Source organism: Bos mutus, chromosome 16, assembly GCF_027580195.1.
Source record: "Bos mutus isolate GX-2022 chromosome 16, NWIPB_WYAK_1.1, whole genome shotgun sequence".
In the NCBI taxonomy this organism is placed as follows: domain Eukaryota; kingdom Metazoa; phylum Chordata; class Mammalia; order Artiodactyla; family Bovidae; genus Bos; species Bos mutus.
The window spans coordinates 56,659,404-56,781,299 of NC_091632.1; the positions used below are offsets into that span (position 1 = coordinate 56,659,404).

The 121,896-nt window shown below is 46.3% G+C and overlaps 1 protein-coding gene and 1 pseudogene across 2 annotated transcripts; both read left to right on the forward strand.

The window, feature by feature from the left end:
• Nucleotides 1–51,162: 51,162 nt before the first annotated feature.
• Nucleotides 51,163–92,637, forward strand: PARP1 (poly(ADP-ribose) polymerase 1). Of its 2 annotated transcripts, none has more exons than XM_070385405.1 (23): nt 51,163–51,457; nt 56,864–57,029; nt 63,942–64,057; nt 65,569–65,783; nt 67,224–67,323; nt 69,169–69,285; nt 69,883–70,059; nt 72,754–72,898; nt 74,661–74,801; nt 75,444–75,686; nt 75,949–76,017; nt 76,135–76,267; nt 78,405–78,600; nt 81,616–81,744; nt 84,563–84,646; nt 86,304–86,426; nt 86,969–87,097; nt 88,549–88,647; nt 89,151–89,303; nt 90,190–90,317; nt 91,078–91,139; nt 91,702–91,816; nt 92,095–92,637. In XM_070385405.1, exons 1-23 carry the CDS (start codon nt 51,338–51,340, stop codon nt 92,174–92,176), a joined length of 3,042 nt encoding a protein of 1,013 aa, XP_070241506.1. In that variant the 5' UTR covers nt 51,163–51,337; the 3' UTR covers nt 92,177–92,637. The 2 variants fall into 2 exon arrangements, with proteins under 2 accessions (XP_070241506.1, XP_070241505.1); XM_070385404.1 differs by having other exon boundaries at nt 51,164–51,457; nt 63,933–64,057.
• A 26,115-nt stretch (nt 92,638–118,752) lies between these two features.
• LOC102273266 (isopentenyl-diphosphate Delta-isomerase 1 pseudogene) lies at nt 118,753–120,614 on the forward strand (annotated as a pseudogene).
• Nucleotides 120,615–121,896: the final 1,282 nt, after the last annotated feature.

Genomic DNA, 121,896 nt, shown 5'->3' on the forward strand with positions numbered 1-121,896 from the left:
AGTGATGCCATCCAGCCATCGCATCCTCTGTCGTCCCCTTCTCCTCCTGCCCCCAATCCCTCCCAGCATGAGAGTCTTTTCCAATGAGTCAAGTCTTTGCATGAGGTGGCCAAAGTACTGGAGTTTCAGCTTTAGCATCATTCCTTCCAAAGAAATCCCAGGGCTGATCTCCTTCAGAATGGACTGGTTGGATCTCCTTGCAGTCCAAGGGACTCTCAAGAGTCTTCTCCAACACCACAGTTCAAAAGCATCAATTCTTCGGTGCTCAGCCTTCTTCACAGTCCAACTCTCACATCCATACATGACCACAGGAAAAACCATAGCCTTGACTAGACGAACCTTTGTTGGCAAAGTAATGTGGAGAGTAAAAACAGGAAATAATTTTTAGGATGGGCCCACTCATCCTGTTGTCCCTCTTTTATGATCACCCAGAATCTAACACCAACAGTTACAATCACAATCATGAAAATACTACACATGTACACTTTTCTAACCGAGAATTCTAACCGTAAGATCTGGTTATTCAGTTCAGGAGGCCCAAGTGTCCTCAATTCAGCAGGAATGATCAGGGCTTGGCAAATTTGATTTAACTGGAGTTCCAAAGAAATGATTTGAGGAACCAGAATGACTATTTATTGGTTTAGAATGAGAAACATGACATTTAACATTTAATTGACAAGATCGGAGAATTTACGTTGTCTGCTCTGAACATTGTCTTCTTAGTAAGAAAATCTACTTGGAAAATTGAATTAAGGAGGCCATTGGGTAAACATGAAATGAGACTAATGGCCTTGGATAGTCATACTGTTTGTGTTCCTCAGGCTGGAATAACCAGATGACTCATGTTTGTCCAGTTGTCAGAGGGTCATTTCCGCAGGTCAGAGCACACTCTCTAATAGATGGAACCACAGACTTCCTAAGAAATCCTTCCATATTCATATAACAGTTCCCTCTTCACCTTCTTCTCTGGGCATTCAAGACGTTCTCATCATTCAAGGCCAATTTCAATAAAAGGCTCAGAAGAAGGTAAGCAGGAATGGAAAGAATCTAGAAGCTTCTCTGGTGGACTTTGCTGGTTGCCGACCCCGCCCTCCTAAGAGAACTCCAATTGAGTTCTGGAGCCATGCTCATTCCCTGTAGCCCATGTGCTTCAGTTCAATTCAGTTCAGTTGAGTCATTTGGTCATGTCCGACTCTTTGCGACCCCATGGACTGCAATACACCAGGCCTCCCTGTCCATCACCACCTTCAGGAGTTTATTCAAACTCATGTCCATTGAGTCGGTGATACCGTCCAACCATCTCATCCTCTGTCGTCCCCTTCTCCTCCTGCCTGCAATCTTTCCCAGCATCAGGGTCTTTTCCAAGGAGTCAGTTCTTCGCATCAGGTGGCCAAAGTATTGGAGTTTCAGCTTCAGCATCAGTCCTTCCAATGAACACCCAGGACTGATCTCCTTTAGGATGGACTGGCTGGATCTCCTTGCAGTCCGAGGGACTCTCAAGAGTCTTCTCCAACATCACAGTTCAAAAGCATCAATTCTTTGGTGCTCAGCTTTCTTTATAGTCCAACTCTCACATCCATACACGACCACTGGAAAAACCATAGCCTTGACTAGATGGACCTTTGTTGGCAAAGTAATGTCTCTGTTTTTTTAATATGCTGTCTAGGTTGGTCTTCACTTTTCTTCCAAGGAGCAAGCGTCTTTTAATTTCATGGCTGCAGTCACCATCTGCAGTGATTTTGGAGCCCCCAAAAATAAAGTCGGCCACTGTTTCCACTGTTTCCCCATCAATTTGCCATGAAGTGATGGGCCCAGATGCCATGATCTTAGTTTCCTGAATGTTGAGCTTTAAGCCAACTTTTTCACTCTCCTCTTGCACTTTCATCAAGAGGCTCTTTAGTTCTTCTTCACTTTCTGCCATAAGGGTGGTGTCATCTGCATATCTGAGGTTATTGATATTTCTCCTGGCAATCTTCTTTCCAGACTGTGCTTTATCCAGCCCAGCATTTTACATGATGTACTCTGAATATAAGTTAAAAAATCAGGGTGACAATGTACAGCCTTGACGTACTCCTTTCCCTATTTGGAACCAGTCTGCTGCTCTACGTTCAGTTCTAACTGTTGCTTCCTGACCTGCATACAGATTTCTCAAGAGGCAGGTCAGGTGGTCTGGTATTCCCACCTCTTTCAGAATTTTCCACAGTTTGTTGTAGTCCACACTGTCAAAGGCTTTGGCAAAGTCAGTAAAGCAGTAGATATTTTTCTGGAACTCTCTTGCTTTTTCGATGATCCAACAGATGTTGGCAATTTGATCTCTGGTTTCTCTGCCTTTTCTAAATCCAGCTTGAACATCTGGAAGTTCACGGTTCATGTACTGTTGAAGCTTGGCTTGGAGAATTTTGAACATTGCTTTACTAGGGTGTGAGATGAGTGCAATTGTGCGGTAGTTTGAGCATTCTTTGGCATTGCTATGTGCTTCAGGAGAAGTTAAACTATCACCAGCTCTAGGAGCAGCTCTAGGACTGGGAGCTGACTGTAGCTCAGAACATGAACTCCTTATTGCAAACTTCAGGCTTAAATTGAAGAAAGTAGGGACAACCACTAGACCATTCAGGCATGACCTAAATCAAATCCCTTACAATCCCTTATAGTGGAAGTGACAAACAGATTCAAGGGATTAGATCTGATAGAGTGCCTGAAGAACTATGGACGGAGGTTTGTGACATTGTACAGGAGGCAGTGATCAAGACCATCCCCAAGGAAAAGAAATGCAAGAAGGCAAAATGGTTGTCTGAGGAAGCCTTACAAATAGCTGAGAAAGGAAGAAAAGCTAAAGTCAAAGGAAAAAAGGAAAGATATACCCATTTGAATGCAGAGTTCCAAAGAATGGCAAGGAGAGATAAGAAAGCCTTCCTCAATGATCAATGCAAAGAAATAGAGGAAAACAATAGAATGGGAAAGACTAGAAATCTCTTCAAGAAAATTAGAGATACCAAGGGAACATTTCATGCAAGGATGGGCACTAAAATAAAGGACAGAAATGGTATGGACCTAACAGAAGCAGAAGATATGAAGAAGAGGTGGCAAGAATACACAGAAGAACTGTACAAAAAAGATCTTCATGACCCAGATAATCATGATGGTGTGATCACTGACCTAGAGCCAGACATCCTGGAATGTGAAGTCAAGTGGGCCTTAGAAAGCATCACTACAACAAAACTAGTGAAAGCAATGGAATTCCAGCTGAGCTATTTCAAATCCTGAAAGATGATGCTGTAAAAGTGCTGCACTCAATATGCCAGCAAATTTGGAAAACTCAGCAGTGGCCACAGGACTGGAAAAGGTCAGTTTTCATTCCAATCCCAAAAAAAGGCAATGCCAAAGAATGTTCAAACTACCACACAATTGCACTCATCTCACACCCTAGTAAAGCAATGTTCAAAATTCTCCAAGCCAAGCTTCAACAGTACATGAACCGTGAACTTCCAGATGTTCAAGCTGGATTTAGAAAAGGCAGAGAAACCAGAGATCAAATTGCCAACATCTGTTGGATCATCGAAAAAGCAAGAGAGTTCCAGAAAAATATCTACTGCTTTACTGACTTTGCCAAAGCCTTTGACAGTGTGGACTACAACAAACTGTGGAAAATTCTGAAAGAGGTGGGAATACCAGACCACCTGACCTGCCTCTTGAGAAATCTGTATGCAGGTCAGGAAGCAACAGTTAGAACTGAACGTAGAGCAGCAGACTGGTTCCAAATAGGGAAAGGAGTACGTCAAGGCTGTACATTGTCACCCTGATTTTTTAACTTATATTCAGAGTACATCATGTAAAATGCTGGGCTGGATAAAGCACAGTCTGGAAAGAAGATTGCCAGGAGAAATATCAATAACCTCAGATATGCAGATGACACCACCCTTATGGCAGAAAGTGAAGAAGAACTAAAGAGCCTCTTGATGAAAGTGCAAGAGGAGAGTGAAAAAGTTGGCTTAAAGCTCAACATTCAGGAAACTAAGATCATGGCATCTGGGCCCATCACTTCATGGCAAATTGATGGGGAAACAGTGGAAACAGTGGCCGACTTTATTTTTGGGGGCTCCAAAATCACTGCAGATGGTGACTGCAGCCATGAAATTAAAAGACGCTTGCTCCTTGGAAGAAAAGTGAAGACCAACCTAGACAGCATATTAAAAAACAGAGACATTACTTTGCCAACAAAGGTCCATCTAGTCAAGGCTATGGTTTTTCCAGTGGTCGTGTATGGATGTGAGAGTTGGACTATAAAGAAAGCTGAGCACCAAAGAATTGATGCTTTTGAACTGTGATGTTGGAGAAGACTCTTGAGAGTCCCTCGGACTGCAAGGAGATCCAGCCAGTCCATCCTAAAGGAGATCAGTCCTGGGTGTTCATTGGAAGGACTGATGCTGAAGCTGAAACTCCAATACTTTGGCCACCTGATGCGAAGAACTGACTCCTTGGAAAAGACCCTGATGCTGGGAAAGATTGCAGGCAGGAGGAGAAGGGGACGACAGAGGATGAGATGGTTGGACGGTATCACCGACTCAATGGACATGAGTTTGAATAAACTCCTGAAGGTGGTGATGGACAGGGAGGCCTGGTGTATTGCAGTCCATGGGGTCGCAAAGAGGTGGACACAAGTGAGTGACTGGACTGAACTGAACTTAGGAGGTCTAATTAGTCTCCAGGCACCCACATCTCCCGTGAAGTGATTGGTTCCAAAATGCATGTGACCTAATCTAAGCCAATCAGTGGCGGCTTCTGGGAAGTTAGCTTCACTTACCCCCTGTGAATATTTTCCTATTTGACCATGAGGCTGAATTTCAGGCTTCATCTTGGGCACCAGCCTGAAGATGAAACCAGCACCCACAGGAGGTCTGAGTAAGAGGCTCACAGAGAAACAGAGCCAGAGGCTGTGGATGGTGTCTCCCCTGACATTGACCCCACACTAGGACTTGAGTATGCCAGACAGTAGATGTCCTTATTGTTTAAATGAGTTCAGCTATGTTTTTTATTACTCGCAGCCACAGGCAACCTAACTGAACCATCTCCTCATTTGAGGATTATTTGGAGAGACAGGAGTGTTTGTTTGGTATCCTGGGGCAGAGTACAATAAACTCATCTCCTTTAACAATCATTTGATTAGACGCTGAACAAATGTAGGTGGAACAAGAATCCTCACAATCAGATCCCTAATTAGTTAACTCATACACTTTACTTCCTCCTGTTCATAAAGACTCTCCAAACCCAAGAGAAAGAGGAAGGAGGAAAAGGTGAAATAATATGACTGGTGCAGGGAAAGTTTGAGTTTTACATACAGCAGTTTATCAAAAGAAAGCTTCAGGGAGCCCGTAGGGTAGGTGGGTCTTCTCCAGGCCTAAGGTTCTGATGCTCGGCGGGGGGTGGGGGAAGGGCGGGGAGGGGGATGGGATGAGTACAGGGAAGGGAGGAACCAGGAGTTACATTATTCAAAACAAGCTGTCCAAAGATAGCCCTAAGGCATCCAGAACCTCCCCTTTTCATCTGACTCCTGCCTCATCCTTCTTACAAAAGACTGCAGCTCAGCTGGTAAAGAATCCACTGGTGCTAGAGACCTGGGTTCGATCCCTGGGTTGGGAAGAACCCCTGGAGAAGGGAACGGCTACCCACTCCGGTATTCTGGCCTAGAGAATCCCATGGACTGTATAGAACATGGGGTCGCAAAGAATCGGACATGACTGAGCGACTTTCACTTGTACACTTGTAAGTTATTAGGGAACCATTGACCAAAACTGCCTGTCTTGGCCAAGAACAATGATAACCACTCACATGTGTTGTCTCACAACAGAAGATCCCTGTGAGGAACATGCTGCTGCCTCTGAAAACTAACCAGAATTCAGGAGGGGCCAAAAGGACGGAGGAGACACCAGCCCATAATATTGTCCTATCGCTCTCCTAGAATCCTTTGCACTGGCATCTATGTTGGCTGAGAGAAGCATGTGTCACCAGGAACCTGAGTTCTGACCTGAATCAGACCGAATATGTGCCAAGCAAGATGTCTGGCCAGAGACAACCCAGAAACTAATCCCATCACCTTGAAACCTGAGACTGTGAGCCTCATGGCAGAGCAGTTCTCCTGGATTCCCTTACCCTGATGCTCTCTGCCTGGGTGCTTTTTCCCAATAAAGTCTTTCTCTTTGTCAGCACGTGTGTCTCCTCAGACAATTCATTTCTGAGTGTTACTTTTTGTTTGTTTTTTAATATTTGCTTTTTTAAAAACTTTGGCTGTGCTGGGTCTTAGTTGTGGCACATGGGTTCCTTAGTTGTGGTATTTGAACTCTTAGCTGTGGCATGTGGGATCTAGTTCCCTGACCGGGTATTGAACCAGGGCCCCCGGTATCGGGAGTGCAGAGTCAGCCACTGGACCACCAGGGAAGCCTGAGTGTTAGATAAGAGCCCACTCTAGGACCCTGGAAGGGGTCCCCCTTTCTGCAACAAAATTATAAAATATAAATATTCACCAAAATATCTTTTAATAAAATTTAATACATAAATATATTTATGTTAAAATATTGTAATGAAGAATGAACTAGGTAAAACAAAGCTGGCTATAGGATGTATGTAAGCCAATTATGGGAAGAAACTTCCATTTCATAAAAACATTAAGTGAGAGACTTTGCATGACAGTCAGAGGGCTTCCCCTGATTCTACCATGACACTTGGCCTGAAGAGGAGAAGACGTTGAGAGAAGACGCGTGAACAGAGGTCTTATAGAGCAAAGCTGACTTGCTATGTGGCCCCAGAGCTCAGGATGCTTCCCAAGCTTTCTTCTCCCTGCCTTCTACCATCTCCCCACCAGTCACCACTCAACACGCTGAACTGGCCAAAGCAGCTTCTTTGTGACTACTACTCAGCAGGCAAGGTTATTGCCTCACACAGTGTTGCACAGATATTGAAAATGGATCCCAGGGCAAAGTTTCATGTGAGCCCCTACCTGGGCCTTCCCACCCCATGAGTGGAACTGAGTTTGGCTGAACAAGGAGAAGTTTCTCAAAGAGTGAGAAAGCAAGTGTTTATTCTTCAGCGAGGAGAGGTTGTTTAGCCTAGGAGTTTGGGTGAAGTAGATTCTCTGCCATGCGAATAGCCTCAGGCAAGTGTAGACTCCAAAGCAGCTGAGTGGACGGAAGCCCCAACCCTCTCCCCACCCTTCCCTTCCAAGCTGAGCACTAACCAGGACTCCATAGCCCCAGGACAAAACCCACTGCAGAGAGGGGAGCAGAGTGGCCTCCAGCAGTATTTTTAGCCACCAGACCTCAGCCTGCTTCAGAGTCCAGCTTTGGTTTGGGCTTTTATTTTTTTTAATGTATTCATTTTTTTCTCCTTTTCTTTTCTTTTTACAGATTAGTGATTTCTACTTTTAATTAAAAAGTTTATATAGTCAACTTTTTTTCTTTCAAATTCAAGTAAAAAAGAAGTAGGCAAAATATCCTACCACCTGCCAGCAACTAGAAATGAATGTAACAAGAGTTGGGCAAGACCTTAAAACATACGGAAGGACACAAAGGAAGGCTGGAACCAAGGGAACATTATGCCATTTTTTAGATAGGAAGACTCATAATAAAAAATGTAAATTCTCCAAAATTAATTTATAAAATTGAGACAACCCATTACAAATCACAACAACAACAAAATACTAATTTTTTTTTAACCAGGCAAGCTGGTTAAAGTTTAAATGAAAAAAGGAACAAGAATATCTAGGAAAATGCTGAAGAAGAAAAGCAATGATGGGAGATGAGGCCTCCCAGATATTAAAATGTATCTATATAAAACTTTATTAATTAAAACAACTCAAACACACAGAATAATGGAACAGAGTGAAATTTTTTAATGGGTCCCCAAATACAGGAATTTTGCATATGATAAAAGAGGCCCTCAAATTGATGGAAGAGAAGACGAACTATTCAAAACATGGAGTCGGGAAAACCAGATAGTCATCTGGAAAAAATAATTAAATAGGAGCCATGCCTCACACCACACAACAGCATACAATCAAATGTTCAAATGAAAGAATAAAAGGAACCATAAAATTACACATCCCGAGTCCAGTTCATTCACCTCTCAGGCTTGGGCTACTGGCTGCATGGAGAACACTGGCCACTGATGCCGTAGCCTGCTTCCCCAGCCACTATCTCCATCTCTGGGATGTTACCCAAAAAATTGAGTTCACTTCTCAGTGGCTATTGAGAAAAAAAGACAAAACCAAGCCAAAGATTTGAAGAAAGAAGGATTCATTGCTTGGAACAAGTAAGAAAAGTACCAAAGGTCTTTCCCAAAGCAGTGTCTCCCCAACAACACAACTGGGGAAGCTTTAAGCCAAGGGAACAGGTGTATTCATGAAGGAGCTTAAGCAGAGGAGAATTCAACATAGAATTGGAGCGAAAAGGATCTGAAAAGGTCAACATCACCTTTCCATCCTCTACCTGGGTGGGGACCTTCCTTTCTACAGAACTCAAAGATATGTATCAGATTGAGGTGTTGATTTCACAGGTACATTCATTTGTCAAAACTCTTTAAAAGGGACTTCCCTGGTGGTCCAGTGATTGAGAGCTTGCCAGCCAACGCAGGGGACACAGGTTTGATCCCTGGTCTGAGAGGATTCCACATGCCACAGGACAACTAAATCTGGGTACCACAACTACTGACCCTGAACGCTAGAGGCCCCGAGCTACAACTGCTGAGCACACAGGTCCTCAGGCCGGTTCTTTGAAACAGGAGAGGCCACCACAGTAAGAAGCCCATGCACCGCTGCTGGAGAGGAGCCCCGGTTTGCTACAATTAGAGAAGGACTGCGAGCAGCAATGAAGACCCAGGGCAGTCATAAATAAAATAAACATTTTTTTAAAAAGAATGTTAACTATTCAGAAAAAAATTCTTTAAAGGGTACAATTGAGTCCATTTTATGTATGAAAATTTAGTCCAATAAAGAAGATTTTAAAACTATACTGAGATATGCTGCACCTATCAGATTGACAAAATTCCAAAAATTTGATAATACATTCTGTTGGCAAAACTGTGAGGAAAACCACTCTTATCAGTATTAATTAGTACATTTACAGATGGCAGTTTGCTGAATTAATCAAAATTACAGCTTCATATGGGCTTCCCTGGTAGATCAGACAGTAGAGAATCCACCTGCAATGCAGGAGGCCTAGGTTCCATCCCTTCTGGGTCGGGAAGACCCTTTGGAGAAGGGAATGGAAACCCACTCCAGTATTCTTGCCTGCAGAGTCCCCATGGACAGAGGAGCCTTGTGGGCTACAGTCCATGGGTTCGCAAAGAGTCGGACACGACTCAGTGACTAAGCACAGCACAGCTTCATATTCCTTGGCCTAGCAATTACACTTCCAAGGATTTATCCTATAGGAATACTTATGCATATGCAAATTAATATATATGCAAGGCTCTTTACTGCAACATCAATTGGAGTAGCAAAAGTTTGGACACAATCTAAAGGCTTATCAATAGGAGACTTTTTTAAAATCATGGTATTATCATGTTCTAAATCTGGCCTCCCAGATATTAAAATATATTATAAAACACAGGGCAACCATACAGACACTGAGGATGCTGTTTGTACTGATAAAGACCTCTGAGATATATTGTTAGGTGAAGGTAAGGTACAGAGCAGCATGTATGTATAAAAAAAGGAGAAATTTTTTAAAAAATGTTTCATTTACTTATATATGCATAAAGAAACTCTGGAAGTATATACATGTTGTTATACTATTAGGATAAACCAAAAGATATAATGAAAAAGAGGAGGAACCTGAAGGGAGACTGGCAGATGGACCTGTACTGAAGACTCATTACTGATTTTTATTTCTTTCTGGCTGCGCTGGGTCTTCGTTGCTGTGTGCTGGCTTTCTCTAGTTTCGACAAGTGGGGGCTACTCTCTAGCTACAGTGCACGAGCTTATCACTGCGGTGGCTCCTCTTGTTGCCGCTCCCAGGCTGTAGAGCTCAGGCTCAGTAGTCCTGGCTCACGGGCCTAGTTGCCCCAGGTCATGTGGGATCTTCCTGGACCAGGGATTAAACCCATGTCCTCTGCATTGACAGGAGGACTCTCAATCACTGGACCACCATGGAAGTCTTGATTATTTTCTTAGTTTGGGACCATGAGATATAATATCTAGTTGGAAAATTCTATGAAAAAAATTTTAAATTTAGCAGTATAGAAAAATATACCCCTACCCCGCCCCCCCCAAAAAAGAGGAGAGGGGAATGAGAAGAGAAAAATCCCCCAATGTCCTGGCACCACAGCCAGCGGTAACACTGGTGACCACGGGCACCTGGGAAGAGAAGGTTTGCTCAAGGTCTCTCCGGGCTGTGTGTCCCAGCTGTCGTAACTCCTTCCCCGTAGAGCTGGCAGAGAGCCTGCGTGATGGGGGTCCTTGCAGGCACTGTACACTTAACCAGTGTCTGCAGGCCATAGGATCACTTTGGTAAGAAGAACCAAGCTCAGCTAACTCACCCTCTCCCATCTGTTAGGCTCAGATACCAGCCAGCTTCAGAAACCCCAGTTATTTCTGTTGTTCCCCAAGGGTACCTCAGGTGTGCTAAGAAACAAGTCCTGGCTGTCACTTCCCTTCCTCTCCAGATGCAGGCTCCTCCAGCGATGGCTGCTGCTGGAGCCTTGGCTGACTACCAAGAATCGAGAAGGCGCGCTGCTGCCGGGACCACTGACCCCGAGGCCACCACTGGTACGGCTGATGTGTTGGAATCCCTCCTCAGGCTGCTCAGGCTGGACAGTGGCCTGTGGGAGAGCAGGAACAACAGCCTCTTTTCCGCAATGTTTTCCAAAAAGGTCCTAAAGCAGGGCTGCCTGTGCACTGATGATCTGGAAACAGTTGTTGATGCGCCAACACTCATTCCCCTCAAATGACTGGTCTAATCCAGTCCCAGTAATTGCATCTGCACATCACAGCTGGAGCTGCTGACCCGCAGGACAGCATAGTAAGAGACAGAAAGAGCCCTGAAATCAAGCCCGAGAGTCTGATGAGCTGTAAACTTTTCTATTACAAGAAATAACATTGTCTAGGTCATTTTGAGTTGAGGTTTCTGTTTTAAGCAGTTGGAAGAATCCAGATTGATTCCTGTGAATCAGAGAATTTTAGTGAGTATAGCTCTTCACTCTCTCTCCCTCCTTGGTCCCTGGAGAGCGGGACCAGTGAAAATCCAGTGACAAATCTCACACTGGGCTCACAGTCCCCCTCCCTGGAGACCATGCCAGGAGCAAGCCCAGCTTACACAGGTAAACGGCACTGGCTGGGTATTGGGCCATGACTTCACACCTGGGAGATGGTGGAAGCATTGCAGTTGTGACTTGCACTCAAATCTTATTTGCTATGTGCTAGTTCTCCACCTCCAGTGAACTGTTTGCCCTCCTTAGACCTCACTATCTTACCTATAAAATAGAGAAAATATAGTGTCTACCTTAATGAGTTTGTCCATCTCTTCATTCACTCCCCAGAACCTTTTTGAGTACTGCTCACATACCACTGGGAAACACCTGATGCGAAGAGCCGACCCATTAGAAAAGACCCTGATCCTGGGAAAGATTGAGAGCAGGAGGAGAAGGGGACAACAGAGGATGAGATGGTTGGATGGCATCACCAACTCGATGGACACAAGTTTGAGCAAGCTCCCAGAGATGGTGAAGGACAGGGAAGCCTGATGTGCTGCAATTCATGGGGTTGAAAAAAGTTGGACCTAACAGAAGCAGAAGATATGAAGAAGAGGAGGCAAGAATATACAGAAGAACTATGCAAAAAAGATCTTCATGTCCCAGATAACCAGGATGGTGTGATCACTCCCCTAGAGCCAGACATCCTGAAATGTGATCTCAAGAGGGCCTTAGGAAGCATCACGACGAACAAAGCTAGTGGAGGTGATGGAATTTCAGTTGAACTATTTAAAACACTAAAAGATGATGCTGTGAAAGTGCTTCAGTCAATATGCCAGCAAATTTGGAAAACTCAGCAGTGGTCACAGAACTGGAAAAGGTCAGTTTTCATTCCAATCCCCAAAAAAGACAATGCCAAAGAATGCTCAAACTACCACACAATTGCCCTCATCTCACACGCTAGCAAAGTAATGCTCAAAATTCTCCAAGCCAGGCTTCAACAGTACATGAACTGTGAACTTTCAGATGTTCAAGCTGTATTTAGAAAAGGCAGAGGAACCAGAAATCAAATTGCCAAAATCTGCTGGATCATCAAAAAAGCAAGAGTACCAGAAAAACATCTATCTCTGCTTTATTGACTCTGCCAAAGCCTTTGACTGTGTGGATTACAACAAACTGTGGAAATTTCTTAAAGAAATGGGAATACCAAACCACCTTACCTGCCTCCTGAGAAACCTGTATGCAAGTCAAGAAGCAACAGTTAGAACTGGACATGGAACAACAGACTGGTTCCAAATAGGAAAAGGAGTACATCAAGGCTGTATATTGTCACCCTGCTTATTTAACTTTTATGCAGAATACATCATGCAAAATACTGGACTGGATGAAGCACAAGCTGGAATCAAGATTGCTGGGAGAAAAATCAATAACCTCAGATATGCAGATGACACCACCGTTATGGCAGAAAGCAAAGAGAAACTGAAGAGCCTCTTGAAGAAAGGGAAAGAGGAGAGTGAAAAACCTGGCTTAAAACTCACATTCAAAAAACTAATGTTGTGGCATCCTGTCCCATCACTTCATGGCAAATAAATGGGGAAACAATGGAAACATTGACAGACTTTATTTTGGGGGGCTCCAAAATCACTGCAGATGGTGACTGCAGCCATGAAATTAAAAGATGCTTGCTCCTTGGAAGAAAAGCTATGACCAACACAGACAGCATATTAAAAAGCAGAGACATTACTTTACCAACAAAGGTCCATCTAGTCAAAGCTATGGTTTTTCCAGTGGTCGTGTATGGATGTGAGAGTTGGACTGTGAAGAAAGCTGAGCACCAAAGAATTGAAGCTTTTGAACTGTGGTGTTGGAGAAGACTTGAGAGTCCCTTGAACTACAAGGAGATCCAACCAGTCTATTCTAAAGGAGATCAGTCTTGAATATTCATTGGAAGGACTGATGTTGAAGCTGAAACGCCAATACTTTGGCCACCTGATGAGAAGAACTGACTTGTTTGAAAAGATGCTGATGCTGGAAAAGATTGAAGGCAGGAGGAGAAGGGGACAACAGAGGATGAGATGGTTGGATGGCATCACCAACATGACGGACATGAGTTTGAGCAAGCTCAAGGAGTTGGTGGCAGATAGGGAAACCTGGCATGCTGCAGTCCATGGGGTCGCAAAGAGTCGGACACAACTGAGTGACTCAACTGAACTGAACTGAACTGAACTGAGCAAGTGAACAACAACAACACATACCGGTGTCCTAGGCGCCAGGACGTAAGAAAATTAAATGAGATTTCTGATGAAAGATGTTCAATAACCTTTTTCATTGAAGTCAGGGAACTGTAACCTTTTACAGTTCAGGAGGTCAGGAAGCCAGGACTAGGAACTTTGAGTCAGGCGTCTCCTGTTCCCAGTGGCCCACTGCCCCAATCCACAACAGAAGGGTGATTCCCAGAATGCGTAGACCCCCACTCCCAGACCCTGCACCAGGAATTTGGGGGTGGGGGTTGGAGAGAAGCTGGGCCCTGCTCTCCAGCAGCCACCAGACACCAGGGGGCACTGCCAGACAGCGGGGTCGGGGTGGAGGACAAATTGCCGCAAGTCCAGGCCCAAAAGGGCCTGGGAGCCAGATCCTGATGGGTAACTCACAGAGGCAGAGGTTGTGAATCCAGACTTTAAGTCCTTGTCGTGATCTTTTCCCACCAGACCTCACTTGCTACCTGCTAAGTCGCTTCAGTCGTGTCCGACTCTGCAACCCCATAGACGGCAGCCCATCAGGCTCCTCTGTCCATAGGATTTTCCAGGCAAGAGTACTGGAGTGGGGTGCCATTGCCTTCTCCAAGACCTCACTTACAGAAGCTCAAATTCATAAAGTTACTAAGCATTTCAAGGGCACCCACTACAGAGCATTAAACCTAACGCCTGCAGGCCCTTTTATCAGTGGGGCCCTGTACAACCCACGTGCTCACCCCTGAGGCCAGGCCTGATTTAAGGTTATAATTATAGGTGCTCAGAAAATGCTTGTTAATTAATTTGAGACTCTTTGAGAATTTAAAGCAACTGGAAACCTTCACTGACATTTATTTGTCTTGCTGGACCGAGGCAATGCTTCCCCAAGTGTGGGCCCATGGGCTCTCGTGGTTAAAATGCAGATCCCTGGGGCCCACTCCAGACCTCCTTAGTCAGAATTGGGAGTGAGGCCTGGGAATCTTCACACTTATAGCTCATCCTCAAGACTCTTCAAGGATTGAGAGACTGAGAACCACTGAATTCAGGCTGTGAGGACAGAAAGCATGGGATCTGTTGATGGAAGCCTCCCTCTATGTCCCTATTCTGCTGTGGACTTCACTTGCCTGGGACGATGCTTTGTCTTCTGTCTTTAAATGGATATAATGTCTGACTGGCTCACCCAGCAGGGCTTCTGTAAAGGCCACTCCCTCCAGGTCTGTGGACAGGCCCAGCTCCTCTTAGGACATTCCGTGCTTGAGCCAAGGAACCAGGTTCACGGGATTCACATCTGTGAATGCAACCCAAGTCTTTGGCTCTTCAGCCTCAAGCCTTCGCTGAAGCAGTGTTTGTTTAATTCTGTTGCCCATTCTCCTCCATCCTCCCACATATCTTCATCTCCTCATCTATTGCTGGACACAGTAATGGGAGGGTTTATGACGGTCATGAAGGTAGTGACCTGGGTGCCACATGCCCACCTCCTCTGTTATGTTCCCTAGCTGCTTCCTCCCTAGGGCTGGTCCTAAGCCTTGGGCTGTCTGAGCTTTGGGTCACCAGGGCTCCCAGACTGGGCTCCATCCACACCTCAGACCCAACCCCTCTGAGCAGCCAAGCAGGAGGGGGGTAGAGAGAACAAGCATGGAGGTTCCCCAGAGAAGCACTTCATTGCCCATTGAATTAATGTTTTCAGCAGACGTCTCCTTGAGTTTTATGAAAGCCTGCTTGCATCTGATAGACTAGGGCAAATCAGGAAGGGAAGGTGCCACTCCCCAAAGGCTCTGCCTCTGCAGAAGAGAGTTTCAGTTGCTTCCCACAGACTGCCCAGCAACCACTCTAAAGCATGTTACCCCCAGTCGGTGTTCCCTCCTTTCCTGTTACTGCAAACAGGCTGGGTTCTATCTAAGAGCTGGAGCCTAAGGCTGATCAGAATAACCATCATGGAGTCTAAGCCGCCTCCATCGCTCTGAGGGGCCAGCCATTCCTGGTCCCCTTGCCTCATCTATACATGGATAGTCAATCCAGCCGTCCACCCAGAGCCCTCGCAGGACTTGGGGCTCCAGTGTTCCTGCATACTACAAGACCAAGATGGCAGGAAACCCCACAGCTCTGGCTTAAGCCCCTGCTTTACCAACTGATTGCTCAGTTGGTAAAGAATCCACCTGCAATGCAGGAGACCCCGGTTCAATTCTTGAGTCAAGGAAGATCCACCGGAGAAAGGATAGGCTACCACTCCAGTTTTCTTGGGCTTTCCTTGTGGCTCAGCTAGTAAAGAATCTGCCTGCAATGCGGGAGAATGAGTTCGATCCCTGGGTTGGGAAGATCTCCTGGAGAAGGGAAAGGCTACCCACTCCAGTGCTCTGGCCTAGAGAATTCCATGGACTGTATATAGTCCATGGGTCAGAAAGAGTCCCACACGACTGAGCGACTTTCACTTTCTTTTCTTCTCTGGAAGGGAGTGCAGAGCCCTGAGGCTCAGCTTCAAGGGTAAAAATCTCCCATCTCCAGCAGCCCAGCCCAGGGGAACACCCAGCTCTGCCAGAGGTGAGCTGACAGCGTCAAACCAAAGCCTGGATGTCCCTCTCTGCTGTTGCTGCTGCTGCTGCTAAGTTGCTTCAGTTGTGTCCGACTCTGTGCGACCCCATAGACTGCAGCCCACCAGGCTCCCCCGTCCCTGGGATTCTCCAGGCAAGAACACTGGAGTGGGTTGCCATTTCCTTCTCCAATACATGAAAGTAAAAAGTGAAAGTGAAGTCACTCAGTCGTGTCTGACCCTCAGCAACCCCGTGGACTGCAGCCTTCCAGGCTCCTCCATCCATGGGATTTTCCAGGCAAGAGTACTGGAGTGGGGTGCCATTGCCTTCTCCATGTCCCTCTCTAGGGATAACCTAATTTGACTTCCATCCTATTCATCACTGTCTCCAGCAAGCCCCATTCGTTCATTAACATGGTGGAGTCTGGAGCCTGCAGCTGCCCGGGTTAATTGGTATTCCACGCCTCCAGCTAATTGGAAATTGATGACCGCCTCTGGGTGAGGAATAAATCGTCTTTCTTGGCAGCCCAAGGTCCTCACCCCACGCTGTACTCGCCTGGGTCTGTGCCCTCCCCTGGGAAACGCACCATGTTCATCGTTCCAGCCTCCCTTCTGATGGGCACAGCATCGGTAGTGCTTCCTCGGGGTGCTAGGTACCTGAACGGGGAGCAGCCCAGCCACACCCTCCAGGCCCTCACCGCCCTCTGCGCTATTCCAGGATGTGCAGGCAGAGTGAAATTCTTAACCACAGGATGCAGATAACCCACTTCCTCATTTATAGGGGGATATATGTTTTTTCACTTATGTGGAAAAAAACCTCTTAAATATGTCCAATCAGAGTGGTGACTCAATTTAACAATGTCAATCCAAACCTCAGCATGTGTGCTGTGAAATTTTAAGAGTGCCAAGCCGGGGCTGTCGAAGCCAGCAATTGTGCTGTTACAGGTGCCATGGAAATCCCCCACCAAGATGCAACTCCAGTTTGTGATGGGATGACTACTGCCTTCTCAGAGCTGTCCGGAATCAGAACTGGAGAGCCCAAAACGGGGGGTCAGTGGGGTGTGCGGATGATGTTGCTGGCTTGAAGCGCCATATTTGGGCATCTGACTCTCTGGTAAGTGTGAAAGTTCTCCTGCCCAAGGGCACCAAGATGAACTTCTACCTGGAGAACCATCTGTGATCAAGGAACAGACCAAGCACAGCTGGGCACCAGTCTCCAGGCCTGGCTCCTCACCACCATGCCTAACCAGCTCTCTCTCCACTTGCCTGCGGCATCCCACAGACAGGATGGCCACGTGGGTGGAAGCTGTGATCCTTCGCTGATGTCCCCACTGGCAGTTCCTGGACAAAGGCCCAGATACTTGCCTCTCAACACACTGCCTTGTCTCCCTCCGCTGCTGTGGCTTCTCAGAGAGACAGCCCTGGCCAGCTCTCCCCCACCCTATGCTCCTTGGGTCCCCTGTCTTTCTCTCCAAGGACTGGGGGCTGAGAATCTCTCTTAGTCTTGGCTCTCGGCCGGATGATTGAACACTTTAATTTATTTGCCAAGAGATATCTTTACAGCTCTGGCCTCAGTCATTCTCCCTGCAGCCATCTGCTGGGATGGGTATAATTCAGTGCCAAGAGGGTTCTGGGATGTACAGCTTGAGATAAAACTGCTAGGAAGGGGGCTTGGAGCAGATCAAAGCAGAGGGAGGGAGAGGCTCCTGGCTGGGGGTGGGTCCTGCCCCAGCTGGGGGCTGGCTCAGTGCGACCTCCATGCTGGCTGTGCCTTAGAATCACCAGAGGAGCTTTAAAAGTGATGATCCCCGAGCCCAACCACAGACCAATTAAATAAGGCATCAGTATTTTCAAAAAGCTTCCCTGGTGATTCTAAAGATCACCCAGAGATGAGATCAACAGGCTCAGCTACGGCTGCTGGGGAGGGAGAGAGAGGGGGCCACTCCCAGTTGGAGGGGTGTCAATCCCACACACATCTCCCCCTTTAAGGCCAGAGAACAAGGGGATGGGGGTGTAAACCCTGGGTGTGTGCTCCTGTCTCTAAGAGAGGAGGTTGGCCTTGCAGAGCTTGCTGGGGTGGAGGGGGTGGGGGCAGTTCCCTGCTGCTCAGATGCCCCAGAGAGTAACCAGCGAAGGGGGCCCCAAAGTGGCCAGGCCTATTTCTGTGCTTCCTTTCTTCCTGATCCCACCTCCCGCTCCCTGCACCCCTACCCACAACTTTATCCTCTAAATCCTCCCCATCCACTAAGGCCCGACTCAGACAGCACCTCCTATTCATTCAACAAGCAAATACACAGCACCTACTGTGCAGTAGGCACTAGTTTCTGGGGACAGGAAGTGGGGACATGGTTCCAGCCTGAAGTTGCTCACTGCAGAGGGACCCTGGGAATCACAGCTCTCCATAGCACGCAGTAACTGCCATGGGGGTGATCTCAGAGAGACAGCTGTGAGAGATCCTGAAGAGAGATCCTCACTTTCACACATCGGAGAAGGAAATGGCAACCCACTCCAGTGTTCTTGCCTGGAGAATCCCAGGGACAGAGAAGCCTGGTGGGCTGCCGTCTATGGGGTCGCACAGAGTTGGACACGACTGAAGCGACTTAGCAGCAGCAGCAGCAGCAGCTTGGATGAAAGGGATCCCCAGGTGGTACTGGTGGTAAAACAAACAAACAAACAAACAAACAGAAAACCTGCCTGCCAATGCAGGAGACAGTAAAAGACTCCAGTCTGATACCTGGGTCAGGAAGATCCCCCGAAGGAGAGTATGGCAACCCACTCCAGTATTCTTGCCTGGAGAATCCCATGGACAGAGAAGCCTGGCAGGCTACAGTCCATAGGGTCACAAAGAATCTGACACGACCGAAGCAACTTAGTATGCACACACAATGCTTGGATGAAAACTAGGAATCCTAGCTGCTAGACCAGGGGCTAGAGGCTAGAAGCAAAGTGGGCCTGGCTCTTGCCCTGTTTGAAAGCAAAAATGTTTCAAGGAGGCAAAAAATGCAAAAATAGGTACTAAATGTATTATTAGAGACACAGCACAATTTATGGGACAGCGCACAGAGAAACAGTTTATTTAAGACAGAAGCGAGGCAGAAATACGCACTGGAAAGAAAGGGTATGGTGTCCTCTCTGATGAAGAGGCGTAAAGGAGCAGTAAAGACGTAGTGTAAATCACTTGCATAGGACTGTCCTTCTGGGTCTTTGTTTACCTTTGGTCAATTATCTTGTTCCTATTTTCACACCAGTCAGGTGTGACCCTCCCTTATGTGCATGCACAATTTTTTGCTAAGATGGATCCCACCAAAGAAGACTGTGGGTGCATGTCCAGACTTATTATGCGGTGGGGCCCCCTCCCTTTTTGACCCCCGAGGAGCCTTCCAACACATATGCAGACAGGGAAGTTTTCCTTGACCTCAAGAGTGGGCACCTTATCTCTTTACTCCAGCAGAGCTCAGCTTCTGCCACTAGCTTTGTCCTTTGAGTGTTTGGAGGAAAACAAAGCTTCAGTTTTACTCCACTTGACAAGCACCAGTTGTTCACCCCAAGGATCCATCTATTGTCTACCTCAGAGTTGCTGGGAGCACCTGGGGGCCTTCTTAATGGGACTTGAGGTCTTCTAGGGGGTTGTGACACTTAAGCAAAGTTTTAAGGGGCAGTAGTGTTCCTTGGAGGCTTTCTCAGGTTCTCACAGCCTCAGTTAACATCCCCCTTTTCCCTGTGACCAATGCATGGGCACCTTCTCTACATCAGGTGTCCTGTAACAGGTGTTTTGTGGCTGTACCTGAGAGCAGAAATGAGGTGCTTAGGTGGAAGGAAGGAGACTTGGTAACCCCAAAGCCTAGCTTGGCAACTGGTGTGCAGTAAATACCCAATGAATGGTTGTTGAACTAAATCCAGCTCTGGCTCTCACTTTTGTTGGGTGTGGGGCAGCAAAGCGAGGGCTTTCCTACAGTCGTATCCTCAGGCCTCTGTGGGACCAGGCCCTCCGCTCCTCTCTGTGTGCTCTGGGGTGCAAGCAGGAAGAAGAGTTGGGGAGGGCTGTGGTGCACGGCTGTGGGCCTTGAGGTAGAGTCCAGACGCTGCCCGGCAAGAGGACAGGAGCCAGGCTGTGAGGGCAGCGGCCTCTCTGGAGAGTATGGGTGGCCAGGCCTTCTCGCCTGAGGGGACGGGGGCCACCACCACCGATCTGCTCCAGGACTGTGCACAATTTGCAGGAGGGTTGAGGGACGGAGAGAGACTGAGAGGGCCTGGAGGTGTTCTGCGAAGAAGAAAGGGGAAAACAAGGAAAGAGAGCATGTGCCGTATATGGCAGTTTGAAGTGAGAAGGTCAGAGTGGAAGAGACGTGGCCCAAGGCAACTGGGAGGACTTGACCAGGAGCCTTGCCAGGTAAGAGGCCCAAGTCAGCCTCACAGACGGCCTCAGCTGCTTCATCCACCAGGGCCAGAGGTGGATAAGGGTCACCTGTGGTGAGATTTTTCAAAATACACTGGCTCAGGTCCAGCAGTCCTAAAGATTCTGATCTAGGCAGGGGCCCAGGATGTGTGTTTGAGGGGGAATAAAGGAAAGGAATACATGTAACGTACTTAGAAGGGCTCACACAAGCACTCAATACATCTTAGCTGTTTTATTCATTATTATCCAAAAAAGTCTACATATTTTGAGTATCGATGTAGCACTGACAATCTAACATTGATAATCTAACACCTCTGCCATCTTATAGAAAGAGAGATGGAAACAAGTAAATTCAAGGAGTGCCAGATCCCATCTTTCGTCTAGGCCTGCCTGTCTTTCCAGCCTCCAGATCCATCTCTCTACTCCTATCGCGCACAGTCATGGTCCAGGGCACCATCACCTCCCACCAAGGTGGCTCCGACAGCCCCTGTTTTCCTCTGCCTCCTGTCTTGCAACAGAGCAACAAGAGAGACTCTCTAAAGGCACATCTTCCTCCTCTCCTGCCAGTTCCCAAATCTCTTTTAAAGCGTGCTGCCAGTGAACAAAACGAGACTGCCAAACTGGGGCGGATTAGATCTTTCCCCAGCATCACGCTTACTTGTGCAGCTCCAGTGATGTGTGCATAGGGGGTGTGTACGTGTATGGGACACCATCTAGTGGACAGCAGGGCAACTTATTTCCAGACTATGAAATGGAAATAGGGCTTCCCCAAGCCCTAGTCAAGCTTCCTAATATCAGAGATTTAGTACATAGCCAGTTATTTAAAATAAAGATTTCTTTCACTCCACAGTAAGATCAATGTGGCAAAGGCAATTTATAGCCTGCTTGGAAGACCCTGACTCTAGGCCCAGGGAAGGGAAGAGTGGGTTGTTTCACACAGCGGGTGACCTGGCCTCCAGGGCAGCTCTGCTGATAAATGCCTGACTGTGAGCAGTGCTCCTAGTGCCCAGGGCCTCCACTGCCTCATCTGTAAACAAACAGCTTGTACTAGATGAATCCCAAACCCCTTCCAGCTCTAACAGTCTAGGTCCTATCAGATCACACTCCTCCTGCTGACCACAGCTTTCCTGAAAATGGGAAAGTGTTAGTCTCTCAGTCATGTCTGACTGTTTTGCGACCCCATGGACTATAGCTCCCAGGCTTCTCTGTCCATGAGATTCTCCAGGCAAGAATACTGGAGTGGATTGCTATTCCCCTCTACAGAGGATCTTCCTGACCCAGGGATCGAACCCAGAACTGCAGGCAGATTCATTACCATCTGAGCCACTAGGAAAGCAGGGTGACGATATAATTTATCATCCAAGACAGGACACTTTTTTCCAAGAGAAAATCTAGAGCAGATGGACACCAAGACTACAGGTGTGAATTGGACAGTCCTTCTCAAACCAGGACAAATGACTGGCCACCTATAAAAAGGCAGCTCTTTGGAACTGTCCTAAAACATTGATGTTCACTCTTGCCATCTCCCATTTGACCACTTCCAATTTACCTTGATTCCTGGACCTAACATTCCAGGTTCCTAAGCAATATTGTTCTTTACAGCATCACACTATACTTCCATCACCAGTCACATCCATAACTGGATGTTGTTTTTGCTTTGGCTCAGCCTCTTCATTCTTTCTGGAGCTATTTCTCTGCTCTTCTCCAGGAGCATATTGGGCACCTACCAACCTGGGGAGTTAATCTTTTAGTGTCATATCTTTTTGCCTTTTCATACTCTTCATGGCATTCTCAAGGCAAGAATACTGAAGTGGTTTGCTATTCAACTCTCCAGTGAATCACGTTTTATCAGGAAATTTGGAAAACCCAGCAGTGGCCACAGGACTGGAAAAGGTCAATTTTCATTTTAACCCAAAGAAAGGCATCTGTTGGATCACAGAAAAAGCAAGAGGATTCCAGAAAAACATCTACTTCTGCTTCATTGACTACACTAAAGCCTTTGACCATGTGGATCACAGCAAACTGTGGAAAATTCTCAAAGGGATGGGAATGCCAGACCACCGTAGCTGTCTCCTGAGAAATCTGTGTCCAGGTCAAAAGGCAATAGTTAGAACTGGACATGGAACAATGGACTGGTTCCAAATTGGGAAAGGAATACGTCAAGGATGTGTATTGTCACCCTGCTTATTTAAATTATATACAGAATATGTCATGCAAAATGCTGGGCTGGATGAAGTACATGCTGGAATCAAGATTGCCGGGAGAGATATCAATAACCTCAGATATGCAGATGACACCACCCTTATGGCAGAAAGTGAAGAGGAACTAAAGAGCCTGTTGAAGAAAGTGAAAGAGGAGAGTGAAAAAGCTGGCTTAAAACTCAACATTCAAAAAACTAAGATCGTGGCATCCGGTCCCATAATTTCATGGCAAATATATGGGGAACAGTGGAAACAGTGACAGACTTTATTTTCTTGGGCTCCAAAATCACTGCAGATGGTGATTGCAGCCATGAAATTAAAAGACGCTTGCTCCTTGGAAGAAAAGCTACAACCAACCTAGACAGCATATTAAAATGCAGAGACATTACTTTGCCCAAAAAGGTCCATACAGCTAAAGCTGTGGTTTTTCCAGTAGTCATGTATGGATGTGAGAGTTGGACCAAAAAGAAAGCTGAATGCCAAAGAATTGATGCTTTTAAACTGTGATGTTGGAGAAGACTCTTGAGAGTCCCCTGGACTGCAAGCAGATCCAACCAGTCCATCCTAAAGGAAATCAGTACTGGCTATTCATTGGAAGGACTGATGTTGAAGCTGAAACTCCAATACTTTGGCCACCTGATGTGAAGAGCCAACTCATTAGAGAAGACCCTGATGCTGGGAAAGATTGAAGGCAGGAGAAAGGGACAGCAGAGGATGAGATGGTTGGATAGTATCACCAACTTGATGGACATGAGTTTGAGCAAGCTCCAGGAGTTGGTGATGGAGAGGGAAGCCTGGTGTGCTGCAGTCCATGGGGTTGCCAAGAGTTGGACATGACTGAGCAACTGAACTGAACTGAACTGAACTGAACTTGGAACTGTCAGTCATAAGATGAGGGTGTACTCTCAAAATCCAGTGCTTTCCATGCCCATCCCAAGGACAGAGTGAAAAGGAAGAGTGTCACTCAGCCCAGAGTGCCTTAGTTTGGGTTCCCCCAGAAGCAGACCCGACTCAAGGACTTGGGTGGTGGTTTATTTTGGAGTGGGAGGGAGGTGGGGAAGAAATGAGACATAAGAGGAACTGTCACCAAAACAGGCTACTTTATCAAATGATTCCCTCTGAGGGCAGTTGAAGCTTAATCCAGAAGGGAAATTCTAGAAGCTTCAGAATGATCCCAGCCCCAGGACAAGGGAGCTGAAGCATTTCTACATCATCAACCAGAGCAGATCTCAGCTGCTGGAATGGAGGTCGGACATCCTGAGTAGAGGAGACAAGGGGAAGTGGAGAGGGGGTGGGCACCCACAGAGGCTACTACACTGGACTTGGAGATGTTTTCTTTATTTTTTTCTTTTCTGCTTTTTTCTTTTTAAAGTATAATTGCTTTACAATTTTGTGTTAGTTTCTGCTGTACAGCAATGTGAATCAGCTGTATGTTTATTTATCTGCCCTCCCTCTTGGACCTTCCTCCCATTCCCCACTCCCATCCCACCCCTCTAGGTTATCACCGAGCACTAAACTGAGCTCCCTGTGCTATAGAGCAGCGTCCCACTCAGTTCAGTTCAGTTCAGTCGCTCAGTCGTGTCTGACTCTTTGCGACCCCATGAACCACAGCACGCCAGGCCTCCCTGTCCATCACCAACTCCCGGAGTTCACCCAGACTCATGTCCATTGAGTCAGTGATGCTATCCAGCCATCTCATCCTCTGTCGTCCCCTTCTCCTCCTGCCCCCAATCCCTCCCAGCATCAGAGACTTTTCCAATGAGTCAACTCTTCGCATGAGGTGGCCAAAGTGTTGGAGTTTCAGCTTTAGCATCATTCCTTCCAAAGAAATCCCAGGGCCGATCTCCCTCAGAATGGACTGGGTTACACATGGTAGTGTACAAAGTCAAGGCTACTGTCCTGTTTGCCCCACCCTCCACTTCCTGCTCGTGTCCACATGTTCATTCTCTGTGTCTACATCTCTATTCCTGCCCTATCAATAGGTTCATCAGTACTGTTTTTCTTGAGGGAAACATTTTCATGGTATCATATAGGCAATGTTTCAAACAAAAAGAAGGAAGGGATAAGAGATGCCTCATACTTATTTAATAAAAAACTGGGGATTGCAAGTATACAGGAACCCATGAGCACCCCCAAACCCACCACCATTGATGTTAAGAGGGAAGGACTTCCTCACTCCTGGTGGGAAAGATTTTCCAAGCACAGTCCTGACTTCTCCCTCCTCCTTTACTCCCCTGCCCGTAGGAAACAGATGCATCCTTGTCCCCACACCCACCAGGTCCAGGCAGGCTCCCAAAATCTGCCTCTTTCGGGAGTTCAGTATTAGCAAGATCCCTGACCCAGAGTCTTATCCTCCAAGCTGGCCCCTATCGGTAAAAAGGGGGATGTTTTTCTTTCCTGTTCTGATTTATTTCTCAGTGCCTCTAAAGTCCAGGGTAGAGAAGAGGGTGCTGTTTGTTGGGGAGTCACTGGGACACCAGACAACAAGCAAGGCCAAGCCAGCAGTTGGCCCCTACCTCACCCATCCCTTCAGATGGCACATTGTCCCCATTTTTGTGTTCCTTCGCAACTGTCTTCAGTGTCTGTTTGGAGATTGTTTTCTCTTGATTAAAAAAAAAAAAAAATTGTTTTGGGACTTGGAGAGGTGAGGTGAGCACAGCAGAGGATTTGGTGACAGCGCCTGGGACCATCCTGGCCACGGGGAGCTGCATGAAGGCCGGGCCTGGCCCGAGTCTCTAATCGCGGCCTCAGCCAGGGCCGGGTGGTGGGGCACTCTGGGAGCGAGGCTGTGTGTTCAGTCCCTCCCAGGCCCTTCTCACTTCCCCTCCGCCTGCGATCATCTGTCTGAGGAGAGTCAGGAGGAAGTGACTGGCTGCTGCCTTCCTTTCACAGGTGAGGAGCTGGGACCCAGAGTGGAGACCTGAACACAGCACGAGAGTCGGTCGGCACTTCCTGCGCTGTTCAGACGAGAAGGCACGGTGCCCAGGGGACCCAGGCGCTGGTCCACTCTGTGGATCCAGTCCAGAGCGCAGGGATAGTCCTAACCTCTTTCCTAAAAGGACGATAGCCCTGACCAGTTCATTCCAAATGCGGGTCTCCACTGGGCGCTGGTGTTTTCAGTAGTAAATTAACACATGGGTCCTGACTTTTACATCACTCTCGCAGTTGGTTTCCAACTGCTTTCTTCTGGGTGTATGGATAACACTGAGTTATGAGACTCAGCTGAGGATGAGAGACTAGAACCTGGTGAGCCCGTCAAGACTGGGCCAGCTGGACCTGTCCTAAGTACCAGCGACCTGGCCTTTCTCTGGAACTGCCATCTTGTCACATCTTCAGTCACAGTCCATGAATGTGACGATCAGAGCCTGGGCTCTTCGCAGGCTGGTGAGTGCTGGTCAGAGGTCATTCATTCAGTGAATGTTTACTGAGCTCCTTCTATGGGCCAGGCTAGGAGCTTCTCAGGCATTATCTTATTGAATCTTCACAGCAGCCTCATAGGTCCCACTGGTATTATGTCCCTTTCACAGATGAATAAATGGAAGATTAGAAAGGTTGGGACCTTGTTCAGGGACAAGAGCTAGGGCCAAGATTCAAACCCAGGTCCTCCTGAGACTTCAAAACCTGGGCTATAAACTACTGTGCCCCGTGTGATGGGAAGATGACATAGACCACCAACAAGGCACCCCGTCAGAAGCTCTCCTCCTCCCTTGTTTTTTGAGAAAACTATATGCTGTACTTGTCAAAGGGCCAGTTCTGTGATCTCCCAGAGGAAAAAAGCTTGCTTCTCACAAGGACGTATGAATGCTGAGCCCCAAAGAGGGGTGTCTGCTAATGGACACTCAGTACCTGCTAGCCACAGACCCTTGGTAAACTGTGATGGGTTGGCAGGAGGCTGTTAATTTATTCTTCTTCCCTCAAGGATGCTGGAAGTGGTCCTTTGGGGAGACACCCAGTTCCCCCTGGGACAAGGACAGCTGCCCTCCCCTGTCCTTGTCTATTCTACACACAGACCCCTGCAATCAGAGGACCAGCACCAGCACCCATTAGATGTAGAGCCAGACTGTTTGAGGGCCTTGGGCTCCCCAGCAGGTTCCTCCCCACCTCTGTGGGCAGAAAAGATGAAAGTACTATGGAGAGCTTCCATATAGGTTTGTTTGTTGGTGACGTATTGTTTGAAACTTTTTATTATGAACTATGTGGGACTTTATAGGCAGTGTGGTAGTAAAGAATCTGCCTGCCAATGCAGGGGACACAAGAGACTTGACTTTGATCCCTGGGTCAGAAAGATCACCTGGAGTAGGAAATGGTAACCCATTCCAGTGTTCTTGCCTGGGAAATCCCATGGACAGAGGAGCCTGGCGGGCTACAGTCCATGAGGTCACAAAGAGTCAGACACGACTGCAGCAACTTAGCACTCACACATGCATTCCACTGAAATGTGGGTTGTTTCCATTTGGAGTTGTTATGAACAGTTCTGCTACCAACATTTTGCAATGTTCTCTTCTTGATGCTCATGGGCAAGCATCTTTCTAGCAATAAAACTATGGGTCAGAGGGATGAACAAGTTCAACTTTATTAGGCAATGGGTGGTCGTGATTTTATTCTGCCCTGGGGTTGGCTCTAAATGGGGAAGTTGCCATTGTTTATTTATTTTGCAAATATTTGATGAGCTGTTTTTGTACCAGTCACTGTGCTGGGTAGAATTTCAAAAATGAACCAGATATTGCCTTTTTCCTGAAGGATTCACAAGTTAGATGGGAAAACCAGCTATGTGAGCAGATTATTTTAAAACAGGATTCAGCGTATGGTTAAGGAGAGTCCATGAGTTTACTCTAGGCTCTGGGAAGCTCTGAAAGAATGCCTCTTTGGTTGTGTCTCCAGGGCACAGTCGCTGGGTCTGGAGAGGGGTCCTTGCCCTCCATGTCCTACCTGTGGTACAATCGAGGTGACTGAGCCTGTCTTGGGTTGTCCTGGCCTTCTGAGTCTGCATCATTGCTGGTTTGCTCACTGCCACTTCTTTACACCTCTGCCCACACCTTCGTCTCACAATAAGAGAATGCTTCTATCCAGAACACTAGCCCTCAACCCATATAGATTGATCATATTCCTGTTGGACAGAGTGGAGAAAGTCTGGGCTGGAATGGCTGTGTTCTCTCCCACTCTGCCCTTACTAGCTGGGTGACCTTTGGGAAATCACAGTAGCTCTGGTCTTGTTACCAAGAGTGTGTGGGATCCGGCTGCTCGCCGCTCAAAAGCCAATAAACAAGCCAAGTTGATGGAAAGGAAAGTTTGCTTTATTTCAGATGCCAGCATCTGGGGTTTGGGGGGCCACATGCAGAAACAACACAGTACATTTCTAACAGTCATCTTCAAATTGGCCATCAGTGGTCTGACCAGCATCATCTTGGTTGTTTTAGGTAGCTAATCTTCAGTTCCAGGGTCCATTTGTTCCCATTTCTTTGCGGCTAATTCTCAGAATTGTGGCAGCTGTTGTCCTGGTCACAGTCTGGTCATCATGTAGTTAACTTTTCACCTGGTGTTTTGGTGTATATAAGACAACTCATGGGATATGCTTCAGAATATTATCTACAGCCCTGTGTGTATGTGTTAGTCGCTCAGTTAAGTTCATTTCAGTTGCTCAGTTGTGTCTGACTCTTTGCGACCCCATGAATCACAGCACACCAGGCCTCCCTGTCCATCACCAACTCCCGGAGTTCACTCAAACTCATGTCCATTGAGTCGGTGATGCCATCTAGCCATCTCATCCTCTGTCGTCCCCTTCTCCTCCTGCCCCTAATCCCTCCCAGCATCAGGATCTTCTCCAATGAGTCAACTCTTCGCATGAGGTGGCTAAAGTATTGGAGTTTCAGCTTTACCATCAGTCCTTCCAAAGAACACTCAGGACTGATCTCCTTTAGGATGGACTGGTAGGATCTCCTTGGAGTCCAGGGGACTCTCAAGAGTCTTCTCCAACACCACAGTTCCAAAGCATCAATTCTTCGACACTTAGCTTTCTTCACAGTCCAACTCTCACATCTATACATGACCACTGGAAAAACCATAGCCTTGACTAGACGGACCTTTGTTGGCAAAGTAAGGTCTCTGCTTTTTAATATACTATCTAGGTTGGTCATAACTTTCCTTCCAAGGAGTAAGTGTCTTTTAATTTCATGGCTCAATCATGTCCAACTCTTTGCAACCCCATGGACTATAACCCACCAGGATCCTCTGCCCATGGAATTCTCCAGGCAAGAATAACTGAAGTGGGTTGCCATTCTCTTCTCCAGGGGATCTTCGAAAGCCAGGGATGGAACTTGAGTCTCCTGCATTGCAGGCAGATTCTTTACTATCTGAGCAACCAGGGAAGCCCCAGAGAGGGAACTAAAGATCCTTGACTATGCTTAATAACTACATTATTATTGCTTAGTCTCCTTTGACTGTTTTCCTTTGTTTCAGCATATCTCACTTCTCTGATTAAACTTATTCTTTGATTAATGTTTTCAACAGACAAAAGGCAGGCAGAGGACAAAAGGCAGAGGCAGTGTTGGGGCAAGGACCATAGGGTCCTGCTCCGTTTCAGTTTGAGCTGTAAACCCAGGAGACCAGACACAGCTCCAAGATCCCTCCCTGTTTTCAAAGTCTGGGGATGGGGACTTTTGGCCCAGCAGTTAACACTCCTTGCTTCCGATGGGAGGTGGGAGGTTCAAGAGGGAGGGGACATACATATACTTATGGCTGATTCATGTTGATGTATGGCAGAAACCAACAGTGTTGTAAAGCAATTATCCTCCAATTAAAAATAACTAAATTTAAATTTTAAAAACTTAAAAAAAAAAAAGAACTCCATGCTTTCACTGCAAGGGACATGGGTATGAGTTGATTCCCTGGCGGAGGAGCTAAGATCCTGCAGCACAGAAAGAAAAAAAAATTTTTTTTTTAATTCTGGGGGTGGAGAGCGGGGGTAGAGGGTTGCTATTATTGTATTCCAGGAAATTAAATTCAACTCAAGTTATTTCTCAATAAGTCAAATCACAAATCTCACTACAATAGGGTTCTACTGTCATTCAAACAATCAAACCTTTAAACATTAAATTATGTGTGTATTTAGTTCTAACTAAATTTTCTGCCCTCTGAATTTGTACAGAAAGAAGAATCACTGATTTTGATGCTATTTTTTTTTTAAAGGAATAGTTATTGAACAATAAATCACAACAGTTGAAAAAATGACTCTGTGTAAATGCAGTTAGGAAGTCTGCATTCTGATTAGAATTATGTAATGATTTCCAAGGCAGTTCTGTCTCAAATACAAAGTTTCCCAACTGTGTGGTAATATAACTGTGGCTTGGGGAAGCTATTACCCACTTGAATTGGTGAGCTACCTGTAGCTTTATTTTCTTCTCTTTTCTCCTTTGTATGTTTTTTTTTTAAAGAACAAAGAAATAAAATAAGATTGTCTCAATCACTAAGAGAACAGGGACAGAGATCTTCAAACTAGAAATGTGGGAATGAGAATGTATACTGTCTGTGGCTTTGCTTTCACTCGAGAAATGAGCTTGCTGCCAGCATTTAAGTTCCTGCATCAGCCTCAGACCTACGGATGAGGCTTTGATCTCTCGGCAGTTCTTTCTAGAACATTTCAGTCCATCATAACAAAGCCCCAATTCATGACAGAAAATCAACGTCCAGGACGATTGTGCAGGCTTAGCAGGGAACATAATCTTCTGAGGCAATCGTGAGTTTCTTTATATTAGTCTCGTGTTTCAAAAAAAACTAGGCTTATTTGCTGTGTGAAAAAGGCGCTCAGGAGAAAACTGGCCTCCATGCTCAGAGAGGTGGGGCAGCACAGCTAGGCTCAGACCAGGCTCAACCTGGTCTGGGCTCACTGAACTGAGCCCACTGCTGAGGGGCCCTGCATCTTCACCAGGCCCTGTTGGGTTTGCTCCCCCACCTTTTTTTTTTTTTTTTTAGATTTATTTTATTTGTTGGCTCTGGTGGGTCTTCGTTGCTGCACACGGGCTTTCTCTAGTTTCGGTGAGCAGGGGCTCCTCTCTTGTTGTGGAGTACAGGCTCTAGGCAAGAGGGCTACAGTCGTTGCGGCTGGAGGGCTGAGTTGCATGTGGTGTCTTCCTGGGATTCAATAAGGCAGATTCTTAATCACTGGATCACCAGGGAGATCCATACTCCCACTTTTTTCAAGGCAAGTCAAAGAAAAAAATTTTTTATGTATTTATAAATGCCAACCAAGGTCCATCTAGTCAAAACTATGGTTTTCCCAATAGTCATATATAGATGTGAGAGTTGGGCCATAAAGAAAGCAGAGCACCAAAGAACTGATGCTTTTGAACTGTGGTGTTGGAGAAGACTATTGAGAGAGTCCCTTGGACTGCAAGGAGATCCAACCAGTCCATCCTAAAAGAGATCAGTCCTGGGTGTTCATTGGAAGGACTGATGCTAAAGCTGAAGCTCCAAAACTTTGGCCACCTGATGCGAAGAACTGACTCATCTGAAAAGACCCTGATGCTGGGAAGGATTGAAGGCAGGAGGAGAAGGGGATGAGAGGATGAGATGGCTGGATGGCATCACTGACTCAATGGACATAAGTTTGAGTAAGCTCTGGGAGTTGGTGACGGAGATGGAAGCCTGGTGTGCTACAGTCCATGGGGTTGCAAAGAGTCGAACACAACTGAGCGACTCAACTGAACTGAACTGAAATGTATTCCCAGGTGGCGCTAGTGGTAAAGAATCCACCTCCAGTGTAGGAGACCCAAGAGACACGGGTTCAATCCCTGGGTCGGGAAGATCTCCTGGAGGAGAGCATGGCAACCCACTCCAGTATTCTTGCCTGGAGAATCCCATGGACAGAAGAGTCTGGTGGGCTACAATCCATGGAGTCACAAAGAGTTGGACACAACTACGCGACTGAGCACAAATGTATTCAGTCATTCATTCATTCAACAAATGTTTACTAAATTGTTTATCATACGCAGATGCAAGGCTAAGAGTGAAGAATACAAAAGAATTCATTTTATAACTTACCTATATTGCCAAGTAGTAGAGCTGCGTTATTCACTCATTCATTGATTCACAGGGCACTGCAAGTATAATATGGCTAAGACTCTCAAGGAGCAAGTGCCAGTCCTTAAAGAATTTACAGTTTAGTAGGAAGTGCAACTGGCATGATGAAGGTCATTGTAGGGGCTGCCTTCCACTCATTCATTCATTCATTGATTCATTTCTACAGAAGCTGTTTTTTCTAAATTGCCTGACCCAAGTGTCCCTTTGGAATAATCTATGTTAAATATTGCCAATCACTCAAAAAGTCCAGAGCAATCCCGTCACCCCTTTTTGAGATGTGGCCTCCAAGCATGCCCTGGTCAGGACTCCTTGGCATGTAGATCGGCACTAGGGGGTAGAAGAGAACAAAACTTAAGAGGCCCAAGAAAATTCTTGAGAGAAATGGCAGAACCCAACCTCTCCGTCTCTCACTAAAACTCCTCTGTCTGACTGAAATGGTTCCATCTGAGGTCTGCAGCAACAATGTCCACGAGGGCTCCAAAGATACCAGCGCTCAGACTGATGGGGAAGGGGTACTGGTTACAGCACAATTGTAGCCTGTGTTTGGAACTAAACAGTTGACGCTCATGGACATTCCTCATCCCCCACCAAAGGGCTCCATGAGGGCTCTGGTCCTAAGGTGCTCCTTCAGCTCAAATGACACATCTTTCTCATACACAAGGCTCAGGAGGCAGTCATCAAAATGAGGAGGAGCCCTGAAGTCTTCCATGCCACCATATTTATGCCAGGAACTGCTCCAGGCCCCAGGGACCCAGCAGTGAACAAGAACCAAACGCACAGAGAGCCTGCGTGTGGACACCACCTTCTGGAGCAGCCACCAAAATGTGAATAGAGCCAGAGTCTTACCGCCTTCCTCACCTGAAAGTAACGTGGCTTTGCTTTGTTTCTAAGGCTGCATGTTTTACTTATAAAATCAGGGAAGCAACAAGGCTGTAATATTGTGGCTTTTTAAAAAGGAAGACAAGCAAAGGAGGGTGAGGCCATGCGTGGTAGAGGCGGCCATGGAAACAGGCCTTCTCCGCCTCTCACTCTGCACAGACCCCTGGCTCCAAACGCCCACCACAGTCTCCCAGCATCATTTCTGTCTTCCCTCATCATGCAAGAGCATTTGTTCTTCTCATCTCACTCTGTTAATAAACCAGGCAACATAATGTAGGGTAGAGAGAATTTGGAAGTAGGAACAAACAGGGAAATAAAGTAAGGCATGTTTATATGTCATTTAAAAAGAACTATGAGTCTTAGAGTAAACAATGTGGAAAATATTTTTTTAATGGGCAAAAGGTAGAACAAGAAATTTCTCTCACTCTTTTTTTTTTTTTTTTAATTCTTTTGGCCACATCTCTCGGCACGTGGGAATTTAGTTCCCCAACCAGGGATCAAACCCATACCCCCTGCAGTGGAAGCACAGTCTTAACCACTGCACCACCAGGGAAGTCCCAGAACAAGAAATTCAAGAAGAAGACATTGAAATAGCCAATGAATATACAAAAAGATATTCAATTTTGTTGACAGTCAAAAACTATTTAAATAAAAAATATTAAAACCCAACAATACTAAATGTTGGTAAAGATATGTAACTAATGGAACTCGGACACAGTGCTCTCAGGGGTGTAAATTGGGAGGAACATTTTGGAAAACTGGCAGAATCTAATCAAATGTATGCAAGCACTATGATTTACAATCCCACTCCTAGGTAAAACTAACCTAAATTGGAAAGGAGCTCCAAAAGTTATGTATTGTGTTGACCAAGAAGTTTGTGTGGATTTTTCTGCAAACGGGACAGAAAACCCAGGCAAACTTTGTGACCAACCCAATACATTCTAGTGGATAGTAATGAAACCTGGATCAACCAAAAACACGGAAACAGCCTAGATATCCATCAACAGAAGTACGTTGAAGTGTGGTCACCTGGTGGAATAACATGCAGCAATTAGTGACCGAAGTGCAAACACACGCAACCCTGGGGTGAATCTCACAGACACAATGGTGAGCAAAAGTTAAGCATTAAAGAGCACAGAGTATAGGAATCCATTTGCATGAAGCTCAAAAGCAAACAAAACTATAGAGACAGAAGCCAAGCAGTGGTTGGTGGGAAGTAATAACAGGGAGCGCACACGGGGGCTGCTTTTGAGGAGCTGGGGATGCTCTGTATCCTGAACTGGGCGGTGGTCATGCAGAGGAATTCTCTCAGTAAAAATCCATCAAGCTGTTTGCTCAAGACATGTGCACTTTACTGTATGTATGTTATTCTTCAACAACAACATTACAAATAAAATCAGAAAATCATTAGAGTCTCAAAATTCAGGGGACTGTACATTTATCCACACATTCACAACTTCCACCAGATGTTAGTCTCAAATGCTGCTGGAGGGAGTATAAATCAGTATAGCCTCCTCAAGGAGCAATTTGCCAGATTCTCTAAAAATTTTAAATTCATCATCCCATCTCTAGGACTCTGTCTCAGAAATCATAGCAGAGGTGTACAAAAACAAATGTGTAAGGGTGGAAATGGCAGCACTTTTTTTTCCAGTTCAGTTCAGTTCAGTCGCTCAGTCGTGTCCGACTCTTTGCGACCCCATGAATTGCACCATGCCAGGCCTCCCTGTCCATCACCAACTCCCGGAGTTCACTCAAACTCATGTCCATCCAGTCGGTGATGCCATCCAGCTATCTCATCCTCTGTCATCCCCTTTTCCTCGTGCCCCCAATCCCTCCCAGCATCAGAGTCTTTTCCAATGAGTCAACTCTTCGCATGAGGGTTTTTTTTTTTTTAAGAACAACAAAAAAAAGTAAGTAACAATCTAGATTTTTATAAAAGCCAAGTAAATTAAGGGGAGAGAGACTGACTGAGCAGCAGATATCATGTAACATCCAACCCACCCCAAATCCCATGAAGCCAGAGAATAAAAAATATTTTTAAATTTATTTGTGTATTTATTTATTTGGCCGTGCTTGGTCTTAGTTGCGGCACTTGGGACCTTCCATCTTCATCGCAGCATGTGAGGTCTTTCTAGTTGCGGCATGTGGAATCTAGTTCCCTGACCAGGGATCAAACCTGGGCTCCCTGCACTAGGAGTCTGCACTAGGTCCAGTGGAGTCTTAGCTACTGGACCACCAGGGAAGTCCCCAGGGAAGAAATATGTTAAAGTAATTAATAAGCCCATAACAGCACAGGAAGACAAGAAAGCGTGCAGTCGGTGTGTTCTGATCACTCCCTCCTCACCCCGTTAGTGAGGGAGTGATCCCTGCCCTAAATAGTAGGACATGACAGCTGACACTGAGCAGATGAGGGTGACGGGAGCTTCTTAGTTACCTGTATCACAGCGTCGGGGGGAGGGCACACACACCAGGAAGGGCCACACCAGGGCTGCACTTGGGAGCAGAGTGAAAAAGCACTGACTGTTGGAGGCAGGCTTTGAGGTGACAAGGAGATGGGCTGACCCTTGGTTTCCATGGTGTGGGGATGTCATTGACTTGTTTGAACAAATGTTCAGGCTGGCAGGAAGGTAAAACCCCTTTGATTGAGGCTGTGGACCAAGAATGTCACCTGCTGTTTCAGTGAACAAGGATGCTGTGGCCTTCAAGTCCTCAGCCACTGCAGTCACCGCTGATGGTGTGTCCTGAGGGAATTCAGAGTGGAGAAAAACAAGATACTGGCCCTAGATAATTAATACACATATCAAAGCATAATTCCATCAAGCCCAGACTTTTGCATCTTCCCGTATATAGAAAAGCTCTACATTCACTGATTTGATATGCTTTTTTAATTACCAGTAATTTTTGATGTTTAACTACCTGTTTTTTGTTTGCTTTTTGTTTGGTTGATTTTTTTTTTTTGCAAAACCTCCTGGCTCCTTCCTTGTCTCTTTCAAACAGGCCCTCAGAGTTATATGAGAGGCTGCCTCCTGGGCTTAAGTGCTCAGTAATGCAGCAAATAAAACATAAGTCTCAACTTTTCGACAGTGTATTTTTTCCAGTCAATGAGATTCAGGTGGGTAGGGTGCTGTAGCCCAGTTGATACAGGAACTAACCAGTGGGGAGCCTTTCCTAATAGGAGAGGGGCACGCTGGTGAGAGCCAGGGAACACAGGGTTGGGTCCCGTGAGGCCCAAAGATGGCAAGGCAGGACATGGCATCCCAGGTCTTACAACGTATGGTGGACCAAGACCTCAGAAAACCCCAAACGACAGAGTAGACAGGGTGGGGCGTGTGGGGAAACTCCCAGATAACACCACAGCAGACGGTGCCGCAGGAGCAAGGCTGGGTGTTGGAGGACGGAGGGAATGAAATTTGCCCACTGAACTCAGAAGGCATCTTAAGACTGAAAAAATGAGGCGGCCACTCCTTACAATCAATGGATCGGTTTATTATAGAGTCACTTACTCACTTGGTGGGAGCATAATCAGGTTGATCCGGAAGAATGTGCAGCTGCTCTCCACACCTGGGACAATTTTATAGTTAATCTAGGAAATGAGGGCAGAGGCTTAGAAACAGCACATGCATTCCTAAGTCAAGACTTACAAATGACTAACTAGTCTCATGGGCACCAGAAATATATCAGCGAAGGTTTCCATCATTGTCTGGGGAATAACAGAGCATAGAAGCTACATGGTCCTAATAATTATTAAACAATATCTACTAATTACAATGCCCTTGACAACAGAGAAATGATTTGCTGCACAGTACAGTCCTGGGTAGGGTCAACAGAAGGATAGGAGAAACTGTAAGTGCCCGAGATGGAGTCAGTTATGCTAATAGCTGACTCCATCAGCTATTAGTGGGTAAGAAAAGCTGCACACCCAGACAACAGCTAAAAGGGGAAGAGGAATTTAGGGGTATTAGTCAAGGCTATGAGGGCACATCCAGGTTAGGTGTGGGAACTGGAGAGCCTCTTGTGGCTCCTGACTTCTGCTGTCTCCAGGAGGGGTAAGAACTCCTGCAGGCAGAATAACCTACCAGCACCCCATTGCAGGAGCATGCACCCACTCTCACCTCCCCACCCTGCTCCCCACAGACTAAATCACCAGCCATGACAAACAAAACCAGAGATGAACACATATATAATCTCTAATACACACATCAGCAGGTGACCAAGAACGACTAAAGGTTTAAATCCTGCCAACACTACAAAAGTCACACACAGTAAAACCCAGAGACAACTCTGGTTCAGAGTTCAGGTGATCGGTTACAGTGTGCTTCCTCCCCACGCTTGGTTCTCAAATAGGGGCAAGATAAATTTTATCTTTGGAGGAGACGGAGGGCAGGGCATATATAAAACTCTTTGGAGAAAACATAGAGGAACAGCTTCATGATGCTGGATTTTAACAGCGCTTTTTTTTCTTTTTGGATTTGACCAAAAGCATGGGCAACAAAAGTAAAAACAGGTAAGTTAGACTAAAAATTAATTAAATGTTAGTCAAAATTTAAAACTTCTGTGGATTAGAAGACATATACAACACAGTGGGAAATCTATAGAATGGGAGAAAATATTTGCAAATCATATATTTGATAAGGAGGATTATGTTAAATATATATATAGAAGTTCTACAACTCAAGAGTAAGAAAACAAACAACTCTACTACAAAATGGCCAAAGGACCTGAGTAGACATTTCTCCAGACGTACAAACACCGACAAGCATGTTAAGAGATGCTCAACCTTACTAATCATTTCAATTCAGTTCAGTTCAGTCGCTCAGTCGTGACCGACTCTACTAATCATTTAGAGAAATGCAAATCTAAACCACGTTGAGACACCATCTCACGCCCATTAGAATGGCTACTATAAAAAGAAAAGAAGACCACAGAAAATTACAAATATTGGGGAGGATGTGGAAAAACTGAAATACTTAAGCAGTGTAGATGAGCATGTAAAATAGTACAGCTGCTGTGCAATGGTGCCCCACTCTAGCACTCTTGCCTGGAAAATCCCATGGACCGAGGAGCCTGGTAGGCTGCAATCCATGGGGTCGCTAAGAGTCAGACACGACTGAGCGACTTCACTTCCGCCTTTCACTTTTATGCATTGGAGAAGGAAATGGCAACCCACTCCGGTGTTCTTGCCTGGAGAATCCCAGGGATGGCTGAGCCTGGCGGGCTGCCGTCTGTGGGGTCCCACAGAGTCGGACACGACTGAGGCGATTTGGCAGCAGCAGCAGCTGTGAAAAGCAGTATGGTGGTTTCTCAAAATTTTTCAAATAGAATTACCATATAATCCAGTAATTCCACTTCTGGATATGTACTCAACATAATTGACCATAGGACCTCAAGTAGAGCTGCATTATTCACAATAGCCAAAAGAAGGAAGCAACCCAAGTGTTCATGGACAGGTGAGTGGATAAAATGTGATATACACATACCATGGAATATTATTCAGTATTAAAAACAAAGGAAATTCTGATACATACTACATTATAACATGGTTGACACTTGAGGACATTATGCTGAGTAAAATAAGCCAGACGCAAAAGGACAAATACTATATGATTCCACACTTACATGAATACCTAGAACAAACCTCCAATTCATAGACAGAAAGTAGCAGGGTAGGTGCCAGGAGTTAGAGGAAGGAAGAAATGGGGAGTTGTTTCATAAGTATACACTTTGAGTTTTACTGAAAAGAGTTCTGGAAAGCGGTTGCACAACAGCAGTAATGTATTTAACACTACTGTTGAATACATTCTCTTAGAAATGGTTCACACACTTAAAAATGGTTAAGATTATAAATATTATGTGTGTTTTATCATAATTAAAATAAAATTTAAAAAACTTTCGATTAGTTGATATTTTCTATTTTACCTTCATTCTTATTTCACTGATCACTGATTTCTGCTCTTATTTATTTTATTCTGTCTTTATACTTAGAGTTTATTGTTTTTGTCACTTCCTCTTTTTTACCTATTTTTTTTTAAGTTGGAGTATAGGTGATTTATAATATTGTGTTAGTTTTAGGTGTATGGCAAAGTGATTCATGTATATATATATATTTTCTTTTTTCAATTAATTTCCATTACAGATTATTAAAGATATTGAACCTAGTACCCTGTGCTATACAGTAAACTCTTGTTGCTTATTATCACTTCTTGTTTTAAAAAATTTTTATTGGAGTATAGTTGATTTGCAATTTGTGTTAGTTTCTGCTGTACAGCAAAGTGAATGAATTATATGTATACAAAATGATATATCCACGTCTTTCTAGATTCTTTTCTCATATGGGTCATTGCAGAGTATTGAGTAGAGTTCCCTGTGCTATATATTAGGTCCTTATTAGTTATCTGTTTTATGTATAGCAGTGTGCATATGTCAATCCCAGTATCCCAGATTATCCCTCCACCACCCACTTTCCCCAGTGGTAACCATAAGTGTTTTTTCTATATCCATGACTCTATTTCTGTTTTGTAAATATGTTCATTTGCATCATTTTTTCTTTTCACATATTAGTGATATCATATGATATTTGTCTCTGTCTGACTTATTTCACTTAGTATGGTAATCTCTAGGTCCATCCATGTTGCTGCAAATGGCATTATTTCATTCATTGTTTATGGTTAAGTAATATTCCATTGTGTATATTTTATATATATATATATACACACACACATCTTCTTTATCCATTCATTTGAACATTTATTATCACTTCTTAAATACGGACATTAACTCATTTTGAAAAATGGGCTTTCTTCTTTTTTTAATATAAGTAGTTAAGACTATAAATTGCCCTTAGAGGGCCAATCTTGCTGGATTCCATAACTTTGAAGCAAAATGTTTTCGTTATCATTCAGTCCTGGGCATTTTAATTTTTTTATTTTGTCTTTTTTTAAAAAAGAATTACTTTTTTAAAAAAAAATCAAGGTATAATTTACACGCAATAAAATACACAGATCTTAAGTATTCAGTTTGGTGAGTTTCAGCAATTGTAAACCCCTAAGTTATTAAAACACAAAATAACAGACAAAACATTTCTATTATCCCACACCTCTTCCAGTCCATAGTCACCCACCCACGCCTGCTGCAATTACCGTTCTGATTTCCATCACCAGCATTAACATTCTGTGGTTGGCTTCTTTTGCGCAATATGATGTTTTAATATTTATCTTTGTTATCAGTAGTTTATTCCTTTGTATTGCTGAGGCATAGTTCTTTGAAAGAATGTAATATAATTGGTTATCTATTATCCTATTGATGGGTGTTTGGATTATTTCTAGTGCTTGGCTATGTAAATAAAGTTGCTATGATTCTTTTCTTTTTACAGAATATGTTTTCATTATTCTTGAGTATCTAGGAATGAAATTCTTGGATCATGGCGTAGATATATACATAATTTTATGAGAAACTGTCAAAGAATTCTCCAAAGTAGTTGTTCCATTTACAATCCCGCCAGCAATGTGAAGGAACTCCACTTCTGCCACATTTTCACCAACACTTGGAATTGTCAGCCTTTTCAACTGTAGCTGTTCTGTTGGGTATGAACTAGTACCTCATTATGGTTTTAATTTGTACTCCTGCTGACTCATGCTCTTGAGTTCCTCATTTTCTTCCCTGAGATGTCTCTATTCTTTTACATGTCTTTACTAGGTTGCTTTTTTGCTTAATATTAACATATATTGATTTCAAATTCTTTTTCAGGTACACCTGTGCAAACGTAGTCTCAAATTCTATAGCTTACTTATTTAGCATCTTCATAGTGTGTCTTGAGAAGCTCAAGTTTTTCATTTTGATGAAGTACAATTTATCACTGTTTTCTTTCACAGAAGCTCTCTTTATTGTAGAGACTTATACTCAGCTTTTTAAAAGATAATGCACATTCTTTCTCGCGTGCTTACGCCTCTGTGTTCAGACTGTCCACAAACGCTACCTCAGATGTTTCTCCAGATTGAAGCAGTCTAAATTATGGGTGACTCCTTCAAATTGGTGTTTGCTTTACTAGCATGTGGGGTTTTTAATTATAATAGTATTAGCACAAGAGGAGTTCCTTTGCCAGGCCCATCAAGATGTGCAGTTTTCACTTCCACTGATACCTCAACTTTCTCCCACTCTGTTCTTGCCTCCTTTATTGTGAGACCAAAATGTGGAAGGCATTCTGAGACCTTGCCTGTTTTCTCTCTTAAGGCCTATTTTGTGTCTCTCTTAAGACCTAGGGGGCTTCCTGGCAGCTCAGTTGGTAAAGAATCTGCCTGCAATGCAGGACACTGTCTGCAATGCAGGAAACCCAGGTTCGATCCCTAGGTTGGGAAGAGCCCCTGGAGAAGGAAATGGCAACCCACTCCAGTATTCTTTGTGTTAATTTTCTAGCTAACCTTGATGTCTTTAGCTTTTCCCATAAAAGATATATTTTCCTCTGGAATCTCTCTGACCAATACTACATGGTTTTGCTGTTGGAAAATCTGGTGGCAAATTGATTCTCGTTCTTTTGCGTGTTCTGCTCTTTCTTTATATAGGTTTTGCCATTTTCTCTTTATTTTTGGTATCCTTACACTTCTGTATGAGTCTATATGTGGGTTTTTCTTTTTCTATCTGAAATTCTATGGATCTTGCAATCAAAGGTTTTTCATGTTTCTTTGTTTGTTTTAATTTTGAGGAAATACCATCAGTATTTCTTGAAATAATTCCTTCTCTCCATTTCTATTCTTCTCTTTCTGAGATAGAGAAGAATAGGGATTTCTATTATTTAGATATTAGGATTTCTATTTCTTGTCTTCAGTTTGGTAAGTGGCAATGCCAGTACTCAAAACAATGCATCTTGGAGAAGGATCAGGGTTGTGGAGAAACCAGAAGAGTTTACTGTCTTTATTTTATTTGCAATTAAGGTATTTATTTATTTATTTTAAATATTTATTTGGCTACGTCGGCTCTTAGTTGCGGCTCTTGGGATCTTTAGTTGCAACATGTGAACTCTCAGTTGTGGCATGTGGGATCTAGTTCCCTGACCAGGGATCGAACCAGGGCCCCCTGCACTGGGAGCATGGAGTCTTTGCCACTGGTTAGTCAGGGAACTTCCCCTAAGGTATTTATTTTATTTTATTCTATTTTCTTGGCCACATGTGTGGCATGTGGCATCTTAGTTCCCCAATAAGGAACTGCAACCCTGTCCCCTGCATTGGAGACACAGAATCTTAACCACTGGATCACTGGGGAAGTCTCTGCAATTAAAGTATTTATGAAAAGTAATAGTATAAACTTTTTCAAAGACAAACAAACAAAAGCACGATATACATACACAATCTGAAGAATATGGAAAAAACATAATTCAGGATAAAGTACAAAGTCTTAAAATACATATTGGAAAGCAATAAAAATCAGTAACAACTTAGGGAGGCAAGAGGTTAGATTATGAAATTGAATTTTCATCTTTTGCTCTGTACACATTTATTTTCTCCAAATCAGCTCTGCCCAAAATAAATATAATGCAAAACGCTTATGTAATTTCAAATTTTAGCCATTAAAAAAAAAGCATAAAATTGATTTTAACAATATATTTTATTTAACCCAATATTCCAAAACATTATCATTTCAACATATAATCAATATAAACAAATTACCAGTGAGATATTTTACTTTAGTTTTTTCATACTAAGTCTCCAAAATCCAATGTGCATTTACACGTACGGCACATCTGAATTCAAACTCACCACATTTCAGGTGCTCTGTAGTCACACATGGGAAGTGGCTGCTGTGTTGAACACAGCCCTGTGGCTCAGTTGGTAAAGAATCTGCCTGCAGAGCAGGAGACCTGGGTTTGATCCCTGGGTCGGGACGATCCCCTGGAAGAGGAAATGGCAACCCACTCTAGTATTCTTGCCTGAAGAATTCCATGGACAGAGGAGCCTGGCAGGCTATAGTCCATATGTTGAGTCAGATACAACTTAGCAACTAAACCACTAAACCTAAATATTTTACAAAATGGATGTGTCTGTGTGTCATGTGTGAAATACGAAAACTCAGTACAGATAAACATAAGTAACATTATCATCCCTCCAAACAAACCAACGAAAGTATGGTTCATCTATTTTATAAATGTGCAAGCAGCTGTTGAAAGGAATGGTATCTCTGGGATACTAAAAAATGTAGGGTACAGTATGTATTCAACTCATGCTGTGTGTGTAAAGAATCTTGCAGGTTATAGGCTGAACCATAAACAATGATGAGTGATGACCTCTGAGCTGTGGGAACAGGTGTAGGGACAGCTTGAGAGTAGAAAGGCTTCCATTCTGTATTCTATTCATACCTGTGTTGTTTAATTTATTGTTTGTTTTTGTTGTTTAGTTTTATCAAAGAAAAACCACCATACGTCCCTTAAATTCAGTCTCTCTCACACACATACACCTCTCCCCAAAACAATAATACCTGGGCTCTGAGCTCCTCAGGCATCTCTGGAGGTCCTGAGAGACGGTGAGCAGGTGGGGATGTATTTCCTTGCCCCTGGTCAGTTGCCCATCCCCACATACAACAGGAATTGAGGTTCCTGTGGAGCTAGCTATACAATAAAAAGAAAATTGAGGGTACTTGAAAAATATGGATTTGATTAAATAAACACTTTCTGAAGGCCAGCTAAATGCCAGGCATCTAGCTGTCATACAGAAATAATGTTGAGCAAAAGAAAGTTTCTGCCAAGGAAGAGCTGAAACCTAGTGAGAGGCCAGGTCTGGCCACAGCCGGCTGCAGTACAAGGAAGAGTCTAGAAGACACCGGCGCTTTCATCAGAGAGAGAAGGATGGAGGAGACAGTGGCGTAAACTGTAAATTGAGAGGGAAAGGCAGAGGCTCAGTTCTCTTCCTGGCTTTAATACCAGGTGACCTTGAGCTGTCCATTCTTCTCTGCTTATCTTCATTTTCTTATCTGAAATGAAAACAGCTCCTGGAAAGAATGTAACTTAAAAAGTGAACACATAGCATAGAGACTGAGTCTTCCCTGAGAAGAGAGGGCAGCTGCCATGCTGTGAGGGAGCCCAAATCACAGCGAGGCCATGTGAAGGGGCTTCCACCTACAGCCCAGCCAAGAGCCAGCTGCAGCCACCAAAGGAAGCCTTCCAGCTGACTGCAACCACCTGAGACCCTGGGTGAGACCCATCTGGTAGAAACCAGCCAACCTCCAGGAACATGGCTGGTAATGACTATTTGAAAAGACCCTGATGCTGGGAAAGATTGAAGGCAAGAGGAGAAGGGGACGACAGAGGATGAGATGGTTGGATGGCATCACTGACTCAATGGACATGTGTTTGAGTAAACTCCAGGAGTTGGTGATGGACAGGGAGGCCTGGCGTGCTGCAGTCCATGGTGTCGCAAAGAGTCGGACATGACTGAGCTACTGAATGGAATGACCATAAGTGACTTTATTGCTTTTCACCTCATAGTTTTGAGTGGTTGATTATGCAGCAATAGATAACAGGGGAGTAGCAAGAGGTGAGAGGACAACGACAATTGAGTACCCCATTTTAAATGGGCAACACCCATTCAGCTCCAGCCAATTTTTGCCACATGAGAATTCGAGATCCAGGGTTCCCACATTTCAAGTTAAAACAGAAATCCAGGCTTTTATGAGAAACATTCAGGTTTTGAAATGTTAACAAACAGTTCAAAACCATCTTAAGCCAATTTAAGACAATGCTGTGGGCCAAATGTGGCCTTCAGGCCACCAGCTGCCTGGGTCTGGTTGGGCAAAGCGGAGTAACTATTGTCTGCCTAGCCCCTTCTTTCTCTGGGAACCCACCCCACCCCACCCCATCTAAGTAGCTGCTATAGAGAAGCTCCATGTTCTTACGTGACCAGACCTCTGAGTACCTGTTGATTGGCTCGGGGATAGGCATCTGACCCACACTGTTTTCATCAGAATTCCCACCTGAAATGTCTTATGCAAAACAGAGGGGAAAAGACCCTCCCCCTAATGATACAAGCTATAAAAAAAAGAGAGGTCAAGAGACATCTGGGGCCTTAATCTCTGCTGTATGTAGCAGAAGCCAGTCTTCTATAAGAAACATGTTCTGGAGAAGTGGCAACAAGAAGCGGAGATAGTCCCAGAGGCATCTCAGTCCCTGGATCCCACCGTCTCTATTGCCATCCACATTCCATCCTTCCCAGGTTTGGGTGATTCTTCCTTCTCTTCTTGGGGCTTCCCTGGTGGCTCAGATGGTAATCTGCCTGCAAGGCAGGAGACCCAGGTTCAATCCCTGGGTCAGGAAGATCCCTTGCAGGAGGAAATGACAACCCATTCCAGTATTCTTGCCTAGAGAATTCCATGGACAGAGGAGCCTAGCAGACTACCGTCCATGTGGTCACAAGAGTTGGACAGGACTGAGCAACTAACTTTGACTTTCCTTCTCTTACACAACTACTTCAGTATTCTCTCCCTAAATTGCCCTTCTGACCCATCTTCTTTCTAGCCAGATTTCTGTCACGTATAAGCAAAAAGTATTTTTTTTTTAAATTTCACTATTTATTTTTGGCTGCACTGGGTCTTCATTGCTGCACGCAGGCTTTCTTTAGTTGCAGTGCGCCAGCTTCTCATTGCAGTGGCTTCTCTTGTGGATCACAGGCTTATCTCCCCTGAGGTCTGTGGGATCTTCCAGGACCAGGGATGAAAACCATGTGCCCCTCTTTGGCAGGAAGATTCTTAACCACTGGACCACCAGGGGAGTCCTAGAGTCGAAAAAATAATTTTTTTTTCCTTTTTTTTAAATGTATTTTTAGTTGGAAGGTAATTGCTTTACAATATTGCGTTGGTTGTCAACGTTTTGATACGGAAATTCAAGAGAGGGTTTTGAGCAGAGTAGACATCATGATCAACTTCATTTTTTTAAAAAGTTAACTTTGGAGGTTTGACAGAAAACAGCAAAATTCTGTAAAGCAATTATCCTTCAATAAAAAGTAAATTTAAAAAAAAGAATCCAAAAAAAGAGGTGGGGGAGATATGCATAGCTATGGCTGATTCATGTTGACGTTTGGCAGAAACCAACACAATTCTGTAAAGCCATTATCCTTCAATTAATAATAAATCAATTTTTAAAAAATAAAAAAGACAAATTTGGCAACGGATGTATTGGAAGAGGGTGAGCAGAATAACACTGAGGGGCAAGGTGGTAAAGATGATGGCAGAGGGAGGCAGAGGAAGGGCCAGGGAGGCAGCAGACAAGGCTTAAATGACCAAGGAATGAGCTGTCACTAGGCCTTTCAGGCTCATGCGCTTATGTGAAAACTGGGACTCAGAAACCCCCAGAAACACTGCTGAGGCAAGTCAGAGCGAGGGGCGCTGAGCGACTCTGCCTCCCTGAGGCAGGGCAGAGGAGGCCCTGAGAAGCCTGAGGTCAAATGTCGTCATAGGCTCTTTGCATAAACTTGCCAGAAGGAGCCCAGGAAAATCCATCCAGATGCTTCAGTCATTCTCAAGTTATTCTTTAAATGCTCAGAAAGGGGACTCCCTGGCAGTCAAGTTAAGACTTCACCTTCCAATGCAGGGGGTACAGGTTGGATCCCTGGTTGGGGAGCTAAGATCCCACATGGCTTATTGCCCAAGAAACCAAAACATAAAACAGAAGCAATATTGTAACAAATTCAATAAAGACTTTAAAAATGGTCCACACCAAGGGGAAAAAAAAAAAAAAATCTTATAAAATGCTCAGAAATGTGGAAAGCCTTGTCTGACGAAGAGAAAGGAAAAAGTCAAGAGTGGACAAGGCCCCTTATCAAACAGATATGAAAACTTTTATTCCTCCCAAAATGGAAACAAAAAGTTCAGGGTTTCCAACCACCCAAAAAGCCTCCTTTGGCCGGTTTCTTGTGTTTGGTGTACCACCCCAAAACCAAAGAGGATCCTGGTCCGTCTAGTGGCAATGATGCAAAGAAACCGGGAGAGATGTGAGAGACAGTGCTGCAGATGGCAGGCAGCCTGAAAAGGAGTCTGCACTGTGGCAGGAAAAGTACCGAAAGGATCTTGCTACATCCTGAGCCAAAGGAAGGCTGATATGGCAAAAAAAAAAAAAAAAAAAAAAGATGTTGTCAAGGCTGATCCAAACAAGAAAAAAAAGAGAGAGAAAGACAATGAAGGAGAGATAAATGAAGAGGAGGAAGATAAAGACAACAAAGTCGAAGATAATGATTAGTGATGAATGAAATAGTTCTAGGGCAGCTTTTATTTTTTCTTCTTCTTTCTGTCAAGCAGTTAACCTCCCTGGACACAATTCATTCCTTTTAAATTGAAAAAAAACTGAAATGTAAAACTGTAAGATTTTCTTTTAAACTGCCCCTTTTGGGGGTGGGGGATTATTGTTAACAAGAATTCCCCAATAAGTTTTTAGACAGCCCTGTACTGGTGCTATTTTTCATGGCCACCAACCTCACCTGGTATCACTTTTGGTTGTAAATCAGCATGGGAATTCAAACCAGCTTCATGTTGGCGCCCAGGACAAATTAATTATATAGGTGCATGGTTGTTTTTTCAGTTGTCTCTCATGCAGCTTATAGGAAATAGTTGTTCTGTTACTGAATTGTCCCCTGTAATTGGAGGTAGGGGGAGTTATAACAGTTTCATGACAGTCTAAATGCTTCTAAGTAAATATAATAGTGTATTAATTAAAACAAAAAAAAAAACTTTTATGGCATTATCAGTTCAGTTCATTTGCTCAGTTGTGTCCGACTCTTTGCGACCCCATGGACTGCAGCACACCAGGCTTCCCTGTCCCTTGCCAATTCCTGGAGTTTACTCAAACTCATGTCATTAAACTCATTAAACAGGTGGGCTCTGCAAAGGAAGTACCAAACGTGCATTCATTCATTCACTCAACCAATATTTTGAGTGCTTGTGCACTCAGGATATTACAACAGGCAAAATCGCTGCCCTAGTGGAGCTTACATTTTGGTAAAGGAGACAGACAATAAACATATACATGTATATGAAATATGCTTAGAAATAATAAGTGCAAAGAAGAACATAAGCAGAGCAAGAAGATGAAGATAGCGTACAAATGAAGTATCTTAGCTGGGGTGGTCACAGAGACATGTGAGCAGAGGCTGAATGAAGACAGGGAGTGAGGCTTGTGCTCACTGGTAAAAACTTTTGGGTGGGTGGGGGTGGGCTTGAGGAACATGCAGGAAGCCAGAGTGGCTGGGACAGTGGGAGCCCTCAGGAGATGATGGCAACAAAGTCAGGGAAGCAGCCAGAGCTCAGATTCAGCCATAGGAAGAACTCCGGATTTTATTCCAAGTGTGATGAAAAGCCTTTAGGTTTTGGACGTGGAAGTAACACAGGATGAGATCTAAAGTGACCTCACATGCTTTCATGGGCAGAAAAAGAATGTAAAAGGGCCAGCATGGAAGGAGACTCTCCCAGAACCGCCAAATATGCAGGCGGTCCTGAAACCAGTGCTATGTTGATGGGAAGATACTGAGAGACTGTGGAGGTCAGGAAGTCAACATTCAGCGATGGATCGGATATGGAATAGAAAAAGAATCAAGTCTGACTACGAAGCATTTAGCCTAAGCAATGCAGAGGACCATGGACCATTTGCCGAGGTAGAAAGCACTGGGGGAGGTTTTGGACATTACTGGATGTCCATGTAAGATATCCAAACAGAAATATCGAGTAGAGGGGTAGAATATACCTGGCTTTCCTTAGTGTTCTTGGGCAGGAGTTCCTCTCACCTTTTTGTAAATTGAATCAACCCCATGGAGTGCAGCCCACCAGGCTCCCGTGTCCACGGGATTCTCCAGGCGAGAGTACTGGAGTGGGTTGCCATTGCCTTCTCCAATAGTTGATTTACAAAATTGTGCTTATTTCTTCTGTACAGCAAAGTGATTCAGTTATACAAATTTTTTTCATATTCTTTTCCATTAGGGTTTATTACAGGATATTGAATATTGTTCCCTGAGCTATCAGATAAAATCTTGCTATTTATTCAATCTATATATAACAGTTTGCATTTGCAAACTTCCAATCCAACCTCCCACTTGGCAAGCATAATCCCTTCTCTATGTCTGTGAGTCTGTTTCATATGTAAGTTCATTTGCATCATATGTTAAGACTCCACATGTAAGTGATATATGGTATTTGTCTCTCACTTCACTTCATATAATTATCTCTCCAGTATTCTTGCCTGGAGAATCCCATGGACAGAGGAGTCTGGCAGGCTACAGTTCATGGGGTCGCCAAGAGTCGGACACGACTTAGCAACTAAACTACTAAACTACTGCTAGGCCCACTCACGTAGCTGCAAATGGCATTATTTCATCCTTTTTTATGGCTTATACTCCATTCCATTCATCTGTCAATGGATATCTGGGTTGTTTCGACGTCTTGACTATCGTATACAGTTCTGCTACGAACATAGGAGCTCGTGTATCTTTTCAAATTATAGTTTCGTTCAGATATATGTAAGGCAGGGATTCTTAACCTTTGTGTGTGCACCCAAGGCCCATTTGTCAATCCAGTGAAGTCTATGAGCCTCTAATGCAATAGTAGCTTCCAGATACACTATCAGGCAAGTTATCTGAGAAGTCACAGAACAGAAAGCTCCACAGACTAAGATGCTTGAATTGCAGGGCTTAGTAAATCAATTTGAAACACCTAATTGACATCTTCTGCAGCAAGGAGAACAACATGGGGTGGATAACATACCCAGGACAGGCTGGAGGAGAGATGGAGCACGTCATCTAAACCTGGGATCTTGCAATGTTCATTTGTTCTGTCTCTCTCTGAGACTGACAGTGGGGTTATGAAGACTGGAATTGAAGATATTCAAAGTTATTCAACAGAGAGTAAGTACCTGGAGCCAACCCACAGTCACCTATCAGAAAGACACAGGGGCAAGCACACCTGGCCGCAGACGTAGCTCGCCAATAACCTGCTGAACAGACGTGGGTTTTATCTGTGGTTCTTGAGCAGAGCACATGGAAGCCAGAATGGGATCACAACATTATTACCAGTGAGTGGCTATTAGGGATGACACACTTGTCAACCCAGAGGTCAGATGATGATGCCTGTTGATTTGGTTACCCTCCAAGTAAAATTCTTTTATTTGTTGCATCGTATATTCCACTTACTCTATTCACATGTAACATATCAAACAGGTCACTACTTAAGCTTCTTGCCTAGGTCTGTCTCACAACCTACTAGCCTACTCAACATCTGCATCTCAAAAACTTCTGGCTTTTTCCTTCTGTATGTTTAACAAGTTTTGTTTCATTCATCTTGTTTATTTTTCTTTTCCTCTATAGAATGGAATATTCTCAAATAGAGCATATTCCATTATAATCATGTTTTAGATGAATAAAATAAAATGCATAGAATTGAAAAAGAAACCAGGTATATACAGTTCTACATTAAATAACAAGACCCAAGGCAATGGCAACCCACTCCAGTACTCTTGCCTGGAAAATCCCATGGACGGAGGTCCATGGGGTTGCTGAGGGTCGGACACGACTGAGCAACTTCACTTTCATTTTTCACTTTCCTGCACTGGAGAAGGAAATGGCAACCCACTCCAGTACTCTTGCCTGGAGAATCCCAGGGATGGGGGAGCCTGGTGGGCTGCCTTCTGTGGGGTCACACAGAGTCAGACACGACTGAAGTGACTTAGCAGGGAGGCAGATCTTTCAGTGACTGAAATTTAAGTAGTGATGAGTTTAATACTGAGTTCTCCCTGTTGACTAAAAAAAGATGTACAACTTGAGAGTTGTGAGTTAAGTTCTATTTGGGGCAAAATGAGGACTGCAGCCTGGGAGGCAGGATCTCAGATAGCTCTGAGACTGCTCCAAAGCAGCAGTGGGGGAAAGGTTTTGGTGAAGGGGGAGTTCACTGCCATGAAACACTCATTTTACAAAGGGTTTTTGTTAGTCATGAGGATCTGATGTCACCATGAAGGGATTTAGTGCTTCTCTAGACATGAGGAGAGGCAAGGACTGAGATCATAAAATCTGTTCCTCAACACATCCAACTATCTAAAGACCTGTCCCATCAGATTCCCTGGAGCACAGAGTGCCTCACTCCACCCTGAACTCCCTCAGGGCTGTTGAAGGTCAATAGCTTTAGCAGCATGGGGTTCAATCTCTGTTGTTGTCATTGGCAATGCTCTTGGTAAGTGCCAATTTGTAGTTTACATCCCCAACAACTGTAAAGTGACATGACAGTGCTGTGATAACTATTGCTGAGACTCCCGAAATTTGTATCCATGCATTAAAATCCATATGAAGGCGATGCTAGACTTCAGTTAGTATTCGGTCCCAATGGTCCGCAGACTGCAGTCAAGCCCAGGCGAAGGCCTGCCCAGGTCCTCTGGCTGCCAAAGGACTTTCCCCAGCTAGTCCAGCCCCTTCCAGATCTGGCTGGAATCAGCTGTGAAAACACTTAAGCCTTCCTGGGGACAAACAGTTAAAGGGGACACATGGTGAAAGGACTGGCAGCCCGTCCTTCCCAGGGCTGCAGGCAAGGGTCTGCCGGGCCTCTGCCTCCAGCATCCCGGAGGGAGGTCGCGCAGCCGCAGGCGCCGGGGAACTATCGCCCCCACCCCCGGCCGGCAGGGGGCGCGCGCGCCGGCGGCCCCGCCCCTGCGCACGGGCGCCGGGGCGTGCCCGCCGCCAGGCATCAGCAATCTATCGGGAGCGGCGGGTGGCCTACGCGGCGTGTTCGGAGGCGGCGGCGGTTCTAGGCGCCTGGCCGCCGGGTAGCGGATCGGTGGTTGAGACGGTAGTAGCAGCAGCGGGTCTCCAGGTCGCGGCGTCGGGCTTCCGGAGCTGTGAGCGGTAGAAGGATGGCGGAGTCTTCAGACAAGCTCTACCGGGTCGAGTACGCCAAGAGCGGGCGCGCGTCTTGCAAGAAATGCAAAGAGAGCATCCCCAAGGACTCGATCCGGATGGCCTTCATGGTGCAGGTGCGGGCGGATGGGGCGCTTTGTGCGCGGCCGGGCCTTCGCGCGTCCGAGGAGGGTGGGGGGAGGGCCGGCCCGGAGCCGTGGGCCTGGCCGACCGCTCCCAGCCAGCGCGGGGCCTGCGGGCACAGCTGCTATCGCAGGACAAGCCCGCCGGGTGGACCCTTCTTCCGTCAGGTTTTGCTGATCTTGCAGGAAAAGCCCGGGAAATACGGTCTGGAGCCGGTGGGGCCTTTTACTTTGTGAAAATTGGGAGCCGCTTCTGTCCTTAATTCTGGGTTTATTTTATTGCCATACGTTTCGGGAAGGAAACTGACTCGTGGTTTTTTGAGGCTAGTCTGTCTGGTTTTGACCTACCTTGTTTTGGAAGATATTTGTCCTACATTGACGGTGGCGACTGGCAAGTGACGATTTGGATTTTTTTTAATCTATTTTTGGCTATCATTTCAACACCCGCTCACTCTTTTTTTTTAATTAATTATGCAAAACTATGCAAGTCGATGTCGATGTCATTTCAGTACAGTGCGTTCACTTTTGGCTTACGTTATGGTTTAACATTTCCCCCCAAACTTTCCAAGTTCACAGAACGTCGTCTTTGTAGCTATCCGGTTTGAGTAAGAGTGGTTCGTAGTGATTCTCATCTGGGCTTGTTAATAGAGTCAAGATTCCCTCCGGTGGTCCCTAAGGCTTCGGAGCAGGCCAGGAGAGTTGTTGAAGTGAGGTGGTGTGTCTGAAGACCCCTCCCAGGGCAGAGAGATTCCTGCCACTTTCAGCTTCCAAAAAGCTCCCGTCTGTCTGTGTAATTCTAGTTCCCACCTGCCCTGTCCTCCCCACCCCAAGGTAAAGCTTTTGTCCAAGCTTAGTGCTCATGGTCAAGATAGCTTGATTTCCCTCCACCGGTGAGGCAGTAGGTATTTTAGGAATGACTAGGTGGTATTGCTGCATTTGCGGTAGTTAGGTGGTGTAGGGGGATGGGTACCAGTGTGTACTAAGGCTATCTCATTTCATAATATTGTTACCAAGTCCCAGCTCAATTTGCTTACTGCCCGACAGGCTAATTGAAGCAAGGAATACTAACTTCATTATTTGGAAAGTCAACTGACCGAGAAAATGGCAGACTGTTGTCTTAAAGTCAGTTGTCTTGTTGGGATCTGGATGCCAGCTTCTTTTATAGGACACAGAGGGGAAGGAGTTGAGAAAGTAAAGATCATTTTCTTGCAAATCTCTCCTGAAATGGCCAACCTTAGGGAGGGGAAAGAAACTGAAGTTGCTTAGTCGTGTTCAACTCTGCAACCCCATGGACTGTAGCCTGCTGGGCTCCTCCGTCCATGTGATTTTCCAGGCAAGAATACTGGAGTGGGTTGCCATTTCCTTCTCCAGGGGGTCTTCCCGACCCAGGGATCCAACCGGGGTCCCCGGCACTGCAGGCAGATTCTTTACCATCTGAGCCACCAGGGGAGCCCTTAGAGAGGGGATGTATGTGTTAATCCCTTTAGGCAGAGGGGCAGGGTGCCCGGAAGCAGATTATTATATATGATTATAGTAACGAACAATGAAAAATGAAGGTTAAAGTCCAATAAACAGATCCTGATCCATCTGGGAGTTAGAATTAGCAACAGTATGTCACTTCTCAGGTGGCACTAGTGGTAAAGAACCTGTCTGCCAATGCAGGAGACCTGAGAGATGCAGGTTTAATCCCTGGGTCTGGAAGATCCCCTGAAGAAGGAAATGGGAACCCACTGCAGTATTCTTGCCCGGGAAATTACATGGACAGAGGAGCCTGACAGGCTCCAACAATATGACAGGGGTTGGCATTGTCATCTTAGTATCATTCTCAGGGCCACCTAGCTCACTACTGAACATTTATCACTTAGTAAACACTCACTGAGCACCAGTTAGATTCTAGGCATGGTGTTAAGTACCACGGGCACAAGGACAGACTCCATTTCCGGGAGCTCCCAATTTGGTTAAAGGGGTGATGACTGGTAAACATTGCTGTGCTGGGGTGAGTGCCACCTGATGGGTGCCCTTGGCATGGTGGGTGCCAAATTGGAGCTCACCACAGAAGTGGCAGAAAGTTGAGGATGGAGGAGTAGACAAGGCCTCCTGTTTGAGGAGCCTTATCTCCCCCAGAGCGTCTTTTCATTTCATCCTAACGTTTGGGTGGCTTGCTGATCTCGTGAAGTCCCCATTAATACAGGGGCTCTTAACCTGGAGTCTGTGGGATGGCACGTAGAACTCAAGAGGTCCATGAGTTTCAATGAGAAAAGATTGCTGTCTTCCCTGGACTTCGGTTACAATTCATTACTTTCTACAGTTATGAATGTAAGCCCCAAAGCAAAGGCACAGTGACAGTAACTGCAGTTTCTGTCATCAGCAGTAGTTATTTTCATATCATTTACAGATGTTGGGGATTTTTAAAAATAATCATTTATACTCGTCTCAGCAAGATTGTGGGCTTCCCTGGTGGCTCAGACGGTAAAGAATCCACCTGCAGTGCAGGAAACCTGGGTTCGATCCGTGGGTTGGGATCCCCTGGAGGAGGGCATGGCATGGCAACCCATTCCAGTATTCTTGCCTGGAGAATCCTCATGGACAGAGGAGCCTGGCAGCCTACAGTCTGTTGGGTCACAGAGTCGGACATGACTGAACAACTAAGTGTGGCATAACATGGCAACAAGATTACAGTAGTTGTTAGCAATAAGATTATAGTAGTAATTAAAGCGGTACTGTATCTTGTTATTTAATGCTTTAAAGTTTGTGGTGAAGGACAGGGAAGCCTGGTATGCTACAGTCCATGGGGTTGCAAAGAGTTGGACTGAGCGACTTGTAGATTACTGTATCCCAGTAAACTTTTTAAATGTTTTCATAATTATTTTAATACCATTGATTTCCTTTGTGAACTTACGTATTTTATTGTGCATTTTAAAATGTTAGTCTGAGAAAGGGACATCCATAGGCTTCACTGGACAGTCAGAGAGGACCCTGTTCTACTGGGACATGGGTGAGGAGTGAAGAGGCTGGTTGGCTCTAGTCCAGAGGGTTCCACTGAGTAAACACTTCTAAACTAAACAAAGTGTAACATTCTGGGCTCTCCTGTTTACTTTTAGTGAAGGAATTAAAATTAAGTGTGATTTTTTTTCTCTAATGGTAATTGAGGGTGGAGTTTTAACACAAATGTTTTGTAGGTCCTGTAGGCTGAGCTGGTGAAGGCCAGAAAAAAGAAGCCTTTCTTCCCCCACCCCCACCCCCTTTGGATTTAAATACCTTCTTTTACATTTGTGTGGGAGGATTGTTTGCGGAGGAGTATCCAATACCTGATACTTTAGCTGGCAGGCCCTGGGGCAGCCTGGAGGGGAATGAACCGGACCTTGCTGTTCTTGGGAGGGCCTGCAGGAAACCCTGCTGACTTTCTTCCTGGTAACAGTGGTTCTGCACTCTCTGGGGTAGCCTGGCCCTGGTGTGGCCTCTTTTTTATAGCCCATTTCTCAGGAAGCAGCCTGAGGTGGCTGGGTAAGGACCCTGGTGCGTGGTGGGCCCTCATGTTTGCTGAGTCTACAGCCAAGGATTCTGCTCCTTACAGCAGCCGGGCGGCTGCCTGGTGAGGCAGTAGTCTTGTGACCTTGGTCTGGTTACTTTCTTGCCATCTCATCCTCAGTCCTGAGTTCTTAAGTATAAAGCTTTGTGTTGATCAAGGGTTCTTTCCTCTGGAGGGAGACCAGCGGCCTCAGCAGTCCCAGAGTTTGTGCCATGAGTATATCCTGGTGGAGACTTTTTATGTTTGGCACTGTGCCGGTGGCTGGGGACACAGCACTCAGGCCAAAGTTAAAGGAGCAAGTGTGGGGGCCTCAGAGAGCCAGGAAGAAATTGTGGCCGTAGGTTCCGGGGTGGGGGGGCGGTGGGCAGAGCCATGAGTTAGGGCCCTCCCTCTGCACTTAGAGGAGGCTTAAAGAGGGGTTCCAGGGCATGCAGAGCCAAGTCAAGGCCACTGCAGATGCTGTAACAAGACGTCCGGTTGCTTAAGGATATGCTGGCTGCCTTGGTGAACGTTTGAGAGCCAGGACACGAGTCTGTTCTCTGAAATGCCATTTGTTGACTGGGTGTGGATGGGGAGGGCTGTCTTGGAGTGAGCATCTTTCCCACAGCAGGAGTTCCTCCATCCTTCCTTTCTTCCTCTTCCCTCCAGACCTGGGGCACCCCGCAAACGTTCTGAGTGCCTGCCGTGACTGTGCTGGCAAGACAGGCGTTGCATGGCGCCTCTCTGGCAGCTCCTGACCCGATGCAGGGCACAGACCTTGATCAAATAATAGCCCAAATGGATCTTAACTCTGGGGAGCTATGGGAAGGGGCATCTGTCATGGGACCTGAGGAAGTGCTGTTGGCTCTGGTTAGAGCTGGGAAGCCCAGAGGACAGCCATTGCTGCTGTAAACCCAAGCTGCGCGACCCTGAGTCCTGTGCCCCAGCCATTATCCCTGTATTTTATTCAGTGCTGTCTATAAAACCCAGAGAGAGGCTGCTCACCTAGTAGGAGAGGGCCAGTTGGGAGAGCTCATCCCTGCTTTTCCCGAGCACTTTCTGTGTCCGCATAACTCCATCCTAAACGTTTTGCTTGGTGTTTATTTTTAATGCTGTTTTATGCCATCTGCTTGACATTTAGATTTATGTCCTATCAAAGCAGATGTTTGGGGTAGTCAGTCAGAAGAACCGTTTGTGTATTTTTAAGTACCTCTTCCTGCCAAGAGACGTAGAGCAGCATAGTGGAAAGAACGGGGGCTGAATCACCTGCTGCATGTCTGACCGCACCCCCATGAGACTGTGAAATGAGGGTGCTGGTTCCTCAGACAGCTGTGGGGTGTCCCATGGTGGGTGGTGGGCAGCAGGGTCACTCCAGCTCCTGGGGGTGGGGCGCCCCTCAGCCGGTCCCTTTGAGTCTCCCTCATGAAAGTCCTTCATTCCGTGCACATCTGCGTGGCTGCTGCCAGCATGACACTTCTCTGACACATCTGCTCAGCCTGGCGCTTATCAGGGACTCATTCCCCATTGTCCTAGGTGCACAGAGCCCTGGGGGTCGTGCAGGCCCTGGCGGTGGCGGGGCCTCTTCCGCTTGGGGGGGCCCAGGATGCAGGACTGGCATCTCCTGTGCCTTCACCGAGTTCTGAGCTGAGTTTGCGACTGAAACGCAGTGGCAAGTTTGGTATCTGCGCTCAGGGCTGAACTCTAAGCTGAAGTGCCGGTCAGCCCCACGGGATGGCCTGGTGCCTGTCCCATGGCAGGCAAGGCAGCTTCCTCAGCTGAGGGGTGGGTGCCGTCCTCTGTTGACAGATAAGCAAGGGGGTTTGGGATGTCTGGTGCTGAGGGCCGCACCTGAGGCTCACGGCTCTTTTCCGCTTCTGATTCCGCCCTTCTAGTCGCCCATGTTCGATGGGAAAATCCCGCACTGGTACCACCTCTCCTGTTTCTGGAAGGTCGGCTTCTCCATCTGGCACCCTGATGTCGAGGTGGAGGGGTTCTCTGAGCTCCGCTGGGATGACCAGCAGACGATCAAGAAGATGGCCGAGACTGGCGGAGCGACAGGTGTGTGCGCAGTGGGGAGGCGCGGGGGTCGCCCCAACCCTGGAGCTTCCTGGGTAGGGGCCCACTCTGTGAGAGCAAAGAGTAGGTCCTTCAGCTCACTCTCCCGTTACTCCAGCAGCATTCAGTGACCCAGACTTGTCCTTTTGGGTGCGGGATATGTTCCTTCTAGATGCTTGAAATGTAGCCTTTAAATTTGCTGTGGTTGTTATCTTACTAGACCCTCTTTTAGAGTAGTTTCAGGTTCACAGCACAATTAAGCAAAAAGTATGGGAAGTGGAGAGTTTCCACAGAGGTGTGACCTCTTCCACCATCAACTTGCCCCAGCAGCTGAAGTTACATTGACACATCCGTTCAGCCAAAGTCCAGAGTTTATATTAGCCATCAGTCGTGGTGGTGTACATCTTTCCTGTAAGGGTTTGAGCAAATGTATAATGACAAATATCCATCATCATAATGTCATACAGAGTATTTCCATTACTCTGTAAAATTCCTCTGCATTCTACCTGTTCGTCGCTCTGTCTCCCAACCCCTGGCAACCACTGATGTTTTTCCTATCTCCATAGTTTCATCTGTTCTAGAATATTGTGTCATTAGACTCACACAGTATGTAACCTTTTCACATTGGCTTATCTCACTGGGTAATATACACATAAGGCTCCTGCGTATCTTGTCACAGGTGGATAACGTTTCTTGGGGGCACCGAATATTCCACTGTCTGGAAGCACCAGTTTATCCATTCGCCTAGTGAAGGACACCTCAAGTGCAGCCCGTTCTAGCAATTATGAATAAAACTATGTCCCCGTGCAGGGTTGTGTGTGGACATAAGTTTTTTAGTCATTTGGATAAATACTAAATACCAAGGCACACAGTTGCTGGATTGTATGGTAAGAGTATCTTTAGATAGCAAGCTGTCTTGCTTGACCATTACATTCCTACCAGTAATGAATCAGAGTTCCTATTACTCCACGTCCTTACCAATGTTTGTTACCAGTGTTTTGGATTCTGGCAAACTAATAGATTTGTAGTGGTATCTTATTTTAATTTGCAATTCCCTAGTACCATATGGGCAAAGCTAACACAATTCTGCTAAGAGAACGCACTGGTCATAGCAGACACTCTTTTTCAACAGTATAAGAGACACTTTACACCTGGATAACACCAAATGGTCAACACTGAAATCAGATTGATTACATTTTTGTGGCCAAAGTTGGAGAAGCTGTATACGTCAGCAAAAACGAGACCTGGAGCTGACTGTGGCTCAGATCATCAGCTCCTTACAGCACAATTCATGTTTAAATTAAAGAAAGTGAGAAAAACCACTAGGCCAGTCCATTGCGATCTAAATCAGATCCCCTGTGATTATATAGTGAAAGTGATGAATAGATTCAAGGGATTAGATCTAGTATACAGAGTGCCTGAAGAACTGTGGACAGAGGTTCGTAATATTGTACAGGAGGCAGCGAACGAAACCATCCCAAAGAAAAAGAAATGCAAGAAGGCACAGTGGTTGTCTGAGGAGGCTTTACAAATAGCTGAGGCAGGAAAAGAAGCAAAAAGCAAGGGAGAAGGGGAAAGGTTACCCAACTGAATGTAGAGTTCAGGAGAATAGCAGGGAGAGATAAGAAGACCTTCTTCAGTGAACAATGCAAAGAAATAGAAGAAAACAACAGAAGGGGAAAGACTAGAGAGCCCCTCAAGAAAATTGGAAATAGCAATGGAACATTTCATCCAAAGATGGACACAATAATGGACAGAAACGTTAAGATCTGATAGAAGCACAAGAGATCAAGAAGAGATGGCAAGAATATACAGAACTGGACAAAAAAGATCTTAATGACCTGGATAGCCACAATAGTGTGGTCACTTACCCAGAGCCGGACATTCTGGAGTGTAAAGTCAAGTGGGCCTTAGGAATCACTGCTGCCAGTAAAGCTAGTGGAGGTGATGGAATTCCAGCAGAGTTATTTAAAATCCTAAATGATGCTATTAAAGTGCTGCAGCCAACATGTCAGCAAATTTGGAAAAGCCAGCAGTGACCGCAGGACTGAAAGAGGTCAGGCTTCACCCCAGTTCCCAAGGAAGGCAGTACTGAAGAGTGTTGACACTACGGGGCAGTTGCGCTCATCTCCTGTGCTAGTAAGGTTGTGCTCAAAATCCTGCAGCCTTCCACAGTACGTGAACCGAGAACTTCCAGATGTTCAATTAGGGTTTAGAAAAAGGCAGAGGAAGCAGAGGTTAAATTGCCAACACTCATGGATCATAGAGAAAGCAAGGGAATTCCAGAAAATCATCCACCTCTGTTTGACTAGCTATGCCAAAGCCTTTGACTTTGTGGTTCATAACTGTGGAAAACTCTTAAAGAGATAGAAATACCAGACCATCTTACCTGTCTCCTGAGAAACCTCTATGCAGATCAAGAAGCAACAGTTAGAACCTTATATGGAACAACTGACTGGTTCAAAATTGAGAAAGCAGTATGGCAACGCTGGTTATTGTCACCCTGTTTGTTTAACTTATATGCAGAACACATCATGCAAAATGCCAAGGTGGATGAGTTATAAGCGGGAATCAAGATTGCTAAGAGAAATATCAACAACCTCAAATATGTAAATGATATCACTTCAATGGCAGAAAGCAAAGAGAAATTTAGCCTTTTGAGGGTGAAAGAGCAGAGTGAAAAAGCTGGCTTAAAACTCAACATTTAAAAAACCAAGATCATGGCATCCGGTCCCAGCACTTCATGGCAAATAGAAGGGGATGAGGTGGAAGCAGTGACAGATTTCCTCTTCTTGGGCTCCAGAATCACCGTGCACGGTGACTGCAGCCATGAAATTAGAAGATAGTTGCTTCTTGAAGACAGGAAGGTTACGACAAACCTAGACAGTGTATTAAAAAGCAAGGACATCACTTTGCCAACAGAAATTTGTATAGTTAAGGCTGTAGTCTTTTTCTAGTAGCCACGTATGGATGTGAGAGTTGGGCCATAAAGAAAGCAGTGCCGAAGAACTGATGCTTTCAAGCTGGTGCTAGAGAATACTCTTGAGAGTCCCTTGGACAACAGGAAGATCAAACCATTCAATCCTACAGGAAATCAACCATGAATACTCATTGGAAGGACTGATGCTGAAGCTGAAGCTCCAGTACTTTGGCTACCTGATCCGAAGAGCCGACTCATTGGAAAAATCCCTGATGCTGGGAAAAATGGAAGGCAGCAGGAGACAAGGGCAACAGCAGATAAGATGGTTGGATGGCATCACCAATTCAATGGACATGAACTTGGAAAAACTCCAGGAGATGGTGAGGGACAGGGAGGCCTGCCATGCTGCAGCCCATGGGATCACAGAGAATCAGAAACAACTTGACAACTGAATAGCAAGAAGTACCATATGATTTTGAGCATCTTTTCACGTCATTTTATTGAGTTCATCGTATAGTTTGGACAGCAGTCCTTTATCAGATATGCCTTTTGCAAGTATTTTCTCTCAGTCTGTGGCTTATATCTTTTATTCTCTTGGTGCTATCTTTCACAGAGTAGACATTTTTTATTTTAATAAAGTCTGACTTATAAATTATTTCTTTTATGTACTGGGTCTGGTACCATCTATAAAAAGTTATCACCAGGGGCTTCCCTGGCAGTACAGTGGTTGAGACTGCGCCTCCAATGCAGGGGGCACAGGTTCAATCCCTGGTCGAGGAAATAAGATCCCACATGCTGTAAGGCACAGCCAAAAAACTTTAAGAATAATAATAATTGATAAGTAAATAAAAAGTTACCACCATACCCAGATGGTGCTAGTGGTAAAGAACTCACTTGCCAATGCAGGAGACTTAACACAGGTTCAGTCCCTGGGTTGGGAAGATCCCCTGGAGGAGGAAATGGCAACCCACTCCAGTATTCTTGCCTGGAGAATCCCATGGACAGAGGAGCCTGGCAGTCTCCTGGCAGTCCATAAGGTCACACAGAGTCAGCCATGACTGAAGCAACTTAGCACCATACCCAAGGTCATCTAGATTTTCTCCTATGTTATTTTCTAGAAGTTTTATAGTTTTATGTTTAATCAATACATTTAAGTCTGTGATTCATTTTGAGTTACTATTTGCCACAGGTGTAATCTGTCTAGATTAAATTTTTTTGCACATTTATGTCTTATTGTCCCAGCACCACTTGTTGAAAAAGCTGTCTGTTCGCCACTGAGTTGACTTTGCTCCTTTATCAAACATCAAGTGACTGTGTCTGTGTGGGTATACTTACTGGACTGTGTTCTGGCTTATTTATCAGTTTTGCCAGCATCACACTGATTTGATTATATAGCTTTACAGTGAGTCTTGTTGTCAGGCAGTGTCAGTTCCCTGACTTTGTTCCTCTTCAATATTGCGTTGGCTGTTCTGGGTCTCCTGCCTCTCCGTATAAGCTGTGGTCAGTTGGTCAGTATCCACAAACTCAACTTGCTAAGATGCCTTTAAATTTCAAATGGTCGATTTTATTTTTTAGTCATCCTTTGAAGGCTATCTCCTGAGACTCTATTCTCATTTCTCTGCCTTCTTGTGAACTGACCCAGTTTAACCTATGATTGTGACTCCAGGCTGTTTTGGAGAACAAGAAGTTTTAAATTGTCCCAGATCCTGTAATTCAGAAAGAACTATCATTAATATTGCAGGGTGTCTTATTAGAAAATGTTTTTCTATTCAGACATTGATGCTTGTGTGTTTGTGGGTTTTTACTCCTGCAGAAAAAGGTTTCTACCTTAAGTATAATACTTTTTTTTTTAATGTTCAGTCACCTTTTCTTTGTGATAAAATATACATAACACAGTGCTTACCACTCTGAGTGTACATTTCAGTGGTGTTAAGTGCAATTCACACTGCTATGCAGCCACACCATCATCCTTCAAAACTTTTTCATCTTCCTAAAGTATTACTTCATACCCATGAAACATGAACTCCTCTTTTCTCCTCCCCCTACTCTCTGACAACCACTGTTTCTGTCTCTGTGAGCTTGATTACTTCTAGGTACCTCATACACGTGGAATGACACAGTATTTATCCTTTTGGGTTTGGCCTATACTGTGTTTGTCCATCTGTGTCTGACTTATTTTACTTCGCATGTCTTCAGGGTTCATTCATGTGGCGTCTGTCAGAATTTCCTTCCTTTTAAAGGCTGGGTAAGAATTCTGTGATATGGCTATCCCACATTTCATTTATCTGTTCATTCTTTGGTGGACATTTGAGTTGTTTCTGCCTTTTGGTCATTGGTGAATATTGGTGTGCATTTATCTGATGCAGACCCTGTTTTCTGTTCTCTTATGTATATACTCATAAGTGGAGTTATGAGTGGAATTATCATAAGTGGAATTTTCATATCAATACTCTACGTTCAATTTTTTTGTGTAAACTGTAGTACTGTTTGCCACAGCAGCTGTGGGTTTCTGATTTCTCCACATCCTTATCAACACTTTTGTTTTCTGGATTTTTTGGTTTTACAGGAGTTTTTAAAATATCCTTAATGTTTTGAAGTGATATTTCATAATCTTGATTTATATTTCCCTGTGGTCTACACATTGCATTTTATAGCTTAATATTTACTTTTCTCACATTAAAAGTTACAGATTTCCATCATTATTGTTCAAGATAACATTGTACTCATTTATTCAGATCTTGCTAAATTTTGTGCATCATTTAAGTATTTGGCATATATTACAGTAATTTGACTGAGTCCTTGTCATATTGCTTTATCAGTTTTTCCAGTTGAGCTGAGACACCTGAAGGTTAGTTGAGTGGCCCAAGGTTAGCATGGTGGTGAATGTCCGTGGCGAGATTCAAGTCCAGACTCTCTTACTTTTGAAACTAGGCTGTAAACCATTTAGTTCTGTTACAAACAGCACTGTGTCAAATTTCTCATATATCCTGGGCATCTATCCAGTTATTTCTTTAATTCTAAGAGGAGGAAATACTGCTAAAAGAGATGAACTGTTTCACAGTGTGTGTGCCAGCCTGCCTTTTAGAAGGATTGTATCAGTTCTGCCTGTACCAGCAATGTGTGATGTACCCATTTCTCCACTTCCACACCATCCATCCCTAAGTACTTTTCATTTCGCTGGACATGTGTTTCATCATAATGAAGCTTCATCTTTGAGTCAGTGTTCTTGTTGTAATATCTGTTTTCTCACAATACCTGTTCTTAGTATTTTGAAATTTTTCATCCAGAATTTTTAAAATAATACACAGTTATATGCACAGACTTTACACGTACAGTTCAGTGAATTTTGGCAAGTGCATGCATGCATCTAACATTCACCCATCAATAAGTAGCCCCAGAAGGGTCCGTTGGGTCCTTTCTGAGTCATCTTTCCTCTCAGCAAGGTAACCATTGTTCTGATTTCTGTCCCTTTGGATTAATTTTGTGTGATTTAGCATTTGGGAGAGAAAGGAATAGTATCTTTTTCTCTTGTAAACTGCTTTTGCTCAGCATGTCTGTGAGACTCATCCAGGTTGTCTTATGTGTCATCAATTCTTTTTTTAATTACTGAAGAGTAGTCTTTTGACTATATCTCAGTTTGTTTGTTCATTCTCCTGTTGATCTACTATCATACGTCGTAGTAAGCACTTACTAAGTTCTTTCCAAAGTGAGGAAGGGGGCTACAGAGGAGGAGCCAGCATGGGAGTGGTAAGACCACCACCAGCTAACATTGTGCTATTTCCAGGAGCCTGAGAAAAATTTTAATTTCATTGCCAGAGAAGAAACTGTTAACCAACCACAGTAGTTAGAAACGAACGTAGAAGAGATGGACCAGCTGCAGTTGCCCAAAACACAAGGTGTCCTGGTAGAGGAATCTCAAGAGGTAGAGGAGGACAGGGCTCTTTGGAACTACACTGAGGCTGTTGAACTGAGCATGGCTGTGTTAGATGTTTCAGGCAAAGGCCAAGATGGAGTTGGCAGCAAGACCGAGAAGACACTGATTGACTTCGGGGCAGGGTACGCCAAGTCCAACAGAAGCACGTGCAAGAGCTGCATGGAGAAGATAGACAAGGTGAGAGCCTGGGGCTTGGTCTGTCTGCCTTTCTGGATTTCTTGCACTGGATGTCATTGGATAGCTCAAAAGAAAAAGAAAATAGGGCTTTAGGTGCTGGGTAAAACTAAAGTGAATCATCTTAGTAGAGACAGGAGATAACCGTGACTTTTCTTGTGGACACATCTAGCCCTGATTATTCACAGTGCTGTCCTTGTGTGTCACTGAACCTGCTCTTAGGAAACGTGGGAGAGTTTGGAAAACATGTATACAGTGGGTCTCTTCTGGACCCCCAAAGGGCTGCAGGAAGCTGTTGGTTGTGTTTTATGGTAGACTCAGTTTAAGGAGTGCGTTTGTTCCCTAGTGTCAGCCTCCAGGCTTTCTTCCGCTTAGTCAGGAACTCCGTCCACCCTCCTTCCTTTCCAGCTCTCACCCCTATAGAATGACAGCTGGTTGGGTAGAGTGACGGCCGTCTGAGTAGCTCAGACGCAGATCGAGGGGTTGGCCTGTGCCCTTTAGCCTCGTTACCAGAGATCCTCTCATCTTAGGCAAACATTCTGGTTGATTAATTTAAGGCATTGATGAGAAGTTTCTACCTCCTCAGTATTGTACAGGAAATTGAGGAGAGTCAGTGAGTGTTCAGAAAGGAAAAACATGGAGTTGCTAGATCTTCTCCAGCTGCCTTCTACCACAGGAATTTGAGGCACAAGTTGAAAGTTTCAAAGGGAGTGCCCAAGGCCGTGTGTCATGGAGCATGGCCGGGCCTGAGGTGGAGTTGTGTCAGTGCCACTTGGTCCGAGTTTCCCCGTCTGGGGCTTACAGGCCTGGAACTCACTAGGAATGTCAGACCTGGGCAGGATGGCAGGACTGGATGCTAGCTTTACGGGTTTGCTACCGCATTTTAGGGAGCCTTCATCTGTGTAAAGAGACTGAGGAGGCTGGGTAGGAAGTTGCAGAAGATCCCTGCTAGGATTGAGGCCTGCTCTGTGTCCCTTGGGGGCTTCCCTGGTGGCTCAGATGGTACAGAATCTGCCTGAAATACAGGAGACCCAGGTTCAATCCCTGGGTCAGGAAGATGCCCTGGAGGAGAAAACAGACAACCCGCTCCAGTATTCTTTCCTGGAGAATTCCTTGGGCAGAGGATCCTAACGGGCTACAGTCAATGGGATTGCAGAGTCAAATACGACTGAGCGACTAATACTTCTCCTTCTGGCTCCCATGAGCCTGCAGTCTAGCGTCCCAGCCATTGTTCTTACCTCTGCACCGGGGTCTGCAGAGCGTCCTCAGGGTGATGTTACCACTTTGTCACTTGCCCAGGCAGCTGGGTGGGCAGGTAGCTAGTTGGACTTAACCTTACTTAAAATTAGGGAGCAGAGGCTTCAGGGTAACACAATCCTTAATGGCATAAAAGAACCAAAACCTTCCAGCAGCCCTCCCATCACCTTCACTGTGGACCTGGTCGCCCCTGGGCCTCCCTGATGTTTGACCACCCTTCCTTGTCTCTCTTTTAACACGTGTGGATTCTCCTACAGGGCCAGGTGCGCCTGTCTAAAAAGGTGGTGTACCCCGATAAGCCCCAGCTGGGCATGGTTGACTGCTGGTACCACCCAAAGTGTTTTGTTCAGAAACGGGAGGAGCTGGGCTTCCGTCCCGAGTTCAGCGCAAGCCAGCTCATGGGCTTCAGCGTCCTCACCGCAGAGGACCAAGAAACCCTCAAGAAGCAGCTCCCGGCCATCAAGGGTGAAAGGTGGGTAGAGGGCTGGGGGTGGGGGGTGCCCATGGGGCTTCAGGGAAGGGCTTCCCGCAGGCCCAGAGTCTGTATCAGACTGCTGCACCCTCCTGACTGCCCCCTCTGAGCGTTCCCCTGACTAGAGTCTGCCACCGCCTCTCACCGCTCCATGGCCCGCTCTCACGTCCCCGTGGCATCCTCAAGTGCAGAGGCATCCTTCAAGCACTATCCCAGTTCTAAATGCACGCGTGTAGGACTTGCCTGGTGGTCCAGTGGTTGAGAGTCTGCCTTGCAGGGCTGGGGACACGGGTTCAACCCCTGGTCTGGGAAGATTTCGACATGCTGCCGGGCAGCTAAGCCTGTGTGCCCTAGAGCCCATGCTGTGCAACAAGAGAATCCACCACAGTAAAGAAGTCCTCGCACCACATCTAGAGAAAGCCCTCACATGGCAACAAAGACCCAGAACAGCCATGAGCAGATAGTAAATTTTAAAAATGAAATAAGTGCACAAGTTTATGGTATAGCACATGTGGTTCTGGAATGTTAAAGAAAACTAGCAAGTCAGAGGCATGGATTTTAAAGTCCTCAGGGCGCTTTGACACTCAGTATAGGTGTAAGAAGAATGCATAAGCTTCCATTTATGCCGTAACCACCAGAATGGGTTGAGCGTTCTGGTGTGCTGGGCGCTATGCTAAGCCTTTTACAGGATAATTCATTTAACCATCACCATGATCCTACAAGGCAGAGGGTATTCTTTTCCCCACTTTAATGAATGAGGGAAAATCCAGGGGTTCGATCTCAGGCCAGCGTGACAGCTGAAAGCATTAACCACCATGGCTGGCCTCCCCACCATGGCTGGCCTCCCCTGTTTCTAGGGGCTACTGATGACCCTCAGTGCCCTCTCTCAAGTCAGGGGTGATGCTCCTTGGTCAGCACTGTTTGCTGACCTGGCTGAGGCAGACCGGCTGGCGGCGCCTAGACTACTGCTTCTTGTTGGGCTTGAAATGATAGCTCGGCCTCCCGCATTTGAGAACAGCCTCTTGGCCTCAGGAGCAGCCCTGTGTCTTAGCTTGAAAGACTCAGTGCCTGACACTGGTGCTTTGTCTTCTGCGGTCCCTGCCCTCAGCCGTGGCCTTAACCTGTAGCATAGTCCCTGCCAGAACCTTCCAGGCCTGGTCTATGCCAGGAGATGGGTGGCATTTTGATGTCAAATGGGGCCTAAGCCCTAGGTGCTGCGCCAGGTTGTTCCAAGGCTCTGGAGCGACCGCTGGCCCGTCCTCACAGTGGAGTGTGTCATGAAGTGGCAGCTGCAGACCTGAGCAGACGGCGAGCTCCTGAGTGGGCAGCGCCTGGCCGTGCCGAATTAGAGTGGCGTGAGGATGCTGTGTCACCCGAGGCATTGGCTTTCAGGGTTTCAGTGGTTCTGGTTCTTTCTCTCACATTCTTTGTCTCTTTCAGAAAGAGAAAAGGTGATGAGGTGGATGGAATAGATGAAGTGACCAAGAAGAAATCTAAAAAAGAAAAAGACAAGGAGATTAAACTTGAAAAGGCCCTTAAGGTGAGTCCTGAGCTGTGTGTCTCCTCTCGCCATTCAGTCTAATTCTCTTCCTCATTCTGGGGAGAAAGTTAAAGGAGGTGCGGGTATCCTGCTTTATAAGAGCTTTTAAAATTCCCAAATCGATAGTTGTTGTTCAGTAGCCTGGCTTTCCCCCCAGGCTTTCTTTCCTCCTCCCAAAGCAACGCGAAGGCATCCACAGTGGGCTCTCAGCGTCAGACCAGTGGCCAGGCTGGTGGGAGCCGAGCTGTCGCTTCCCACTCAGCAGCCTCGTGCTGGGATGGGCATGTCACGCCTCAGCCATACAGTGCATCACCGCATCCCAGACCTGGAGCACATTGGAAACTGGGTATTGAATTCAAGGATGCCGAAGGTTCTTGGCACAGAGAATGGCTGAAAGAGATAAAATTCAATTTTCTTTTTATGAAAATCTCTTCTTGGGGAAGAAAAAAATAGAAGGCATATAGTAAAAGGAGAAAACTGCCCGTTAGATCGGTGGTCATTGAACAGAGACATTCGTCACCGTGTTGGTAAACGTTGTCGAAGCAAAGTAAGAATTATTAACCAGAAAATGGCGAGTGTTTGTTTGGGAAACTAGGAGGGGGCCGTCGGTCTCTTCTTGGAGGTGTGATTTCCATGCTTAACACGAATCACAGATTCGGTGTGGGTTGTCCTGCAGTTTAAAACGTGTCTGCTTTGTGCCAGCCCTGGCTGCAGGGCCACTACAGTGGGTTTGGTGTTCTTCCTTCCGTGCTCCACACGCTCCCAAGCCCGGCACATCCGTTTGTGCTGGCCTCCCGTCCTTGGTCACGTAGGTGACCTCATCCTGCTGCTCCCATCTCACCTTGCGCCCTTAGACTTCTTCCTTGTCCTCCCTCGTTCCTTATGCTCTCTCATTCCAAGGCTCACCACGTGGTCCTGCAGGGGTGGATTTTTAAAATTGCATATTTTATTTTTAAAAAATGATGCATACTAAATTCATTTTCACTTTGTTTTTGGACCACACCGTGCAGCATGTGGGATCTCAGCTCCCCAACCAGGCCTCAAACCCATGCCCCTTGCAGTGGAGGCACAGATTGTTAGCCACTGTACCACCAGGGAAGTTGCAGGGGTCACTATTACTGAGAGGCCCTTACGGAGGTGGGGCAGGGGAAGCAGTGTGTGTGATGCAGCTTTGTCACGTTAAAGCCCTTCTCACCCAGTGCTGAGAGAGCTGGCATTTTCATCTGTCTTGCAGAGGTGGGGGTCTCAGGGCATGACCCGCGCAGTCCCCTAAAGCAGGAGGAAGTGTTCCCCTGCCCTGACTCTGCTGTGGGGAGGCCACTGCCTTTCTAAGCAAAGCACATGTGAGAATGAGTGCAGTGACGGGAAAAGTGCCCACGAAGAGTAAGCACTGCATAAATGTTACCACAGAGATTTACAGTTCTGTTTTCAGAAGACCTGAAGTCTGTTCACAATAGTGAGCATAATGCACAGTTGAGGCAGTCGGAGTGTTTGGGGCTTGTCCCTGCTCGCTCGCAGGTAGTTGGGGAGCCGACCCTCCTCCCTTCGGTGCTGGGTGTTGGGACAGATAAACCCGGTGCCTTCTTGCGTGCGTGTCCTGGGATTTGTCTCTGAGGGGCTGGTTCCAGGGACTCAGGTGCCCAAGTGCCCAAACCCCAGGCCGACTCAAGACACGGCGCCCCGTGCTAGGAGCAGGGTCCTGGGGATGCGGCAGCTCCGCTCAGTGCAGGGCTGTGAAGCAGGGCTATGATGGGAGCCAAAGCAGGGCCAGGGTGGAACCTTCCTCTGGTTCGGCTTCTTTCTCTGAAAAGAGCCGATCTCTCAGCTGCTGGCTGTTGTACGCAGGCCCAGAACGACCTGATCTGGAATGTCAAGGACGAGCTAAAGAAAGCGTGCTCTACGAACGACCTGAAAGAGCTGCTCATCTTCAACAAGCAGGAAGTGCCCTCCGGGGAGTCGGCGGTGAGCTGCCCTTGTGTTACGGGAGCCGCGAGCCAGGCGGCCAGGCCGTGTGCGGTGACTGTCCCGGTGGAGTGTGGGAGGCCCTCCGGTTGAACACCTGCCGGTATTAATTGGGAGCGACATTCCACAGTCGTGTTGCATGGTCATCGCCATCAAGGTCGCCATTTGCGGGGCAGGAAGGGGCAGGCGCTCAAGCACTGAGGTGGGCCGCACGTCTGCCTGGTGTGTTCATGCCACACCCTTGGGCCCAAGGAGCTCTCTCTGCTGCCTTCCTCCCGGACTCCCCGGGGGCCACAAGGGCTGTTTCCCCAGCAGGCCCTGCCGTCACTCCGGTGCACTCAGAAGCAGTGGATTCTCTGGGCTCTCGCACTATTTCTCAGTCACCGAGGGAAGGGGTAGCTGCAGGAACACTTCATGCGTGGACATAAGATCCAAGCTCCAACCATGATCCACCTCCCCTGGGGAATGTTAGGGAGCCTCAGGGCACTCCCTTTTTTAGCAAGTGAAGTCTGTGCAGATTCTTCATCCCACATTGGCAAATGTCCTCTGAAGGCCCTCCGCCTTTCCTCCCTGATGTGTTTTCTTCACTGGCTTCAGATCTTGGACCGCGTGGCCGACGGTATGGTGTTCGGCGCCCTCCTTCCCTGCGAGGAATGCTCGGGCCAGCTGGTCTTCAAGGGCGACGCCTATTACTGTACCGGGGATGTGACTGCCTGGACCAAGTGTATGGTCAAGACACAGACGCCCAACCGGAAGGAGTGGGTGACCCCAAAGGTAAGTGAGGTGGGAGGTAGGAGCAATCCTGGGATCCGTTTACAGAAAAACCTGGTCCCACCTCCCATGCTTGTCCACACTCAGGGTCACCATGACTGCAGAGTAGAGTGTCTCAGACCTCTTTACATTGGGGCCTTCCTCATAATCAGAATATGAAATTATGTCACTGGTTCTGTACATTTGCAAACTACACAGATGGAGAACCAATGCACTTCCAGCCGGAGCACAGGTTTGTCCACCTGGTGTAAAATGTGGAGACTGAGTCATTTTTAATTTCTGTTTCTCAAGTGCCTCCCCTCTGCCAGGCACTGTTCTGGGCACAAGGGACACAGCGGTGAACCAGTGGCGATTCCTGCCTTTACGACAGGAGGGTGCTTCTCAAGGACATTTCTTTGCCTAGGTGCTGGAGGAGGAGTAGGACCCAGGGTTCACGTGTCCCCTGTCACCTTCTCTCTGCTGAGTTCTCAGAATGCAAAAAGCCTCAGTTGGGGCACCTTGTTAGGAGCTGTGCTACTGGGGAGCCAGCAGTGTCAGGGGGCGGGCTGCTGGAAGGACCCAGCACCACCGGGGACGGTCGTGGCCCTGCCGCTCACTGGGCTTTGGGGTTGGTGTCTGTCAGGTTCCCTCACTGCCTGTGTCTTCTCCTGGGGGGAGCATTTGGACCAGCAGCGTATGTAACTGTCACCTGCATCGGGGCTGATCGCCACTTTCCCACGTTTTCCCCTTTTGCACTCATTCTTTTCCTGCCTTCTCTGTCCCCTATCGTAATTACTGAATACCTCTTGTGCAGCTGCTCTGAAACAAATCTGAATTTGTCGCTGCCCCCACCTTAAAACCTCAAAGTGATTCCCCGTTTATTGTAGAAATATTTTCCCAGTTCTTTTGAGAATGCCAATGTTATGAGCCCATTTGTGGTATTCATATCCCTTTCAGTATCTTGAGTGAGTGATGTTGCTCAATCGTGTCCGACTCTTTGCGACCCCATGGACTGTAGCCTACCATGCTCCTCTGTCCGTGGGATTTTCCAGGCAAGAGTACTGGAGTGGGTTTGCCATTTCCTTCTCCAGAGGATCTTCCCAACCTAGGGATTGAACCTGGGTCTTCTGCATTGTAGGCAGATGCTTTACTGTCTGAGCTACCATAGGTTGGGGAAAAAATAAGATTGTTACGTGAACTATTTTGTGCTTGATACGCCAGTTGCACTGCATCTATGTGTAGTTTTTTAAAGGTTGTTGTAAAAGGATACCTGGATGTGCAAGACATTTTGTCAGGTCAGCAGTGCTTGCTGCCCAGGCAAACTCATGGACTTACAGGCCCTGTGTAGGGACTGCGGCCACCAGGGGCTTGGATCCCAGAATCAAGGGCATCTCCTTGGCTTGACCCCCTTTCCCAAAGCCCTCCGTGGTCTGACTCCAGCTGCCGTCTGCAGCCCCTCTCTTGGCTCTTTTATTCCTCCTCACATCCTGCTCTCACCGCTTAACGCACATTCTCTCCGCCTCCGTCTCACCCCTTCCCCAGTCCGTCCTCATCTGTGTCTCTTTGATCACGCACTCCACAGTGGGGAACCAGCTGCAGTTGTGTGTTCCCAGTACATCACAATACCCGTCCGGTGCATTTGCCTAACTGCCTGCTTTCCAGCTTCCAGCCAGCTGAGCAGGTCCCTGCCTCTGGGGAGCCCTCCCAGCGTTCCCAGTGTTGGTATCACTTTAGCACGCCTCTGGTTTAGAAGCCAGCTCCTATCTGGAAGTTGCCTCCTTACATCTGACTCTCAGTCAAGGCTGAACTTGTTTCTCAAAGGCCAAAACTCTCTTAAACCCACTGTGACGTGTGGCACATGTTAGATGCCCAGCATATGTCTTCTCAACTGGGTGGTCATTAACCATGGATCCAGCAGGAAAGGACTGTTTCTTTTTTTAACTTTTTATTTTGTATTGGAGCATAGCCGGTTAACAACGTTAATAAACAGTGAAGGGACTCAGCCATACATATGTACATATCCGTTCTACCCCAGACCCCCTCCCATCCAGGCTGCCACGTAACACTGAGCAGAGGTCCGTGTGCTCTAGTGGGGAAGGACTCTTTGTTGGTGGGATGAATACTTAGGAGAGTAGGGAGCTGGTAGCCCTGAGCCTCGTGCATGTGATGCTTACTGTGTGACCACTTAGAGCAGAGCCCATGGTGACACCTGGGGTGCAGGTGGACTGTGCTGGACACTGACCGGTGTCGGGCCGCCTGCATCCACGGCCGCTTTTTCTAGGAAGGGAAGAGAATTGCCTTGATTTCCTTCTAGATAATAACCTCTCTCCAGGGATGTGGAGAGTCTGAGGGGCTTTTGGTCATGGAAAGGACATATGACCCCAGGACAACGCCTCTTGACCCTTAGGATTGCAACTCAAGAGTGAGGGTTGTAATCAGGTTCCAGCAGAGGTCCCCTGACCAGATAATCAACAGGTTTTTTCCTTTTTTCTTTTTAAAGAAAATATTTTTCTTGTTAAAGCGTCACAGTACCAGCTCTATTATAAATGTAGAAGCACTAGTCATAAGTACTGTATCAACAGTATTTCATACCAAAAGCCTCCAGTCTTCCTATTTTGTTATTCTTTATTGTAAGAAGAGAAAGATTCTCAAATTCTTTGCTCTGTCAGTTGGTTATTTCGTGGGAAAACTGATTTAACTATAACTTACGTTCTTTAGGAATTCCGAGAAATCTCTTACTTCAAGAAACTGAAGATCAAAAAGCAGGACCGTATATTCCCCCCAGAGAGCAGCACCCCAGTGGGGGCAGCAGCCCCACCCTCCGCAGCTTCAGCGCCTGCCGCTGTGCACTCTGGCCCCCCAGGTACAGCTCCGGGCCCAGCCTGGGTAGGGAGGGCTGGGGCCCTGAGCTTAGCGGGGAGAGGGGAATCCGGCTGGGTTCTTCTCCTGTTGGTTGATCCCATGGGGAAACCCTGCCCTTGTTCTCCCCACCCCACTGCCAACAGGAGGAGGAAGGCTGGGGAGGGGCTTCTGAGAAGGATCAGGGAGACGGTTGCCTGTGGGGACGTTGTCCTGCCTGCCTGAGTCTGCACTGCTGAGCAGAGGCAGTCCAGGTCTCCCCTTTCCGCCTCTGGGCAGCGCCCCCCCCCCACCCCACCATTCATCCCGAGCCTAATGTGACACGGGCTCTGTCCCCTCAGAGACCCGCTGTATGTACTGTGATCGACGTGAAAGGTATTCCACACCAGCAAAGACAGTGAGATCAGTCTGTTTTCCTGGCAGAAAGGGGCTGCTGTCTTTGTTTACTCAGATATGTGGCTTAGTTGTGGCCACCGTGTGGCAGGTGGAGGATGAGGATTCATCTGTGAATGTCAGCCCACCAGTGCCCTCCCTCCATCCCCTGGGGAGAGGTTGTGTGGTCATCCCGAGTCACCCTGCTGTTTGCAGGTGGGCTGGCTGGGGTTGGCATCCGGGCCCTGCGCTGAGGGTCCCCTCTGCTTTCCCCTCACTTGCAGTTCACAGCTCAGTGGTTCTGTTTGCTCTGGAGACCTCAGCCAGCTTTCAGTTAAACCCTGTGGGTGTCCCTGGTTGTTCCCCCCCTCACAGTTCAGTTTAGTCGCTCAGCTGTGTCCAACTACTTGTGACCCCATGGACTGCAGCACGCCAGGTTTCCCTGTCCTCACCAACTGCCAGAGCTTGCTTAAACTCATGTGCATTGAGTCATTGATGCCATCCAACCGTCTCATCCTCTGTTGTCCCCTTATGTTCCTGCCTTCAATCTTTCCCAGCATCAGGGTATTTTCCAGGGAGTCAGTTCTTTACATCCGGTAGCCAAAGGATTAGAGCTTCAGCTTCAGCTTCCAATAAATATTCAGGACTGATTTCTTTTAGGACTGACTAGGTTGATCTTGCGATCCAAGGGACTCTCACAGGGATGGCTTAAAGGATTCCACTGCATCACTTGTGGAAATGTGTCACTAGCTCTATACGTCTCCATTTGCAACAAATAGAAGGCACACACCTAATCCAGGTCTTCCTGGCCTGGGGTTAGTGCTGAACACCTGAAATGCCAAGGTTCTTGGTGCCTGAATCCATCTCAACTCAGTGTGGTCCTGCTGACCGAGCTTCCAGCGGTGGATGAGACTGATTTTTTAAATGGGGTTGATTAATAAGTATCCTGTGAGAATTGTAGTTTGTTTTTAGTTGTGGAATGGGGGGAAAAAATAACAGAAGGAATTGCAAGTTAATATGACGACTCCGGCTGCCCACCCCTGCCCAGACCCCTGGTCCTTCCTTGTCTGTGGTGCAGACCCAGACGCCCCCAGACATCCCTGCTCATGGCCTAATTGTAGAACGGTGTCAGTGCATGGCTCATGCCCAGCTGGCCCTTTTTGTGCCGAGGATGGTGTGGTTTGCTGTCCTCTGCTTTCCTGGTACTCTAGCTCTTTGCTGTTTACGTGGCCTTTTCCCTAAGGAGACCCATTTCTCCCTGGTCAGAGAGGGTGCTGAGGCCGTTCAGGGGCCTTGCAACCTGGCTGACTTTTCCCTGGGAACTACTGCCTCGTTTTCTGCTCTTCCCCACCACAGGCAGCAGCCCTGTCTCATGATCCTGTTTTCCATTCCAGACAAGCCATTATCCAACATGAAGATCCTGACTCTCGGGAAACTCTCCCAGAACAAGGATGAAGTGAAGGCCACGATTGAGAAACTCGGGGGGAAATTGACAGGGACGGCCAACAAGGCCTCCCTGTGTATCAGCACCAAAAGTAAGTCTCACTGGCCTGAGAACCAGGGGGACCCTATCTATCTCTCCTGATTGTGTTGGGCCCAGTGTCCGACACACACAGGGACCCTAGAAGTATGTCTCTTACTGCGGGCGTGGTTCAGGTTCTCTGGGAAGGGGCATGGGCTCTCATAACTTGGCCTTGCTCCCTGCTGTGGTCTGTGCTCGCTTATCTGAAGACCAGCCCACTGTTGTCACTTAGCACTGTTCACAAGATGTTGGTAGATTTTCCACTAGAACAAACGTTCACAGCTTAAGCAGGCTTGAAATGCAGAGTTCAGAGGGTACACAGATTTTTTTGCAGACTTATTACACCAATGACCATCTTAAGTCTCCAAGAGCAGAAAGTACTACACCACTTTTCCCATACAAACCTGACTCGCCTTCTGTGTGAAATGCTTGTTGACATCTGGTTCTGTAGAATGGTTTGGAGAAAGCAGCTCTCATTCATCACACCTTAGAAAAGGAGGCTTGTTGCTAGTGGCAGACAGTTGTCGAAGTGAGCGAGGTTCCTGAGTGCTAGATTTTGAAGGAAAAGAAAACTGAGTGGGGAGGAAAGTACTGAGCGAGTAACGACTCTGGAGTAATCTGAGATTTTGCTTTTTGTTCCTTCCAATTGAAACAGAGGAGGTGGACAAGATGAATAAAAAGATGGAGGAAGTAAAAGAAGCCAACATCCGTGTCGTGTCTGAGGACTTCCTCCAAGACATCTCCGCCTCCACCAAGAGCCTTCAGGAGTTGCTCTCCACCCACCTCTTGTCCCCCTGGGGAGCCGAGGTGAAGGTGGAGCCTGTTGAAGCAGTGGCCCCAAAGGGGAAGTCGGGGGCCGCGCCCTCCAAGAAGAGCAAGGGTCCCGTCAAGGAGGAAGGTGAGGCCCTGAGTGGCCCCATCGAGTCCACCCGTGCAGAGCCTCTCCCTTTGTGCCCCAGTGGTCTGATGAGTGCTGCCCACACCGGCTTTGTCAGTTCGTTTTCCCTTGACACAGAATGGCAGCAACTTCAGGTGGTGAGAGGCAACACACACATCCCCTGTTGACTCTGATACAGGCAAAGATGACTCACCTGCCCTGCCTGCCACCTTCCCCTTCCTGGTTTATTTTTAATGTTTACATTTCTCTGTTTCCTTCCAAGGTACCAACAAATCTGAAAAGAGGATGAAATTAACTCTTAAAGGAGGAGCAGCTGTCGACCCTGATTCAGGTGAGGAAATGGGAGTGAATAGAGTGGGCTGCCAGGTTCCCTGGTCCTGGGGAACCAGAAGGGTCCCCTCCCTCCCCCTACCATGGGGGCAGACTCTCAGGAGCTCTGTCCTGACAGGTCTGGAACACAATGCACATGTCCTCGAGAAAGGCGGGAAGGTCTTCAGCGCCACCCTCGGGCTTGTGGACATCGTCAAAGGGACCAACTCCTATTACAAGCTGCAGCTCCTGGAGGATGACAAAGAGAGCAGGTGCGCCAGGGGGCGGGGAAGTGTCCAGAGGAGTGCGCTCCCGAGAGCAGGGCCCCTCGGAGCTGGGCTGTCCGTGCACCTGGGGACCAGCCGCCTCTTGAGGATCATAGGTGTGCGGTGATGTCTTCAGTGAAGGAGGGAAGAGGCCGTGGCCCCTGGACAGCCTTGCTGTCCTCGGTCATCTGTGTCACATCAGGCTCCTGGGTTACCAAAGGTGTTTGGGATGGCTTCTTTTTTTTTTTTTTTTTCAATGTAATGGAGCCAGGTAAGAGCTGGTCCTGGCGTGCTGAGAGACGGGGCTGGCTTTACTGCCCATACTTATCTAATCGGAGTGGTCTTCCGACGAGCGGATGGGCTCTTGTTACAGCCGCTGTGGAATGGGAGCTACATGTAAGCGGGAGAGGTGTGTGAAAGAAACTCTTGCTAAACCCTAATGGCGGCAGAAAAGCACTTTGTATTTTGAACTTGATCTTTTCTTTTTAGTAAGTGGAAACAGTTTACCCGTTAAAGTCCAAGAGATTCAAAGAGCTTTACTCGTTGAAAGGCAGACCCCTGAGAGAATGTCAGCACCTGGCAAATCTCTGCAGCTGCCAGTTGTAGGCACTGGCAGGCTTAGGCCCTTCCCATTTCTTCAGCTTCTCACAAACCTGTCATTTAAAATGTGAACCTCAGGGACTTCCCTGGTGGTCCAGTCATTAAGACTCCATGCTTCCAGTGCAGGGGGTGTAGGTTCAATCCCTGATCTGAGGAACTAAGATCCCACATGCCGCACAGCACACCAAAAATTAAAAGACTGCCAAGTCTATCCATATGAATGAAACAAGGTTTTAAAATGCGAACCTCAAAGGTGACCTTACAAGGGCACTTAACATCTGTGTGGCTATTCAAAGTTTGTAAAGAAATAAAATCCTACGTCGTTTAGTTTACTGCTGACTCTTGTTGGAGATTTGAAGATAGGGTTTCTTGCTTGTAAAACATAACCTTCCAGAAGCTAGCTGTGTATCGGAGTGCAGGAGGAGGAGTAGGGTTTTTGTAAAAACACAAGAGTACTATAGTTCATAAACCGCAGGCGATGAGAACAGAACTGTCTACTACCAACACACAAGAAGTTATACTGGTGATTTCAAATGGGTGGCTTATCCTGGTGGCCTTGATTTATTGGTTTTTATAGGGAAATGGCATTATGGGCTGTTAGAAGATTTTTTTCAAGTTAGGTCCATGTGGTATCTTCTAAATATTTCTAGAGGGGGGAAAAAAAACAACAGAGAAGGAACTTATATGCCTCTGGGCAGTAGCCCAGAAAACCAGCAGGAAGCACCAGCTTTTCTGATTTTACTGCTATATCTGTACTTACTGTGGTGTGAGATTTAACTTCTGCATGATTTTCACTAAGAAAAATGCACTCCCCCAAAGATAGGCAGCCCTGCCCCTAGAGTACCTGGGACTTAGCTCTAGCTTGAGATGGAGAAGCTGAGGATATTAGCCTAGGTCTGTAGGTGGCTGACCCTGGGACCACTCTCCTGCCCCCTCCCATTTCATTGTATCTCAGCCTCTGATCTGAGCCAAAGGTTCTTCATTCTTTTTAGTACCTGTTGTTAATGAATCCATAACTTCCAGGTAATACTTGCTGTGTTTATTTGGGAAAAGGAATTGGATGTTTTTATGTAAAGGCCTCTGGAGAAGGAAATGGCAACCCACTCCAGTATTCTTGCCTGGAGAATCCCATGGGCAGAGGAGCCTGGCTAGCTACAGTCTATCGGGTTGCAAGAGTCGGACATGACTTAGTGACTAAACCACCACCACCACCATGTAAAGGCCTCAGGATTTACTCCTCAAGTTCAGCTGCCAGATCCAAGGTTAAACTGTTCTTTGGTACTTTTTTAGCTCACTTGCCAGTATGATATGGAAGGGCATTTTTTAATTACTTTAAACTTAACAACTCTCAGTTTTAATAGAAATTAAAATAAAAGTTGTTTAATACTGGTTCCTTTTGTTCCTCTTTGTCAGTTATCATCATTTTGGGGTGTTTACAACTCTTTTCTCCCTCAAGGGAAATAGCAGTGAGAGGAAGCTCATCCTGAAATACGACCGGCTGACCCGCAAAATTGTATCTGATGCTCTTCTTCTCTTCCCACAGGTACTGGATATTCAGGTCTTGGGGCCGTGTGGGCACGGTGATTGGTAGTAACAAACTGGAGCAGATGCCATCCAAGGAGGATGCCATTGAGCATTTTATGAAATTATATGAAGAGAAAACCGGAAACGCCTGGCACTCTAAAAACTTTACGAAGCATCCCAAAAAGTTCTACCCTCTGGAGATTGACTATGGCCAGGTAATCATGCTCTGACACTTGCTAGTGCTAGTAAAAGATTTTCTTTTAAAAACCTGCCATGAGTCAGATGACATCATTGATGAATTCCACCAGATATTTAAAGAATCGATACTGGTCCTTCGTAAACTCTTCCAAAAAACAGAAGAGGAAGGAACACTTTTCAACTCATTATACAAGGCCAGTATTATCCTGATAAGCACAGATGGATAAAGACATTACAGGAAAACTACAGACCAACATAGTTATGAATATAAATGCAGAACCTTCGACAAAATACTAACAAACCGAATCTAGCAGCACATGGGGATTTAGACACTATGACTGAGTAGGATTTATCCCAGGAATGCAAGGTTGGTTCAACATGCAAAAATCAAATCAGTGTAATGTAACATGAGTAGAATAAAGGATAGAAGCCACACAGTCATCCTAATGAACACAGAAAAAGCATTTAATAAAATCCATGCCCTTTCATGAATAAAATCTACTCCATGAAGTGTGAGGTGAAGCTTATAAGAACAGTGTGAGCATTTTCAAGACTCACAAAGGAGCAGTCTTTGGAATTGCTCCCTAAACACAAGGAGGGAGGAGTTCATAGAGGTTGCTTATCTGAAGGTCATGCGACTTGCTTTATCATCAAGATAGAATTATAGTGACTACACTGGGTCACAGTTTTTAGTCCTAAATTATTTCCTGATAATTTCTCATTATTTTTATTTGTAGCTTGATCGTCTCCCTTTATATTACCAGGCAACCTTCCAGTGTCTCTTGACTGATACTATTGAGGCCATTTGTTTTTGACAAAATTCTTACATTGTTTCTATATGAAAACCTGTTGCTTTTATAATGAGGGGTGGTACACATTTATTATGCAGAGGGAAAGAGATTTACTGCAGTGGTACAGGTTTTAACTCGAATCTTTGAGGTCTAATGTGTCAAAGGGGGATTTGACGAATTTGTAAACTGTAAGTTCTCTAGTTTATAGAGTGTCATGAACTTTACCATTAAAAACAGAAATTAACTTATATAATGTTGGGGTAGAGAACTTGGACTTGAGTGTTGGACATACTTGGTCTAACTCAGCAGTGCTCCCTACTGAGTTTATTTTTTGCATTTCAAAAAGATGTACAGTTGAACAACACAAGTTTGAATTACATGGGTCCACTTACATGTGGAATTTTTTCATTGTAAATACTGCAGTTCCATACAATCCATGGTGGTTGAATCCACGGATGTGCTGAGGATAGAGAGAAACTATGTAAATTATATGCACATTTTCAACTGCAAGGAAGGGTGGCTAGCACCTGAGGTGTACAAAGGTACAGAAAAGTTAAGCTCAAGGTATACGTCTATATATTCTTCTTTTCAGTTGACAGGTACTTTTAGCCACCGTAGCCCTGGAGTCTTTCCTTACTCACTGTGTTGCCACCACCCACGTTTTGCCTTAATGTTCTAGGAGTATTTCCCCGTGTCCTCTAGAGTGGTGCTGTCTAACAGAGAGATGCAGCCACTTATGCAGTTTTAAATATTTTAGTGGCTACATTTTATGAAGTAAGAACAGTGACATTAATACTAGTTAACCCAGTGTGTCCAAAATATTATCATTTTGATATGTTGATATTGAAATAGCTTTCCTTTTTTTTTTTTTTATCTCAGTCTTTGATAGCTGATGTTTTTCTAGCTCTTAAAACATATCTCAATTCAGAATGACCACATGTCAGAACCAGGGGCTACTCTGTTAAATGGTACTGAACTAGAGCATCATTTCTAAAGTCTGTATAGAATTCCATCCTCTGGTAGTAATAATAGTGTTAGTTGCTCAGTCATGTCCAACTCCTTGCAACCCCATGGACTTTAGCCCACCAGGCTCCTCTGTCCATGGGATTCTCCAGGCAAGAATACTGGAGTGGGTTGCCATGCTGTCCTCCAGGGGATCTTCCCGACACAGGGATCAAAACCCAGGTCTCGTGGGTGGCTGTAGTTTGTAATTTACCAAACAACATTCTCCCATCCCCCAGTTAGATGTTTAGATTATTTTTAGATATTCGCTATAATGATGCTGATGTACATATTTGTATGCCTTTTTGCTTACTATCCTTAAGAGTTCCTGGTTACAGTATATGCATATAAATAAGGCTTTTTAACGTATTAATAGTTTGCCTTCAAGTAAAGTTACAGCTGGAAGATAAGAATGCATGCAAAGACGTGTGTTTCAGCATTGAGAGTAGATCCACTGTGACACTGACAGCAGCACCCTGAGCACTAGCACACGGGTTCTTCTCTGCAGCTTCATTAAGCCAAGCAGATTCCAGGAGCAAAGCCCAACACCAGTTACCCTCATTCAGTCAGGGTCTTGGCTCAGCCTGGGATCCCCAGCTGGCTGGAGTTAAAGTCCTGTGTTGTTCGTATATTAGGAAGAGCAATCCCGGGGAGCAGGGGTGAGGGGTAGGGATGATGCTCGTATGTGCTCTAACGCTGTCAAGCTGCCTGACAGGAAGTGGGACTGGTTGCTTGATCCTTTGGCACTATAGAGAAGGCTGTGTGAATTCAGCCTTGGGTGAGGCAGTGTAAGAGAAGAAAGGAGGCAGAATTTGTCCATCAGTCCAGTGTGCCTTGGGTTTAAGGTTTGCCCTCATAGGTGCCAGCGCTTCCACGTTGGGCATGAATGGGCACTGGGCAGGTTCCCAGGCACAGGGCACCAGCAACAACAGCGTGGGAGGCAGTGCGGGTGCCTGCAGGTCTGCCTGTGTAGAACTGGATGCTTCGGTGGTGTCTGGAATAAGAATCGGGAGCAGCTGAGAGGATCTGGGGCGCATAGGCAGTCTCATCCTGTCCATACTCAACATCTTCCTCCTGGCAACTAATGCCAAACCTTTTTGATGAACACGCAGCCTTTTTTTTTTTTTTTTTTTTTAACCTTTTGGTGGCACTCCATCCTGTATCCTTTCTCTGCCAGATGACACTACCACAACTTTGCTTGGGTTGTTTAATTGGGTCTCTTCCTGATTTTCCCTACAGGATGAAGAGGCAGTGAAGAAGTTGACAGTAAACCCTGGCACCAAGTCCAAGCTCCCCAAGCCAGTGCAGAACCTCATTAAGATGATCTTTGATGTAGAGAGTATGAAGAAAGCCATGGTGGAGTATGAGGTTATTGCACTTTTGTTATATTTATGAGCATTTGCTGGGGTGGATGATTGGAGTGCTGAGTTGGCAACGAGTTCAATGGCTGGTCTTCAGCCTGAGACATACAGGAGTTCTGTGGCCTGGGGTACCTACACTTTCACAGAGAATCATTGGCCTGTTGTGAAATAGATGGTATGTTGTCCCCATTGCACTTTTTCCCTTGAAGTTGCCATAAAGGAGTGTGGGGCATGGTTCTTCTGTGGCTCAACCAAATAGGCCACTTGGAGTTGTCATGGAAGTCCAAGATGGAGCCCATTTACAGTGAAAGAACTGCTGTGACCAGCAGAGAGCTTCTGACACTTGCTTCATCAGATAAAATTCATACCAGCCAATCATAGGGTGGAGGGGAGGGGGAAGTGATGACTGGAAAAGTGGCAGGGACCACCAGCCAGGGCCAGGTGCTCTCTGTTTGTCCCCTGGGAGATGAATGTTCTCGCTGCCTCTAAGCTTGGAGCCGCTTTGAAAAAGAAGCAGGGACTAGCAGAGTACAGGCGTTGCAGATTAGCCTTGACCATTCTGCCCCTTCACCAGCTTGCTTCCTCTCTGCTTCTTCCAGCCAGCCTTAAAGAAAGCAAGACAAATCTGGGTTGTAGAGACCACTAGCAGCTTCTCTTCCTCAGCCCTGCATCTCCCTGTCTTAAGCCCAGCCTGGCAGGACTGCTGGGGCTCTGCTGTTGTTATAGTGTTGGGTCATGACTTAGACACCCCTAACAGGTGTGAAGATAGCTAGGGCTTCTGCAGATATCTTGTTCAAGTAGATATACAACCAGGCTTCTTGCTAGGAGGTCTGACAGGTTTGAACAGCTTATGGGCAGGCTCAGCAAGAATGCCTAGAGAAGAGTGGGCAGGGGCATCTTCATTTCATGAATCTTTCAAAAGAAAGGTTCCACATACCCTTTCTGGCTTTCTGTACTCTGGCTTCTCTGTGATTCATAGAATTTCTCAGCTGTCATCAGACCCAGTCTCTCTATGTGAAATGACTTTTTTTTTTTTAATATTGTTTTATACTCTAAAAAGGGCTTTACCTGGTGGCTCAGACGATAAAGAATCCACCTGCAATGTGGGAGACCTGGGTTGGGAAGATCCCCTGGAGGAAGGCATAGCAACCCCACTCCAGTATTCTTGCCTGGAGAACCCCATCACAGTGGAACCTGATGGGCTATAGTCCATGGGGTTGCAAAGGGTCAGACATGACTGAGCAACTTAGCACACATACACTCTAAAACAGCCTAGAGACACGGAACTAAGTGGGTTGGGCATGTGGAGAGTGGGGCACCCACTCCCAGCCCAATGGACTGCACGTGAAATGGGGTGACCAGGTAGATAAGGAAACATAGTAACCAGGGGCACTGTGTGCTCCCCGGGAGCAGGTGAGTCCTAAGACCAGAGCAGAGTCCGAGCCAGGCCGGGGAGGGTGTGCGCTGAGTCCAGAGCCCACGCTCCAGCTTTGAAGCCTCCTTCCCCACTGCAGCCCACAGTCGCGAGTGGAGGTGGCTTGTGCTGGTTGAGCCCTTTCCTTGTTCTTGTGGGCTGTGTCTGTGCATCTGAGGGTGTGGGTTAGAGAAACCAGGTCTTTTTAAAACAAGCACCAGAATTACCCAGCTCAGGGAAGGGCTTCCCTCAGAGTCTCTGCTGTCACTCTGGTCACACTGTTCTTGGAGTATATCTTCTGGAGTTCCCTCTTTAGAATTGCTTTAGAGCCAACTCACAGTCCATGCTTGGGTCACTCTGCTCTTTTACTATACTGTGTCCTTGGCTCAGAATACATTACCCATCCTCTTCCCTGGACTGCACTCCAACTGTGTAAACTCTTCCCAGAAAGCAGCTCTCCTGGGGATGGGCGGATGGGCAGTACTGAGAACGCAGACGCTGTCACCACTGGCCCCTAACTGGGGCCTGTTGGGTGTGAGCACTTTCACATCCTCTTAATATTTCATCTAATCAGATAGCAGTTCCACTTCTTGAGCGCTTGTCCAGCTCCATCTTTGTTCCAGGCCCCGCAGACACTAGCCCCAAAGATGGGCTAAGTGCAGTCCCGGGGCCAGGAGCTCAGGAGTTCTGCTGGAAACAACCCTAGAGACAGCAGCTCAGGATTCAGAGCAGGGGGCCCCATGGGGGGCTGATAGAGGAGGGGGCCTAGCCAGCATTCAGGCAGGTCGCTCCCATAGGGAGTGGGTGCCTCGCTCCGTAGCTGGTGACCAGACCCCTGGCCACAGAGTTCATGCTTCTCCCACTGCAGCCAGCTCCCTGCCTTCCTGCTGGTTCCCAGGGTGTTGTAAGCAGCACTGTTGTAGGGACAGATGTTTAACCTTCAGGGTGACTGATTTGAGGGGTACATTGTTAGCTTGATGTCAGTATGTATGTTCAGGAGCGTGTCGTTTTAAAAATAATTTTCACCACTTTATGGTTATTTTCTGGCTGGGGATGGCCTTGGCTCTGAGACCCCAGGGAGGGCCTCACTTGGGAATTAGATGAGAGTCCTGCTGTGTTTTCTTCCAGAAGTGTGGGACTGTTTCAAACCCAGTACAGGGGTGGGGGCTTGGCTTATCTCTGCCATAAATGAACAAAGAGTCTTCTCTCACAGACTCCCATCCACTGCACTGGGGGTAGGGCTGCAGAGCCTGTGGAATTGGGTCACCAGGTCTCCTTAGGAGGGCCAAACAGACTGTGTCTGCTTCTTTTGGAGCCCAGAAGGCCTGGGGTGATGTTCAGTCCGGCTCTCCCATCATCATGCCAGACAGTGCCCAGCTTTCAAAGGGAAAAAATCCCCCTGTCTCCTCAGATTGACCTTCAGAAGATGCCCTTGGGGAAGCTGAGCAAAAGGCAGATCCAGGCTGCATACTCCATCCTCAGTGAGGTCCAGCAGGTAAGACCCCAGCCTCTCCTCCAGCTACCCCATGCTGGGGGCAGGGGCATCTCCTGGGCTGCCTGTCATCCTCTGGTGGGGAATGCAGCAGTACATTTACTCAAGGTTAAGAAAATAGACCTACTGATTCCTGCTGATTGAGATGGTTTTCAGTTCACCAAGTATGACAAAGAAAGTAAGGTGATCACAATCCTAATGAATTAGCAGTGTTTTCAGTTGTCAGATATGAAGTAAACACTTTATGCCTGATGAGGAATTTTCATTCTCCTACCTCATAAAAACGTTCTGATTTTATTCTGTGTCCTTAAGAGAGGCTGAGTTTATTTGGCAGTTACTAGGAAATCATCAAGTAGCATCATCACGCAGTTAAATACTGCTTTGCTCTTGTTCATGTTCATTCCACGTCCACTTGGCTGAGCATCTCCCAAGGTCCCCCGTCCCCAGTGTCTTCCAGCCTCTGCCCTGGAGGGTTCCACTTGTGTTTGGGGATGGCACATGAAAGAAGAAAACCACACAGGACGCTGAAGTCGGACCAGGGCAGGGGACTCTGGCTGATGCTGGAGAGGAGGCCCTGAAATGTAGCGGTTAAATCCGGTTACAGCCAGTCCTGATCAGTTGACCTCTTTCCTTGTTACCCAATGCCAGAGACCTGAAAGCCTGCTCAGCCTGAGCTCTTTCCCATTCCAGAATGTCCAGGCGGAGGGGCTGGGGTGGTGTCCTTTGCCTGTTGCACAGAGCAGCCTGCAGCACAGGCAGAGGTTTACAACGAGGACAAGCCCGAGTCACCGTGAGAAGCCAACCTAGGGCTTCAGGTGCTGACTCGTTGCCCCTTTACCCTCCTGTAGGCACCGAGGGTGTCTGCCGAGCGTGCACTGACTAGGGGTCCAGCTCCTCCGTTTCTTTGTGCGTTTACTGAGCACCTTCTGCGTGGAGCACTGACTAGCAGTGCGGCCTGGGGGGCTCACCTTTCTGTGCTGGCCCTGGCCCACCCCACCCCGCCCCCGCCTTAAAGATGAAGGTCAGTGGCCTAGGCGGCCAGATTGAATTTTATAGCAAAGGGTCTTTTTTTCTCCCCCTCAAGGTGTGTTGTTTTTTTTGTTGTTGTTGTATCAGGTCTTAGTTGTGACCTGTAGGTTCTTTGTGGCAGTGCCCAGGCTTCACCGTAGTTGGTGATGCTCGGGCTTAGTTGCCCCATGGCATGTGGGATCTTAGTTCCCCAAACGTGGATTGAACTCACGTTACCTCCATTAGAAAGCAGATTCTTAACCACTGGACCACCACAGAAGTCCCCGACAGTTTGTTGTGAAATCTTTTCAAACACGCAGAAAGTTGAAAGACTTCTGTAGCAACAGCCAGTGTGCCCACCATCAACATGCCCCAGTGGGTATTTTGCATAGCGCTGCGGGGTTTATGGGTATATAAATGCACAACTGTCTGTACAAGTGAAGTCGTGTACGGGAAGCCCGTGTGTCCAGAGCCACCCGGTTTGAGGATGGGATCCTGCCGCTGCCCAGCTGACAGGCGCTGCAGAAGGTGGTTTCCTGGCCTGGCCACATAGACTTGGCGGCAGCACCTGGCTTCCAGAGGAGAGAGTCCGGCAAAGTGCTGGGAGCTCAGCGGTGCCTCAGGCTGTTCCCTCTGTTCCCTCCCCCCAAAGGCACTGTCCCAGGGCAGCAGTGACTCTCACATCCTGGATCTCTCCAACCGCTTCTACACCCTGATCCCCCACGACTTTGGGATGAAGAAGCCCCCGCTGCTGAACAACGCAAACAGCGTGCAGGTAGCACCGCGGCCCAGGAGGAGCCACTGGTCTGGGCTGTGCAGGGCTGGGTGTCACTCCCTCATCACTGCCCCTCTGTGTTGTGATCCCCGAGGGCGGTGGCCAGGCCCACCGCTGGGCTCTCATTTCAAAGTAGGGTATCTCCCCATATCAGGAGCCTGATCATGGGTAGAACAGTTGGGTTTTCCTGCCCTTGCTGAACCACGTCAGTCTGGGGGAAAAGAACTATAGGAGAGGGGGGGAGCATCTTTGTCTCTGCTTTCCCTTTCTCCTTCATTAGGCAGCCAGTGAGAGGTCTCCACCTGTCACCAGTGTGTGGGAGAGAAACCCCACACACAAAGCCATGTGGTTGCTGCCTCTTCTGCCCTGGAGAGCGAGCCTCCTTAGCATTCCAGAAATCCTTAGGCGTGTACCCTGTGAACAGAGAACAGACTGTCCCTGGACACCTGGGAGGGACCTCGTCACTGTGTTAGACATTGTCTGAGTTCTGGGTGAGTTTCTCCCTCGCCTTGTACTTAGCTCTAGGTTTTCCTTTCCTCCAGGCCAAGGTGGAAATGCTAGACAACCTGCTGGACATTGAGGTGGCCTACAGTCTACTCAGGGGTGGTTCTGATGACAGCAGCAAGGACCCCATTGATGTCAACTATGAGAAGCTCAAAACTGACATTAAGGTAACAGGGCCTGCCCTTTCTGAAGCATCAGACCCTCTGTCCCAAGAACAGTGGTCCCCAAACTTAAACATGCATCGGGATCTCCTAGAGAGCTTGTTAAAACAGATTGCTGGGGTCCAAGGATTGACCATCCTGATAAGGTTCCTCGGTGTTTCTGCTTGTGGTCCTCTGAGAACCTCAGAGCCTTCACCTGTAAAGAAGCACCTTGTTTGCGAGGCAGGCTTCCAAGTGAAGGCAAGCGCTGATGGCAGCCGTAATAAAGCTGCGGTGCCTAGATGCATGTCCTCTGGAGTCAGAGTGGCTGTGTTGGTGAGCACAGTTCTTGAACTTGGGTCTGTTGGAGGCTTGGGCAGAAATCACCCTGCCTTGGCCAACCGGAGAAATTTTTGCCTTAGCTACAGGCTTGCCCTGGCTTTGAGCCTGGTCTCACATCTCACATGTGCCTCATTTCACAGCCCATGTCCTGCCCTGCAGTGTGAGGAAGTTCAAGTACACTGGGATCTGTTCAGCCTGGTGTCCTGTGTTTACATAACTAAAAAGAGCCTTTGCTCCATCCTTAGGACAAACTATATGTTTTGTGTGGTGTGTGGTGTGTGGGTGTATGCCGGTAGGATACCAAACAGCCTAGTTCTTCATGAAGGGGTTTGTTAATGTCTCCGTTAATGATTGTGAAGCCATTTAATTAAGAAGCAATGAGGAGAACTAGAATTTCTGCATTCTCTGAACTTTGGATTAGACTGAAAATATAAGTCCCATCACACACTCATTGATTTAGGCAGAGATTCCATTATCTGATGGTTATTTAGTGCACATTTGCTCTGAGCCACGATGTGCTGTCCCTGAGGATTCAAATGGAGCACCCATCACCGTCGTCAAAAGCCCTAGAGTCTGTCGTATCCTCACTGCTTTTGGTTGCAGGTCTTGGCTGCAGGGTGTCTCCTGGCCCCGGGGCTTTAAGTCATGGTTCAGTTCAGTACACGCAAACAAAGTCATTTCCAACTCTTGGTGACCCCATGAACTGTAGCCCGCCAGGCTCCTCTGTCCATGGAATTCTCCAGGCAAGAATACTAGAGTGGATTGTCATTCCCTTCTCCAGGGGATCTTCCCGATCCAAGGATTGAACCCAGGATCTCCTGCTTAAGTTATGGTTAAGGGGACTATTACCTGAGAGCCAGCTAGCTCCTCATTGTAGAGGTTTCCCGCTCCCAGTGAGCCCCACGTTCCTAGCTTTCGTGATGGCCCAAAGCATAGGGTTCTAAGGCAGGAGGGAGGCTGGGATCATGCAAACAGGTGATGCCCGAGGAGATGGGGGGCCTGGAACACAGGCTGGCTCTCTCCCACCTGGGCTCCACGTGAGCCATGTATTACTTGTTCGTCAACCGAGCCTATTGTTGTTCTCCCTGCCTCTGTGTGGCTCTCCTTGCTCTGATTCCAAGATGCTTTATTTCTAGGTTGTGGACAAAGATTCCGAAGAAGCCGAGATCATTAGGAAGTATGTGAAGAACACTCACGCGACCACACACAACGCGTACGACTTAGAAGTCGTCGACGTAAGGCTCTCTCCTCCCTCTGCCCCCTTTGTGTCCTGTCAGCTCTTCCCTGCCCATTCCTCCGACCTGGGCCGGGTAGAAAAGAGCAGTTGGCTTTGCTTTAAATAACCAGAGGAAGTGACACAGTTGTTTGTGAGACACAAAAGTCCATAGTCTTGTGGTTTGGGGTTGGCTTTTTATTCTGTTTTAAAGGACATTTCCTACCTACCATTCCAAAAACCTAGTTCTCGCCTAGTTTTGGAATCAGAACTATTATGAGAGATCCAAAATAAAGGGCCTCAGGTGTGCCTCTGCTGCACGCAGTATGCATTCAGCTGCTGGTCCCTACTGGACGAGACCTTGAGTGTCTGTTGGTGCATCCCAGCCCGATTGGAACACCTTACGTACTGCAGAAGGCCTCACGTGTCTCAGCTCTGTTCCTGTGTCTCTTCGGATCTTCCAGTTCCCCCACAGTAACCTGTGGCTCCTTCCACCTCTCTCCTTTATGTAATAACTCCGACCAGATCTTCAAGATAGAGCGCGAAGGGGAAAGCCAGCGTTACAAGCCGTTTAAGCAGCTGCATAACCGGAGGCTGCTGTGGCACGGGTCCAGGACCACCAACTTCGCGGGCATCCTGTCCCAGGGTCTCCGGATAGCCCCACCTGAAGCGCCTGTGGTACGTGCCTGGCCCAGGAGCCATAGCAGGAGAGGGGTGGACTCTGCCCATCTCTGCAGCCATCTCCACTTGAGCCCTGTGGGTACTTGTGTGGGAAGCCTCTGTGTGCCTCTGTGACCACACAGCCTTGTTTAAAGATGAAGGCACAACCATGGTGGTTAAGGTGAGCGTTGCCGCACGGCCCTTTCCTGACCTTACTACCAAGCTGCACACAATTTCTGGAACAGAGGAAGTGAAATGTTTTGCAGACCCTGCTGTGAATGATAATTGGGTGTTGACTGGCAGAGAGCACAGACTTTGGCCACAGGCCAGGCTGAGTCTCAACCTACCTCTCCCACCTCCCAGCTGGGGACCTCCAGTCTGCCTTGGTAGAGTCTGCTGCTCAATTATAGACGTGACCCACAGGCAGGAACTTAAGAAGGGTCTGCCAGGCCCCTTGTTCTGTAGTTGTAGAAAGCAAGGAGCTTAATGACCGGACTTGTTAGTGTGGCAGAGTCCACTGTGCCGTGCAGCAGCAAACACTCTAATGTCTCTTAACTCCATTTTCCCTTAAAGGAATAAAAAGTATAGCTGTGTTTACCGGGTGTTCACATGTGCCACACCCTGGTCTAAGAAGCCGTTAGTAGCTCATTTAATTTTCACAGCAGCCCCATAGGGTTCTTTTCCCCAGTTCAGCGAAGAAAGTGAGGTCCAAAGAGATCCCAGTGACTTCTCACAGCCCCTAGGCAGCAGGTGGAGCTGGGATCTGAACAACCTGCTCCTGAGCGCAAGCCTCTGCCCTCTGTGGGGGCTGCTAGTAACCTGTCAGGGCTGTTTTCTTGGCACCTGGCTCACAGTCAGCGCTCCCATTAGAAGGTTTTCAACTGTCCCTTTTCCATCTCTCTAGACGGGCTACATGTTTGGTAAGGGAATCTATTTCGCCGACATGGTCTCCAAGAGTGCCAACTACTGCCACACGTCCCAGGGAGACCCAATAGGCTTGATCCTGTTGGGAGAAGTTGCCCTTGGAAACATGTGAGTAACCCCAGCTCTGGGGCTGGTGGCACTTGATGGGGGTGGATGGGGTGAGCTGCAGGAAAGAGCTTCCCCTGGATAGGTGTGATCCTGGAAATTCCCCACCACAGTTATAGGACCCACCAGTTCGGCGGTGGGTGTCAGACACCAATGCAAGTTAAGTGAATGAGGGAGGCACAGAAATGCTTCACAAAACCAAGACAGGAAGACAGCCAGGCCTCAGGTACTGGCAGTTCTGTTCTTCCTGTGGACTGGGAAGCACAGAGGGTGGTCACTTCATTGCCCCTGTCCCCCTACTGATTTTTAGATTTCCTTTCTGAGACCAACTCAGGTTGAATTGGAATCTTAATCCCAGTTGCAGATTCCTTGCAGAGAAAATCTGATTGGCCTAGCTTGGATTGGTTGTCCACCTTGGCCTTATCGACCATAATCCAGAGAGAGCAGGGTTATGTAATAGACCAGGAGGGGTCTCAGGGTCCTGGACTGGACAAAGTTCCACAATGGCAGCTACACCATAGCTCTAATCGGGCCCTTTCCTGGAAGCAGCCTTCTGGCAGTGATCGTTGGCACCAGCTGTTCAAAGGGGGCTGCACCTTCCATGTCTAGAACCAGAGCAGAGGGGAGCTCCTAGCAGGGAACGTGGACTGGGCTCTCTGAGTGGTGGTCTCAGCAGCTTCTGTGGCCTTGCTTTGCTGTTTGTACTGTTGGTCTGAGAGCCCAGTGACTTTAGAGGCTCTTCTGAAACTACCTTCTCTTATAGGTATGAACTGAAACATGCTTCGCATATCAGCAAGTTACCCAAGGGCAAGCACAGTGTCAAAGGTAATGTGTTTCGGAAGCTGCTGCTGCAGGTACCCAGGACGGCACAGGGAGGGGGCTTTGTTTCCCCCAAAGTCATAGTTTCTGTGGCTAGCTGTTACAAGTTCTTTTTTTTTTAAAAAATGTTTGACTCTGACCACAAATGACCCTGGTTTTACAAATGCCATAGAAGAGTTGTGGTTCCCGCTGCTAATTACCAGGTGCACTGACTTTGGGTTCTAACCTGACTCCTCGCTTCAGTATTGAGGGCCTTCTGGTGGCATAGTGGTACCTGGAGCTTCTTGAATTGCTATAGCTCATAGCCCGTAATGATTTAGGACTTCCTTCTGCCTAGGTGAAGCGAGGGCTTTGGAATTCTACTTAACGGAAAGCAGGGTGGGGGCACTACTATGCCAATGAAAATCAGTTAGGCTGGAACTTGCTGTATACCTACAGCTGTATGTCTGGAAAGAGGACACAGTATTGGGTTTCGTATGTCTTTTAAATGTATATACAGATCTCATCTCTCTGGACCGTTTTCGGCATGTTTCCACAAATCGTATCCCGTCTGCCTTCTGTCCTGCAGGTTTAGGCAAAACTACCCCTGACCCATCGGCTAGTATTACTGTGGATGGTGTGGAGGTGCCTCTCGGGACAGGGATTTCATCTGGTGTTAATGACACCTGTCTGCTGTATAACGAGTATCCTTTTACGAGTGTGCTATGCATGCCTCAAGCAACGGTCTGGGGTTGTGAAGTCACTTAAATGCAGCCAGTTCACCCAGGGGCGGGCTGGCTCAAGACTGTCCCGTGGTGTGTCTCACGGGGAACAGTTCCCCTCAGTGGTCTCCCCGGTCAGGATGAGAGACCCAGCCCCCGACCTGGGAGGGTTTGTGGCGTGTGGCCGTAGGCCAGCTTATGGGCAGCAAGCATGCCCTCCTTTGTGGAAGCGTTTGTACCTTGACACACTTCCCCTCCAGGTACATCGTCTACGACATTGCTCAGGTCCACCTGAAGTACCTGCTGAAGCTGAAGTTCAACTTTAAGACATCCCTGTGGTGAGCTGTGAGGTGCGCAGGCTGGTGACTGGCGTGCTTTGCACTGACTGGCCAGGCAGAAACCTCAGCTGAGTTGCTGAGGCATAGTAGCTTCACTCAGTCTCCTTAGAAGGGATTTTATATGAACACTTGGTCACATGTTTCAGCGATTTTCCCAGCTTTTCAAATCCCTTGATTGTGTTGGGCGGGGGAGCGGGCGGGGGGTGGTTTCGGGGTTTTTCTCCTGCCAGCCATAACCCTGGTAGGTGCAACTGACAATAGAGGAAAAGCTGGGGAGGGTCTTACCTGTGTCTAGATTAGTCCAATGAAAGAGCCTTGCAGGCCACATTAGAACATCTGCCTTACTGGTTTCCCCAGGGAAGGAAAAAAATAATCTTCTACCCTTGTTTTTAAGTATTCATCTTTAGTTTTGGAAAAATGTTAAGTGTTTATTTTGAGGTCAAAATAAAAACTAATTTCATACTATTTAAATTTCCTTTTTTTTTTTTTTTTCACTTTGTATTTGTTGTCACCCTTTCAGCCTCTTGTTTTTTGGTGAGAAGTGTTGGGAGACCACAGGGAGGAGCTTTAACAATTTCTCATACTGAGAAACAAAAGGCACTTTCCTTTTCTAGAAACTCGTGAACGTGGAAGCTCTCGGAATACGTAGTAGTTTTAGATTGCATTTAAAATTCTGTTTTCCTCTGAGCAGTTTTGTCTTCTAAATTAAGACTAGCATCACCAAAATACCAAAGGGCTAATAGTAATTCTGGATTAAAATGGAAATGGCTTCTGTCGTTATGTGTGTTTGGTCTCCTTCTGACTGCGGATCTGTTCATCTTCACAGTGCAAGGTCCACAGAGACTGTAGGGGGATTGTTTGCACCCGTATCCATGAAACCCCAGAATGTGCCAGGCAACATACAGCAGTGGCCAGTAGGAGAGCCCCATCTGAGTAACAGAAAGCCAAGCATAGGAGACCATGCTTCTTTCTCTTCAGTTTATCAGATAGTTGGCGGTGATAAACCTGTGTCAGCATGCACTTCCTTTCTGTGGAGTGTTATCTTACATATACTACGTTGCCTCCTGCCACTGCTGTATATTGGAGCATAGTGCTTATTAAATATTTACAATTAAGTTCCCTGAAAGCCAGAATGGTATCTTGTGACACTTTATTAAACCTTCTACAGAAGGAGAATGGGAAGTGAGGGCTAGAAGGTGGAGTCACAGGTAAGAGAAGGCCTCAGAATGAGCTGCTGTTGCAGCCCCAGACACACAGGTGTTCTGGGTCAGAGGAACAAAGAGCAGACTTCATTCCAGACAGGAAAGAAGAAAAACACATTTTCTCTGAGTTGTTACATTGAAGTGATGATAGCGGCAGGTGCAGTTATGAACTGTGACTGTGTGTCTTGGTAGCCATATTTGTGGCTTTCTGCAGTTAATAAAATTTAAGGGCCACACAAAACCCAAGTTAGGGTGTCATATTTCAGAAACAGGCAAACCAGCTTCTTTATCTTTTGTTTGGTGTCCTTAACTTTTGATGAAAATCCTTAGCAAAATCAACCTGAGGCCCCTCTCCTGGTTAGCTGGCCACTCAGTAATGCTCTCAGCCTCCCTAGATCCTGAATATTCTGTACTCTTCACCATTTTTTTTTATCAGCACAGAGAAGGGCAATTACCAGCCCCCACCCCTCCCTGCACCACAGTACCTGATTAAACAGAGTATTTTTAGATTGGAGTGATTGCTTAATGGGTTTTCTATAATCAGAAGTGATTTCTTTCTTTAAAAGAGATTCTGATTCCATACTTTCTTGCTAAAAGAGGGAACCTGCCATGTTATGTTTCAATATTCATATTTTTATTTTCTTCCTTCACTTTACAAAAATTGAGGTTAGCAGCTAAAATGTGTATAGTTAGTTTAAAATTGTAAATCATACAGAAGCACAGGGTGCCTGGTGAGCCAAGGTGCAGCCCTGGGCCTCTGCTGGGAGCTGCCTGCCCTCCTGCCTTTGCCTGGAAATGCGCTTGGACGGCCGCAGCTGCCAGAGACAGCATTTGGCTCACGTTTCAGTCCACACTGTTCACACAGCGTGGCGCATGCCCGTGGTTTAAATGTTCTAAGCAGAAGCACCACCCATCACTCCAATGTGTTAACCAACAGGGTTTGCATTGGCAGTTCTCTCTTGCTGCCCTCTTTTGGAGGCTGAGAACAGCGCCTCGAACAACCCTGTGAGAGCACTCCTGTGAAGCTGCTATAGTGATGTGATGACTGGAGTTTCGCACTGGGGTAAACCCCCAAACACTGTGCTTTTAGGGTCCCCTGAGTTAAGCCCAGTGGCAGCTTGGCCATGCAGAGTGTGTTCTGTGTTCAGTGTTCACGCTGAAAGCCCTTTGACCTGCTCCACACACCTTGTGTCTTCTCTCCATGAGGATCTGAATATCAGGGATAGGTTTATCTCCAACCTGTTGGGCTGGTTTTAATTACTCTCCTTGTCACCCAGCTACTTTAAGGATTTCATATTTCCAAAGTAGCATCACTTCCTCTTCAATTCCCCAAATACTGGGAGTTGTTTTTTTAAAGGAATGGTATTCTAAGTAAGGCTTTTCGTATTGTGGCTCCCTGGGAGCTTATAGCTGGTTTTGTGGGGTCCAGAGTAGTGATGACCAACATCCCACCACCTCCCTCACTTCTGCCCAGTAACCTTTGCCTGAAAGATCATCAGGCAGGTCCTATTTGCATTTCTCTGGCTTAGGAGAGCAAAGCCAGGCCAGGATCTAGGTTATAAGCAGGGACATTTTTGGAGACTCATTTTGGAAAATAAAAAGATAACGGCCTGCAAACATTTTCCTCAGGTAAGAGGTTGCCGACTGGTGGACAGGGCTGGAGATGGGGACACCTGGGCATTAGCCCTGTTCCACCACTGTGCCTTTCTGGGCAGGGGGTCTCACCTTGCAGCAATGGGCTCGTGCCCGTAAGTCAACTGGGTTTGCCACGTGTCCATTCACCCAGATGTGGCCTCATTGAAGGTGGAATGGGTCCTAAAGCTGAGCCAGTGTGCCAAACGGGGTGAGGCTGCACCACAGGGCCTGTGAGATCTTAGTTCCTCGATGGGGTCAAACCCTCGCCCCCTGCATTAGAAGCATAGTCTTAACCACTGGACTTCCAGGGAAGTCCCCCAGAATATGTTTTAGATCAGATACTAGCCTGTGGTGCTAGAAGCAAGGGCTAGAGTGGGCATAGCTCCTGACTCTTGCCACGTGTGACTTCCCCTGGAGCTCTGCTGGTTTGGAAGTCCAAGGCCTGAGGGAGACATGCTTCCCTAGGGGCCACGACAGTGGTTCCACCGACTTGGAAGATAAGGCTGCCACTTAAGGGCTCTAAAAACCACCATCTCCACAGGCAGAGAAAGGGGTTACTCTACTGGCTAATGTGACATTACCCAGTGGGAGATTGGGACGCTGGACCTTGGAGGTGGAAGGACAGTCTGCAGCCCGGGGGCTTCTCAGCATCACCTTGTCCATGGCGTAGTTGGACGAGGGTGGGGTGGGGAGCGGAGCTGCGGTCAGTGGAAGTCCGCAGCCTGTTACAGTGGTGGGGCTGTTGGGGACCTGACCCTCAGGAACGATAGTTTGGGCACTTCACCAGGTCAAAAACATCAGCTAAGGTTCAGACTGAGGACAGAAGAAGTAGGAAAGAAAAAGCTATAGGTAACAATTGTGGTTTTATGACCCGAGCATAAACAACTGAAATAACCAAGTACGGGGCTGTAGACAACTGGCCTGAGTGGCCTGAGCCTAGGATGTGAGATGATGGGTTAGAAGGGCTATAAATGTAAAATTGTTTATAAAGTGTCTATAAATGTCATTGTGGGGCTTCCCTGGTAGCTCAGCTGGTGAAGAATCCTCTTGCAATGCAGGAGACCCCAGTTCAATTCCTGTGTCAGGAAGGTCCCTGGAAAAGGGATAGGCTACCCACTCCAGTATTCTTGGGCTTTCCTGGTGGCTCAGATGGTAAAAAATCCACCTGTAATGTGGGAGACCCAGGTTCGATCCCTGGGTTGGGAAGATCCCCTGGAAGAGGGCATGGCAACCCACTCTAGTATTCTTGCCTGGAGAATCCCCATGGACAGAGGAGCCTGGTAGGCTACAGTCCATGGGGTCACGAAGAGTCAGACACAACTGAGCGACTAAGCACAACACAGGCAGGTGTTAGTAAGGTTACATTTGTGTACCCCCAAGCTCCCATGCATAATTCGGTAGATCCTGAACTCAGGGATGCTGTTGCCTGAGAACTGGTGGTGGGTTCAGCTTGGGGGAAGCAAGGTTCAGGGCCCAAAGGAGAGAACCCCTGACTTCCCAGGGTCATCTGAGTCCTTTCAATCAGGGCTTTTTCTCTTGACTGCAGAAAGATGAATCAGGGCTTTACTGGTGGCTCAGTGGTAAAGAATCCACCCACCAATGCAGGAGACACGGGTTCAGTCCGTGTCTGCATGCCACAGGACAACTAAACCTGTGAGCCACAACTACTGAAGCTTACACACCAAGAGCCCATGCTCCGCAACAAGAGAAGCCACCGCCATGAAAAGCCAGTGCGCTACGACTAGAGAGTAGCCCCTGCTCTCCCCGACCGGAGAAGGAGGGCCCGTGCGCAGAAGGAGGGCCCGTGCGCAGCAGCCAAGACACAGTGCAGCAATAAATTTTAAAAGGAGAATGTCAAAAAAAGGAAAAATCTAGCCATTCTGAATGCCTGAAATCTGTTGGTACCAACCTCTGAGTTGCTCTGAGAGTGTGTGTGCTAATTCCTATAAAGTACTTGGCATGGTTCCTGACCTTGGTATGCCCTCAGTAAACTTCAGCCATTATTGTTGAAATCCTAACGGATACCTTTGCCTGGGGTGTGAGTTGAAACAGGAAGCTCCAGTTTTTTTTAAAAAAAAAGAGAGAAACAGGCTTCCCTAGTGGTCCAGTGGTTAAGACTCCACCCTTCCACTATAGGGAGGTATGGGTTTGATTCCAGGTGGGGAAGTTTTTCATGCCATGAAGTGTGACCCAAAAAAAGAAAAAAAGGAGAAACCAAGGAACAAGACTAAGGAATAAATCCTATGCTTGTTGGGAGCCATTGGACAGTCAGGAGGAAGTGAAAGAAACGTGAAAGTGTGAGTCACAAAGTCGTGTCTAACTCTTTGTGATCCCATGGACTGTAACTCTCCAGGCTTCTCTGTCCATGGGATTCTCCAGGCAGGAAAGTGAGTGGGTTGCCATTCCCTTCTCCAGAGGATCTTCCCCACCCAGGCATCAGGAAGAAAAGCCCAGGGTTATAAAGGTGACCTTATGCCCACATTTTCAATCTCCTGGGAAACCTCCTTGACACTGGCCTCCCCTCAGAGTGCCTTCATTCTCTGCCCCTCCCTGTCACCCCCTTAACTGTAAAGGGACGGACGCTCCAACAGTGCTCCCCCCAGGCCCAGCCCTGCTTCCAGCCAGGCCTCCTGGGGCTCAGAATAGCCCAGCTGCTGTCTCAGCAGATGGCCAGTCTAATTTTAGCCATGTGGTGCTCACCCAGAGACCAGGCTGGGCTGTTTAGATTTGAATAAGCCAGTGTGCGACTTTGGTTTGGAGCCAGTAGCAAAGCTTTGAGCTGTTGTGATCTGTGTCTGCTCGTGCTTTACAGGCATTCCAGAAATACAATTTTTGAAGTATTTTGTTTCTCTAAACCAACAAGAGCCCAAACTGTAAAAAAACCAGCGGGCAGTCAAGCCTGCGGTGTGGTGGGAACTAGCCAGGAGACTGAGGATGGAAGGGGGTGAGAAGCAGACGGTGCTGCGGGCTCCTGCCCTGCTCCCCCAGCGATGGGCAGGTGGCCGGGCCTCAGTATCCGGGGCACACCTACCCCTCGATGCTGCCTTTGTCAGAACACAAGAAGAGAGTCTTAGCTTCCCAGTTCATCTCTTGAACCACTTCTGGTTGATGGGCTGTATTTTTGATGCTGTGAAAGGACTGTGATCAGGAAGAAATTAACCACAGATGTAAATAAGAATGGGCTTCCCGGGTGGTGCTAGTAAAGAACCCGCTTGCCAATGCAGGAGACGTAAGAGACTTGGATTTGATCCCTGGGTAAGGAAGGTCCTCTGGAGGAGGGCATGGCAACGCACTCCAGTATTCTTGCCAGGAAAATCTAATGGACAGGGAAGTCTGGCGGGCTGCAGTCCATGGCATCACAAAGAGTCAGATGTGACAAGCAACTTAGCATGCACACATATACAGTCCCTTAAGACAAGGTAGCGTGAAGTGGCAGATGTGGAAACTCGGTCTTGGAGAGGTGAGACTGTCCAAGTTCCCACCACAGATTGGAATTGAGCGGGTTGAGAACCTGTGTTTTCCAGCATGATATTTCTTACACATCATCCCCCATATATGAAGACTGCTTTGCATACAAATTATCTCAGAGAGTTAAGACAGCCCAGTATGGCTTGGAGACCCCTGACGTAGCCTGCCTTTGCCTTTCTGTGAGCTGATAGTTGAGGACCCGAGAAGACAATTGCTAGAATGAAGAGACCAGGCTCTAGTTCACAGCTTCCAACGCTGGGTCTGTGAACTCTTAGAAGGTGCTGGATGGTCATCAGGGAATCCATTGAGTCAGCAGCTGCTTTCAGAGGTAAGAAAAGGAAAGCAGGAACTTCCCTGGCGGTCCATTGGTTAAGACTTTGCCTTCCAATGCAGGGGCCATGGGTTCAATCCCTGGTCAGGGAGCTAAGATGCCTTTTAGACAAAAAAAAAAAAACTAATACATAGAACAGAAGCAATATTGTAACAAATTCAATAAAGACTTTAAAAATGGTCCACATTAAAAAAAAAAAAAAAACTAAAAAAAAGAACAGGAAAGCAGTTCCAACAATAATAATATATGTCATCTCTCCGGTCCCATCACTTCATGCCAAATAGATGGGGAAACAGTGGAAACAGTGGCTGACTTTATTTTTTTGGGCTCCAAATCACTACAGATGGTGATTGCAGCCATGAAATTAAAAGACGCTAACTCCTTGGAAGAAAGTTATGACCAACCTAGACAGCATATTAAAAAACAGACATTACGTTGTCAAGAAAGGTCCATCTAGTCAAGGCTATGGTTTTTCCAGTAGTCATGTATGGATGTGAGAGTTGGACTATAAAGAAAGCTGAGCGCCGAAGAACTGATGCTTTTTAACCGTGGTGTTGGAGAAGACTCTTGAGAGTCCCTTGGACTGCAAGGAGATCGAACCAGTCCATCCTAGAGGAGGAGATCAGTCCTGGGTGTTCATTGGAAGGACTGATGTTGAAGCTGAAATTCCAATACTTTGGCCACCTGATGCAAAGAGTTGACTCATTTGAAGAGACCCTGATGCTGGGAAAGATTGAGGGCAGGAGAAGGGGACGACAGAGGATAAAATGGTTGGAAGGCATCACCAACTCAGTGGACATGAGTTTGGGTAAACTCTGGGAGTTGGTGATGGACAGGGAGGCCTGGCGTGCTGCGGTCCATGGGGTCTCAAAGAGTTGAACACGACTGAGCGACTGAACTGAACTAAACTGTCCAGAAGTGGACAGTGGCAGGATTGCTTAATTCAGCTCTCTATTTCTCTTGATGGTGACAGAGTGGCAGCTGGACTCCGAGCATCAACATCCAAAGGAGGAGAGAGTTGTCCCCTCATCCTTCTCTTTTTACCAAAAAGATTTTTCACTTTTTTATATATTGGTTTACTTCTGTGCTGGGTCTTTTTGCTGCTCCCGGGCTTTCTCTGGTTTCAATGAGTGGGGGCTGCTCTCTTGGTTTAGGTGTGCTGGATTCTCCCTGTGGTAGCTTCTCTTGTTATAGAGCATGGGCTCTAGGCGTGCAAGCTCAGTAGTTGTGGCGCATGGCATAGTTGCCCCGTAGCATGTGGAATCTTCCTGGACGAAGGATCAAACCTGTGTCCCCTGCATTAGCAGGCAAATTCTTATCCACTGTACCACCAGAGAAGTCCCAAGACAGACTTTTCTCCATTACTCCTAGTAGACCTGGTCTCACTGGCTAGGGCTGGGACACAGCTGTGAGGGAAGTTAGACCCAGAACATCTGGTGTTTTCAGCCTGTTTAGAGGGAAGTGGGCTCTACCAGCAAGGACCAAAGGGGTCAAGAATGGTGGTCGAGTGCATGTCAATCCCTGGGAAGTGGATGGGAAGGAAGGTGAGGCCCAGCGCACTTTTTTCTGGGCAGTCAGCAGTCCATGAATGCAAGGCCTTCCCAGAACCATAGCTGTGGAGAAACTACACCTCATTCAGCTGCTCTGACATTCTGTGGTGTTCCTGAAGAAAGGTACAGACCATCATAGAAATAGAAACAGTTGTCCGGGATGGCAGTATTTCGTGCTCATCTTGGACTTCCCTGGTAGCTCAGATGGTAAAGACTCAGCTTGCAATGCAGGAGATCTGGGTTTAACCCCTGGGGTGGGAAGATACCCTGGAGGAGGGCACAGCAACCCACTTTAGTATTCTTACTTAGAGAATGGACAGGGGAGCCTGGTGGGCTACAGTCCATGGGGTTGCAAAGAGTCGCACACAACGGAGCAACTAAGCACAGCACAGTGCTCATCTCAGACAAAGTCAGGCTTTGCTGACACTGTCGAGGTCATGGTCAGCAACCCACGGGAACACCAAGCTCTTCTTTTCCTCTTTAGCTTTATTTTTTGCTGTGAACCCCAGGATCCTTGCCCAGAAGATGATCACGCTCTGTTTGTCTGGAGCTGAACTCCGTCTGAGTGGGCGCTGGATTCCAATTGGACTGGTGGTGATTCCATTCCTGCTCGGGTCGGGGCAGCCACTGTGGTGCCCAGGACACCAGGAAACAGCTCCAAGTGGCTGGGCCAATCTGAGAGCTTGCTGCTTTGGGTTAGTGACTCCCTAGGGACAAGGGCCAGTGGGTCACAGGCACTGAGAGCTGCTGCTCCCTTGAACCTGGTGAGCTGCAGCCTGGTCGTCTCGGTGACCACCCCCCACGAACCCTGGTGCAGGGGATCCCTTCTGGAAAGCCCTGATTTATGGCAACAACTGTGGAAACACACCTAACACCCTTGCCAAACAAAACACATCTATATTATGTTGAACAAGCACAACTTGTGATCGAAACCATTTACATTAAGTCTATATACAAATGAGTTCTATTCCAAGAATGTGTTCATAAGTTTAATTTGTTTGTAAGTCAGAGTTAGCCTAGGTACCCAACTAACACAATCAGTTATATAGTACTATAGTATATTTTAGTCACTCAGTCGGGTCCAACTCTGTGACCCCATGAACTGTAACACCAGGCTCTTCTGTCCATGGGATTCTTCAGACAAGGATACTAGAATGTGTTGCCATTCCCTTCTCCAGGGGATCTTCCTGATCCAGGAATTAAACCCAGGTCTCCTGCATTGCAGGCAAATTGTTTACTGTCTGAGCCACTGGATAGCCACTGTAATATAATACTTTACTGAAATATAATTACTTTTCTGAAAAGTAATACATAAAAAGCAAAAAATAAAACAGTTTTAACCTTAGAGTATAGTACTCTGAGATCAAGGAGATTAAACTAGTGAATCCTAAAGGAAATCAACCCTGAATATTCACTGGAAAGACAGATGCTGAAGCTGAAGCTCCAATACGTTGGCCACCTGATGTGAAGAGCCGACTCATTAGAAAAGCCTCTGATCCTGGGAAAGATTGAAGGCAGGAGGAGAAGGGGACAACAGAGGGTGAGATGGTTGGATGGCATCACCGACTCAATGGACAGGAGTTTTGAGCAAGCTCTGGGAAGTGGTGATGGACAGGGAAGCCTAGAGCGCTGCAGTCCTTGGGGTCACAGAGAGTCGGACACGACTGAGCGACTGAACAAGAACAGTAGTACCCTGAAAAGTGCAGTAGTACAGTACAACAGTTGGCATACAAGGAATGGCATCCAGTGAACAGGCAAGAAGAGTTACTGGCTGGGGGAGGGAGAGGAGATGGGAGCCAGAAGAGCAGAAGGATCATCAGCAGTAGAAGACGGAGGGCAAGCTGCAATTTCACCCATGCCTGATGTTGATGAAACACTTGTTCACGTCTTTGAAATTTCGAAACTTGAAGGTTTGTATGCAGGGGACTTACTGTATTTTTCTCCCACCACCCTTTTAAAATTGTTCAGTGAAGGAACCTTTCTGCTGCCACTGGGAAAAAAACTCGGCAGGCAGGCCCTTGACTTCCCTTCTATAAAAGCGGAAGGTCTTTTATACCCCATGGTAACTCTAAAATTCAACCATTTCAACTCAGGACAATCCAAGATGATAATCAAATCTCCAGACTTGGTTTTAACGTTACCATTTCTCCCTCCTTTGGCTCCACTGGGCCGGCTTCAGGCTGGAGGCTGAGATGGGAAAGGGACACAATGGTTCTCTGTCAGGCACTCCTCTTCCTGAGTTTCTGGCCAGTTTCAGGGTCCCAGAGACGAGAAGGAAGGGAAGCAAAGGCTGGAGGCTGGGTCAGGTCCCCCCTGCACAGGCACCTGGCTGATCTGTCTCTGGCAGCTACGTGACACTGACTTTCTTAGGGTGCTTCGTCAGCTCTCTGGGAGTGCATCCTGGGCCCCTCGAGCCTGGCAGGTGTGTCTATTGTGGTTTCATGGGGCAGGTCTTAAAATCAGACATTTGCCTCCAGCTTTCTCCTGTTGCCAGGCTCCCCCCAAAACACAGGCAGCTCCACTGGACAGGCCACGAGAGGACCTCTCACTGTACTCCCCCTGGTCACCCCTGCGCCCCCCAACTCCCACCCTAACTCTCTAGAAGCTTGGCCAGTCCCAGCACAGTGACCCTCTCCTGCAAAGCACTCGATCTGTTCTGTATTCCCTGGTGGGAGACAGACTCTAGTCCAGCATGCCCCAGGCTGAGGGCTTCCAGACAAACCTTCCAAAAAAGTCACCCACTTCCCCTTCCTGGGGGAGAAAGATGGGCTCTCAGCACAGCTTTTTATAAGATGCTCCCCTACTACATGCTGACTTCCCTTATATCCCTGACCTGATTGAGGGTTCTAAGATTCTTAAAACTCTTCTCAGACTGTTTCCCGTTCATATCAATTGTATTTCAGAGTCTCCATCAGAACTACAGTCCAAATACCCTCTTGCACACTATTTACAACCAGTGTTCTTGCCTGGAGAATCCCAGGGACAGGGGAGCCTGGTGGGCTGCCGTCTGTGGGGTCGCACAGAGTCGGACACGACTGAAGTGACTTAGCAGCAGCAGCAGCAGCAGAGGTAGACATTATTATCCTTACTCTCCTGATGGGAAATAGGCACAGTGAGGCTAAGTGACTTGTCCAAGGTCCTACAGCTAACGGATGACTGTTCTCAACACGCCTTTTATTGCCTGCCATGCCACTCCTGCATGCTTAGTCGTGTCCGGCTCTTTGCGACCCTTTGGACTATAGTCCACCAGGCTCCTCTGTCCATGGGGTTTTCCAGGCAAGAATACTGGAGCTGGTTCCCATTTCCTTCTCCAGGGGATCCTCCCAGCCCAGGAATCGAACCTGCGTCTCCTGCATTGAAGCAGATTCTTTACTCACTGAGCCATCTTGGAAGCCCTGGCCACTACACAAATCCTGGTGAATGGGTAGACCACATGACAGTCCTCTTCGCCTAACCCAAGGCCAGCAACTGATGATCAATATGTTCAATAATCTGTACAAAGAAAAAAAAAGATTACTCCCCCAAGGAATGCTTTGGGGGTGACAGAAAGGTTATATATCTTGATTGTGAGGTCAAAGTCATTGAGTTACACACTTTAAACAGATGCATTATTAAGTTATACCTCACTGAAGTTGATTTTGAAATATCAATCAATTAAATAATAATAATAACCTCTGGCCCCTCAGTGATGAGGGACTAGAGCTGAGATGTCATTATGCAGATGTGGAGCTGGGGACCAACTTGGACTCTGCATGAAGAGCTAGTGGAAGTCATCAAAGGGAAGGGAGGTGCCCAGCAGAGTTCCAGAGAAGTCACTCGGCTCCCCCATCAAGGGGAAGAGAAGACTTTAGCTCTTGACTTTCTACTTCCCTCTTCCTTCTGTTTCCTTCCTTTGGACTCTCAAGGCCTCTGTAGCTTTATCATAAGGCTTCTCCTTTTAAACTTGAGCCAGACCAAGTGGACGGCTGCTCTCCACCCCAGCATGTGCAGCAAAGGGACCCCAGTGCAGGCTCTTGGGCCTGGAGTCCCTGTCTGAGTTCCCAACTGTCACGTTTCTGCTGGGCTGGCCCTCTCCTGGGGACTGCATACTCATCCAGGTACCCTGACATCTGATGAGCTCACCCTCACATCCCCACAGAGTGCCTACAGGGCCTCTCTGGGAAAAGGGCCGATGAACAGGAAAATATATGATGGCTATCTGAGGCCAGACCCAGTCTGCTGTCTGCCGGTCTGGCTCCTGCTTGGAGGAATGAGGCAGGGAGAAGCCATGGAAACTAACCAAGCATGTCAGTCAAAGGGAGCAGCTGAGCTCACTTTCTGCATGAGGGGTACAAGAAGGACAGAGCCACGGATGCCTGAAATGAAGAAAGCACTGGTTTGCCCAAACGAAGGAGGTTGGTGTGACTGTTCTGAACCCTTGTAGCTTGAAGGGGAGGGGGCCTGGCATGATGAACCCACAGCCAAAGCCCAGGGCAGGAGAGCATGGTCTCCAGATACACTGCCTGGGCTTCAGTCCTGGCTTTACCAGTTGTGAGACCTTGGACAGCTTACTAAACCTCTCTTTGCCTCATTCCTCATCTGTAGGTGAGGATCACAGCACCTACTCATGCAGTTGTTGCGAAGGCTTGGGACAATTTTTGTTTCTTTAGTTTCCATGAGTTAGAATGTGAAGTACTTAGATTAGTGCCTGATACAGTGTGATTTTGTGGCCACAGCAGCAAAGACCACATGGCCTCAGAAAGTACCTCAACAGTCAATACCAAACTCTTCTCACCCACCCCCAGCCCCAAACATGCCCCTCCTCAGCCAGCCCTGTCAATTTCAAACATTTCAACTTGCTTAAAGACTTGAAAGTCTTGCTGAAAGACCTTAAAACACACTTGTTTTTACACTTCACTTGCTTAGCCCACTATCTATGTATATTCATCTCATTAAAGTTGAAATTAGGTTTAAACTGTAGTTAAATTTTTAAAAGTTATATTTAAAATATTTAAAAGTTATATTCATGAAGCAATTCTACAAGAAAAATTGAAAATGTCAGATCAGATCAGATCAGTTGCTCAGTCGTGTCCGACTCTTTGCGACCCCATGAATCGTGGCACGCCAGGCCTCCCTGTCCATCACCAACTCCCGGAGTTCACCCAGACTCACGTCCATCGAGTCAGTGATGCCATCCAGCCGTCTCATCCTCTGTCGTCCCCTTCTCCTCCTGCCCCTAATCCCTCCCAGCATCAGAGACTTTTCCAATGAGTCAACTCTTCGTGTGAGGCGGCCAAAGTACTGGAGTTTCAGCTTTAACATCATTCCTTCCTTCATGGGAAATAGATGGGCACACAGTGGAAACAGTGTCAGACTTTATTTTGCTGGGCTCCAAAATCACTGCAGATGGTGACTGCAGCCATGAAATTAAAAGACGCTTACTCCTTGGAAGGAAAGTTATGACCAATCTAGATAGCATATTCAAAAGCAGAGACATTACTTTGCCAACAAAAGTTCATAAGGCTATGGTTTTTCCTGTGGTCATGTATGGATGTGAGAGTTGGACTGTGAAGAAGGCTGAGCACCGAAGAATTGATGCTTTTGAACTGTGGTGTTGGAGAAGACTCTTGAGAGTCCCTTGGACTGCAAGGAGATCCAACCAGTCCATTCTGAAGGAGATCAGCCCTGGGATTTCTTTGGAAGGAATGATGCTAAAGCTGAAACTCCAGTACCGGCATAGAAAAAACAAAAAAGATTGAGAAGAAACCCCCAAAATGTAAAAATAGCAGTCTCTATGTGGTAGCCTTGTAGGTACTTCTTATGTTCAGGTTTTTCACATTTTCCCACAATAAGCCTTAACAATCAGAAAATAAAAATAATCAGCTTCCCCAGTGGCTCAGCAGTAAAGAATCTGCCTGCAATGCAGGAGATCCAAGAGACGTGGATTCAATTCCTGGGTCAGAAAGATCCCCTGGAGAAGGGTATGGCAACCCACTCTAGTATTCTTGCTTGGAGAATCCATGGGCAGAGAAGCCTGGCGGGCTACAGTCCACGGGGTCGCAGAGAGTTGGACACGACTGAAGCAACTAAGCACACATGCATTCAATAAAAACAGTAAATCTTTTTTAATATAGTTGGAAAGTCAATTTTCCTGTCACACTCTCATTATTTCTGCTCTTTACTACAGATAAGCACTGGTCTTTTTGTTTTTTAATTAATTAGTTAATTTGGCTATACCGGGTCTAACTTGGTGGCACTTTCATGGTGCCCTGCAGGATCTTTTAGCTGCGGTATGTGGGATCTAGTTCCCTGACCAGGGATCAGACCCGGATACCCTGCATTGGCAGCACAGAGTCTTAACCGCTGGACCACCAGGGAAGTCCCCTTGAAGTCTTTTCTAAGATTTCCCCTTGAGAGACCCTGGGTGCCCTTAGCTGGAAGCAGAAGGCGCTGTGGCAGAGGGGCACAGGCACAGCTGGGTGACTTTCTGGAGCCCCCTCCAAAGCCACCTCCTCAGGCACCTTAGCTGGGGCTGTTTATCTCCAAGACGCTCCTGCCTTCAGTTCTAGAACACAGGCCTGCAAGACTGCCGCTGGCCTTGGTTTCTGAGAAAACTTTTTCCAGGCTTCACCTCTGCTGCTGCTGCTGCTAAGTCGCTTCAGCCGTGTCCAACTCTGTGGCATGAGTACTGGAGTGAGTTGCCATTGCCTTCTCCCTTCATCTCTGGGTGGGTTATAACCACCCACCGGTAGAGTCAAAGGGGCACTCATTTTTCTGCACTTCCAGGGACTGACCATATTTTCTGACTGGGAAGTTGGGTTTTACTGAGGAAAAGGTCCACTTGGTCAAGGTGGACTCCAAGGGGAGGGTGAGATCTGCCGGCTGGTTAAGGATAAGGGAGTGAGGAACTGTGGAGCGGAGGGAAGACAGTGGTAAGCTTCTGGAACCTCAGGAACTTCTCCACATGGGTCCTGACTGTTAGCAGCCGCCTGCTCCCTGGTGATTAGCAGGAAAACTCTTGAAATGGAAACGGGTCAGTGTGCTTGCCTTTGATAGCAGCAAGAAAGAGGGAAGCAGGGAGTTCTGGGCAGCCCTCCTCAGCACTCCAAAGAGTAGAAGGGTGAAGGGCGGGTCAAGGCCTCCTGCAGAGGGGGGAACATTTCTGAGAGGATGGTCCTGATACAGGGGACTCTGGGCTGAGCAGCGCAAAGTCCAGTGTGGAGCCCCCAGCAAAACTCATTTTCACATTATAAACCCCACATCCTAAGTGAAGCTCAGGAAGCTTGATTTAAAACCCACATAGAGACTTCCCTCGGAGAAGGCAATGGCACCCCACTCCAGTACTCTTGCCTGGAAAATCCCATGGATGGAGGAGCCTGGTGGGCTGCAGTCCATGGGGTCGCTAAGAGTCGGACACAACTGAGCGACTTCACTTTCACTTTTCACTTTCATGCATTGGAGAAGGTAATGGTAACCCACTCCAGTGTTCTTGCCTGGAGAATCCCAGGGACGGGGGAGCCTGGTGAGCTGCCATCTATGGGGTCACACCGAGTCGGACACAACTGAAGCAACTTAGCAGCAGCAGCAGCAGCAGCAGCGGCAGCAGCAGCAGCAGCGGCAGCAGCAGCAGAGACTTCCCTGGTGGTCCAGCAAGACTCTGCACTTCCACTGCAGGTGGACGCTGGTTCCATCTGTGGTTGGGGAGTTAAGATTCCATATGCAGCAAGGCCCAGCCAAAAGAATAAAAAAAAATAAAACCCAGGTAAATATCAATAGTAACTTGTTGAATTTTTAGAGGTCAAAGACACTTCTTCATAGTATGTCATCTTTTAAGTTTGTCTACAACGTCTTCATTGTTTATTTGAAGATGTAAATAGACACTTTACTTACTTAACTTTATTCATTTAACCAACACTTAGCTATAGTATTTGCCTGGTTCTGTTCTAAGTCCTTCAGAAAAAGATCAACACATTGAAACTACTGTATTTTATCTTAAAACTAGAAAATAATTAATTTAAAAATCTCACTCCATATTTTTTTGTAATTTTTAAGAGAAAAAAATAAAATTTTTTTTTGCCTGGCTTTAACACAAAATTCAAGGCCATAGGTGCTTTCAACTAGATTGACGGAGTCTCTTTGTAGTTGTCATTTCTCTATTTTAGGCATGAAACTCAGCCAACTTATCTATCAGTCATCCTACAGATTTCAGGAAGTATATGAAACAGTGAGGACCTCCCCCGTTAGGCCTCTATGTGTCCAGTTAACCTGCCAGGCCCTACTGTGCTTGGTAATGAATGGTGCCCCACCATTCAGTTGGGGAGCAGAGGTTGAGCCCCCATGACAGAGACACACAGAGGCTTAACTTCCTGTGGACAAGAGATTAACAGGTGTTATCTGATGCCTGAGGAGTGGGCTCCTTGTCCATTTTCCACCGTGCCTTCATGCCACAAACGATGTCCACTTCTATCCCAAGAAGCCTGTGAAGGAACGCCCCCTCCCACAGATGCGGTTTCGCAAGTACCTCCCATGAAAAATCAGATCTCTGAGGAAACCACAGGGCCTGAGTCTGACTGTTCTTGTCACAGGCTCTCTTTGTTCCAAAGGTGATCAAAGAAGCAGCAAGAAGCAAAGCTGGCAGCATTTCCAGGCCAGGAAAAACACTGGACCTTGTTTTTAAAACCCTCTGCTCCACTGATAATTTGCCCCAAGGTGCTCAGCTAAGATATTTCAAGGGCAGATAGCCAAGTGTATTAGAGCTTTTCCCCTTTCATCTATCAAAGCACTGGATTGAGAAAGTCATTTTATATCCAGAAAACTATATATATGCCTCTCTGTTCTGAAAGCAGAAAATTATTACCAAAAAATTATTTTGTAGAAAATCTTTTAAAAATCTAAGTAAAAAAATATATCCTGTTCTATTCCAAGGAACACTCTTGGAATGACTATGTTGGAAGTTGCTTTATTTAATGGAAAGCAAATAAATTTATGGGCTGAAATTAAGTAAGTCATCAGGAAATCAGTGAATGGATCTGAATGCATCACTTAACCTGCTGTCCTTCATTTTCTCTGATAGACGATGAGAGCTACCTTTACTTGCAAAATTAATAGTCCTAGTTGGTTTGGGGAGGCTTTGTTTGTTTTTTAGTTTTTGGCCCAGCCTAACAGCATGTGGGATCTTAGTTCCCGGACCAGGGATGGAACTGGCACCCCCTGCAGTGGAGGCAGAATCCTAACCACTAGACCCTCAGGAAGTTCTAGTCCTACTTGTTTTATCTCATGGTGAGGGAGGTCTTGAAATCCCAGCCAATCTTTCTCTTAAAATGTAGTCTCAACTCTCCAATCTGCAAATGACAGTGGCTCAGTACTTCTGTTCTGCTTTAGAATGAAATTGAATGATATTACATTTAGAATGAAATAGAATGTAAGACAGTAAATTACAAGGACTTTGGATTAAAAACCCAGAAGGAGATAAGAAAAGGGATAGTGTAAAAACAGGGGCCTGAACTATAACAGGGGGTAGAATATTGAGGGTTTTTTTTTTTTTCTTGTTTTGTTTTGTTGTTTTGCCAGTTTTTACCTGTCCTTGCCAATTTCCTGACCATGGGTTGTCAGATTTTTATCTGTTGGAGGTCAAGGGAACCTGAGAGGAATCTGTGAACCCTCAAATTTGACAGGTTAAAATGTTGTTGTATGAGGGTGTGTTGATTCTAAGATACGCCCACAAATTCTTTGATAATTCTCCCCTCCAACAAGGAAAGTTGATTCCTCTCCCCTTCCTCGTGTGCTTGTTCGGTGACTTGCTCCCAGAAACTCAGTCATAAAGGCACTGCCTACAGGCCCTCCTTGCTTTCTCTTTCAGTTCACCTGAGGAAAGCCAGCCACCACATTGTGAGGACGCCAGCAGCCCTCACCAGCCACATGAGTGAGCCACCTCAGAAGGGGGTCCGCCCGACCCAGTCCAGCCTGTGGGCCAGGGTTTCTCAGCTTCAGCACTCTTGCCTTTTCGGGCTGGATCATTTTTGTGTGTTGAGCTCTCTAGTGCGATGAGGAGGTTTAACAACATCTCTGACCTCCACTCCCTAGATGCTGATAGCACACACCACACTCTTGGTGATAATCAAATGTGTTTTCAGACATTGTCAAATCTCCCCTGAGAGGCAAAGTCACCCTCAGCTGACAGCCACTGTGTTAGATGACTGCAGCCCTGGTCGACTTCTCAACTTTAACCTCATGAACCAGAATCTCCCAGCTAAACTGCTTCTGAATCCCTGACCCACAAAAACTGTGAGCTAATAAGCCACTAAGTTCTTAGGGGTGATTTATTATGCAGCCATAAGTTCAGTGGGCATGTGAATTTTCAGAGGGAAACAAAGGTCTTTCCCTTTCTTCGGGTTCCTGGGGGCACCTGACCCTAAAAGGTTTAAGAACCCTGGATCTTGTCCAGCCTCCTAACCTAAGTAAAAATCGTTTCTACAACATCCTTGGGTATAGGTCAAACATACACTACTTGGATACTTCCAGTATTCCTACTTCATAACATCATTCAGTTCATTTTTTTTCTCAACAGTGACTTGTACTGAGCCAAAATCTACTGCATGAGCTCCTGCCTGTGTGGCTGGTGACCTGTGTATTTTCATTTGTCCTTCCCAGCTCCTCAATCCCTATCAAACTTAGCTTTCCTCTGCCCTGTCTTCTTTTTTTTTTTTAAGACCCCTGTTAACCTAGTAAAATGTTTCTTGCTACTGAAAATATCAGCTCCAAAAGATAGTGCATATTCTGTGTAGCATTTGTGGAATAAGAATGCCAGGCAAGGGGCTTCCCTGGTGGCTCAGTGGTAAAGAATCCACCTGCCAATGCAGGAGACACGGGCTTGTTCCCTGTTTTGGGAGGATCCCACGTGCTGAGGAACAAATAGGTCCATGCTCCACAACTATTGAGCCTGTGCTCTAGAGCCCAGGAGCCACAACTACCGAGCCCACGTGCCACAACTACTGAGCCCGCTCACCCTACAGCCCGTGCTCTGCAACAAGAGAAGCCACTGTAAGGAGAAACCATGCACCACGACAAAGAGTAGCCCCGACTCATTGCAACTAGAGAAAGCCTGCTTCCAGCAGTGAAGACCCAGGACAACCAAAAATAATAGATAAATGAAAAAAGAAGTAGAAGACGGGGTGCCTTGCCCTGGGTACTCTGAGTCTGGATGCCTAGATGTGCCGTAACCATCAATCACCACGAGAGGAGCTCTCTCAAGGAAAAGGTGATGTGCTGAGAAAGGCAGAGCAAAAAGACAGAAGGACCCAGGCCCTGCTAATCTCCCCAAATTGCACACCCACCAGCCCGAGGCTGCCCTCCTCCAGCAGTCTCGTTACCTGAGAGAGTACTACTTTATTGTTTAAAGTCACTCAATGGCACCCCACTTCAGTACTGTTGCCCGGAAAATCCCATGGATGGAGGAGCCTGGTAGGCTGCAGTCCATGGAGTTGCTAAGAGTCAGACACGACTGAGCGACTTCACTTTCACTTTCCACTGTCATGCATTGGAGAAGGAAATGGCAACCCACTCCAGTGTTCTTGCCTGGAGAATCCCATGGACGGAGAAGCCTGGTAGGCTGCAGTCCATGGGGTCGCACAGAGTCGGACACGACTGAAGTGACTTAGCAGTAGCAGTGAGGGTAGTCTGTTACTTGCAAAGATCCTAACTGATACAATTAAGAATTCTCAATATATAAAGGACTCACTACATAAAGGCCACCTGACATGAAGAGCCAACTCATTGGAAAAGACCCTGAGGCTGGGAAAGACCGAAGGCAGGAGAAGGAGGCGACAGAGGATGGGGTGGCTGGATGGTATCACCGACTCAACAGACACGAGGTTGAGCAAACTCCTGGAGACAGCGAAGGACAGGGAAGCCCAGCATGCTTCTGTTCATGGAGTCACAAAAAGTTGGACACAACTTAGCAACTGAACAACAACAACACAAAGGACTTTAAAAAGATATTCCTCATGAGGGAACGCTCAGGGGTGGGAAGTGTGTGTGTGCGCTAGCATGTGTGTTTGCCCCAAGGGAACAGCAACATCTAAGGAACAAATGAAACAGAACAGGAAGGCAGAGGAAGATAGGGGGATAAGAAGCCAAGAGCTAAATATAGACAAAAACCCAAATATATCGTTCAAGAGGAGATTATGTTTAGAAGAGGAATTAGAATGATACAGGAAGAAATCAAGAAGAAGTGCTGAATAACTTTGGGAATTTTAAAATGCTGATGATTAATGGAAAGGCAATACAGTTTTCAAACACAGAGGCCCAGGGAAAGGACAAGAATTAAAGGACTAAGGTAGTAGGAGAAAGCACCAGTTCTAGGACCAGGTGAGAGGAAGCAAATGCAAAAATACCTATTAGATACTCATTCTGTGTTTGCTCATGCAGGTGACACAATAAATCCAAGAACAATTGAAGCCAAAGTACAAGATTTTCTCTCAAAAAAAGCAATGGAGAACATTCTATCCTGCACATAAGATGCATACAATAAATATTGCTTGAATCAATTAGGAACAATATTTGATCAAGAAGCCAATTGTTGGGTTAGGGTTATTGTGTCTTTGGAACACAGGGAAAGGAAAATTAGCAGAGTGGCTAGAGTGATTCTGGAAGGGACCATGGGATATATGAACTGGGTCTTGAAATTTACAGAGAATTTATTTGGGCATGGAAAAATGTGTAGAGAATTAATGATATTGTGGTGGGTCATTAAATTCTTAGTCATAGATGCCTGGCAGTTGCTGCAGTCTAAATAAGTCCTATTATTATGATCCAGAGACAAGCATGTTATCAATGCAGTAGAAATGAATGTGTGACTAATTGTTTTTAATTTAAAAAGTAAAAAGGATTTCATTCAAACAGAAAAATGTATGAAAAAACTTGAGTGACTAATATAATCTTTGTGCCACTCTTTTCAATGTTAGCAATTCTTACATTTTTTAATTAATAAACAGGCACCACAAAGAAGCTTAACTGAAAGAGAGTCTTTGTTAAGCTTGGTGCTTATGTCACTAAGAAATTGAAGCTGTCATAGTCACCCTGAAGTGAGGAGCATAAGCTGCCTGACTGCTTCTTGACTGCTTCTTGCTAGTCACGTGATGATGAAAAGTTTTTTAAACTCTAGGAACATCAGTAAAATAAAGATAATAGTAGTGCTTCTCTCGATAGATTGTGAGAATTAACTGAGAAAAATGAAGGTAGTGATAATTAATGAGGTGGCTCAGACGGTAAAGCGTCTGCCTGCAATGTGGGAGACCCGGGTTCAGTTCCTGGGTCAGGAAGATCCCCTGGAGAAAGAAATGGCAATCCACTCCAGCACTCTTGCCTGGAAAATCCCATGGACAGAGGAGCCTGATAGGCTACAGTCCATGGGGTCACAAAGAGTCGGACACGACTGAGCGACTTCACTTTCACTTTTCACATACTAAGTATTCTTAATTAAAAGCTAAAAAGCTCAACGAAAACTAAGATCATGGCATCCGGTCCCATCACTTCATGGGAAATAGATGGGGAAACAGTGGAAACAGTGTCAGACTTTATTTTGCTGGGCTCCAAAATCACTGTACATGGTGACTGCAGCCATGAAATTAAAAGACGCTTACTCCTTGGAAGGAAAGTTATGACCAACCTAGATACCATATTCAAAAGCAGAGACATTACTTTGCAAACAAAGGTCCATCTAGTCAAGGCTATGGTTTTTCCTGTGGTCATGTATGGATGTGAGAGTTGGCTTGTGAAGAAGGCTGAGCGCTGAAGAATTGATGCTTTTGAACTGTGGTGTTGGAGAAGACTCTTGAGAGTCCCTTGGACTGCAAGGAGATCCAACCAGTCCATTCTGAAGGAGATCAGCCCTGGGATTTCTTTGGAAGGAATGATGCTAAAGCTGAAACTCCAGTACTTTGGCCACCTCATGCGAAGAGTTGACTCATTGGAAAAGACTCTGATGCTGGGAGGGATTGGGGGCAAGAGGAGAAGGGGACAACAGAGGATGAGATGGCTGGATGGCATCACTGACTCGATGGACGTGAGTCTGAGTGAATTCCGGGAGTTGGTGATAGACAGGGAGGCCTGGCGTGCTACGATTCATGGGGTCGCAAAGAGTCGGACACGACTGAGCAACTGATCTGATCTGAAGTCATTATATAGGACTTCCCTGGTGGTTCAGAGTATAAGGAATCTGCCTTTGGTGCAGGAGACCTGGGTTTAATCCCTGGGTCAGGAAGATCCCCTGGAGAAAGGAATGGCTACCCTTATTATATAAAATTTTATAAAGTAAAAATTATTATATAAATACATAATAACAATTATCACAGGCATGCAAAACAGTCTAAGGCCTAAAACCAAGTGGGCCAGAAAAAAGAAAAAAGTAATGACCAATAATTATGAAATAATCACCAAATAACCAAAGTTACCTACTATTGACATTTTGGTATATTCCCTTCCAGTCTTTTCTCTATATAAAATGTTTTGGTTGTAACCATACTACATGTACAATTTTGCATCCTACTTTTCTTTAAAATTTACCACCTTCAAATCAATGATATATTTCTAAATCTTTCCGTGTACAGTCTTCTGAGCTCTTTGTTATTTATAATGTTTTTGAATTTGCAGAAAAGCTGTTTTTGAATTTGCAGAAAAACCTTCGTTATTGGGGTCTCTGAAGTGTCAGTCTGCCTTGGGCAGTGATGCTCTTCACCCTGTTCTGTGATTCTTGAGGGCAGTGGGCACCGTCTGATTCAACTTTGTTCTCTTAGCTCTAAGCAGGTAAGTGCCTGACATCAGGGCAGGACTGAGGATACTTTGGCTGAATGAATGAATGAGTAAATGAGTTAACAGGGATGCAGGTTGCTTGAAGTTTATTTAAAGACTGAGGAGATCATTTTAAGGTCAACCAGCTTTATTTGATTTGAATACTCTCTCATGCACATGTGGCAAAACAGTATCATGTCTAGATTCAGTTCAGTTCAGTTCAGTCACTCAGTCGTGTCCGACTCTTTGCAACCCCATGAACCGCAGCATGCCAGGCCTCCCTGTCCACCACCAACTCCCGAAGTCCACCCAAACCCATGTCCATCAAGTCGATGATGCTATCCAACCATCTCATCCTCTGTCATCCCCTTCTCCTCCTGCCCTCAATCTTTCCCAGCATCAGGGTCTTTTCCAATGAGTCAGCTCTTCTCATCAGGTGGCCAAAGTATTGGAGTTTCAGCTTCAGCATCAGTCCTTCCAATGAACACCCAGGACTGATCTCTTCCTCTAGGATGAATTGGTTGGATCTCCTTGCAGTCCAAGGGACTCTCAAGAGTCTTCTCCAACACCATCAATTCTTTGGCACTCAGCTTTCTTTATAGTCCAACTCTCATATCCATACATGACCACTGGAAAAACCATAGCCTTGACTAGACGGACCTTTGTTGGCAAAGTAATGTCTCTGCTTTTTAATATGCTGTCTAGGTTGGTCATAACTTTCCTTCCAAGGAGCAAGCGTCTTTTAATTTCATTGCTGCAATCACCATCTACAGTGATTTTGGAGCCCAGAAAAATAAAGTTAGCCACTGTTTCCACTGTTTCCCCATCTATCTGCCATGAAGTGATAGGACCGGATGCCATGATCTTAGTTTTCTGAATGTTGAGCTTTAAGCCAACTTTTTCACTCTCCTCTTTCACTTTCATCAAGAGGCTCTTTAGTTCTTCTTCACTTTCTGCCACAGAGATTTTGACTCTTATTTTTTACACAATCTTAGGTTTTTTCCCAAAAATGGACATTTGGGGTGCCATGCAGAAGTACGCTAAAGATCCAAAAAGCTCAATGAACCTTAAGCAGGAAAAAACTCAAATAGCAACATGCCAAAGGACATTATAATCAAATTGCTAAAAACAAGCAATAGAGATCTTAAAAGTAGAGAAGAACAAAGATACATTACATCTAGAGGACCAAACAGTTTTCATTAGAAACAATGCAAGCACCCACCCCCAAAATGCCCTCTTTAAAATGCTGAAAGATAAAAAGTTACCAGTCTAATGAAATATACTTTCAGATAAGCAAAGGGTGAGAGGGAAATTTCCCTCAGAATTGCATTATTAAGAAATGCTTTTAAAAGAGTTCCTCAGTACTCTTGCCTAGAAAATCCCATGGACAGAGGAGCCTGGTGGGCTGCAGTCCGTGGGGTCGCGGAGGGTTGGACACTACTGAGCGACTTCACTTTCACTTTTCACTTTCATGCATTGGAGAAGGAAATGGCAACCCACTCCAGTGTTCTTGCCTGGAGAATCCCAGGAATGGCAGAGCCTGGTGGGCTGCCATCTATGGGGTCGCACAGAGTCGGACACGACTGAAGCGACTTAGCAGCAGCAGTTCAGTTCAGTTGCTCAGTCGTGTCCGACTCTTTGCGACCCCATGAATCACACCTCCCTGTCCATCACCAACTCGCGGAGTTCACCTAAACTCATGTCCATTGTGTCGGTGATGCCATCCAGCCATCTCATCCTCTGTTGTTCCCTTCTCCTCCTGCCCTCAATCTTTCCCAGCATCAGGGTATTTTCCAATGAGTCAGCTCTTCTCATCAGGTGGCCAAAGTATTGGAGTTTCAGCCTCAACATCAGTCCTTCCAATTAACACCCAGGACTGATCTCCTTTAGGATGGACTGATTGGATCTCCTTGCAGTCCAAGGGACTCTCAAGAGTCTTTCCAACACCACAGTTCAAAAGCATCAATTCTAGAATAAATGAATGGAAAAAATGCAAACACCAATCATAAGCAATCTAAACTAATATCAGACAAAGTAAATTCCAGAAGAAGGAGTACTACCAGAGATTTTAAACATTTTTTCATGATGACAAAAAGGACAATCCATCAAGAAGATAAGAATCCTAAGTATGTGTATACTTAGTAAATGAAATTCAAAATAGAGGAAACCAAAAATGAAATGAGAAATAAATCCACAATGACAGTTTCAAATTTCAACAATTCTCTCTGGGCAATCGATAGGTTAAGTAGAAAGAAAATCAATAGGTGCAGCTTTGAACATTATCAATCAACTCGACCTAACTGTTATTTATAGAACATGACACCTAATGATTGCAAAATACACATTCTTCTCAAGTGCAAATGTAACATTCACCAAGATAGTCTATATCCTGGGCATAAAACAAGTCTCACATTTAAAAGTACTGAAACAGTGTAGAATATGTTCTTTGACCATTAAAGAATCAGAATGGCAACAACAACAACAACAACAACAAAAAATGACAATATCTTCACCTTCCAGGGTAAGTCTCATCCAATTAGATGTTCATGTGGCCTTTTCTATCTCAGTTCAGTTCAAGCAAACTCACTGGTTTGAAGTATTTTCATAGTTGAGACCACCAGGTAGAACTAACCATTCTGTTTCTTTTGCTTGCACTGTATTCGGTATGAATGTCTGTATATAAGTATGAATATATGCCATGCAATAAATACAGAGATTATGCTGATATTTTATGTACAGACACACATATGTAATTCTTATTTTGTAGTCAGTCTCATCTAATCCTTTCATTTTTGATAAAGGACTGACTCTAAAATCAAATTTTAAAAATACGATAAACTACAATGGAATATAATTTGCAAAAATGCTGAGGCAGGATGCTGTACACCTAAAACTAACACAAAAGGTACTTCCCTGGTGGTCCAGTGGCTAAGGCTCCAAGCTCCCAATGCAGGGGCCTTGGGTTCAATCCCTGGTCGGGGAACTCGATCCCACATGCTGCAACTAAAAAAAACATCCTGCGTGCTGCAAGCCAGACCCATGCAGCCGAATTAAAAAACAAAGGAAAACTAACACAATGTTGTAAATCAATGACATTTCTGTTAAAAAAAAAAAAAAGGAAAGAAATGGAAAGAGCCTTGGGAGCACTGCTAGGGCTCAACCTCTCTCCTCTCTCTGCACCTTCAGTCCACCACTTTCTTTTCTGTGGACTGGCTTTTTCTAGCCACAGGGCAGAAAACACAGGCAAAGAAAAGGACACATCTGTGCCGTACCATGTAACCATTTGGCAAGTGACTAAGTCCACTCTTTCCCACCCCATTCCACAATCCTTATAGGAGAGAATCACTGATTCAGTTTCCTATTCTTGAACCAATTACCTGTAGCAAAGTGAGAGAAAGCAAATCTTGGGTAGGAGTTACTTTTGAGCCAATCAGCTGTGACCTGCAAGTCCTAGGGAGACACATTTCAAGCCCAGCTGTGCTTTCTTGGTTCTTGCTGTCTGACTCAGCCCTGGGACCTTCTGCTGCAGCCAGAGCAAGGATATTTAGGACAGGATAGACATGTGCTAACAGTGCCTGAAACAAATATTGACAATTCTGATGAGCAATGATTTCCATTTCTGGTAGTGATGTATATTCTTATCCATGAAAACGACAACAAAATTAGACCTAGAATCAAAATGAATTGTGTCTTGGTTGAAAACATTGCGAAAAGACTATTGCATCAAGCCTTAAGCGTCATCTTATTCAACACAGAAAATCAACTCCTGATACAGCAGAGATCAGATGCTAAAATTTCCTTTCCATTTTGTTTTACCAGCACTTGCAGTTATCCATTAAGTCATAAAGGGGAACTTGAAGAAAATAATGCAACTGAAATACGAAGGGCAGCACAGAGGCCTTTAAAAGCTGAATTAGTGATTTCCACGGCACAGGTTTCCCCAGACGATACTAACTTTTAAAATTTTATTTATTTTTGACTGAATCTGGTCTTAGTTGCAGCAGTGGGATCTTTTTCATTGCAGCACACGGGCTTCTCTCTAGTTTGTGACGCGTGGGCTTAGTAGTTAAAGCATGTAGGCTTAGTTGCCCTGAGGTATGGGGGATCTTAGTTCCCAGACCAGGGGTCAAACCTGAGTCCCCTGCATCAGAAGGCAGATTCTTAATGACTGGACCACTAGAGAAGTCCTTTTTTAAAAACTTTATTGGGATATAGTTGATTTACAATGTTGGGTTAATTTCTACCGTGCAGCAAGTGGATCAGTTATACATATACATATATCCACCCTTTTTTAGATTCTTTTACCATATAGGCCACTACAAAATGTTGAGAAGAGTTCCATGTACTATACAGTAGGTTCTTATTATTTATTTATTATTTGTTCAGGTTATCTATTTTACATATATTAGTGTGTATATGTCAAGCCCAATCATCCAATTTATCCCTCCCCCACACCCTCTGGTAACCAGAAGTTTATTTTCTACATCTGTAACTGTATTTCTGTTTTATAAATAAGTTCATTTGTAGTTTTCTTTTTAGATTCTACATATAAGCAATATCGTATGGTATTGTCTTTCTCTGTCTGACTTGCTTCACTCAGTAGAACAATCTTTAGGTCCATCCATGTTGATGCAAATGACATGATGTCATATTTTGATGGTTGAATAATATTCCATTGTGTATATGTACCACATCTTTATCCATTCCTCTGTTGCTTGACATTCAGGTTGGTTCTACATCTTGTCTATTGTAAATAGTGCTGTCATGAATATTGGTGTGCATTATTCTTTTGGGTAGTGTTTTTCTCTGGATATACTCCCAGGAGTGGTTGCTAAGTCATATGGTAACTCTATTTTTAGTTTTTTAAGGAACCTCTGTAGCAACTATACCAGTTTACATTTCTAACAACAGTGTAGGAGGGTTCCCTTTTCTCCATACCCTCTTCAGCGTTTACTGTGTAGATTTTTTTTTTGACAACAGCCATTCTGATTGGTTGTGAGATGATACCTCATTGTAGTTTTGATTTGCATTTCTGTAATAATTAGTGATGTTGAGCATCTTTTCATGTGCTTTTTAACCATCCATGTGTTTTCTTTGGAGAAATATCTATTTAGATCTTCCATCCATTTTTTTAATTGGATTGTTCATTTTTTCAATATTGAGCTGCATTATCCATTGGTATGTTTTGGAGATTAACCCCTTGTTGTTGTCGGTTGCTTCATTTGCAAATATTTTCTCCCATTCTGAGGGCTGAAAGACAATAATTTTTTAATGAGAATTCACTGTAATCCGATGGCATTTGGGGTGAAATTAGGTGCATTTTGCTTGTGAGGAAGAATGTATTAATAGCTTTGGATTCCAATGCCTGTGAAATTAAGAGCTATTGTTATGTGTCCAAGGGAGAACTAGAAGATTTCTGCAACCAATGGTGTAATCAAGATAACTTCCGGGTTTAAAATGATCTCACAGATTTTTCTTTTCACATGTTGAGGTAACTTTATTTGAATCAGTTCATTGAACATTAGAAAACATGAATATGAAAGTTCATGAATGATTCTACAAGTACTGAAAAACTGGTCCACAATAAAAGGGACTGATGATGACCTCAGGCCTATGACTATCAAACTCAGATGTGTGTTCAACAGTCCTTGAAGCACTTAGGTATCCGCTTTCCCTCAGTGTACTGTCACTTGAATAAACAGGTTCCTTTGAGGAACGACTAGGAATCATTGGTGTTCACTAGCGGATCGAGGGTGCTTCCGCCTAAGAACTTGGCCAGCTCTTCCATCAGTGGGTCCCAGATCTGTATGTAATTTGGCTCAGGGTTGGGAAATGAGCAAGGCATCAAGACTTTTTATTAGGGTGACTGCCTTCCTGTTCCGGAGAAGGCAATGGCAACCCACTCCAGTGCACAGAGTCAGGCACGACTGAAGCGACTTAGCAGCAGCAGCACCCCTCCTGTTCCGCCTCTTCCAACCTTGTCTTGACTGTAGCTATTAAGTAGTTGCTTTGTTGGCTACCCATCTATTTTGCCCCTGGAGACACCATATGTTATTAACTATTTCCATTTCCACATGTTTCTGTGGGTCAACTCCCTTGGCTGTCCCTTCAACCATGCCAGTTTTTGTGGTAGAAGCATCCCCCACCCACACTGCTTTCTCATGATTAAGCGCTGCCATCTGGCCTCTGTTATTAAAAAAAAAAATTCTTTTATATTTAGTTTTGGCTACCTCAGGTCTTAGCTGTAGGCTCAGTAGTTGCTCTTCGAGATGTGGGATCTTAGTTCTTCAACCACGGATCGAACCTATGTCCTTGCACTACAAAGCAGATTCTAAACCCCTGGACCACCAGGGAAGCCCCTGTTGCTGCTGCTGCTGCTGCTAAGTCGTTCCAGTTGTCTCTGACTCTGTTCGACCCCATAGATGGCAGCCCACCAGGCTTCCCCCATCCCTGGGATTCTCCAGGCAAGAACACTGGAGTGGGTTGCCATTTCCTTCTCCAGTGCATGAAAGTGAAAAGTCAAAGTGAAGTTGCTCAGTCGTGTCCGACTCTTAGCGACCCCATGGACTGCAGCCTACCAGGCTCCTCCATCCATGGGATTTTCCAGGCAAGAGTACTGGAGTGGGGTGCCATTCCCTTCTCTGAGGGAAATCCCTAGCTGCTGTTATTTTCAACAGGCCCCACATCATTCCCATCACTCTTAAGGAGAACAGCCTGCAACTGCCTCTCCTATGGTCACCCCTGGCCTTCACGGGAGAACCACTGCTGAATT

Bases quoted from the DNA above. Each gene is read 5' to 3' on its own strand.
- PARP1 (XM_070385404.1), top strand. From the start codon at position 51,338: ATGGCGGAGTCTTCAGACAAGCTCTACCGGGTCGAGTACGCCAAGAGC. The intron at 87,098-88,548 runs GTAACAGGGCCT...CTTTATTTCTAG, and splicing joins AGCTCAAAACTGACATTAAG to GTTGTGGACAAAGATTCCGA. The intron at 91,817-92,094 runs GTATCCTTTTAC...CTTCCCCTCCAG, and splicing joins ACCTGTCTGCTGTATAACGA to GTACATCGTCTACGACATTG.